General features: G+C 35.9%; 9 protein-coding genes and 2 long non-coding RNA genes across 18 annotated transcripts; 2 read left to right on the forward strand and 9 right to left on the reverse strand.

Moving 5' to 3' along the window:
- The first annotated feature begins 3181 nt into the window (after window positions 1-3181).
- LOC109168276 lies at window positions 3182-21338 on the forward strand. The gene is made up of 2 exons (XR_002052064.1): window positions 3182-3211; window positions 21241-21338. It is a non-coding gene; the product is annotated as an uncharacterized LOC109168276 (long non-coding RNA).
- Window positions 17535-17940, reverse strand: LOC109168259. The gene is made up of 3 exons (XR_002052046.1): window positions 17901-17940; window positions 17698-17763; window positions 17535-17547 (listed from the first exon to the last, which is right to left on the reverse strand). It is a non-coding gene; the product is annotated as an uncharacterized LOC109168259 (long non-coding RNA).
- Window positions 21339-22510: 1172 nt separating the features above from the next.
- On the reverse strand, window positions 22511-73220 carry LOC109165556. Its single transcript, XM_019314374.1, has 7 exons — window positions 73137-73220; window positions 71733-72224; window positions 62654-62806; window positions 62448-62513; window positions 46592-47025; window positions 45992-46246; window positions 22511-22633 (listed from the first exon to the last, which is right to left on the reverse strand). The coding sequence occupies exons 1-7, from the start codon at window positions 73174-73176 to the stop codon at window positions 22511-22513; spliced, it is 1563 nt and encodes a 520-aa protein (XP_019169919.1). The 5' UTR covers window positions 73177-73220.
- Window positions 26608-27858, reverse strand: LOC109168218 (ankyrin repeat-containing protein ITN1-like). The gene is made up of 2 exons (XM_019317260.1): window positions 27484-27858; window positions 26608-27367 (listed from the first exon to the last, which is right to left on the reverse strand). The coding sequence occupies exons 1-2, from the start codon at window positions 27700-27702 to the stop codon at window positions 26750-26752; spliced, it is 837 nt and encodes a 278-aa protein (XP_019172805.1). The 5' UTR covers window positions 27703-27858; the 3' UTR covers window positions 26608-26749.
- LOC109168198 (60S ribosomal protein L11-like) lies at window positions 40712-95520 on the reverse strand. Of its 2 annotated transcripts, XM_019317247.1 has the most exons (8): window positions 95174-95227; window positions 95048-95090; window positions 42512-43139; window positions 41936-42262; window positions 41641-41790; window positions 41404-41531; window positions 41156-41248; window positions 40712-41048 (listed from the first exon to the last, which is right to left on the reverse strand). In XM_019317247.1, the coding sequence occupies exons 3-8, from the start codon at window positions 42776-42778 to the stop codon at window positions 40868-40870; spliced, it is 1146 nt and encodes a 381-aa protein (XP_019172792.1). In that variant the 5' UTR covers window positions 42779-43139; window positions 95048-95090; window positions 95174-95227; the 3' UTR covers window positions 40712-40867. The 2 variants fall into 2 exon arrangements, with proteins under 2 accessions (XP_019172792.1, XP_019172796.1); XM_019317251.1 differs by lacking the exons at window positions 40712-41048; window positions 41156-41248; window positions 41404-41531; ... (1 more) ...; window positions 41936-42262; window positions 42512-43139 and adding exons at window positions 92720-93128; window positions 93253-93448; window positions 95394-95520 and having other exon boundaries at window positions 95174-95281.
- On the reverse strand, window positions 62820-64177 carry LOC109168236 (ankyrin repeat-containing protein At5g02620-like). The gene is made up of 3 exons (XM_019317277.1): window positions 64115-64177; window positions 63526-64026; window positions 62820-62911 (listed from the first exon to the last, which is right to left on the reverse strand). The coding sequence occupies exons 1-3, from the start codon at window positions 64149-64151 to the stop codon at window positions 62868-62870; spliced, it is 582 nt and encodes a 193-aa protein (XP_019172822.1). The 5' UTR covers window positions 64152-64177; the 3' UTR covers window positions 62820-62867.
- LOC109165299 (WD-40 repeat-containing protein MSI1-like) lies at window positions 74901-76991 on the reverse strand. The gene is made up of 6 exons (XM_019313992.1): window positions 76725-76991; window positions 76050-76376; window positions 75812-75961; window positions 75587-75707; window positions 75343-75439; window positions 74901-75241 (listed from the first exon to the last, which is right to left on the reverse strand). Exons 1-6 carry the CDS (start codon window positions 76989-76991, stop codon window positions 75061-75063), a joined length of 1143 nt encoding a protein of 380 aa, XP_019169537.1. The 3' UTR covers window positions 74901-75060.
- On the reverse strand, window positions 79984-88275 carry LOC109168146 (ankyrin repeat-containing protein NPR4-like). 4 transcript variants are annotated; one of them, XR_002052003.1, is made up of 7 exons: window positions 88137-88275; window positions 87529-88038; window positions 86044-86196; window positions 85426-85470; window positions 84513-84949; window positions 81480-82152; window positions 79984-80083 (listed from the first exon to the last, which is right to left on the reverse strand). XR_002052003.1 is itself a non-coding variant. In XM_019317198.1 (6 exons), exons 1-6 carry the CDS (start codon window positions 88192-88194, stop codon window positions 81535-81537), a joined length of 1821 nt encoding a protein of 606 aa, XP_019172743.1. In that variant the 5' UTR covers window positions 88195-88275; the 3' UTR covers window positions 81264-81534. The 4 variants fall into 4 exon arrangements, 3 of the variants coding, with proteins under 3 accessions (XP_019172743.1, XP_019172751.1, XP_019172749.1); XM_019317198.1 differs by lacking the exon at window positions 79984-80083 and having other exon boundaries at window positions 81264-82152; XM_019317206.1 differs by lacking the exons at window positions 79984-80083; window positions 86044-86196 and having other exon boundaries at window positions 81264-82152.
- On the reverse strand, window positions 91192-103742 carry LOC109168184 (shaggy-related protein kinase eta-like). Of its 3 annotated transcripts, XR_002052012.1 has the most exons (14): window positions 103533-103742; window positions 102490-102582; window positions 102351-102410; window positions 102003-102275; window positions 101840-101914; window positions 101703-101759; window positions 100318-100458; window positions 100145-100195; window positions 99976-100071; window positions 99788-99871; window positions 99222-99323; window positions 98942-99117; window positions 94634-94640; window positions 91192-91202 (listed from the first exon to the last, which is right to left on the reverse strand). XR_002052012.1 is itself a non-coding variant. In XM_019317239.1 (13 exons), the coding sequence occupies exons 2-13, from the start codon at window positions 103372-103374 to the stop codon at window positions 99028-99030; spliced, it is 1179 nt and encodes a 392-aa protein (XP_019172784.1). In that variant the 5' UTR covers window positions 103375-103412; window positions 103533-103605; the 3' UTR covers window positions 98618-99027. The 3 variants fall into 3 exon arrangements, 2 of the variants coding, with proteins under 2 accessions (XP_019172784.1, XP_019172769.1); XM_019317239.1 differs by lacking the exons at window positions 91192-91202; window positions 94634-94640 and adding an exon at window positions 103318-103412 and having other exon boundaries at window positions 98618-99117; window positions 103533-103605; XM_019317224.1 differs by lacking the exons at window positions 91192-91202; window positions 94634-94640 and having other exon boundaries at window positions 98618-99117.
- On the forward strand, window positions 96345-98351 carry LOC109168176 (putative pentatricopeptide repeat-containing protein At4g17915). Its single transcript, XM_019317219.1, has 2 exons — window positions 96345-96496; window positions 96856-98351. Exon 2 carries the CDS (start codon window positions 96880-96882, stop codon window positions 98263-98265), a length of 1386 nt encoding a protein of 461 aa, XP_019172764.1. The 5' UTR covers window positions 96345-96496; window positions 96856-96879; the 3' UTR covers window positions 98266-98351.
- A 1319-nt stretch (window positions 103743-105061) lies between the features above and the next one.
- On the reverse strand, window positions 105062-108338 carry LOC109168225 (protein Mpv17). Of its 2 annotated transcripts, XM_019317270.1 has the most exons (6): window positions 107818-108338; window positions 106749-106904; window positions 106532-106664; window positions 106382-106447; window positions 106301-106326; window positions 105574-105849 (listed from the first exon to the last, which is right to left on the reverse strand). In XM_019317270.1, the coding sequence occupies exons 1-4, from the start codon at window positions 108103-108105 to the stop codon at window positions 106392-106394; spliced, it is 633 nt and encodes a 210-aa protein (XP_019172815.1). In that variant the 5' UTR covers window positions 108106-108338; the 3' UTR covers window positions 105574-105849; window positions 106301-106326; window positions 106382-106391. The 2 variants fall into 2 exon arrangements, with proteins under 2 accessions (XP_019172812.1, XP_019172815.1); XM_019317267.1 differs by lacking the exons at window positions 105574-105849; window positions 106301-106326 and adding an exon at window positions 105062-105567 and having other exon boundaries at window positions 106408-106447; window positions 107818-108337.
- Window positions 108339-118890: the final 10552 nt, after the last annotated feature.

Genomic DNA, 118890 nt, shown 5'->3' on the forward strand with positions numbered 1-118890 from the left:
CATATGAAGAAGGCAGTGGCAAACGATTCGAAGGTTGCAATAATCCCACTTGGTTGAAAACAAAGGACAACCATACAAGACAAAACCACATGAGCACTCAAAATGAAAGAATCAAAAGAGCAAACAAAGAACTGTGGAAGAAGCATGATGAAGAAAGAAAGAGAAGAGAAGATGAAGCAATGGAAAGAAAAAGGATCAGGAATCTCATTGAAGACCTTTCGAGTGTAACCAAAGACTCCCCACAAAATGTCATGCATAATGCAGCTTTCAAAGTGCACAAGGAATCAGGAAAGAGCTACCAAGAAGGCATGAATTCGTTTGAACTGATCTCGTGGTGGAAGTATGGTATTGTTGAAGGAAGCAACATTCGGGAAGCCTACAATAATTACACTGGTCTGAACATCAAAGGAGAACATGAAGAGCTTGTCAGGACTAATCCTATCAAAGTCTTCAGGGCAAAAATCAATGAGAAAATTGACTTCAACAGGATGCTAAAGCGACAAAAAGAAAAGGATGACCAAGAGCTCAAGGAAGCTGAACAACAGAAATCAAAGCTTTTAGAAATGTAAGTTAACTTTTGCTATATTCCTTTTATGAAGTTTTTGTAATGATCACATCTTTATATATGAAACTCTCATTGTTACACATCTCGTGTCACCTGTTTGAGTTACTTGTTCTTATATCGCTTATTAAACGCTTTTATCTAGAAAAATACTTGTAAACTCTCGAGTATGGCTATTTTTATATAAGAAAAATCCTTATGGAATTTTTATTAGCCTTATAAGAAGAGTATAGGTTTTGGCATCATCAAAAAGGGGGAAATTGTTAGGAACATTGTATTAGGATTTTGATGATACCAATGTAATGTAGAAAAGTAGACCCCTAACCTTTAGCTGCTTTTGTTTCGCTACTTTCGTCCTAGACGAGAGTTGCCATAACTCCTTTGTAATTCGTGTTAAGCTAGACAAACACACGAAAATGAGTTATGACTAGATGTTAGGATCTCCAAGGCGAAAGAAGACACGAGACATGAAGAACAACAACAAGAGTCAAGCAGGAGTTGTCAACAAACACGAAAGGACAGTGTTTGTAAAAGACGATCTTCATTAAACATTACTTCTCTTCAACAACGAGAAGAATGTTTCACCTGTCTGATTTGACAACATCCTAGGACAATAAGGACTTCATTTTATGGGACTCACTTTTCAAGAAGCATTAAATGAAGATGTACTATCTCTTGGAGCTAAAGGACAAAACCCTAATGCTTTCCATACCTTCAACGGCTACATGGTACAACCTCATTAATGGAGCATTTAATGCATGAAGCTCCCCGGTCCTTGTCCAATGGTTAAAAGGTTCGAAAAGTTCATCTCCCTCCAACGGATGAATTTTCATCACCTATATAAACTCACCTTCATCATCTAAGAAGGGGCTGGTTCATTATCACTCGACTTACTCACTTACAAAAGCTCTTGAAACGTCTACGATTTACAAAAAGCTTTTGTGAACCAGTTTTTTTTTTTTTTTTGAGGTGTTAAGTTACTTGGAGAATCACTTGTCTTACACCTCAAGGAAGTCTTGACATCAGTTTGAAGCTATCATATCTCAGAGTCAAGATCTGTTTGTTGGAGAATTCAAGAAAGCATTTTCTACCAACCTCAACTCAGGAGAAGAAGTTGATAGAGGCGGAGTAAACTCGAGGAGTTGAAAAACCTACGAAGGCTGTCCGGCTTAGTGATCAAGGAAGTCTTTGTGTAATTGTACTAAGAGTGATAGTGCAATCCTTCCAACAGTTGTGGAAGAAGAGTGGAGTAGGCAACTTTGGCCGAACCACTATAAAATCTCATGTCCTCCTTATCTTCTTACTTGCGCTTTTTATTTTGCTCTCATATCTTTTCTTTATTATCTTTACCGAAAGTTTGTCTAATTACGTAAACTCGTGCAAAGTATTTTAAAACGAATCTATCTTATCCGCTGCGCCAAGACACCGAAAGGTGACGTTTAGGGCGTCTAACGAAGAGAGTCTATTCACCCCCCCCCCCCCCCCCCCCCCTCTAGACTCTCATCTCATTCTATCGGGACCAACAGAGTTCACAATGCAATATGAACACGAATCCATAGTATGACAATTGACAACCATCTTTGCTAGCTACCCACTTTCTTATTACAGGGCAACCAAATTAGTCAAACTTTGTAAAATAATAACAATAATAATAACAACAACAACAACAACAACAATAATAATAATAATAATAATAATAATAATAATAATAATAATAATAATAATAATAATAATAATAATAATAATAATAATAAAGATTTTAATTTGAGTTACTAAGAGTGTGTTTGGTTGACAGGTTTAGCTCTAAGGAATAAGTATTAAAGTGATTCGTATTATTTGGTTGATAGATTTTTAGAATAGTACTATGGGTTTCAAATACCCCCTTAATTGAAAAACTCATACCTAATAAAATAAGGGTATCATCCCCTTTCATTCCCTTATTCCTTCTCATCCCCTTTGATTAGTGCTTTTAGATTCTTGTTTTTATTTTTTTGTTCATATTGATGTTTGGGATGTCTTTATATTAGAATCAATTATCTTGATTTTGTGTTCTTATATTTTTAAAATCTTTATTCTCATTATAAGATCATACATAACCAAACAACATTATTAATAATCATTCACAATCCACCTTACTACCAGTACCAAACATGCAAAATACTTTCACTAAAATTCATTACCATTTACCAAGTATTTGATACTCATTTCAATTTCGATTCTCATTTGCGAACCAAACACACCTAAGTTTGACTCCATGGTATAAGGATTGTTTCAACAGCTGGTCAGCTGGCAGCTAGCTACAACTTTCCTACTATTATATGGTATGAACTATGAAGGGTGATGAAGACGACAAAATTTTATTAATAAAACGAACACCCAAATTTCAAACATGAGGGCCCATTCTTCTTAATTAATGATATAAATGGTTGTTAAAACTATATTATTATATTACAAATAATAATTCCATTGAATCAAATACTTTCGAATTCATTACATCATAATACCATGTATTTATTTATTTTCTCAAATATTAGCTGTTCAACAACCATCTTTGCTACCTAACCACTTAATTATTACAGGGATAGCCATGCTAATTACAGGAATTTTATTTGCACAACCCTAATTGATATTTACACAACCATTTGATAGGTTTGCTAGCTTTATAGGTAGTATAAATGGAACAATTTACTATTTGTACCATCTTCATTAAAATTAATCAAACATTACGTTTTTTTTTAAATATTTATTATTTATTATTTATTTTTATTTCAAATTGTGACAGTATAATAATTTTGTCTATAATATTTTTAAATTATTTTGTATAGTATCTAACGTTTAATAAATTTTAATAATAAAATTAATTTTATTTTTTGCCATTCTAATATTCTTTATAACTTAAATTTTTTGTATGCATTATTTTACCTTATTATAAAAATATAACAAATTAATTTTCAATCGCTAAAAAATGTAAAAACACATTAACATCACAATAAAATATAAAATTTAAATTTCATTCCATTTCAATCCAATATAACATTCTCATGAGTATAATTAGAGCGTACGTGCTCATTGTAACTATTGATCCGATTCACATATAGGGTAATCCATGCATCTGCACAACCATAATAGGCATTGGGTACCCTCCTGTCAATGTTATCTTAACATAATGAATTAATGATTATTATTAATGTATTATTAATGTAACTAAGGTCAATTGCTACATGCTCATACCAAGGTGGTCTGCTAGATCGGAGCAATAAATATGTCGTCTTTTTTTTAAATGTTTTAATTTTTAAATTTAATTATTTAATCTAAATTTATTAAAATAATATTTATAATTTCAATATTTTTTTTTTGAAAACTCTAATTCCAGTACCTAATTTATTTTGTGCAATTAAATTACATTTCACCAGGTTGGTATAAATAGTCATATTTACACCTTAATTGCTATTTACACCACCTATGAAATTGTTGAACATTTTCACCTTTTTAGAATTCTAAAGTTATTTACACAAGGGTCGTACAAATAGCAACACCCTAGCCAAATCAGTCAAGCTTGGGTAAAAACAAAATTTTGAAGTTGAGTTACCAAGTTTGACCCTATGGAACTATTTTATTGTTTATTGACTTTTTTCTTTGTCCCTCACCGGTTTGCACTAGTATATATACAATTTCTAGAGTTTGCCTTTCATTACAAAGTCTAGAGTTTGCCTATCTTCAACAAATTAATTATGAGTGGCATGCAAGTCAATATGGGAGCTGGGGAAAGCCGCGTTGATCGAAAATGCGCCGTCCGTATGTAGATGACACTAAAGCTACAAGCAGAGGGAATTGAAGAAGCACAAATGAAGTGACTGGCAAACATGCAAATGCAACTACTATAATAAGAACTCCCCTTCTGTTATGCCCAAATACCAGATACACTGTGGCGGAGAAGGCAATCATCATAAATATTATGGACAAAAACAAGGTGAAGAGGCCTATGATTAATATGGTGGGAAGAGCATATAGGAAGTCTTCTTCTGCATAGCGCGAAGTTAGGATGGACAAGAAGACGAGCAAGGAAGTGGCGGATGTGAAGAAAGATGCAGCATTTGAGATGCCAAATACTGTGAAAGCATTGCGGTCGGAGAAGATTGGGAGGCCATTTTCACCACTGTTGCCACCAGGAACTGTAATGGCTACTGCAAAGATGACAGTAACAATGAGGGCTGCTGCAATTGTGCATGAAGTTGCTGTCTCTTTCATCCATTTCTCCCTTGCCTCTTTTAACTCCTTATGCTCCTCCGTAAAGACCATACTCGGAGTTTTGCCATATTTATTTCAAAATGAAAAGAAACGTGATGGTGTGATTTTTTTCACTTCCTGCAGATCAGATGAAATGAATCATATATATGTTTGTGTTGGTCAGAAAACCCCAGTCCCAACTCCAGCCAAATTGGTCTGTAATTGTTGAATTGATAACTACTGATATCCCCTATATGTGTAACTTTCACTGATTCACCATTAGGCAGTCTAACAGAAACTTCATGAGTACTATGATATGTCTCAAAATACTCTAAGGAGCATGTAATATGGTCTGTTGCTCCTGAGTCCATTATCCAAACATCAGAAGAGTTCAATACAGTATTTAAATGGAGGTTGGAAATAAACCTGCCTTCACTGTGATTTTCAGTAGACTGCTTGAAGTCTGGTCTAAGTCCAGTCACTGCTGCACTTGTTGAGAAATGACCAGCTTGATTTTGAGATTGCAGGAGAGTTAGCAACTTCTGGAATTGCTCAGAAGAAATTCCAACATCATTAGCTTGGCTCACAGAAGCACTCAGAGCTTGTTGTGTATCCTGACCTTGCTTTGCTTTGGATTTGTATCCTGGAACCCAACCTGATGGATATCCATGTTTTTTATAACATTTTTCAATGGTATGACCTACTATACCACAATAGGTACACTTCTCCCTGAATTATTGTTAAACTTCTTCTTATTACTGTTAGAAGAAGTAGTAGCTACAACAGCTTGTTCCTCACAACTATCCTGGACATTCTGGACAGCATTAGAATGCATTAGGTCATTACTCTTCTGGTCAATAGATTTTTTGATCTTTCTCTCCATTTTTAGTGTCATATTAAGAACCTTCTCCATCACAGGGATAGGGTCCATGACAAGGACTCCTGTTTTAATAGACTCATAGTCTTCATTCAGACCTTCCAAAAATCTGATTATCTGATCTTCTTTTTTTTCCTTCTGAATTTTACTTAGAAGAGTGCATGAGCACTTCAGTACACATTCGCATAAGGGAACAGGTCTCATTGTATTTAGTTGCATCCACAAGGCATTAGACTTAGTAAAGTATTCGTTAACAGTAAGGTTACCTTGTGAACACTTAAAGATCTGATTCTTTAGCTCTGCGATCCTATGAGGATCGACTTGTGAATACCTTCGTTTGAGAGTGCTCCAAATGTCTGCTGAGTTTTCTATATACAGAACACTTTCCGCAATCGTGGCTTTGAGAGACTTGAAGATCCACGAGCAAACGATGTTGTTACACCTCCTCCAAACTGCATAATTCGGATCCAATTCTCCAGGATTCAGAATCGTTCCATCAACGAAGCCATACTTATTTTTGACTTCCAAAGCTATCTTCATCGACCTACTCCAGGACGCATAGTTCAATTCGGATAGCGGTGGTGATACAAGGATCAGATTTGGATTTTCTGTAAAGTGTAAGTACATTGGATCGTTGAACTCATCAGAACGCTGGATGGGGCTATTGTTCATCGAATTTTGATTCTGATTCGAAGAACCTCCCATTTGTCCAGTCTGATTCTCATCGACGATTTGATCTTCCATCGTCACCACTGCGGCATAAGATCGGTGACGCTCTGATACCATGTTGAGTTTGGTTTAGTTCATGCTGTATGGAAGAGGAAAGAACAGTAGGATGTATTGAGCTCTCAATGTTTACAATGGTGATGAGAAGAGAAGAATGAAAAATCAAAATCCATCTGAGCTGAACATAGCTCAGCATTTATACAAGGAAAAAAGGAGGCAAATGCAGTTATAACTAACTACAAGGAAAAGACCTAAAAGCCCTTAGGTCCCAAGCAGTAACAACAGCAATGGTGATCAGTCTCCTTCTTCTGCTTCTTTCACACATTAGATTAAGCATGATATTGCTTACTTTGTCAGATAACATATTTTATAAGATATTATCCCAAGAAAACCATCATCCATCAATCATGAATAACCAACCAGGTCAATTCAATAACTAATTATTCCATCATCCAATATGCTTGCCGCCAAGCAATGTATCTAACGAGTAAAGTTTCAAATACTAGAATTTGTTCACCAAACTAACAAACCAAAAATAGAGTTTTACCGCATGAGCTTTGGTTGCTCTCCCTCAAGAAATTAACTCCCCCTTTTTTACCATAATTGACAAAAGGGAATCAATGTGATCATCTAGAAACTGGAGCAGAAGTCTAGAGTTTGCCTATCATCAACCAATTAATTAATTATGAGTAGACATGCAAATCAATATGGGAGTTGGGGAAAACCACGCTGATCGAAAATGCCCCGTCCGTACGTAGATGACACCAAAGCTACAAGCAGAGGAAATTGAAGAAGCACAAATGAAGTGACTGGCAAACATGCAAATGCAGCCACTATAATAAGAACTCCCCTTCTGTTATGCCCAAATACGAGATACACTGTGGCGGAGAAGGCAATCATCATAAATATTATGGACAAAAACAAGGTGACGAGGCCTATGATTAATCTCTTGGGAAGAGCGTATAGGAAGTCTTGTTCTGCAAAGCGCGAAGTTAGGATGGACAAGAAGACGAGCAAGGAAGTGGTGGATGTGAAGAGAGATGCAGCATTTGAAATGCCAAATATTGTGAAAGCGGTGTAGTTTGAGAAGATTGGGAGGCCATTTTCACCATTATTGCCACCAGGAACTGTAATGGATGCTGCAAAGACTATAGTAACAATGAGGGCTGCTGCAATTGTGCATGAAGTTGCTGTGTCTTTCATCCATTTCTCCCCTGCCTCTTTTAACTCCTTATGCTCCTCCGTAAAGACCATACTAGGAGTTTTTTTATCTTCATTCCGATATGACAAGAAATATGATGGTGTAATTTTTTTCACTTCCTGTAGTTCAGATGAAATAATCATATATGTGTGTGTGTTTCATCCTTAGATTGGGGGAGAATATATAAGAGATTGTGACATACCATACCTTAAACCATTGAAGCTCTCGTTGCATTTGAAGAGCTGCACCAGAAACAAGATTTAGTTTCTGGGGAGGTGCCAATTTCCCAGCCAAATGCAAAACGCTATTATTATCTGTGTCTCTATAATCCGGAAAATTAGTCCTAAGCACACTGGTTCCACAAACAAGGTTAAAAACATTTTCGCTACGGTTCATTACTGCAACATGAAGTATATTCTGCCGCATGGAGTTTCCGAAATAAACCGTCAAAGGATATGCTTCCGCAATATTTAAGATAACTTGCCAAATGTCTAAACTCGTTGCTTCAAGGAGTGCATTATCTGTCAGTGAGGTCACTTGTGTATCATTTAGGGTTTTGAGTTGATCGCACAAGCATTTAAGAAGCTTCATAGCTTGGTGGTGTAGCACCATTTTGTTTACTATGCTCTTCTCTACCAGCCCTAATAGATAGATAGATATATAGAATTAAAACAATAATAAACAAAATCTATTAGTTTTGCTATTATATATCTTCCAATTATATATTCTGATCTGATGTGGTAATGTTAGGTAGTTATGTATACACACACATCCATAGTTGCATACATACATTGTAGTAGTGAGGTGATGAGGTGGAAAATTGGTGTAGATGTTGTTGACTCGGCCTTAGACACACCTGCATGCAATGCAATAATAATTTTCACTAATAACTTGAAAATCCAAATGAGCGATAATTAATTGGCTGGCAGGCACGAGATTGAAGAATAAGTATATATATAAATAAAGATAGACAATAGAAACGGAAAAGTTACTCACAATAGTATATGAAACTTTGCCAAAAGTTTAGACTGTGTTTGTTAACAATGGAACAGTCATAAATAACTATGGCATCCAAAGCTGAAACATCGTTACCTAACCTCTTATGATGGCCCAAATCAGGGTACCTTTCAACCAATTGCAGAGCCAAATCTGTATATATATACCATTAAATTATAATAAGCTAGCTAAGCAAAGAGGGTAATTAAGATATAGTTGGACGACTATATATACGTACCATAGAATTTATATATGATTAATTCAACAAGCATAGTGACACCAGTTGGGCCTTCATATGGATTAGGCTGCCCGTATTCATCATCCCTAGTGAGACGAAGGAAATACAGAAAGGCGTCCTTGCTTTTGCGATCATTCCCAGCTGCATAATGGATGGGGAAAAAACCTTGTTTGTTTTGAAGATAGAGGAGATTAGAATTCCTGCGAATAAGGATATGAGCCACCTCAATGTTTCCATGCCGGGCAGCGATGTGAAGTGGGGTAGACCCATAGTCGTCTCTGGGGCTAAGTTCATGGTCCAACAATAATGCTACAAGCTTTTCCATAAAGGAGGCATTACCTACTCTAGCACCAACATGCAATGCACTCTCTAAGTCCGTCTTAAGTGGAGATTGAATTGCTGCGGGGTTTTGGTTGAAGAATATTTGAGCTTCATCCCAATTTGCTGCCAATATTGCTCTGTATAGTGGCCGGTATTTGCTGTAATCAACTGCAACATCATCCTCATCGTCGTCATCATCATATAATATCATATTTGGGCCGGGGAAGCTAGCTACCTAGCTACAATTAATTACTCCCTTCGTCTCATTTTATGTGTCTAACCAGACTAAAACTATTTTAAATTTGACAATTCAATCAGCAAAAACCTGAACTTAACTTGTTAAAAATGTTAATTGTTTTTTTTTTTTTTTTCGGATTCAATGACTTATTAAGGGTTATTTGAGTTTGATGACTTAATTGCCTTTCCCAAATATTTCAGTTACTTATTTGTACTTTATCTCTTTAATTTTTCATAATATTAAGCCGTGTTGAAAAAGACCGTAGGCGCCTAGGTTTCCAATTTTTTATTTTTTATTATTTAAAAAAAAATAACCAAAAATTCTAATACCTAATAATGACCTTTTTTTTTTGAACAATAATACCTAATAACCTAAAAGCCCACAAATCCAATTTAATAAAAGATTCAAAAAGAAAAAGAAAATTAAAGCAAAATGGTCAAAACCTAAACTGAAAAAAAATATAATAAGTAAATAGGAAAATAGGAAAATAACTATCATAAAACATTTTCATTTTCAATGTTTAGTTTAATTTGGTTTAATAGCTGTTTTAAGGTTTGATTCATTTTTTAAAAAATGAGTCAGCATTGTATAATTAAACATTTTAATTGTTTTGTTTAGAATATAATAATAATAATAATAATAATAATAATAATAATAATAAAACGTGATCGTGGGGGTGGTATGGTGATAAACAGGTAAAATAGGACAAGGAGTAACATCATACCATCATCATATCATGTATGGGGAAGCTAGCTAGTATTAATGAATCAAATTTAAACCACTCTACCTGGATTTTGAGGAAGTGTTTGGGAAGAATCTGCCATTTAATTTCTGTAAATTTATTCTATCTGATCATCTTAACTCAAATGGAAATCGATGGCCTGGCACGCTATGATTAATATATAGTTGTTCAGAATAATGGTCGGTATATATAGCTGGTCGGCTGTCAGGTAGCTACCACTTTCCTACTATTATATGGTATGAATGTGATGAAGACGACAAAATTTTATTAATAAAACGAACACCCAAATTCCAAACATGAGTGCCCATTCTTCTTAATTAATGATATAAATGGTTGTTAAAACCATATTACAAATAATAATTCCTTTTAAACAATTATTACTTTAGAATTCATTACATCATACCATGCATTTATCTATTTTCTCAAATCTGATTTGTTCAACAACCCTCGAAAACTTGTACCATGAACAATGGTCTACTTTGCATTGTGAACTCTGATCCGATTCAAAAATAACCTTGAGATTTTATATCTGTAAACTATTTTGTGGACCTGGGCCCACCTTGTAGGGTGGACCCGAGTCTAAATGTTCATAATTTACATAATGTTCACAATTTACCTTTTTAAAAATTTACAATTTGTATACTACGAACACGCAATATTAACATATATGTAATTGATTACCCTATTTTGTATTCACAAGTTCCTTTCAAATACTGTAGTGACACAATATTAACATATTAGGATTTGATGACCCTATATTGTATTCACAAATTCCATTCTATAGTTATTATGTGTTTTTACTTAGAAACACAATTTATATTTTAGAAGTTCACAATTTCAATACTAAAAATACATAATTTATACGACGTTTAGGACCATGGTCCACCTGAAAGGTTCACCTTGTAGGTGGGCCCACCTGTGGGTGGACCCTGGTCCATGGTATACAACTCTTTTGTACTTGAGTTTGACACATTCTATGCAGTTACCTGTTTTTGTACTTGTATAAACAAATTGAAGATGCATCACATGAAAATTACAAACAATAACATGATAACTACACACATAAATTGTTAACTGGATATACAAAATATGTTATTGCAGACACATAACATGTTAACCAACAGCTTATGTGTCTACAATTAACATATTTTATACATGCAGTTAATAATTTCAGTCTGCAGTTATCATGTTATGTGTTTGTAATTACTATATTATGTGCTTTCAATTTGTTTATAGATACAGAAATTATTAACTGCAGGTACAGAATATGTTAACTATATATACTTAATTTTTAAATTAGAGTTCACAATGCAATATTAACTCGGATCCATAGTATAACAATTGACAACCATCTTTTCTAGCTACCCACTTTCTTATTACAGGACAACGAAATTAGTCAAACTTTGTAAAAAATAAAAAATAAAAAATAAAATAATAATAATAATAATAATAATAATAATAATAATAATAATAATAATAATAATAATAATAATAATAATAATAATAATAATAATAATAATAAGATTTTAAGTTGAGTTACTAAGGGTGTGTTTGGTTGACAGGTTTAGCTCTAAGGAATAAGTATCAAAGTGATTGGTATTTTTTAGTTGATAGGTTTTTAGAACACTACTATGGGTCTCAAATATCCCATTAATTGAAAAACTCATACCCAAATAAAATAAGGGTATCATCTCCTTTCATTCCCTTATTCCTTCTCATCCCCTTTGATTAGTGCTTTTAAATTTTTGTTTTTATTTTTTTGTTCATATTGTTGTTTTGGATGTCTTTATATTAGAATCAATTGTCTTGATTGTGTGTTCTTGTATTTTTAAAATCTTTATTCTCATTATATGATTATACATAACCAAACATGTTGGAAGATAAAAATAGCATAGGGCTATTTTTGTCTAATCCTCTTATGCTTTAACCGCTTCATATATAGCCTTTTGTCTTCTCTGTAATACACACACTTTATCAGAATAACAATCAATCTTCTTTTTCTTCATTCTGCTCCATCTCTGCTTCTCCGATGTAGTCCATATTCCAACATGGTATCAGAGCGGCGGGAGCTCATCCACGCTGCTGCATTTTCCGGTGCCGGAGAAGTCGATGAAGCGAAGCGACGCCGACACCTGAATAGTCTCTGTGCAATCCTAGTTAATCCGCAGAGGATGATTCTGATCCATCCGCAGAGGATGATTCCAATCCATCCGCAGAGGATGCGTAGCAACGATGCCGGTGCTCGATCACCAGTTAGATCAGCATCGTCAATGATTTCGCAGGGGAATCTGAGTTCGGAGCAGCAGATGCCCGTAGCCGATCCGTAGCGGAAGGCGATTTTTAGCGTTGAGAGGTTTTCGTTGTCCGGTAAAGCTAGGAAGCCGAACAATGAAATCGACGTGAATTTCTCGGAAAATTCAATGTCTCCGGCTGTCTCTGCGACGTCTGATCGTGCTCCGTCAACGTCGAAGAGCTCAGGCGCCGCACATCGCAAGTCAAGAGAGGTTGCGAATGAGATCTGGAGATCTTTGGATCTGCAGGAAGAGGATTTCGTAACCGACAATTCAAATTATTATTTCCATTGCAGTTTCAGCAGAGAGACGACTCCAACTAGCGATCAGCATCGCGGAGACACAGAGGCGGAAATAGAATCTGCCGCTGAATCGAAGTTAGCTGAAAATAGAGCGTTTGGTGAGGAGGTGTCTAAGCCAGAATCTGGTAATCCTTCTAATCTAGCATCTACGTCTTTTTGTAAGGCTATTGAGGGGGTTAGACATGCTGATTGTGTTGAGATTAGTGAACAATTGCTAGATACACCAACTGTTTGTAAAAATGCATTAGTGAGCCTGAATCCCAGGAACGCTGGGTTGGACACTAAAAAAGGTGCGGTGAACGTGGTCGTGGGAGGCTATTGGAGGCGAGGTGGTTCGCTCGTCGTGATAGCGATCGTCTTCATTGGATGTCTATCTGCAGTTTCTATCGCAAAGGAGGAGGCAACAAAATTAGGAACTGTTATTGGAATTGATCTTGGAACAACTTACTCCTGTGTTGGTGTTTACAAGAATGGTCATGTTGAAATCATAGCAAATGATCAAGGAAATCGTATTACACCATCATGGGTGGCATTCACTGACACAGAAAGATTGATTGGTGAGGCTGCAAAGAACCAGGCAGCTGTCAACCATGAAAGGACTGTCTTTGATGTTAAGAGGCTTATTGGAAGAAAGTTTGAGGATAAGGAAGTCCAGAGGGATATGAAGCTTGTTCCTTACAAGATTATTAACAAGGATGGCAAGCCTTATATACAAGTCAAAATCAGAGATGGGGAAGTTAAAGTCTTCAGCCCTGAGGAAATCAGTGCCATGATTCTAACAAAGATGAAGGAGACAGCTAAAGCATTCCTTGGGAAGAAAATTAAGGATGCTGTTGTTACTGTGCCTGCATACTTCAATGATGCTCAAAGGCAAGCTACCAAGGATGCTGGTATTATTGCTGGACTTAATGTTGCAAGAATTATTAATGAACCAGCTGCCGCTGCCATTACCTATGGACTGGACAAGAAAGGTGGTGAGAAAAACATCCTCGTATTTGATCTTGGTGCGGTGATCGTGGAGACTTTGAAGTCTAAATTGGAAGAGTTGAATCTTGAATCAAGACTGAAAGGAGATGAGTTGAGAAATTTGAGCAACATTTCACAGAATTTAGAGAAAGAGAAGTGTGAACTTATATCTAGCAACAAAGATGTTGCTGACAGATTAGAAATGGCACTTCAGGAAGTAAAGAACCTTCGTGATTTTGTCAATTTTCTGGCTATGAAACTCACTAAATTGGATAATCAAAGTCGAACCTTTTCAGAGAAGGTCATTCATCTTAATGGTTTTTTTGACAATTGGTTTAAGATGATCCATGAAGAGAAAGAATTTGCTGCTCAACATGCTGGAAACAAATTTGACCTGCTCCACAATCAGTATACATGTATTGTTTCAGAGAGAAATTCTATACAATTGGCTAGCATCAAATTTCAAGAAGGATGAAGAGTTGCCATGAAGTAGGTGGAAGAGTTGCTATATTTTTTTTTTTACTGCTTGTCTCTCAATCTGGAGATGTTTCTACACTAAAAGCTCTGTTTTGCTTCGCTATATGTTTACAGTAGCAGTCCTCACTACCTTTTGTATTTAAGCTGGGCATGTAGGATCTACACGCTCCAGCTTACCGGGGGGTGTTGGAAGATAAAAATAGCATAGGGCTATTTTTGTCTAATCCTCTTATGCTTTAACCGCTTCATATATAGTCTTTTGTCTTCTCTGTAATACACACACTTTATCAGAATAACAATTAATCTTCTTTTTCTTCAATCTGCTCCATCTCTGCTTCTCCGATGTAGTCCATATTCCAACAAAACAGCATCATTGATAATAATTCACATTCCACACTACTACCAATACCAAACATGCAAAATACTTTCACTAAAACTCATTACTATTTACCAAGTATTTAATACTCATTCTAATTTCGATTCTCATGTGCGAACCAAACACACCTAAGTTTGACTCCATGGTATAAGGATTGTTTCAACAGCTGGTCAGCTGGCAGCTAGCTACAACTTTCCTACTATTATATGGTATGAACTTTGAAGGGTGATGAAGACGACAAAATTTTATTAATAAAACGAACACCCAAATTTCAAACATGAGGGCCCATTCTTCTTAATTAATGATATAAATGGTTGTTAAAACTATATTATATTACAAATAATAATTCCATTTAAACAAATACTTTCGAATTCATTACATCATAATACCATGCATTTATTTATTTTCTCAAATCTTAGCTGTTCAACAACCATCTTTGCTAGCTAACCACTTAACTATTACAGGAATAGCCATGCTAATTATAGGAATTCTATTTTCACAACCCTGATTGATATTTACACCACTATTTGATAGGTTTGCTAGTTTTTGATAGGTTTGCTAGTTTTATAGGTAGTATAAATGGAACAGTATGCTATTTGTACCAACTTCATTAAAATTAGTCAAACATAATGTTTTTATTTAAAAATATTTATTATTTATTATTTATTTTTATTTCAAATTGTGAAAGTATAATAATTTTGTTTATAATATTTTTTAATTATTTTATGTAGTATCTAACGTTTAATAAAATTAATTTTATTTTTTGTCATTCTAATATTCTTTATAACTCAAATTTTTTGTATGCATTATTTTACCTTATTATAAAAATATAATAAATTAATTTTCAATCGTTAAAAAATGTAAAAACACATTAACATCACAATAAAATATAAAAATAAAATTTCATTCCATTTCAATCCAGTATAACATTCTCATGAGTATAAATAGAGCGTACATGCTCATTGTAAATATTGATATGATTCACATATGGAGTAATCCATGCATCTGCACAATCATAATACGCATTGGGTACCCTCCTGGCAATGTTATCTTAACATAATGATTATTATTAATGTAACTAAGGTCAATTGCTACATGCTCGTACCAAGGTGGTGGGCTAGATCGGAGCAGTAAATATGTCGTACTACCGGCAATACTCAAAACATGTATCACATTATATCTAGAAGCAATTAGTACACCTATTAAATTTAAATTAAATAATTATTTAAAAATTTAAAAATCAAAACATTAAAAAAATGGTGTTGGTTTTTTTTTTTAATGTTTTAATTTTTAAATTTAATTATTTAATTTAAATTTATTAAAATAATATTTATAATTTCAATACATTTTTTTAAACACTAATTCCAATACCTAATTTATTTTGTGCAATTAAATTACATTTGACCCTGGTATAAATAGTCATATTTACACCCTAATGGCTATTTACACCACCAATGAAATTGTTGAAAATTTTCACTTTTTAGAATTCTAAAGTTATTTACACTAGGGTGGTACAAATAGCAACACCCTAGCCAAATCAGTCAAGCTTGGGTAAAAACAAAATTTTAAGTTGAGTTACCAAGTTTGACCCTATGGAACTATTTTATTGTTTATTGACTTTTTTCTTTGTCCCTCACCGATTTGCACTAGTATATAATTATATATACAATTTCTAGAGTTTGCCTTTCATTACAAAGTCTAGAGTTTGCCTATCTTCAACCAATTAATTATGAGTGGCATGCAAGTCAATATGGGAGCTGGGGAAAGCCGCGCTGATCGAAAATGCCCCGTCCGTATGTAGATGACACCAAAGCTACAAGCAGAGGGAATTGAAGAAGCACAAATGAAGTGACCGGCAAACATGCAAATGCAGCTACTATAATAAGAACTCCCCTTCTGTTATGCCCAAATACCAGATAAACTGTGGCGGAAAAGGCAATCATCATAAATATTATGGACAAAAACAAGGTGAAGAGGCCTATGATTAATCTGTTGGGGAGAGCATATAGGAAGTCTTGTTCTGCATAGCGCGAAGTTAGGATGGACAAGAAGACGAGCAAGGAAGTGGCAGATGTGAAGAGAGATGCAGCATTTGAGATGGCAAATACTGTGAAAGCATTGTGGTTGGAGAAGATTGGGAGGCCATTTTCACCACTGTTGCCACCAGGAACTGTAATGGCTGCTGCAAAGACAACAGTAACAATGAGGGCTGCTGCAATTGTGCATGAAGTTACTGTGTCTTTCATCCATTTCTCCCCTGCCTCCTTTAACTCCTTATGCTCCTCCGTAAAGACCATACTCGGAGTTTTGCGATCTTTATTCGGAAATGACAACAAATTTATTGGTGTGATTTTTTCCACTTCCTGCAGATCAAATGAAATTAATTATATATATATATATTGTTCCTTAGATTGTGGTGACAAGATTGGCATGGGGTTTAATTACCCCGTGTGGGCACCTTGGTGCAGTACATGGCTATGAGTTTCTTCGTCATAAAAAAAATAAAAATAAAAATAAAAATGAAATGGTAGGGGAAAACATATATATAAGAGATAGATTGTGACATATTATACCTTAAACCATTGCAGCTCTCGTTGCATTTGAAGAGCTGCACCAGAAACAAGATTTAATTTGTGGGGAGGTGCTAATTTCCCAGCCAAATGCAAAATGGTATTATGATTTATGTCTAGATAACCCGGTAATAAATTCCTAAGCACACTGGTTCCACAAACAAGGTCAAAAACATTTTCACTACGGTTCATTACTGCAACGTGAAGTATATTCTGCAGCATGGAGTTTGAGAAATAAACCGATAGAGGATATGCTTCTGCAATATTTAGGATGACTTGCCAAATGTCGAAACTCGTTGCTTCAAAGAGTGCATGTCTTGCCAGTGAGTCCACTTGTGCATCATTTAGGGTTTTGAGTTGATCACACAAGCATTTAAGAAGCTTCACAGCTTGGTGGTGCAGCACCATTTTGTTTACTATGATTTTCCCTACCAGCCCTGGTAGACAGATATATCGAATTAAAACAATAATAAACAAAATCTATTCTTTTTATTATTATATATCTTAGCTTCTAATTATATATTCTGATCTGATGTGGTCATGTTAGGTAGTTATGTATACACACACATCCTTAGATATATACATACATTGTAGTAGTGAGGTGATGAGGTGGAAAATTGGTGTAGATGTTGTTGACTCGGCCTTAGAAACACCTGCATGCAATAACAATTTTTACTAGTAAGTTAAAGATCTAAATGAGCTCTAATTAATTGCCTGGCCGGCAGGCACGAAATTGAAGAATAAGTATATATATATATAGACGATAGAAATGGAAAGTTACGTTACTCACAATAATATATGAAACTTTGCCAAAAGTTTAGACTGTGTTTATTAATAATGTAAGATTCACTACGAACTATGGCCTCCAAAGCTGATGTATCGGCAAGTAACGTCTTATGACGGCCCAAATCAGGGTACCTTACAACCAACTGCAGAGCCAAATCTGTATATATATGTCATATAAATTCAATTAAATTATAATAAGCTAGCTAAGCAAAGAGGCTAATTAAGATGGATTAGATATAGTTGCCCGGGGGGCATGTACTGCTATAGGCAATTTATATCATGGACCAAGGTTTGTATAACATTATGGGCCCTGAATTGAAACAACCAGGTACATAATTCATACTCATAAGGTACAGAATTTCATAACATAAAATACAAAAAATCACAACACAAGACACATAGCATATATAGCATTATGGACACAACTAGATTGAAAAGACGAGCGAGGTACATAATTTATACTCATAAGGTATATAATTTCATAATGTAAGACACGAAAAGTCATATAACACAAAACACATACACATGAAACATGGTCGTCAATATATAGTGGAGTGAGACCCTAGTCACCCTATTGCATTGTAAACCAGATACAAAATTTTGTACCTTCAGTTAAAACATTATGTATGTACAGTAGTTAACAGTTTATGTACATGTAAACAAATAACTTGATAATTGCTGACACATAATATGATAGCTACATGTACAGAAACTACCAACTCCATGCATGTACGAAATGCACCAAATATAGATACAGAATCTAAATTGGTCCAAGATCTACAATGTAAGGTAGTTCCTGGTCCATGGTATAATTAAGGATTGAGTACTATACGTACCATAGAATTTATATAGGATTAAGTTAAGAAGAATAGAGAGACCAGTTGGGCCTGCATATGGATTAGGCTGCCCGTATTCATCATCCCTAGTCAGACCAAGGAAATACAGAAAGACATCCTTGCTTTTGGGAAGATTATTCGTAACTGCATAATGGATGGGGAAAGAACCGTAGTTGTTGCGAAGATAGAGGAGATTAGAATTCCTGCTAACAAGGATTTCAGCCACCTCAATGTTTCCATGCAGGGCAGCGATGTGAAGTGGGGTATTCCCATCGGCGTCTCTGGGGTCAAGTTCATCATCCAACAATAATGCTACAAGCTTTTCCATAAAGGAGGCATTACCTACTTTAGCACCAACATGCAATGCAGTCTCTAACTGGTTGGTGAGTGGAGATTGGATTGCTGCTGGGTTTTGGTTGAAGAATATTTGAGCTTCATCCCAATTTGCTGCCAATATAGCTCTGTATAGTGGCCGGTATTTGCTGTAATCATCTGCAACATCATCTTCATCATCATATCATATCATGTATGGGGAAGCTAGCTAGAATTAATGAATCAAATTTAAACAACTGAACCTGGATTTTGAGGAAGTGTTGGGGAAGAAGCTGCCATTTAATTTCTGCAAATTTATTCTATCTGATGATCTTAACTCAAATGGAAATTGATGGCCTGGCAAGCTATGCTTTATATATATATATATATATATATATATATATATATATATATATAGTTGTACTGTTCAGAATAATGGCCGGATTCATATATAGCTGGTGGGCTGTCAGCTAGCTACAACTTTCTTACTATTATATGGTATGAAGGGTGATGAAGACCACAAAATTTTATTAATAAAACAAACACCCAAATTCCAAACATGAGTGCCCATTCTTCATAATTAATGATATAAATGGTTGTTAAAACTATATTACAAATAATAATTCCTTTTAAACAATTATTACTTTAGAATTCATTACATCATACCATGCATTTATCTATTTTCTCAAATCTCATCTGTTCAACAAGCCAACAACCCTCGAAAAATTATACCATCAACAATGGTCGATCACCTGTGAACACTGATCCGATTCAAAAATAACCTTGAGATTTTATATCCATAAACGATTTTGAGTGGACTCGAGTCTAAATGTTCATAATTATTTACATAATAAATGTTCACAATTTACTCTTTTAAAAATTCACAATTTGTATACTATGAACACACAATGTTAACATATATGTAATTGATTACTCAGTTTTGTATTCACAAGTTCCTTTCAAATACTGTAGTTACACAATATTAACATATTGGGATTTGATGACCTAGTATTGTATTCACGAATTCCATTTTATAGTTATTATGTGTTTTGACTTAGAAACACAATTTATATTCTAGGAATTCACAATTCCAATACTAAAAATACACAATTTATATTCTAGAAATTCACAATTCAAATACTAAAAATACACAATTTATACGTCTTTTAGGACCCGGGTCCACTTGCAAGGTCCACCTTGCAGGTGGACCCTGGTCAATGATATAACAACTCTTTTGTACTTGCAGTTGACACATTTTGTACATGATGTTAACTGTTTTTATACATGTAAACAAATTGAAGACGCATATCATCACATGAAAATTACAAACGCATAACATGATAACTACACACATAAATCGTTAACTGCATGTATAAAATATGTTATTGCAGACACATAACATGTTAACCAACATCGTGTCTGCAATTAACATATTCTGTACATGCTTTTAATAATTTGTAATTACAGTTATCATGCTATGTGTTTGTAATTATTATGTTATGTGCTTTCAATTTGTTTACAGATATAGAAATTATTAACTGTAGGTATGAAATGTGTTAATTGTATATACTTAATTTTTGAATCAGGGATCACAATGCAATATAAACTCGGGTCCATGGCATCGTTGCTAGCTACCCACTTTCTTATTACAGGATAACCAAATTAGTCAAACTTGGTTAATATATATATATATATATATATATATATATATATATATATATATATATATTTTAAGTTGACTTACTAAGTTTGACTCCATGCATGGTATAAGGATTCAACTAGCTGCCAGCTGACCAGATATATTTCAAACATGAGGGCCCATTCTTCTTAGTTAATGATATAAATGGTTGTTAAAACTATATTACAAATAATAATTCCTTTCAAACAAATACTTTCGAATTCATTACATCATAATACCATGCATTTATTTATTTTCTCAAATCTTAGCTGTTCAACAACCATCTTTGCTAGCTCACCACTTAATTATTACATGGATAGTAAAATGGGAATTCTATTTTCACCACCCTAATTGTTATTTACATCACTCTTTGATGGTTCTTTCTAAAAGGTTATAGGCTAAATTTTTGCTTACTGCACACAAGGACACTGTCGTTGGTGAGACTCGATTCCTGATCATTCTTCTCAAAGTTCACCCATATGACCAACCGAGTTGCCCATGCGGACACCCTTTGATAGGTTTGCTAGCTTTATAGGTGGTGTAAATAGAACAATTTTCTATTTGCACCACATTCATTAAAGTTAGTCAAACATTATGTTTTTATTTAAAATATTTATTATTTATTATTTATTTTTATTTCAAATTGAGATAGTATAATAATTTTATCTATAATATTTTTAATTATTTTGCATAGTATCTAACGTTTAACAAATTTTAATGATAAAATTAATTTTATTTTTTTATCATTCTAATATTCTTTATAACTTAAATTTTTTGTATGCATTATTTTACCTTATTATAAAAAAAAAAAAGGAAAATTGGAATTTATGTTCTTCCATAATATGTCAATTATCAATGTCACCCCTGAATTATTAGTACTGGTGTAAGTATTACCCCTCAATTTTCAAAACGGTACATATATTGCCCTTCCCGTACCTTACGGGAGGGGCAATATATGTACCGTTTTGAAAATTTAGGGACAACATTTACACTTGGGAAGGGTAATATATGTATCGTTTTGAAAATTGAGGAACAAAATTTACACCACTAATAATTCGAGGGTGACATTGATAATTATATTGACATATTATGGATGGGCATAAATTACAATTTTTCCTTATAAAAATGTAATAAATTAATTTTCAATCGCCAAAAAATGTAAAAACACATTAACATCACAATAAAATATAAAAATAAAATTTCATTCCATTTCAATCCAATATAACATTCTCATGAGTACAATTAGAGCGTACATGCTCATTGTAACTATTGATCCGATTCACATATAGAGTAATCCATGCATCTGCACAATCATAATAGGCGTTGGGTACCCTCCTATCAATATTACATTAACACAATGATTATTATTATTGTAACTAAGGTCAATTGCTACATGCTCGTACCAAGGTGGTGGGCTAGAACGGAGCGATAAATATGTCATACTACCGGCGATATTCAAAACATATCACATTGTATCTAGAAACAATTAGTACACCTATTAAATTTAAATTAAATAATTATTTACAAATTTAAAAATTAAAACATTAAAAAAAAAAAAAAAAAAACCATCGCTGGTAAGGGGTTTTTTTTTTTTTTTAATGTTTTAATTTTTAAATTTAATTATTTAATTTAAATTTATTAAAATAATATTTCTAATTTCAATACTTTTTTTTTCTTTGAAAACTCTAATTCCAATATCTATTTTTTTTTTTATAGTTAAATTACATTTGACAAGGGTGGTTTAAATAATCATATTTACATCTTAATTACTATTTACACCACCTATGATTAATCTGTTGGAATAGCATATAAGAAGTCTTCTTCTGCATAGCACGGAGTTAGGATGGACAAGAAGACGAGCAAGGAAGTGGCGGATGTGAAGAAAGATGCAGCATTTGAGATGGCAAATATCACTGTTGGAAATTACGGAATTTCCGACTACCTGAAAGTGATCTTAAATCAAGTCAAAATTCTTGTTCCGACCACTTTTGGTATCCGAAAAAACCTTTGTTGCTATTTTCGACCACTTTTTTCTTTCGAATTGATTTAAGATCACTTTCAGGTGGTCGAAAATTCCATAATTTCCAGCAGTGTATTGTGAAAACTAAGCATTGTGGTTGGTGAAGATTGGGATGCCATTTTCACCATTGTTACCACCAGGAACTGTAATGGCTGCTCCAAAGACCACAGTAACAATGAGGGCTGCTGCAATTGTGCATGAATTTGCTATGTCTTTCATCCATTTCTCCCCTTCCTCTTTTAACTCCTTATGCTCCCCTTCCTCATATAACACTCTTACCTTGCCACACAAAATCTTTTGCATAGTTGTTACCTCTGTTGATTAGCCGCGATCATATAATCAAGCTATACGATACTAGTGTTGGAAGGAGGTAATGGCTGCCGAAATTAAAGCTCTTCAGGATAATAACAACACCTGGGTCTTGACTGAGCTACCCCTCGGCAAGACACCTATCGGGTGTAAGCGTGTGTATAATGTGAAGCTTAAAGCAGATGGCTCGGTGGAAAGGTATAAGGCAAGACTAGTAGTCAAGGGGTATACACAACAGCTGGGAATTGATTACATCGAGACATTCTCACCCATAGCAAGGCTCACTACCATTCGTACGTTCTTGGCCATGGCATCATCTCAGGCTTGTGGCATATTCACCAGTTGCCAGTTGGACATCAACAATGCATTCTTAGCTTGTATGGAAACTTGGATGAAGAAGTTTACATGGTGCTACTGATTGTAGCAAAAATGATTGATGGTGAGTATACGGGTGTGAAATGTCGTCCTCAGGGATTGGGATTTATGGCACGTAATACGCAATCACAAGCAACTAGGCACTAGCATAAGGAAATCAACAAGAAGCTAAGGAAATAACAACAAGTTTCAAGGATACGATAACTAAACAAAATAACACGAACACATATTAACAAGATGTAAACACAAAATAAAGAAATAGGACTCAAGCTAGGGAGGATTATCATCTAGATGCTTTAACAACCGATGGGATATAATTAGGGAGAAATCACACAACCAAGGAATTAAGGGGATGCACGTAGGAATCCTAGTCTATACGTCACTCACGTGAGCAAATTAACAAGGATTAGAACAAGGAATTGTCCCACTCTCGTGGTGAATCAACTCCAAGTTCTTCAAGAACACAAAATATCAAAACCCCCAACTTCCCACATTTTCAAAGGAAAAATCGGGTTTATGCAAGGAGTGGCTTGAAATCTTTACCCAACTCTAATTGAGATCAAGAATCCTCTCAAACATGTTAATGAATGTTGTACACCAAGCATTAACAAAATACAAACACAAATCCTTCATAAACTCAAGAACCCTAGGTAGGCAAAAATCTCATTTATGCAATAATCACAAACTAAGCATCAAGATAGGTAATACAACCCTAACTAAAGTCCAACATACTAACTACTCATGATTTAATAGCATAAAGAACACAAAAACATAAGTGTAAAGCATAAACATTGCAAAGGAAAAGAGATAAGGGAAAGAACACTTCTCTAAAGAAATTGATGGTAAATCTTGGAATCCAAGTGTTGAATCCTTGAATACAAGCTTGAAATATGATAAAGAACATAAATCTACACCTAATCTAACACTAAAATATGAAATGAAAGAGTATAAAATAGTTAGGGTTCGAATGGGCTTCAAAACCGTGTAGAAATGAGTGAAAACTCAGCTTAAAAGGAGCATAGGCGGGGGGTTTCAACGCGTCGAACATGTACAGTACCCAAACTGATCATTTCTCGCTATTCTCGACGCGTCAAGTGCTTCTCTACAACGTAACTCCGACTTGTAGGATGATTTTGACCACTTTATGCTCAGAATTAGGCTTTGATGTCTTCATGAAAGTTGTATCCCTTCGAGGCTTCTTTCAAATGGTGCAAGAATCACTTCATTTGGACATTCACAGGTCGAGATATGATCAAATTACCAAACAGCGGTCGAAATGAGCAAAAATTGCAACGTCTTGATCTTTTGATCCTCTTTTGTTTTGGTTCGCCCAAATGAACGACCACTGAATACACCACTCTTAGGCTTCCTTGGAAGTGTTTTGTCTATCCGCTTAGCTTCTCCTTGGCTCCCATGGACTCTAAATGTATCTATCCATAAGACCATAATGCTTCACTTGACTCCAATGTCCTTCAAAATGCATGAAAATATTCATCTTGTCTTCCAAATCTTACCATACCAAACTCCTTGCAAAATAACACAATTTAGTTCTAATCTCATGAAATTTGGAATGATCTATAAGCAAAATGGCTTAGTGAAAGAGGGAAAAATATAGACAAATAAGCACTTATCAGCTACTACCCGGTTTTCAAGGGGAAAAGCCAAGTCAAGTCTACAGGCTCTTAAGATCGCTCTACAGCCTTAAACAAGCTAGCCGACAATAGAATGCGAAACTGCGCAATGCACTGATATGCATGAATTTTGAACAATCAAAATCTGATCCTTCGCTATTCACCAAGGGTAGTGGTATGAATTTCATTTCTCTCCTTGTTTACGTAGATGATATTCTTGTCACAAGTCCCAGTTTGATTTTGATTCAAGAACTTAAAGTGTTTCTTGACAACACTTTTAAAATAAAAGACTTGGGCAGTTTGGGTTATTTTTTGGGAATCGAAGCACACATGAGTGAAGTAGGATTGAACCTCTGCCAACGTAAGTATGCCTTGGATATTCTGAATGCATGAGTCACGATTCCTCAGTTGTAGCTAGTGAGCACGCCTATGGTTCCAGGCCATCGTTTAAGCAAGAATAATGGCACCCCACTTAATGATGCTAGTAGTTACGCAGAAGACTAGTAGGCCAACTGTTATATCTAACAACAACGATACGAGACAAAGCGTATACGGTACAACAGCTAAGTCAGTTTGTGGATGTCCCAACAGATGATCATATTACTGCAGCACACCAGGTTCTACGGTATATCAAAAATGCGCCTGGTCAGGGGTTATTCTATCCAAAGAATAACGTCATGCAACTTAATGTGTTTTCTGACACAGACTGGGTTTCTTGTTTGGAGACACGAAAGTCTATCATTGGTTTTTGCATATTTCTCAATTCAGCTCTTGTTTCTTGGAGATCAAAGAAGCAAGTCACAGTATCTCGTTCCTCCTCCAAAGCAGAATATCGTGCTCTCGCTGCCACCATTTGTGAAGTACATTAGCTCACCTCATTGCTCCAAGATTTGTAGATAGTATTAAGAAGGCCTGCAGCCGTGTTTTGTGATAATAGACCGGCCATCGTCATTGCTGAAAACCATGTTTTCCATGAATGGACAAAGCACATAGAAATCGACTATCATATTTTCCGGGAAAAGGTTACTCAAGGGCTCATCAAGCTATTATCAATCTCTTCCTATGCTCAAACAGTCGATGGTTTCACCAAAGTTCTTCATGTCTCCATGTTTCGCTCTTTTACTTTTAAGCTGGGCATTCAAGACCTACATGCTCCAGCTTACGGGTGGGAAATGGAGGACTGCAGCACACATGAACTAGAAGCAGGAGGTGTTCTACAAGCTGCCATTAACAGTTGTAATAGTAAAGGGGTGTTAGAGTAATTACCCCCTCTCATGTTTGTCACAACCGTTTTTCCTTCCACTCTGTATAGCTTCATTCTTCTGTATATCTTTCCAGTTTCTTCTCTTCTCCCTCGCTGTGTATGTAACCAATTCCGTCAAAGAGTACCAAATTAAAATCAAATCTTTGGTTGCTTTAATTACATCAACCAGCTAAACAAAGAAGTATAATATACACTTCAAAAAGCATAGTCTAGTGAGTAGATTATTATATATCCTCAAATTCACAATGTAAAACATTTATATGTATGCACAATAAGCAATAATATGTAAATTAAACTTAAATTACATTTACTGGAAAATGTAATTTGGCTAAAACTTTTGCCTAGAACCACAAATTAAAATGATCAAAGCACTACAAAGTCTAGAGTGTGCCTCTCATCAAACCAATTAATTATTAGTGGCATGCAAGTCAATAAGGGAGCTGGGGAATGCCACGCTGATCGAAAATGCCCCGTCCGTACGTAGATGACACCAAATCTACAAGCAGCGGAAATTGAAGAAGCACAAATGAAGTGACCGGCAAACATGCAAATGCAGCCACTATAATAAGAACTCCCCTTCTGTTATGCCCAAATACCAGATACACAGTGGCGGAGAAGGCAATCATCATAAATATTATGGACAAAAACAAGGTGAAGAGGCCTATGATTAGTCTCTTGGGAAGAGCGTATAGGAAGTCTTCTTCTGCGTAGCGCGAAGTTAGGATGGACAAGAAGACAAGCAAGGAAGTAGCTGATGTGAAGAGAGAGGCAGCATTTGAGATGGCAAATATTGTGAAAGCATTGTGGTTGGAGAAGATTGGGAGGCCATTTTCACCACTGTTGCCACCAGGAACTGTAATGGCTGCTGCAAATACTACAGTAACAATGAGGGCTGCTGCAATTGTGCATGAATTTGCTGTGTCTTTCATCCATTTCTCCCCTGCCTCTTTTAACTCCTTATGCTCCTCCATAAAGACCATACTTGGTGTTTTGTCATCTCTATTCCGATTTGACAAGTACTTTGATTGTGTGATTTTTTCTACTACCTGCAGATCAGATGAAATGAATCATATATGTGTGTGTGTTAGTTTAAATAAAAAAAAAAAAAAAAAAAAAATCAAATGCTGGGGGAAAACATATAAGAGATTGTGACATACCATACCTTAAACCATTGCAGCTCTCGTTGCATTTGAAGAGCTGCACCAGAAACAAGATTTAGTTTGTGCAGAGGTGCCAATTTCGCAGCGAAATGCAAAGTGCTATTATTATATTTGTCTCGATGATCCGGTAAATAAGCCATAAGCACACTGGTTCCACAAACAAGGTTAAAAACATTTTCGCTACGGTTCATTATTGCAACGTGAAGTATATTCTGTTTCATGGAGTTTACGAAATAAACCGACAAAGGATATGCTTCTGCAATATTCAATATGACTTGCCAAATGTCTAAACTCGTTGCTTCAAAGAGTGCATGCGTTGTCGTCAGTGAGATCACTTGTGTTTCATTTAGGGTTTTGAGTTGTTCGCACAAGCATTTAAGAAGCTTTACAACTTGGTGGTGCAGCACTATTTTGTTTACTATGTCTCTGTTCTTCCCTACCAGCCCTGATAGATAGATAAATAGATAGATAGATAGATATATTGAATTAAAATAATAATAAACAAAATCCATTATTTTTATTATTATATATTTTGATCTGATGTGGTCATGTTAGGTATAGTAGTTATGTATACACACACATCCATACATACATACATTGTAGTAGTGAAGTGAAGAGGTGGAAAATTGGGGTAGATGTTTTTGACTCAGCCTTAGAAACACCTGCATGCAATAATAAATTTTACTAGCTAGTAAGTTGGCTGACAGGCACGAGATTGAAGAACAAGTATATATATATATATAAATAAAGATGGACAATATAATAGAAATAATGGATATATAGTTACTCACAATAGTATATGAAATTTTGCTAAAAGTTTAGACTGTGTTTGTTAATAATGGAACAGTTACTAAGAACCAGGGCATCCAAAGCTGACATAGAAGGACCTAACATCTTATGACGTCCCAAATCAGGGTACCTTACAACCAATTGCAGAGCCAAATCTGTGTATAATATACATATAAATTTCAATTAAATTAGAAGCTAGGTAGGTAGGTAAGCAAATTAAAGAGGGTAATTAAGATGGATAAGATATATACTACGTACCATAGAATTTATATATGATTAATTCAACAAGCATAGTGACACCAGTTGGGCCTTCATATGGATTAGGCTGCCCGTATTCATCATCCCTAGTGAGACGAAGGAAATACAGAAAGGCGTCCTTGCTTTTGCGATCATTCCCAGCTGCATAATGGATGGGGAAAAAACCTTGTTTGTTTTGAAGATAGAGGAGATTAGAATTCCTGCGAATAAGGATATGAGCCACCTCAATGTTTCCATGCCGGGCAGCGATGTGAAGTGGGGTAGACCCATAGTCGTCTCTGGGGCTAAGTTCATGGTCCAACAATAATGCTACAAGCTTTTCCATAAAGGAGGCATTACCTACTCTAGCACCAACATGCAATGCACTCTCTAAGTCCGTCTTAAGTGGAGATTGAATTGCTGCGGGGTTTTGGTTGAAGAATATTTGAGCTTCATCCCAATTTGCTGCCAATATAGCTCTGTATAGTGGCAGGTATTTGCTGAAATCTACTACAGCGTAACATCATATCATGTATATATGGGGAATAGAATTGAAGCTTGAATCATTATTGGAAATTATGAAATTTCCGATCACCTGAAAGTGATCTTAAATCAAGTCAAAATCCTTGTTCCGACCACTTTTGGTATCCGGAAAAACCTTTGTTGCTATTTCTGACCACTTTTTGGTATCAACTTGATTTAAGATCACTTTCAGGTGGTCGGAAATTCCATAATTTCCACTAATGAATTGCTAGCTAGCTACATATATAGAATTAATGAATCAAATTTAAAGCACTCTACCTGGTTTTTGACGAATAAGTGCTTAAGAAGAAGATGCCATATATGCAAATTTATTCTATCTGATGAGTGATGATCTTAACTCAAATGGAAATTGATGGCCTGCCACGCTATGTTTTAAATACATATAGTTGTTCACGTACAATAATATAATGGTCGGATTTATATATATATAATGTCAGCTAGCTACAACTTTCCTACTATAATATGGTATGAATTGAAGCTAGGGTGATGAAGACGACAAAATTTTATTAATAAAACAAACACCCAAATTCCAAACATGAGGGCCCATTCTTCTTAATTAATGATATAAGTGGTTGTTAAAACTATATTACAAATAATATTTCCTTTTAAACAATTACTTTCGAATTCATTACATCATACCACGCATTTGTTTATTTTCTCAAATCTCATCTGTTCAACAACCATCTTTGCTAGCTACCAATCCACTTAATTATTACAGGGATAGCCAAATTAGTTGAACTTGGTAAAAAAAAAAAAAAATTAAAATTAAAAAAAAATAAAAAAAAAAAAATTTTAAGTTGAGTTACCAAGTTTTTTTTTTTTGTCCTTCATGGGTTTCTACTTGCACTAATATATATACAACTTTTTTAGAAAACGTTTGAATTGTATAGCATAAAGGTTCCTTTTTGCGCATAAAGGGACAGGATGCAAATTAATTAAATCCCAAGAATGAGCTGGCTAGTCTGGACCATTTTGGACAGATTGATGTTAAAATGATATTAAACAAGTTAAAAGCTAGTGGAATTTAATTTCTTTAGTGGGATAGTGGCATTTGTTAATGGGGGTAATGGTTAGTGGTAGGTGTTAGTGGGGGTAGTGGTTAATTTTTTTTTTTTTCTCATAGCTATAGTTTGTTATTCTTTTATTATAAATAGAATGTGTTACAAAACATTTTAATATCATCATCAAAAGTAATAAAAATGACTACTTTCTTTTTATGTTCTTTTTTTCCTCTCAAATTATATATAAATATATTATATTTTAATATATCCAAGATTTGGTATCGTCAACCTTTAATTCATGTAGTGAGATATGACAACGAATTTCAATATTGTATGGTTGGATCTCAAATTGAATGAGAAATTCAATTACAATTATTGACAAATTATAATGACCACACATTTGAAAGCTCAAAATCTTTGGAGCTTTGTTGCCCCTAGTCTACCAGATGCAGCAGCCGCTATACACCGAGATCAATTGGTTTGGACAGATTCACCAAGGTATTGATTGCAGTCGTTGATAAGGTTGTTTGATCGATGTAAAATGACCTCTACATAAACAGTTAATATGTGTTTCTCTGATCTTGTCTTATTGATATGTTATGTTGAATAAGATGAAAGTTATTTGGAGACACTATTGAAGATGGTGCAATAATGGTTGAAAAAATATTTCCTACCATCTACAATCTCCTTATACATAGGGCAGACATTGGTCCAACGTGTCCGATATGTGGCATGCAAGAGGAGACGGTTCATGCTCTTTGCACTTACAAGTTAGCGTTGGATGTGCGGGAGCTATCTAACATATATATGTATGTATGTGTATATATATATATATATGTGTGTGTGGGGGTGGGGGTTTTGCCCCCACCCCATCCCCAATTTTTTAATATTATATATAATATTAAAAAAAAATTTAAAAATATTATATAGAATATTAAAATTTTGTTGTTCATTCAAAATATTTGGTCCCCCTCCCACTTAAATTAATCTTACAGGTTAAGTTATAAACTTCTTCATCTTCTCAACTTCTCCAGTTCTCTTCCATTTCAAATTATGTCTTCCCTATATTATCCACTCACATTCAAATTAAACCTTATTTAACTTACCTACTAGTTTCTCTCTCTAGAACAATACATATGTGGCATATACGCTATAACAAGATAATTTGTCATTAAAATCTATGCATATTATCAAGTTAATTAATTAATTTATTTTTTTTTTGTTTCTAACTACTTGTTTGGTTAATTTTTATTTCATTTTTTTTTTTTTGAAAGCAAACCAGAATGGCATATATTAGAGATAAGTTGAAATAGAGTTAGGTGGGATAGTATCCCAATACATAGCAGTAGCTTGATCAAAAGCTGTAGATGCTAAAGTATGAGCTATTAAATTACCTGATCTAGGAACGAACTTAATAAAACAGCAATCGAAATAAGTAATAAAAGATTTGCAACTATCTATAGCATAGCCAACGTACGAACGAACTAGTCCAGTGGTGGAAGACAAATAGTGCTGAAGAGTTAGACAATCCGTGTAGAGATGAATAAACCGCTCCCCACGATTTCTGAGTCACGACAAGGCTTCCTTGCACGCGTAAGCCTCGGCCATTAATGGCGAAAAACAATCGGGAAGGGTAGTGTTGAACGCTGCAAGATATCCTTCGTTCTCATCTCGAAGTACCGCCCCAACGGACGCCTTGTTCGTCGCAGGATGGTAAGTTGCATCGAAGTGGCACGTCCACCCAAAAGTGGCGATGCATGGCTGGTAGCGGCAGGTAGTGTTACGGCAGCCTCGGCCGCACTTGGAACCGGAAGAACCGGCTGCTGTGGTGAACATGTCGCCATGCATGGAGCGCAGTAGTGGCCATCGCTACTAGCTTCCTCGAAGTCGGCAGGTAAGCATCCCAAACTGCACCATTTCTCGCCGTCCAAATATAATAAAGAATTGCAGCTGTGAACATAATTTCATTAGTTTCTAGAATATTCATAACTTCACCAAACCAAGAATGAAAATTATTTGTCACAATATTGGGGATTGGAAGGTGGGATTCACGCCATATGGAGCTTGCAAAATCACACAAAACCAATGAATGCATAGTATCCTCATGAGTAATACCACACAGCACAAGTAGGCTCAATTCCCACCCTCCTTATATTCAAATTGGTGGTAGTGGGCAGGATATCACATAATGCTCCCCATAAAAATGTCTTCCAGTTTGGGGGAATTTTAGGTTCCATAAAGTGAGCCATTTATTAAAAGTGCCCTCATTTGCAACATAATTTCCAACAATGAGCATGTATCCACTTTTAACATAGTAACAACCTTTAGGATCCCCATGCCAATACCAAGTGTCCTCGTAGTTCGGGGAAATTGGTATCTTCAAAATCCGAGCCACGTCCGTAGGTTGAAAAATATCAATTAGGATCGAGTGATCCAATAAACCAGTATCCTGATCAATTAATCCCATCACTTTTGCGTCATCCAGCTGTGGAGGCATCTCAGTATGTATCATAGGATCTTGATCATCTTGGAGCCAGGGATGATCCCAAATTAGTATCGCCTCCCCATTCCCAATTCTGCGTCTCACTCCACTACAAACTAAGTCCTTAACTGTCATAATACTCCGCCAACAAAAACTAGGATTATTCCTCAAGCATGCTTCAGAGAATGATCCCTTAGGGTAGTACCTGGCATTGTAAACACGAGATACAAATGAATCAGTTTTAGTAAGTGTTGGTCCCGGTAGGGTCGAAAGAGAGTCTAATGGGGGGATGAATAGACTCTAATCGATTTTTCAAGGTTACTCCTTTCGGAGTAATGCACAGCGGAATATGATTTCGTCTTAGTTATACTTTGCACACTTTCGTTAAAAGCTTTTAGCGTTTGGTCGATATGATTGCAATGCACGAAAGGTAAAGAGCAATATTTAAAGAGATATAGAGAGAGAGATTTTTATAGTGGTTCGGCTGTTAACGAAGCCTACTCTACTCTTCTTTCACAACTCGTGAAAGGGTTTGCACTAACACTCCTAGTACAAACTACTTCAAGTTGGCTTCCTTAATCACTAAGCCGGACAACCACTTGATAGGTTTTTCAACTCCTCGAGTTTACTCCGCTTCTATCAACTTATTTCTACGGGATGAGTGTGGGAAGGATGATGTCGTGTTTCTCCTACAGGTTGAAGTCTTGTCTTGATTCTGGATGAGTCTTCACTTAAAAGGATGCAAGACTTCTTCAACTTTTGTGAAGTGTGGATGATGGATGAGCTTTTTGAAAAGTTCACAAAAACACTGGTTATGAAAAGCTTTAAGAAATGAAACTGTTTTAAGAGCTTTTCGTTGGATAGAAATTGTTGAATAACCTGCCCATTCTTCAATGGTGTAGAGAGGTATTTATAGGTGGGGAAAATTCATCCGTTGGAGGGAGATGAAGATTTCAAACCTATTAACCAATGTGTATTGACCAGTGGACACCGAGCATTTAATGCACATGTACTGTGTAGCCGTTGGAGCTAAAAGCGTTATGGCTTTTGTCCTTATTTTCTGACAAGATGGTACAGGTCTTTTAATGCTCCTTGTCTTTTTTGAAAATCATTCATAGGACACTTTTTGTCCTGAATGATTGCCCATTTAAGTCATCGACAACATTCTTATTGCTTCACTTAATGAAGGTTGTCCTTACAAATTTTACTTAAACTTGTTTTCTCGGAGAAGATCTTCGAAAGATTGTCCTTTATCTTTCGACTTTTTTTACTTAGATGAGAGGTCCTCTTTGTCAAATGATGTTCATCTGACAGTTCGTCCTTTCATCTTTCGTCTGCAATGATCTTTTCCGTCTTGTTGTCTTCATGTCTTCAAGTAGACCTATTTTGATAATCTCAACAGGATTCGTACAATACATAGTGTGAATCATTTGTTGAGTTACAACAACTTTCGTTTGTAACAAAAGTCCTAACTATGAAAGGAAGAATAGGGATCTACAATCCTAGTGAGTTTGGTATCATCAAAATCTAATTACACTTGTTCCTAACAGTAAGCAAACGCCATGCTTGCTTACCTAACATGGCCAAATTAAAAGCTCTCAAATCTTTGAAACCCAGGCCACCATGCTTCTTTGGAATACATGATTTATCCAAGCTTTTCAGTGAATACCACGATCAGTTCCAGAACCCCACCAATAACGATTCATGGTCCTTTTAATAGCTGTGCAAACAGATATAGGCAACAAAAAAACACTCATTGAAAAGGTAGGCATAGATTGAGCCACACTTTTCAATAAAACTTCCTTACCAACCTGTGATAATAATTTCTTGTTCCAGGACTCAATCCTCTGTTTGATTTTATCCTCAATATATGAGAAAACTGTCTTTTTATTTCTTCCAACAAAAGAGGGAAGTCCCAAAGTATTTACCAAAATTAAGAGCTTGAACCATCCCTAAGATCTGCGCCACTTCCTCCCTATCTGCCTCGCATGTATTCCGGCTATAACATATACTGGATTTGTGATAATTAATCACCTGCCCAGATAAATTCTCATACACAGACAAATAATTTTTAATCTCACCACACTCATTGGTATTGTTTGTCTGTTGCAAAAATACATTAATTAATTTAACTTCCAATTTTGAAACTTCCCATTTTTGAATTCAAAGTTAAATGTTTATCATATATACCCATGGGAGGTTGGCAACTTGCATGATCGTCTTCCACATGGTTGCACCAATAGGACGACATAATCTCCCCTAATTTTTAGATAATACAAATGAGTTAATTCCATTTTTTATCCTAGATTTATACGCGATATTCTACTTTTATTCATTTTTTAATTTATCAGAACATTCATTTTTTGTCCTAGTATTATTGTGACATGACCAATTTTGCTTCTCTATCAAAAAAATCATTGAAAATGTGTTACATACAAGAGCATTTCGCTCTTCAATTATGATTTTTTTCAAAAAAAAAATATAAAATATATAACGGGTCAACGCAAATCTTTGGAGCTTTGTTGCCCCTAGTCTACCAGATGCAGCAGCCGCTATACAACGAGATCAATTGGTTTGGACAGATTCACCAAGGTATTGATTGCAGTCGTTGATAAGGTTGTATGATCGATGTGAGATGACCTCTACATAAACAGTTGATATGTGTTTCTCTCGTCTTATTGATATGTTATGTTGAATAAGATGAAATTTATTTGGAGACACTATTGAAGATGGTGTAACGGTTGAAAAGGTTTTTCCTAACATCAACAATCTCCTTATAAAGAGGGTAGACATGGTCCAACGTGTCCGGTATGTGGCATGCAAGAGGAGACGGTGGTTCATGCTCTTTGAACTTACAAGTTAGCGTTGGATGTGCGGGAGCTATCTAACATATATATAGATATATATGTATGTATGTATATATATATATATATATATGTGTGTGTGTGTGTGTGTGTGTGTGTGTGTGTGTGTGTGTGTGTGTGTGTGTGTGTGTGTGTGTGTGTGTGTGTGTGTGTGTGTGTGTGTGGAAATGGGTTCTTTTGCGGTTGAGGGTGTCAGGTGCGGTTGTGCGGTAAAGGAGAACCATTGATTTTGCTTAAATCAACATTTAGGTGAAATGTAAGGTGCATGATTTTTGTGAGTAAGGTGCGTGAGTTTTGTATATAAGGTGCGTGAGTTTGTGCTTAAGGTGCGTGAAATTTGTGCTTAAGGTGCGTGTGTTGTGTACTTAATGGTAGTAGTTGTTAAAACTTAAGGTGCGTGGGTTTTGTGCTTAAGTTGCGTGGGTTTTGTGCTTAAGGTGCCTGAGTTTTGTGCTTAAGGTGCGTGGGTTTATGCTTAATATGAGTAGTTGCTGAAACTTATGTGCGTGAATTTCTTTCTTAATGTGCGTTGTTTTCATCTTAAGGTGCGTGATTTGTATGCTTAAGGTGTGTCAGTTATGTAAAACTTAAAGTGAACCATTTTTAAAACCTTAGGTGCGTGATTTGTGTTCTTAAGGTGCTTTGTTATGTGCTTAAGGTGCGTGGTTGGTGTTCTTAAGATGCGTGATTTGTGTTCTTAAGATGTTTTGTTTGTGTGCTTAATGTGCGTGTATTGTGTACTTAAAATGTGTCAGTTTAATGCTTAATGTGCGTCTAACTGCACAACCGCACAGGAAGCTATTCCCGCACCTAATGCCTTCCCTATGTATGTATGGTTGGAAATGAAGCATTATATTACAATAAAGTCTAGAGTTTGCCTATTAATTATCAACCAATTATGAGTGGCAGGCAGGCAAGTGAAAATGGGAGCTGAGAATGCCACGCTGATCAACCAATTATGATTGGGCATCGATTTTTTGTGAATGGCGGCGGTCAACGATAGTCGATGACAGTCAATGACGGTGTGCTTATTGATAATTTATTAGTTATCGGTAAATTAGACTTATTTAAAAATTTTAATAAGTTGAAGTGTTTAATTACACATTTCAAAAGTTAATGATTTTAATTGCACTTTCGTATAAAATTTAAGATCGAGTTTTTTTACCCTTCTCCAACAAAAAAAAAAATGAAATAATTAAATTTGACTTGTTACTCATCATGAATCTAAAAACATAATAAGTCTCAATCAAAGTTATATCTCTAATTTATGCCCATGTTTTTAATGCTAATTACTTTGTATATTGTATTTTTAGAGTTGTATTATATAATTTTTTGGACGAAAATACACTACCGTTATAACTTCCGTTATTTTTTTCAATATTGTTACCATGCACATGCATCCACCATATACTTTCTTATATTCTTTAATGATAATAATATTTGTAGACATTATATATTGGATTAATATAATAAATAATTTTGATTTCAAATAGATTTTAATTAATAAAAATTTGTTAGTTATTTTTAAAAATATAAATATTGAACATATGTTTTTGCGCATCGCGCATAAAAAATGACTAGTATATATATAGGAAAAAGGGTAAAATAGACCTTTAAACTTTACTCAAAAGTGCAATTAGGCAGTTCAATTTTTCTTTTTTTTTAAAAAAGTGTAATTAAACAGAAGGGCGTGGCTGAACTGAATTTGCGATTTTATTTTTTTTTAGGGGTTATTCGCCAAAACGACGTCGTTTTGACAAATAACACCTAAAAATAAAAATAAAAATTACAATAAAAAAAAACGACATGAGACGTTTCGGCCGGCTAGGCGGTCTAGGCGCAACCTAGACCGCCTAGGCGGCCGGTCGAAGTCCGCGGGCTGGTCCTCACCTGCCCCGCCGCGGGATGGGTTTGGGTTACAAAAAAAGATGGCCCATGAAAGAGCGGGCCTAACGGGCTTAGCCCACGGGCTAAGCCTTATATATATATATATATATATATATATATATATATATATATATATATATATATATATATATATATATATATATATATATATATATATATATATATATATATATATATATATATATATATATATATATATATATAGGGAAGGGTTCAGGTGCGGGTATAGCTTCCCGTGCGGTTGTGCGGTTAGATCTGAGCTGTTGATCAAATTTAGATCAACGACTCAAATCAATAAAAATTTAAAAAAAAAAAAAAAAAAAAAAAACGTCGGGAAGAAGATAGTGCCTACACAGTGTCTACACAAATGATAGCGTCTACACACAGCGTCTACACAAATGATAGCGTCTACACACAGCGTCTACACAAATGATAGCGTCTGCACAACCTCACGCACATTAAGTACAAACCCCACACACATTAAGCACAGCCTTCACGCACATTAAGCACAAACCCCACGCACTTTAAATATTAACTCACAGATTTTAAGTTTCAACAACTATTGACATTAAGCACAACCTCACGCACATTAAGTACAAACCCCACACACATTAAGCACAACCTCACGCACATTAAGCACAAACTCCACGCACTTTAATATATTAACTCACAGATTTTAAGTTTCAACAACTATTGACATTAAGCACAACCTCACGCACATTAAGTACAAACCCCACACACATTAAGCACAACCTCACGCACATTAAGCACAAACCCCACGCACTTTAATATATTAACTCACAGATTTTAAGTTTCAACAACTATTGACATTAAGCACAACCTCACGCACATTAAGTACAACCCCCACACACATTAAGCACAACCTCACGCACATTAAGCACAAACCCCACGCACTTTAATATATTAACTCACAGATTTTAAGTTTCAACAACTATTGACATTAAGCACAACCTCACGCACATTAAGTACAACCCCCACACACATTAAGCACAACCTCACGCACATTAAGCACAAACCCCACGCACATTAATCACAGATCCGCTCACCTTAATTTTGACCTACATGCAAAAATTACAAAATTGCCACCGTATTTTTTTTTTTTAATTTTGACAATTCTGGACGTTGATTTAAGCGAGATGAATGGTCCAAATTAAACCGCACAACCGCACTTGGGCACCCTAACCGCACCAGAACCTAAATCTATATATATATATATATATATATATATATATATATATATATATATATATATATATATATATATATATATATATATATATATATATATATACATATATATATATATACATATGTATATATATATATATATATATATATATATGTCCAGGATCAGGTGCGAAGCAGTCCCAAGGTGAAAAATGCGCAAAAATCTCAACCATTAATTTCGTCCATATCTACTGCTCTTTAAAAAAAATACACTAACTTGAAGGCACAAAAATGTGCACTCGGATATACAATGGCACCAAAAAGCGCACAAACTTACCGATTGTGCTCGGATTTGGTTGGCTTTGTTTTGATTATCATATCTCGATCGGCGGCCCTTGGTCGGAAGAGACTATATACAAATATACAATGAGATCGGTAAGTTTATTTGATAATGAGACCGGGGAGGCCTACTACTAATGAAATCGGGAGGTTTACTAACAAATAGACCGAGAGATCTACATACTAACAATGAGATCGGGAAGTAGGCATGCACTCCCAAGGTCGGGAAATTTGCTCGGGAGAACGAGGAGTACACTCACAAGACGGGAGATGGGAAGTGCACTTACGAGGTCGGGGAATGTACTACTGAGGTCGGGAAGTTCACTCGTGAGGTTGGAAAATACACTAGTGAGCTCCATAGGACAAGTGGGTTGCCCCAGCTATAGCCTTATCAATTATCAATTATTATAAATATAAAATATAAAATATAAAATATAAATTATATTGACTATTAAATGTATTTCATAATTAGAATTATATTAATTTTAAAAATATCTTAGTTAATTATTAGTATTTTATTTTATTTTTAGTTTGATAGTATACAAAAACACGTACTATAAATAGATCAATGATAAAATTATTTTAAAACTCAAAATTTATAAAATAAAATAAAATCCTTGTTGTATCCAAACTAATAAGAAATAAATTCACCCGAATTGAGCATATTCGAATTAAATTTTGTTCAGATATCAGTGTCAAGACGTCCACCCTAGTTTGCCATCTAATTATTTAAAACTCAAAAGTGTCATATTTTGTGCTTTGAATGGCGGTGATTAATTGTATGGTAAAATTAGATTTCCTAAATAATTGTATAACATATTTTGCACATTTCTTTCGTGTTACATTTTGCACTATAAAGCGTAATATTTACATAACATTTTATCCACATTAATATGTTTATTTGGTAAGTGATTTGGTGCATTAGTTGATCTTGGCAAAGCCAAAGGGCCATTCATACGAGATTACGAGTGAATGATAATGATAAACTTAGGGTGTGTTTGGTTCATAGCTTTACAGACCAAGAATGAGAATCAAAATCATAGTTAGTGTTTAGTTGATAACCTTTTAAAACACAACTATAAAATTTGATTACATATTTAATTAAAAACTATATTCCCTAAATAAAAACAAGTATTATTTAATCTTATTGGTAATCTGATTTTTATGTTTAAATTATTGCTTTTATTTAATCTTATTGGTATTATTCGCTACAGTTCATTACTGCAACGTGAAGTATATTCTGCGGCATGGAGGTTTCGAAATAAACCGTCAAAGGATATGCTTCCGCAATATTTAAGATGACTTGCCAAATGTCTAAACTCGTTGCTTCAAGGAGTGCATTATCTGTGAGTGAGGTCACTTGTGTATCATTTAGGGTTTTGAGTTGATCGCACAAGCATTTAAGAAGCTTCATAGCTTGGTGGTGTAGCACCATTTTGTTTACTATGCTCTTCTCTACCACCCCTGATAGATAGATAGATTAGTCCTACACCCTACTCCAACATGTGGAGCTCAACGCTTACTTGGAGAGTCCAACTCTAATGATGTTTGAGGTGGGGTTTGAATCTCCACTCTGCCACCTTCAGCTGTGACTTGAGGTCAAGTGATCAATCACTATGCAAGCCTGAGGACAACTAAATATATATGAACTTTTCGTAAGCTATAAATGTCTTAAATCTCATTATTTTTCTTTCTAGGTCATCTGATCTAATATTAGAGGCACTCAAGGCTTACAAACACAACAACCATCATAAGAAATAGTTGATTGAACATGAATACAAGGTCGAATAACACAGTACAACCTATTTATATGCACATGCATTTGAGCAAAGAATGAAAATAGTTGGTAACAGAATATGCATATAGAAGGAGTCTCAGCTCAGCCCAATAGAGGCTAAAAGAAGTCTGGTAAATCCATAGTAACAATAGTTTGGAAAGAAAAGATAAACCACAGCTCAGAATTAACAATACCAAAGTTGGAAAAAGAAGCTATGGGGCCTTCAATTCTCATCATCATCTTCCTCTTCTTCACAAATTACATGACTTCTCGCATCCGCCATAACTGTAGACTGTTGTCCTTGGCTGCACTAGCGATCGCCAAGCCGTAGGTTGGGCTCCATGAGAAGTCTGTAATGCTATCCGTGTGGGCAGAGTGAAGAAAGGCAAACTCCGGGGGTCCTCCTTTAGCCTCCTCACTGGTTTGTGCGCGCCCAATCCTGGGATGGATAGCAAGAAAAGTAAAAAAACTCATATAACAATGCATTCATTTCTTGAATTCTTCACAGATATAGCTATGCACCATGTAACAGTAGTGAAGAAATACCTGCTAATATCCCAAACAAGAATCTTCCTGCCAGAACTTGAAGCTAAAAACTTCTCATGCTTGTGATTCCACCTAACATGGTCAACCTCCTCCCTGTCACAAAATGTTCAGAAAAGCCTTTAATACTTGTTTTCATTTCATTCACAGAGAGATAGTGAGAGAGAGAGAGAGAACAATTATGCCCTAACGATTGATAAAGAAAGCAAAGTTTCCTCAAGAAGAAAATGGGAAGTAGAATAGCCTCTTACTGCAATGGACATTCCAAGATATGGAGGAAAGGCGAAATCTTGCGCAGATCAAACATTTTGACTTTCTTATCAGAAGATCCAGTTGCTACAACCCATCCACAAATAGGATTAAATGCCAGGGAGTTAACCTGTATTAATAACAAAGAAATGTTAGGAAAGTACGCTTGTAAAGATCTGAATGAAAGATACCATCCTCTACAGATATGTATGACTCCATTTCTGTACTCAAATACTCACCTTAGCATCATGACAAAGTACAGATTGATTAAGCTTGATTGCTGGAATGCGTGTATCCCATATATGTAGATGTTTATCTTCTCCAACTGAACCAAATAAGTTCTCATCCTTCATATGCCAAGCTACATCCTCAACACATCCATGCTGTTTCTGTTAGAACATCACCAAAAGAGCTATTTAATGGAAAATCTCACACAAAATTGTGAAATACATAATGATTATGCAAGTAAAAGTAACTTCATAAAACACATGCTGCATATATAGTAGTTCTTATATAGTTAATTCTGATACATACATCAAATATACGCATAGCCTCAAGTGTATTATCATGTGGAGTGGCATTAACGTCCCAAAAGCAAACTTGACCATCCTCTGAGCCACTTAACAAATGACCCTTCTTAAATGGACTCCAGGACAAGCCAAGCCCTTTGTCTTTGTGACCAGTTAACCTCAAATCAGGGCTGCAAACACCCTCCTCGGGAGGGTTTGACGGATGTTTGGTACAATCAAAAATGAAAAGCTCAGCCCTGCCTGTCTTGGTAGCAATAATACTCGGGTTTTGTGGCATGTAACGAGCCCGGTTAACTACCCCATCATGATTTATTTTCTGCACTCTTCTTGTCTGCAACAGAAATATTTAGGGGAATTACCTCAAATAGCTATAAATTTGTAAAATAGGCAAGAAAAGATACTATAGGAAAATGAAGTTTCAAAACAGAACTACAGTTAGAATTGAAGGAAAGGGGAAAATGAGATTGTAAGAAGTCTCAACATATTTTGCAGTTTTCTTAATACAATTAACATAATTAGGTCAAAGCAAAACAAAAGGAATTGCAATAAAAATCACAGAAGAATTATATTCACTATGTACCTTCCCGATCTCAATAGAGGAACTGGATTCTTTACCATCCCAATCTTCGCGATTCAGCTTAACCTGAACGAGCATAAGGCTGCTTTGTTCATTCTCCGGCGTGCAAGTTCCGACGATCAGTTTCTGGACAGTATAAGGCTTCCCCTCCGGCTCCTCCCCGCCGGGGAGCCATTCGACGGAGGGCGTCGGGCTGTCGAGGTTGTGACTGACGAACCTATCGTCCACCGTGCGTGATTGGCTCGTGGTTGCCCGCGAACTAGAACTCATCGCGTTTGATCTTCTTCAACGATTTGCAGGTTGCAGAATTCTTCAGCGATGATGGAGAAATCAGAAATGGGTATCTTGGGAGTTTCTTGTGTTCTGTTTAAAGCTTTTCAACAGAATTTTGGAGGGAAATTGCAATTGCTTCGGTTGTTATAATAGGGAATCTTTGCCACGTATCAATGTGCGTGCTCCTGAATACCAAAACCAAAGCACCCAGTATCACTGAAATTCCTTCTTAGCAGCTCATATTCCTTCACCTTCAATCCACTCTCAAGGAGTTGCATTGCCTTATCACCCCTGACAGTGACATAGCACGCAATTTTCTCATTACGCCTGATACCAAAGGACCTCACAGTGTACCTAGCTGTTAGAAAAAACCCATAAGTACATCAGAAATTGTGTAACTTCTCCAAGTCCTCCCTTCAAAAATCAGAAATTATGCCTTAAATATTTTAAGCTGGTTCGGCACCCTATTCACGCACGGCATCACGCCGTGACGCCGGCGTGAATAGGGAATAACTCCCTTCCGCCTGAGCTCTTGTCCGGCCACTTAAAATCTGATTTACAATGCCCTCACGCCGTGAGGGGGCGTGAATGGGAAATAATTCTCATTTCCTCCTCTCGTGCTTAGTCACGGTGTGTTCGGCCCTTGTTCGGACTCTTTTTTCGGCTATGTTCTTATCACCACTCTTTACCACTTTTTCCTCCATGAATACCTAAAAACGCGTAAGATATAATTAGAAAGATATACATGTACTGAACTGTGCTTTTGGGATATTTCATTATAAAAACAAAGACTTTTCAACTAATATGAGCACAAAATTCCTATCAAAGGCTCCTAAAAACTAGCATATTTTGAGGCTTTTCACGTAGCCTGGTCGTCCATCGGAATCCCGCAGAGTATCCAGTCGGAGACACACCGACCACTGAGGCTGGTCGCCCAACCGAGTCTCATCCGGGAGCCCGCCCGGGGACGCACCGGCTGTTGAGATTGGTTGCTAAATGATGAACAACTGCCGTCGTAGGACGCCTTATACGATGGCTGGGAGGGGCCCTGGAGATCCCTCACCTGCTAAGTATCGGGCCACGCCTTGATCCGGCCGCCTTGCCCGCCCTTCCCGTCCAAGCGACTATGTTTGGGGTATCTATCACACTATGCCATTAGTGTATTGGAAAATGACTTTCCAAAAAAAAAAAAAAGAAGTCATTTTCCTCCAAACATACATATTTTCCTTTGACGGCATCATTTTCATTGACCTCATTTTTCCTCCTCTTGCCAAACACTGAAAACCCGAAAAATATTTTTCATAAGTTATTTTTTGGGTTTCCAAACGCACCCTTAATGTTCTAATTGCTACATTATTAGTAGAATACAATGTTACTCCGTATATATTAGTAGCTAGGATTGCAGCATATATGCATGCACTTCATGGTCATAGGACAAGCTAACAAGTGGCTTATTTGTTACACTTAGTATCATATTCCATCGATTTTGGGGCATGCAAGATGGGAGCCAATTCAGGGCGTCAATTTTTAGAGCGCTTAATATTTACACCATTTATACTTATTTGAAATAAAAATCATATATTTTACAGTATCAACTGTAATTTTTGCATTCAACTAGTGTTACACCGTTCATACTTATTTGAAATAAAAATCATATATTTTATAGTTTGGTTTTAAAGATTGCGCTTATACTCTCGGTAGGGCCTCATTTATTTATAAGAACGGGGCAAAAAAAAAAAAAAAAGGCACAAGTGTCAAATAGACCCATCTACTACCGCGAAGTGCTCAATTTCCACCACGAACTAAATTAAGTGTCAAATAGGCCCATCTACCATCTAAATTTGTTCAATTGGCATTTTTTACATGTTGCCTATTTAATTATTAAAAATAAATAAATAAATAGAAAAAAAAATAAAAAAATAAAAATAAAAGAAAGAATATCAGCCACCGGCTGTCCGGCGAGGACAACCGGTGGCTGATTTTTTTTTTTTAATTTTTTATTATATTTATTTATTTATTTTTAATAATTAGATAGGCAACCTACTACTAACCTGTAAAAAATGTCAATCGAACAAATTTAGCTGGTAGATAGGTTTATTTGACACTTAATTTAGTTCGTGGTGAGAATTGAGCACTTCGAAGTAGTAGATGGGTCTATTTGATACTTGTGAAAACAAAAAAACAAAAAAAAAAAAAGGCCATGTTGACATATTCAAAGCTTTAATTGGTCGCTTTAACATCATAAATCTTATATATAGCATAGAGGCTCTCCTTTGTGGGCTTCGAGCTTTCTTTGTGGGGTTATGACCATTGTTCAGCTTAGTTCAAATGATAAAATTATTTATGGGTTAGGTGTGATCAATGTAACTCCTAATAGTTACGGTCCACACAACACGATTTAAAAATATTATCGTTTTGCTTAATTTTATTTTTTTGCGCGCTCAATTGCAACATACATTTTTATAATTCATAATATACATGATTCTAAAGTATAATGTACATTATATTACTCCAGATGTTTCATTATTCTAACACGTAATGTACATGATGCTAATACATAATGTACATTATTTTAACACATAATGTACATTATTTTTACTTATAATATTCATGACGATGTTTTGGACTGTAGTCCACATAGTAACTGTGTGGACCATCGGTCCATAGAATAATTTGTTAGTAACTCCATGAAAATTAACTATTGATGAATATCTGTCCCAACAACAACACGTAGTACTCATTGTTTTTAAAACAACAAATGGAATATTATAGAATGAAATGAAGCATTACAAAGTGTAGATGGAGTTTGCCTAAGCTCTTATCAACCAATTATGAGTGGCCCACAAGTCAAAATGGCAGTTGGGGAAAGCCACGCTGATAAAAAATCCCCCGTCCATACGTAGATGACACCAAAGCTACAAGCAGTGGGAATTGAAGAAGCACAAATGAAGTGACCGGCAAACATGCAAATCCAGCCACTATAATAACAACTCCTCTTCTGTTATGCCCAAATACCAGATACACTGTGGCGGAGAAGGCAATCATCATAAATATTATGGACAAAAACAAGGCGAAGAGGCCTATGATTAATCTGTTGGGAAGAGCAAATAGGAAGTCTTGTTCTGCATAGCGCGAAGTTAGGATGGACAAGAAGACGAGCAAGGAAGTGGCGGATGTGAAGAGAGATGCAGCATTTGAAATGGAAAATACTGTGAAAGCATTGTGGTTGGAGAAGATTGGGAGGCCATTTTCACCACTGTTGCCACCAGGAACTGTAATGGCTGCTGCAAAGACAACAGTAACAATGAGGGCTGCTGCAATTGTGCATGAAGTTGCTGTGTCTTTCATCCATTTCTCCCCTGCCTCTTTTAACTCCTTATGCTCCTCCGTAAAGACCATACTCGCAGTTTTGTCATCTTTATTCTGATATAACAAGTAATTTGATGGTGTGATTTTTTTCACTTCCTGCAGATCAGATGAAATGAATCATATATATGTGTGTGTGTTAGTTTCAAAAAAAAAATAAAAATTGAAGTATGTTGGTCAAACAACCCCAACCGACCCAACCGAATTGGTCTGCAAACTGTTGACTTGATAACCAAAAGATCACAAGTTTAACTCTCAATGGAACTGCATGCCTAGGTTGGCTTACCTCGTTACATTATGGTGATAAGACTGGCATGGGGTTTACCCGGTGTACGCACCTTTGTGTAGTACGTGGTTGTGAGTTTCATGGTCATCACAAAAATAAAAATAAAAATAGAAATGAAGTGGTGGGGAAAACATATAAGAGATTGTGACATACCATACCTTAAACCATTGCAACTCTAGTTGCATTTGAAGAGCTGCACCAGAAACAAGATTTAGTTTGTGCGGAGGTGCCAATTTCCCAGCCAAATGCAAAACACTATTACCATTTATGTCCGAAGAAATCAATAATATATTCCGAAGCACATTGGTTCCACAAACAAGGTTAAAAACATTTTCGCTACGGTTCTCTACTGCAATGTGAAGTATATTCTGCACCTTGGAGTTCTTGAAATAAACCGACATAGGGTATGCTTCCGCAATATTTAGGATGACTTGCCAAATGTCTAAACTCGTTGCATCAAAGAGTGCTTGTTCTGTGAGTGAGATCACTTGTGTATCATTTAGGGTTTTGAGTTGATCGCACAAGCATTTAAGAAGCTTCACTTCTTGGTGGTGCAACACCATTTTGTTTACTATGCTCTTCCCTACCAGCCCTGATATATCGAATTAAAACAATAATAAACTAACAAAATCTATTATTTTTTATTATTATATATTATGATCTGAGGGGGTCATGTTAGGTAGTTATGTATACACACACATCCATACATACATACATTGTAATAGTGAGGTGATGAGGTGAAAAGTTGGTGTAGATGTTGACTCGGCCTTAGAAACACCTACATGCAATAATAATTTTTACTAATAAATTAAAGATCGAAATGAGTATATATATATATATATATATATATATATATATATATATATATATATATATATATAAATAGAGATAAACCATAGAAATGGAAAGTTACTCACAATGGTATATGAAACTTTGCCAAAAGTTTAAACTGTGTTTGTTAGTAATGGAACAGTCGCAAAAAATTATGGCATCCAAAGCTGATATATTATCGTTTCTTAACCTCTTATGACGGCTCAAATCAGGATACCTTACAACCAACTGCAGAGCCAAATCTATATATATATATATATAAAAATTCAATTCAATTAGAGGCTAATTAAGATGGATAAGATATAGTTGGCGAGGCGGGTATTGTAGTACTATATATACGTACCATAGAATTTATTTCCCATTAATTCAACAAGCAAAGAGAGACCAGTTGGGCCTGCATATGGATTAGGGTGGCCATATTCATCATCCCTAGTCACACCAAGGAAATACACAATGGCGTCCTTGCTTTTGCGATAATTCATAGCCGCATAATGGATGGGGAAAAAACCTCCGTGGTTGTGAAGATAGAGGAGATTAGAATTCCTGCGAACAAGGATATCAGCCACCTCAATGTTTCCATGCACGGCAGCGATGTGAAGTGGGGTCTGCCCAATGACGTCTCTGGGGCCAAGTTCATGGTCCAACAATATTAATGCTACAAGCTTTTCCATAAAGGAGGCATTACCTACTCTAGCACCAACATGCAATGCAGTGTCTAAGTAGCTATTAAGTGGAGATTGAATTGCTGAGGGGTGTTGGTTGAAGAACATTAGAGCTTCTTCCCAATTTGCTGCCAATATAGCTCTGTATAGTGGCCGGTATTTGCTCAAATCATCTGCAACATACATCATCTTCATCCTCGTCATCGTATCATTTTATATATTATCAAATGAAACTGCAACTATATCAAAATGATACTGTAATTGTGGTGAAATGAAACTACAGTGTATATAAAATGAAACTGTATAACATTTCACATATTTGAGTGTATATTGTGCAATGAAGCTGTAGTTATATCGAAATGATCATGTAGTTGTATTTTAATGAAAATATATTGCATATAAATAAAATTAAATAACATTTTTCACATATTTGAGTGTATAAATATCGAATGAAACTGTAGTTATATCGAAATGAAACTGTAATTGTGTTGAACTGAAACTGCAGTGTATACAAAACGAAACTGAATAACAGAGTTACTTTTTGCGGAACGGCACGAAACGGGTGCCGTTTCTTTTCAATAAACAAAACGATGCCGTTTTGAAGCTCGGTGCATAATCGATTATGCACCGCGGTGCACGATATAATTTGCATATTTTATGTGTTTGATTTAGTTAACCAGACTTGACTAGAGTTATTTTTAATTTAATTTTTCATAATATTAAGCAGTGTTGAAAAAGACGCTAGGCGCATGAAAAAAAAAACAAAAAAAAAAACAGCTTGAGATGTTTCGGCTAGCCGCGGAGTAGGCCGATTCCAACATTGCGTTGGGCGTCGGCCGGGTTGGCCGAGTTCAGCTCATGCTCGATTCGAGACGTAGCGCTGTGGCTTAACATGGAGAGATGTGGTTAAATGGTTAATGTCCACCTACTTATCACCAATTGATTTTGAGTAGGATATGGCAACTAGGTACCATAGAACTTTGTGGTTATGCATGCTTAACTTTCGGCAATCTCAGGATGGGTGACCCCCTTGGAAGTAAGATCCAACACATTGTGCTCGACGCGGGCGAGTTTTGCAATAGAGATATTAAGTTTAAGGTGTGTTTGAAAAATGAGTCACAATTGATTCATTTTTCGTAAAATGGGGCAGAATTGTATAATTAAACATTTTAATTGTTTTGTTTAGATAATAATAATAATAATAATAATAATAATAATAATAATAATAATAATAATAATAATAATAATAATAATAAAAGGTGGTAGGGGGATGGTATGGTGGTAAACAGGTAAAATAGGACAAGGAGTAACAACATCATATCATGTATGGGGAAGCTAGCTAGAATTAATGAATCAAATTTAAACCACTCTACCTGGTTTTTGAAGAAGTGCTTGAGAAGAAGATGCCATATATGTTAATTTCTGCAAATTTGTTCAATCTGATGATCTTAACTCAAATGGAAATTGATGGCCTGGTAAGCTATGCTTTATATATATATATATATATATATATATATATATATATATATATATATATATATATATATAGTTGTACTGTTCAGAATAATGGCCGGATTCATATATAGCTGGTCGGCTGTCAGCTAGCTACAACTTTCTTACTATTATATGGTATGAAGGGTGATGAAGACGACAAAATTTAATTAATAAAACAAACAGTCAAACACCCAAATTCCAAACATGAGGGCGGAGGGCCATTCTTCTTAATTATGTTATTAATATAAATGGTTGTTAAAATTATATTACAAATAATAATTCTTTGTAAACAAATACTTTCGAATTCATTACATCATACCATGCATTTATTTATTTTCTCAAATCTGATATGTTCAACAACCATCTTTGCTAGCTGCCCACTTAATTATTAATACAGGGATAGCCAAAGCTTGCTTGGTAATTAAAAACAAAATTTTAAGTAGTTCAGTTACCAAGTTTTACCCGATGGAACCTTTTTTTTTTTGGTTTGAAACTCAAAGAGTCAAAACCCCACTACCTGGGTTCAATCTTGTGACCTTCCCTCAAAGGGAGCCACAGAGGTACCATCTGAACACGATGTGCTTGGCATGAAATTATTTTTTATTATTTATTGGCTTTTTTCTTTGTCTCATGGTTTGCAAATTAATTAAATTCCAGAATGAGCTGGCTTGTCTGGACCATTTTAAGTAAATTGATGTTAAAATGATATTAAACCAAGTCAAAAGTCTCCAGACCAGTTGTCACACTCAAAAGAAGTGCCTACAATTCAACAAGAGAAGAATTAGTCACTGTGTCTGATGAAAATCCTAGGTATACCAACAAAAAATCAAGTCAAAAGTTAGTGGCGGATTAGTGGTATTTGTTAATTGGGGTAATGGTTAGTGGTAGGTGTTAGTGGGGTAGTTGCTAGTTTTTTCTTCTTTTTCTTTTTAGCTATAGTTTGTTATTTCGTTTATTATAAATAGACAAAAATGAAAACAAAGACTTAAAATTGATTTTTTGGTAAATTAATTGTGAAATGTTTTTCTAGAATGCCGCCCAATATCTATTTTACATCTTCTATGTGAAAATGCGTTATATTCATAAGATCTTCTTGGACTTTTATTTAAAAGGTCCAATAATGTAGAGATATTGGACTTTTTGAGGCAATTATAGATCTTGGGAGGAATTCACATTGGTCAATAAAAATTGATTTCAATGTTAGTTTTTTTTTTTTTTTCCTTAGTTTAGCCACTTTATCAGGAAAGGTAAGGGGATAAAGGAATCGTGTGTTCACCATCCTCTAAATGTAAGTTTTCTTCCTTCATATGTAAAAAGGGAATAAATAAATCAATCAAATTGCGGGAGGCGTGTTACAAAACATTTTAATATCATCATCAAAAGTAATAAAAATGGCTAAGTTGTCTTTTTATGTTCTTTTTCTCCTCTCAAATTATATATAGATATATAATATTTTAATATATTCAACATTTGGTATTAAAGTCTGTCAACTTGTATTTCATGTAGTGAGATATGATAACAATTTCAATATTGTATGGTCCGATCCTAAATTGGATGGGAAACTCAATTACAATTATTGACAAAGTATAATGATCACACATTTGAAAGCCCAAAATCTTTAGAGCTTTGTTGACCCCGTCGACCAGATGGAGCAACGGCTAGACAACAAGATCAATTAGTTTGAAAAGATTAACCAAGGTATTGATTGTGGTCGTTGAGAAGGTTGTATAATTAATGTGAGATGACCTCTACAAAAACATTTGATATGTGTTTCTCTCGTCTTACTGATATCTTATATTGAATGAGATGAAAGTTATTTGGAGACACTATTGAAGATAGTGCAATGATTGAAAAAATTCTTCCTATCATCAACAATCTCCTTATAAAAAGAGGGTAGACGACATTGGTCCAACGTGTCCGGTATGTGGCATGCAAGAGGAGACGGTGGTTCATGTCTTTGCACTTACAAGTTAGCGTTGGATGTGTGGGAGCTATCTAACCTCAATATATATACATACATACATACATATATATATATATATATATATATATATATATATATATATGTATGTATGTATGTATGTATGTATGTATGTATGTATGTATGTATGTATGTATGAATACAAAGCTGGTTAGACAATAAGTTTAATTAGTAATTACAAGGTTCCAACTCAAGTTCTATTTCATGTAGGAGTTGTCTATACGCTCTCTTAGTTTGAGCCGATAAGTTATGGACAACCTAATCTAATTTGGTTAGTTTACCTAGTTTTGATCCTTTCGGATTAGGATTATAAGGTAAATTTTACCCAGATTATTCTCATAAATCAAGTATTTATGAATTGGAGTTTATGACTTTTGAGAATACATACATTTTTAGAAGTCTGTTGAGGAGGGAAATTGGTTTACACGAACTCTTGGAAGCACCGAATTGAACGAGTTAACTCAGTCTAGTTCGCCGCCAATTCGGTCGAGTTAGGCTCCTAGGCGGTTGAGTCGGACGAGTTAGGCGCATAGGCGGTCGCCTGGGGGAAATCGCCATAGTCTAGGGGTGTTTAGGCCGATTTTTGCAACAATGGTCTTAATACTTATTCAAATGTTCAAGTATTTCGAGCCTTAGTTCAAGTATTTCGAGTCTTAGTACTCATTTCAAGTATTCAAGTATTTCAAGTATTTTGAGTCTTATAAGTACTCATTCAAGTGTTCAAGCACTTCAAGTATTTCGAGTCTTAGTACTCATTCAAGTATTCAAATATTTCAAGTATTTCGAGTCCTGGAACTCATTCAAGTTTCAAGTATTTTGAGTCTTAGTACTCATTTAAGTATCAAGTTTCAAGAGCATTGCATATCGAAGTTCCTTCATTTCTTCAACGAAGGCTGGATCCAAAGGAAGCTTGTTGAGCTCTATGCAAATGGGTGCCTTATCTTTTCCAAGAGTGCGATTGGTCACTTTGTAGGAGTACACTCGTCTAATCGTCTCAAGACGCAGTGCTTCATATACATTTTTCGTGCCGATCCACTCTAAGGCAAATTCTTCTTCACCCTTCATTGCTTCAATTGTTTCAAGGAGAGTATCTAATGGAGATGTGTGCCACTTTTGCCATTGCATGACCCGATTGTAATCATTCTCCATAAATTCTCGAAGCAGTTGATCTCTTGATGGAGGGATTGGTGCAGCTTTTGGTACGGTCACAACTGCTTTCGGGTCAACAGCCTTTTCAGTTATCAATCTTTCGTCCTCATCTACCTATGCAGGTTCTTGTGTCAGAATATTCGGTACCTGCTCTGCAAGGATAGGTTCTTGTGGGAGGGAACTTTCGGTGGGAAGTGTAGCAGCAGCAATCGGGTTGGCAATCACTTCTCTCGTCTCTTATGGCAAGCCAGGTTCTTGTGGGAGACTTAAGTGATTGACCTCCGTTTCCATGACAGCAGGTTCTTGTGTCGAACATGGGGGTATTCGCTCTGCTGAAATGGGTTCTTGTGGATGGAGGCTTTTTGGAGAACTTGCATCGGAGGAAGATCTATGCTTTCGTTTCTTGGAAGGTTTTGACTTATCTTCCCCTTAGAAGATGCTTCTTTCGTCTTCGTCTTATCTTCCTTCTGTGAAGGCGCTTCTTTCGGCTTATCTTCCCCCTGAGAAGATACTTCTGTCGTCTTATCTTCCTTATGTGACGATACTTCTTTCGCCTTTGCATCCAACTTTGACGAAGGAGGGGGAACAGATTTTGCTTTTACAGGAGAGCGAAATCGTCCTGTTGATTTTTGCCCAAGATGTGAGAGAATGAGATTATCATCATCATCAGAAGAATCCTCCACAATTACTGGATTCTTGGATGGAACAAGTGGTGTTTGGGTAGGTCTTTCGTCTGGAAGCTTTGTTGCTGACTCTGGTGGTGTAGATGTCGGGTGCTCTTCGGGTACTCCTTTCGTCTTTACATGAGACGAACTCTTTTCTGTCTTCCTTCGTTTGGGCTTTGGTTGGTCTTCTTCTGAATCTTTCGCCTTTTTAGACTTTCGTTTGGATTTGACAAGTTCCAAAGGTATTTCCAATTCCAAAGCTTTCTGCTTGTCATAACCCGTGGGCTTGTACTTCATGGCACGCCTTTAGTCCAGGCCTGACTCCTGCTCTGAGGGGGACATTTTTCGTGGTAAGTAGATGACTTACCAAAAATCCAAACCCCATCTTCTTTGATATATCTCCAGGAGATGTTCTTCCAAATGTGATGACATGGAGAAGATGGTTGAAGATGACTTTTGACCAATCGACTTTGTGTTCATTGAGAAAGGCGTGCAGCATTCTTAACTTATCCTTCGTTACGTCGTCTGTGCCCGACGTCTTGTTCTCGACAATCTTGTTAAAAATATCCACTGTGAACTCGTAGTCCAGGCGGAACCACTTCTTTTTTAAGGGCCACGTGATTACACTAGGAGCCTGCTTGTTTTTGATAAATCTGTAGAAGTCATTCTGATCATAATGGTAGAAGGCGAAGTTTGGCTTGTATGACTCATCTCGCTGAGGAAAATCATAGGCTGCTCGAATGTCTTCCGATGTGATTGTCACATCAAATTGGTTGACCCTTGAAGATATGGTGAGTTCATCCGCAAACACGCTTGCATTCAGATTTTTCATTCACAATCTCTCCTTTGAAAATTATTTGTCAAAACTATACACATACAATCTTTAAGGCACAAAAAATAATCAACATAGTATTCTTATTGACGTGTTGTGTAAACAAGCAAAGCTGCAAAAACAACATAAAGTTAATGAATAACATATTTTATAAGATATTATCCCAAGAAAACCATCATCCATCAATCATGAATAACCAAGCAATTAATTAATTATGAGTGACATGCATGCAAATCAATATGGGAGCTGGGGAAAATCACAGTGATCGAAAATGCCCCGTCCGTACGTAGATGACACCAAATCTACCAGAAGAGGGAATTGAAGAAGCACAAATGAAGTGACCGGCAAACATGCAAATGCAGCCACTATAATAAGAACTCCCCTTCTGTTATGCCCAAATACCAGATACACTGTGGCGGAGAAGGCAATCATCATAAATATTATGGACAAAAACAAGGTGACGAGACCTATGATTAATCTCTTGGGAAGAGCAAATAGGAAGTTTTCTTCTGCATAACGCGAAGTTAGGATGGACAAGAAGACCAGCAAGGAAGTGGCGGATGTGAAGAGAGATGCAGCATTTGAAATGGAAAATGCTGTGAAAGCATTGTGGTTGGAGAAGATTGGGAGGCCATTTTCACCATTGTTGCCACCAGGAACTGTTATGGCAGCTGCAAAGACGACGGTAACAATGAGGGCTGCTGCAATTGTGCATGAAGTTGATGTGTCTTTCATCCATTTCTCCCCTGCCTCTTTTAACTCCTTATGCTCCTCCGTAAAGACCATACTCGGAGTTTTGCCATCTTTATTCAGAAATGACAACAAATTTGTTGGTGTGATTTTTTCCACTTCCTGCAGATAAGATGAAATGAATTATATATATGTGTGTGTGTGTGTGTGTTGTAACGTTTATCCGTTACTATTATTATAACATTAGGATAAGTTATGATAATATTCAGTATTTGATATGTGGTGCAACACTAATAACCTAACAACTAGACTACCATTATGATTAGGAGTCTAGTTAGGGTTTAGGAGACCTAAAGACAATCAACCACAATGATGGCCAGTGGTTATATAAGGTCACTAGTCCTCTCACTGCTCACATTACATACCTCATACACCATCTAGAGAGAGCTGAGTAAAGTGAGAGACAAAATACTCGTTATCTCTGCAGCAGTCCGGATCGCTCAACCGTAACAGAAACTATGGCTGGAGGTTAGTCGATCCTATGATCACATATTCTATGATGCATGTGATATTTTAGTCTAACAGTTGGTATCAGTCGCCATAAATAATCTCTGCCTAGTTTTTTTTTGTTTAATTGCATATAATATTTGCATATGTTGTATACATATTTGTATAATTAAATTACATATGGTGAATATTCTTTGGTTCGCAATTAAATTGTCTGGGCTGCTGGAAATTTGGTTTATTCCGCATTAAGAAATTAAAAAAAAAAAATTGAAATTGGATAATTAATTTTTGGCCTTTTCACTGCTTCGCCGGAAATTGCTTCTTATTTTTCGAATTCCGGTGCTGACTTGCGATTATTCAGATGAAGAAGATGGATGATGAATGTTTGGCTTAAGTTAATTGGGCCAGGTCTGGCCATTTGGGCCATACCTGGGCTCATTTTAAAAAAAAAATTTAATAATAATAATATTATTATTATTTTTTACTAGGCCTGTTTTGGTTCTGGATTAAATCTGAATTGATATTTGGACTACATCAATTCATTCAGATTAACATCATCATCATATCTGGACTTCTTCTAATTAAATTATCCAATTGTTTTTTTTTATTAAGTCTATTATTAAATTATTATTCAACTTTGAATAATTATTCAGTTTTAATTTTTCAGTTGAATTTTAATTTAATAATGTTTTTCAGTTTAAATTGTATTAAGTGTTGCAATTTAATTGTGGAGTATTTTGTGAGTAATGTGCATAATCTGAGCATGCTATTTATCTCTTTATTGCAATAATTATTTGACTGTTATAATTATGTCTGTAGAAAAACATGTTCATTAAGAAAAATTTAGAGCCTTTGAGGTCTGAATTATATGCTATGCATGGTTTAGTGCCTTTTAGGTGAATTAGCGACTTTCAGGTTAGATTATGCATATTATTACTCAATATTCAGTTATTACTCCATTCGTGTTTTATAAAGTTCCTAAAGCACATAAAGTACATAAACAATTCGTAGTTTTACCCTATTTAAAGCCTTATCCATAGGTGAAACTACTCTTTAGATCTCTCAAACGATTTTACTTCAAAAATGAGAACACATGAATTAGGGAAGTTTCTTGGGGAGGAATACTAGTTCTATGGCCTTGGCTTAAAAGCCTTGTTGCTACTAGTCCCCTTGCGACGCTACTCTGTCTAAGGAGTTGGTATTTAACCGAGCTTCGTCTCGACCAACTTTCCTGGGAGTATACCTAAGGATTGTCTATCATATTTTGGTTTAATCTGTTTGTTTATTAGGTTTTCTTGCTAATGTGATTATGTTCTTTGGTTAATTAAAGAGTAGCCACAGCATCTTTAATTTTTCCAAAATTACATATTAAGTTTTACTCACATAAAGTTAATGCAAGAATATTGTAATTCACTCTGCGTGATATGGCAAAATTTAGCCCACAGGCAATTTTGTTATATTTGTAGGGTTAATTAGGATGAAATACCATGCTATGATCATAATTTGCCCACAGGGATTATGTATCGGCATATAGTTTTGGTAGTTTTGTCATTAAGGGTGGAAAAATTGAAATCGCACCCATTCCGTTTCCACCATTCGGTTTTGGTAAATTCATTATGCGTAAAAATTTAGCCCACAGGCAATTTTTATGGCATCCGAATTTATCTTTCGCATAATTTTACATTGGTAATATTATGTACTTCAGTATCTCTCTCTAATTTTTGTGCCTCGAAAATATTCTAACCAAGCATTAATTATTATTCTTTACAGCAACTCATCCTGTCACCCAAACACAAATTAATGTTCCAATCCTTAATGAAGATAATCACAAGGAGTGGAAAGATGCAATTCTCAGACAATTAAGATTATTAGAGTTGGATTACGCTGTTCTCAATGAGGAACCCCCTGAGGTTACTGAAGAAAGCACTAGCGAAGCCAAGCAGCTTCGCGCACAATGGGAGAAATCCAATGGATATGTGTGCTCTTCATTAAGTCAAGAATTTCCAGAAAAATTCGTTTTTGCTTTGAGGACATTAAGAAAGCGAAACCCTTGCTCAAAGCTATCGATGATAACTTCATTGAATCAAAGAAAATTTTGGCAATGACTCTAATCATGAAGTTGAGAAATTTGCGTCTTTCCACTGTCAAGGGAACGCGTGAACACATTATGCAACTCAGGGATATTGCGGCTCAATTAAAGGAGTTGGAAATCATTCTACCAGATGATTATTTGGTGCTTTTTGCACTTGATACCCTTCCTCAGGAGTACAATCCTTTTAAGATTTCCTACATCACACATAAAGAGGACTGGTCTATCAATGAGTTGATAACCATGTGTGCAATGGAGGAACAAAGGCTTGTGGCTAAGCTTGGGTATGTTCCATCTTCTTTTGTTTGTTTCAAATCTAATATGTCAAAGTTAATACTAATTCTTGGTGGATTGACTCTGGTTCAACAATCCACATTGCAAACTCTTTGCAGGATATGACAAAACTGAGACAGCCAACGGGAACTGAGTGTAGCATCTTCTCTGGAAACAAGATTGCATCACCAGTCGAAGCTGTCGAAGTTTGCAATTTAGTTTTGGACAATGGTTTTGTAATGACATTAGAAAAGACATTTTATGTTCCTAGTTTTTCTAGGAACTTAGTTTCAGTATCTAGACTTGTACCCTTCAGTTATTCTTTTGAATTTAATACCAATAATATCAAGTTATTTCGTTATTCTACTTGTGTTGGTACTGGTACATTGTCTAATGGTCTTTTCCGTCTTAAATTAAAGAATGATTCAGTTTACAATTCTTTACATGTTCAAAACGGCACCAAACGGTGTAGTATTAACGACAATTCCTCAATGTTGTGGCATCGGAGATTAGGTCATATCTCCCTTGAGCGTATTAAAAGGTTGGTAAATGATGGAGTACTTTCTACTCTAGACTATACTGACTTTGAGACTTGCGTTGACTGCATTAAGGGTAAGCAGACAAACAAGTCAAAGGAAAGGTGCCAATGGAGTTCAACGTTGTTGGAAATTATTCATACTGACATATGTTGTCCTGATATGACAATACCTGGTCAGAAATATTTCATCACCTTTATTGATGACTTCTCAAGATTTTCCTATGTGTATTTACTTCATCATAAACATGAAGCATTGGATGCCTTTAAAGCTGAAGTTGAAAACCAATGTAACATGAAAATACACATAGTTAGGTCTGATAGGGGTGGTGAATACTATGGTAGATACAATGAGAATGGGCAAGCATCTGGTCTATTTGCTAAGTTTCTTCAAGAGCATGGGATTGTTGCCCAATACACCATGTCTGGTTCTCCGGACCAAAATGGTGTAGCTGAAAGAAGAAATCAGACCCTTCTGGATATGGTGCGGAGTATGCTTAGCAACTCTAAGCTTCCTAAGTCGTTGTGGGATGAAGCGCTTAAGACGGCAACGTATATATTAAACCGTGTTCTAACCAAGGTTGTCCCTAAGACACCGTTTGAGTTATTCAAAGATTGGAAACCGAGTTTGCAACATATGCGTATTTAGGGATGTCCGTCTGAGGTGAGGATATATAACCCACACGAGAAGAAACTTGACCCAAGGACGATTTGTGCTTTCTTTATTGGATATGCACAATCTTCTAAGGGTTATAGGTTCTATTGTCCATCTCATACTACTAGGATAGTGGAATCAAGGAATGCTGAATTTCTTGAAGGTGACTTGATTAGTGGGAGTGATCGGTTTAAGGACTTAGTTCCTTCCTTTGATCATATTGACTCTCACCCTTCTACGTCATCTGGTGGTACTTATCCGTAGTGCTCCTTTAGTTCTGCCTGTAGATATAGCGCCTACCGTTGAGGTTCCACAAACTGTTGAGGATAAACCTTTGGAAGAACCAGTTCAGGACTTACAGCAACCGTCTGAACTAGATTTCGAACAAATGGTTGAACCAACTCAGGATATACAGCAAGATTCTGAGCCGATGCAGACTGAACCGATTCAAGAACTGCCACCAGTTCCTGAAGAGGTAGTTGCCCCGCAGCCTGTACAAGGTGATGAGGGTCCAACTTTAAGACGGTCTACTCGGATAAGGCGATCAACAGTTCCTAGTTATTATGTTTCGTATCTACAAGAATCTGACATAGGGGCAGAAAATGATCCTGAAACATTCTCTCGAGCCACAAATTGTGCACAGTCTGACTTATGGTTAGAAGCCATGAAGGATGAAATAAATTCCATGAAGGACAATGGAGTTTGGGATCTTGTTGAGTTGCCTAATGGGGCCAAGGCCGTTGGTTGTAAATGGGTCTTTAAGGCTAAAAGAAACTCATTAGGAAACATTGAGAGATACAAGGCCCAGCTTGTTGCCAAGGGATTTACTCAAAAAGAAGGAATCGATTACAAGGAGACCTTTTCTCCTGTATCAAAGAAAGATTCACTTCGGATCATTCTGGCATTAGTTGCACATTTTAATCTTGAGTTGCAACAAATGGATGTGAAAACCGCTTTCCTAAATGGTGATCTAGAAGAGGAGGTTTATATGAAACAACCTGAAGGTTTCTCTTCTAGGGGTGGTGAGCATTTAGTATGTAAGCTTAAGAAATCCATATGCGGTTTAAAACAAGCCTCCCGTCAATGGTACATCAAGTTCGATGGGGTAATTTCTTCATTTGGTTTTGTTGAAAATCCCTCAGATAACTGTATATACCAGAAGGTGAGTGGGAGTGAAATTTGCTTCCTTGTTTTATATGTGGATGACATCTTACTTGCCACCAATGATAAGGGGATGCTTCGTGATGTGAAACAATTTCTTTCTAAGAACTTTGATATTAAGGATATGGGTGATGCCTCTTATGTTATTGGCATTAAAATTCGTAGAGATAGGTCCCGGGGTATACTGGGTTTATCTCAAGAAACCTATATAAACAAGTTTTAGAGAGATTTCATATGCAAAATTGTTCACCGAACGCTGCTCCCATAACTAAGGGGGATAAATTCAGTTTGGACCAATGTCCGGAAAATGACTTGGAGAAAGAATCCATGGAGAACATCCCTTATTGGATGTCTTGGATATATTTGAGTCTGTATAAGGCCGGACATTGCTTTTGCGGTTGGAATGCTTGGGTGTTACCAACACAATTTGGGGTAAGACTATTGGAGAGCTGTAAAGAGGGTTCTAAGGTATCTAAGATGAACCAAAGGTTACAAGCTTGGGTTTAGGCAGACGGACAATTTAGATCTTGTCGGTTATTCAGACGCGGACTTTGCTGGCTGTGTTGATTCTCAAAAATCAACATCAGGGTGCGTCTTTATTGTGGCCAGTGGGGCTATCTCATGGAGAAGTGTTAAACAGTCCTTAATAGCTACTTTTACCATGGAAGCCGATTTCGTTTCCAGTTTCGAGGCAACTTCATAGGGTGTTTGGCTAAAGAATTTTAACTAGGGGCTTAGAATTATGGATTCTATATCTAAGCCATTGAAAGTCTACTGTGACAACTCAGCTGCAGTCTTCCTAGCTAAGACCACAAAAGTGGGAGTCGAATTAAGTACATCGACATCAAGTTCTTAGCAATTAGGAAGTGTGTCAAAAATAAAGTTCTATTCTTTGAACACATTAATACTGGGTTGGTGTTAGCAGATCCCTTGACTAAATGCATGCCTTCATTTAAATTCAAGGATCTGGTTTAGAAAATGAGACTTTCATCTACTTTGTGATTTGTATATACATTCAGTTTCAATAAAATTCTTTGGCATTCAGACATTTTCTCAATTAAGTGTGTACACATTCATTTGCTTCATATTGATGAGAAAATGTACTTCAGGGACTTGGAATAAACATAGGGTTTATTTCGTTGGGTTTTGTTTCCTAATTAAGTGCTCAATGGCAGTTTGCATTTGATCATAATGGATACTACTCGTGCTAATGAGAACATATCATTATGGTTGGTGTTTTTTTGTTATTGAGTGGTAGTGCTTGCACCAAGTGGGAGAATGTAACGTTTATCCGTTACTATTATTATAACATTAGGATAAGTTATGATAATATTCAGTATTTGATATGTGGTGCAACACTAATAACCTAACAACTAGACTACCATTATGATTAGGAGTCTAGTTAGGGTTTAGGAGACCTAAAGACAATCAACCACAATGATGGCCAGTGGTTATATAAGGTCACTAGTCCTCTCACTGCTCACATTACATACCTCATACACCATCTAGAGAGAGCTGAGTAAAGTGAGAGACAAAATACTCGTTATCTCTGCAGCAGTCCGGATCGCTCAACCGTAACAGAAACTATGGCTGGAGGTTAGTCGATCCTATGATCACATATTCTATGATGCATGTGATATTTTAGTCTAACATGTGTTTCAAACAAAAATAAAAACAAAAGTATGTTGGTCAGACAACCCCAACCCCAACCAAATTGGTCTGTAAATTGTTGATTTGATAACTACAAAATCATAAGTTTGACTCTCAATGGAACTACCTAGGTTGATTTACCTCCTTAGACTGTGGTGACAAGATTGGCATGGGGTTTAATTACCCCGTGTGCGCACCTTTGTGTAGTACATGACTGTGAGTTTCATCGTTATCAAAAAAAATAAAAATAAAATGGTGGGCCGGGGGAAAACATATAAGAGATTGTGACATATTATACCTTAAACCATTGCAGCTCTCGTTGCATTTGAAGAGCTGCACCAGAAACAAGATTTAATTTGTGCAGAGGTGCTAATTTCCCAGCCAAATGCAAAATGGTATTATAATTTATGTCTAGATAATCCGGTAATAAATTCCTAAGCACACTGGTTCCACAAACAAAGTTAAAAACATTTTCGCTACGGTTCATTACTGCAACGTGAAGTATATTCTGCCGCATAGAGTTTAATAAATAAACCGACAAAGGATATACTTCCGCAATATTTAGGATGACTTGCCAAATGTCTAAACTCGTTGCATGAAAGAGTGCTTGTTCTGTAAGTGAGATCACTTGTGTATCATTTAGGGTTTTGAGTTGATCGCACAAGCATTTAAGAAGCTTCACAGCTTGGTGGTGCAGCACTATTTTGTTTACTTTGCTCTTCCCTACCATCCCTGATAGATACATAGATAGATATATCGATATAACAATAATAAACAATAATAATACATCCTTTCAAAAAAAAAAAATACAATAATACATAAACACATATATATACATACATTGTAGTAGTGAGGTGATGAGGTGGAAAATTGGTGTAGATGTTATTGACTCGGCCTTAGAAACACCTGCATGCAATATTAATTTTTACTAGTAAGTTAAAGATCAAAATGAGCAGTAATTAATAGTTGGCTGGCAGGCACTAAATTGAAGAAGAAGTATATATATAAATAAAGATAGACCATAGAAATAAAAAAAAATTACTCACAATAGTATATGAAACTTTGCCAGAAGTTTAGACTGTGTTTATTAATAATGTAACAGTCACTAACAACTATGACCTCCAAAGCTGATATATCGGCAACTAACGTCTTCTGACGGCCCAAATCAGGGTACCTTATAACCAACTGCAGAGCCAAATCTGTATATATATCATATAAATTCAATTAAATTATAATAAGCTAGCTAAGCAGAGAGGCTAATTAAGATGGATAAGATATAGTTGGCGGGGGGCGGGTATGTACTGCTATAGGCAATTTATATCATGGACCAGGGTCCGTATAATATTATGGACCCTGAATTGAAATAACGAGGTACAAAATTCATACTCATAAGGTACAGAATTTCATAACACAAAATATAAAAAATCACAACACAAGACACATAGAATATATAGCATTATGGACACAACTAGATTGAAAAGACGAGCGAGGTACATAATTCATACTCGTAAGGTATATAATTTCATAATGCAAGACATGAAAATTCATAACACAAAACACATACACATGAAACATGGTCGTTCATAGTGGAGTGAGACACTGGTCACCATATTGCATTGTGAACCCTGATACAAAAGTTTTGTACCTTCAGTTAACACATTCTGTATTTACAGTTAACCGTTTGTGTACATGTAAACAAATAACTTAATAATTGCTGACACATAATATGATAGCTACATGTACAGAAACTATCAAGTGCATGCATGTACAGAATGTACCAACTTTAAATACAGAATCTAAAAATTATTTTTAGTCCAGGTCGGTTTACAATGTAAGGTAGGCCCTGGTATAATTTCCAACCCCCTCCCCCCCACACCACCCCGGTCATGGACTCATGGTATAATTAAGGATTGACTACTATACGTACCATAGAATTTATATAGGATTAAGTTAACAAGAATGGAGACACCAGATGGGCCTGCATATGGATTAGGGTGGCCGTATTCATCATCCCTAGTCACACCAAGGAAATACACAAAGGCTTCCTTGCTTTTGGGAAGATTATTCGTAACTGCATAATGGATGGCAAAAGAACCATTGTTGTCTTGAAGATAGAGGAGATTAGAATTCCGGCCAACAAGGATATGAGCCACCTCAATGTTTCCATGGCGGGCAGCGATGTGAAGTGGGGTAAGCCCATAGACGTCTCTGGGGCCAAGTTCATGGTCCGACAATAATGATACAAGCTTTTCCATAAAGGAGGCATTACCTGCTTTAGCACCAACATGTAATGCAGTCTCTAAGTCGTTGGTAAGTGGAGATTGAATTGATGAAGCGTCATGGTTGAAGAATATTAGAGCTTGCTCCCAATTTGCTGCCAATATAGCTCTGTATAGTGGCCGGTATTTGCAGAAATCATCTGCAACATCATCTTCATCATCATATCATATCATGTATGGGGAAGCTAGCTAGAATTAATGAATCAAATTTAAACCACTCTGATCTACCTGGATTTTGAGGAAGTGCTTGGGAAGGAGCTGCCATTTAATATCTGCAAATTTATTCTATCTGATGATCTTAACTCAAATGGAAATTTATGGCCTGGCAAGCTATGCTTTATTATATATATATGGTAAGAAAGGTGATGAAGACGACAAAATTTTATTAATAAAACAAACACCCAAATTCCAAACATGAGTGCCCATTCTTCTTAATTAATGATATAAATGGTTGTTAAAACTATATTACAAATAATAATTCCTTTTAAACAATTATTACTTTAGAATTCATTACATCATACCATGCATTTATCTATTTTCTTAAATCTGATTTGTTCAACAACCCTCGAAAAATTGTACCATGGACAATGGTTTACCTTGCATTGTGAGCTCTGATCCAAATCAAAATAACTTTGAGATTTTATATCAGTAAACTATTCAGTGGACCTAGGTCCACCTTGCAGGGTGGACTCAAGTCTAAATGTTCATAATTTACATAATAAATTTTTACAATTTACATTTTAAAAATTCACAATTTGTATATTACGAACACACAGTGTTAACATAAATGTAATTGATTACCCTGTTTTGTATTCACAAGTTCCTTTCAAATACTGTTGTCACACAATATTAACATATTAAGGTTTGATAACCATGTATTGTATTCACAAATTCCATTCTATAGTTGTTATGTGTTTTGACTTAGAAACACAATTTATATTCTAGAAGTTCACAATTCTAATACTAAAAATATACAATTTATACGTTGTTTAGGACCAGGGTCCACCTGCAATGTCCACCTTGCAGGTAGACCCGGGTCCATGGTATAACAACTCTTTTGTGCTTGCAGTTAACACATTCTGTACATGCAGTGAACTGTTTTTGTACATGTAAACAAATTGAAGATGCATCACATGAAAATTACAAACAATAACATGATAACTACACACATAAATTGTTACTAGATATACAAAATATGTTATTGCAGACACATAACATGTTAATCAACATCTTATGTGTCTGCAATTAACATATTCTGTACATGCAGTTAATAATTTATGTCTGTAGTTACCATGTTATGTGTTTGTAATTATTATGTTATGTGCTTTTAATTTGTTTACAGCTACAGAAATTATTAATTGCAGTTCCAGAATATGTTAACTATATATACCTACTTTTTGGATTAGAGTTCACAATGCAATATGAACACGAATCCATAGTATGACAATTGACAACCATCTTTGCTAGCTACCCACTTTCTTATTACATGGCAACCAAATTAGTCAAACTTTGTAAAATAATAACAATAATAATAATAATAATAATAATAATAATAATAATAATAAAGATTTTAATTTGAGTTACTAAGAGTGTGTTTGGTTGACAGGTTTAGCTCTAAGGAATAAGTATTAAAGTGATTCGTATTATTTGGTTGATAGATTTTTAGAACAGTACTATGGGTTTCAAATACCCCCTTAATTGAAAAACTCATACCTAATAAAATAAGGGTATCATCCCCTTTCATTCTCTTATTCCTTCTCATCCCCTTTGATTAGTGCTTTTAGATTTTTGTTTTTATTTTTTTGTTCATATTGATGTTTGGGATGTCTTTATATTAGAATCAATTATCTTGATTTTGTGTTCTTATATTTTTAAAATCTTTATTCTCATTATAAGATCATACATAACCAAACAACATTACTAATAATCATTCACAATCCAACTTACTACCAGTACCAAACATGCAAAATACTTTCACTAAAACTCATTACCATTTACCAACTATTTGATACTCATTTCAATTCTGATTCTCATTTGCGAACCAAACACACCTAAGTTTGACTCCATGGTATAAGGATTGTTTCAACAGCTGGTCAGCTGGCAGCTAGCTACAACTTTCCTACTATTATATGGTATGAACTATGAAGGGTGATGAAGACGACAAAATTTTATTAATAAAACGAACACCCAAATTTCAAACATGAGGGCCCATTCTTCTTAATTAATGATATAAATGGTTGTTAAAACTATATTATTATATTACAAATAATAATTCCATTGAAACAAATACTTTCGAATTCATTACATCATAATACCATGCATTTATTTATTTTCTCAAATATTAGCTGTTCAACAACCATCTTTGCTACCTAACCACTTAATTATTACAGGGATAGCCATGCTAATTACAGGAATTTTATTTGCACAACCCTAGTTGATATTTACACAACCATTTGATAGGTTTGCTAGCTTTATAGATAGTATAAATGGAACAATTTACTATTTGTACCATCTTCATTAAAATTAATCAAACATTATGTTTTTATTTAAAAATATTTATTATTTATTATTTATTTTTATTTCAAATTGTGATAGTATAATAATTTTGTCTATAATATTTTTAAATTATTTTGTGTAGTATCTAACGTTTAATAAATTTTAATAATAAAATTAATTTTATTTTTTGCCATTCTAATATTCTTTATAACTTAAATTTTTTGTATGCATTATTTTACCTTATTATAAAAATATAACAAATTAATTTTCAATCGCTAAAAAATGTAAAAACACATTAACATCACAATAAAATATAAAATTTAAATTTCATTCCATTTCAATCCAATATAACATTCTCATGAGTATAATTAGAGCGTACATGCTCATTGTAACTATTGATCCAATTCACATATGGAGTAATCCATGCATCTGCACAACCATAATAGTCATTGGGTACCCTCCTGTCAATGTTATCTTAACATAATGATTATTATTAATGTAACTAAGGTCAATTGCTACATGCTCATACCAAGGTGGTCTGCTAGATCGGAGCAATAAATATGTCGTCTTTTTTTAAAATGTTTTAATTTTTAAATTTAATTATTTAATTTAAATTTATTAAAATAATATTTATAATTTCAATACTTTTTTTTTTTTTGAAAACTCTAATTCCAGTACCTAATTTATTTTGTGCAATTAAATTACATTTGACCAGGTTGGTATAAATAGTCATATTTACACCCTAATTGCTATTTACACCACCTATGAAATTGTTGAAAATTTTCCCCTTTTTAGAATTCTAAAGTTATTTACACAAGGGTCGTACAAATAGCAACACCCTAGCTAAATCAGTCAAGCTTGGGTAAAAACAAAATTTTTAAGTTGAGTTACCAAGTTTGACCCTATGGAACTATTTTATTGTTTATTGACTTTTTTCTTTGTCCCTCACCGGTTTGCACTAGTATATATACAATTTCTAGAGTTTGCCTTTCATTACAAAGTCTAGAGTTTGTCTATCTTCAACAAATTAATTATGAGTGGCATGCAAGTCAATATGGGAGCTGGGGAAAGCCGCGCGGATCGAAAATGCCCCGTCCGTATGTAGATGACACCAAAGCTACAAGCAGAGGGAATTGAAGAAGCACAAATGAAGTGACTGGCAAACATGCAAATGCAGCTACTATAATAAGAACTCCCCTTCTGTTATGCCCAAATACGAGATACACTGTGGCGGAGAAGGCAATCATCATAAATATTATGGACAAAAACAAGGTGAAGAGGCCTATGATTAATCTGGTGGGAAGAGCATATAGGAAGTCTTCTTCTGCATAGCGCGAAGTTAGGATGGACAAGAAGACGAGCAAGGAAGTGGCGGATGTGAAGAGAGATGCAGCATTTGAGATTGCAAATACTGTGAAAGCATTGTGGTTGGAGAAGATTGGGAGGCCATTTTCACCACTGTTGCCACCAGGAACTGTAATGGCTGCTGCAAAGATGACAGTAACAATGAGGGCTGCTGCAATTGTGCATGAAGTTGCTGTCTCTTTCATCCATTTCTCCCCTGCCTGTTTTAACTCCTTATGCTCCTCCGTAAAGACCATACTCGGAGTTTTTCCATATTTATTCCGAAATGAAAAGAAACGTGATGGTGTGATTTTTTTCACTTCCTGCAGATCAGATGAAATGAATCATATATATACCACTACAAGAAAAATGCACATAGACAACAGTTAATAACCGTTGTCGTAGGGGTATAATTTCTGTTAAGTTGGTTAAACCTTAATTGCTATATTTGAGGTCAGAGGTTTGATTCTTGTTGTTAAAATCCTTGTTTATATTTTATACAATTCTTGTTGTTAAAATCCTTGTTTATATTTTATACAACTGTTGTCTTTTATAGAATAATGATGATGCGCAAAGACAACGGTTGTTAAAAAAACGTTGTCTTTGTAGTGTTGTGTATTCAAATACGCTTAAAGACAACATACCAAAGACAACGGTTAAATAAAACCGTTGTCTTAAACAAATAAAGAACGCGCAATGACAACGGTTATATAAAACCGTTGTCGTTGTAGTGTTGTGTATTCAAGTGCTATTAAAGACAACACATAAATGACAACGGTTAAATAAAACCGTTGTCTTTTATAAAATAATAATGCACAAAGACAACGGTTTTAAAAAACCGTTGTCTTTGTAGTGTTGTGTATTCTAGTGCGCTTAAAGACAACACATCAACGACAACGGTTAAATAAAACCGTTGTCTTTTTATAAAAAAGAGCGCACAAAGACAACGGTTTTAAACAACCGTTGTCTTTCTAGTGTTGTGTATTCTAGTGCGCTTAAAGACAACACACCAACGACAACGGTTAAAAAAACCGTTGTCTTTAAAAAAAAAAAAAACGCACATAGACAACGGTTTTAAAAAACCGTTGTCGTTGTGGTGTTGTCTTATCACAAAATGCACAAAGACAACACACTTATAACAACGGTTAAGTAAAAACTGTTGTCTTTGACAAAAGTGTTGCATAAAAGACAACGGTTTTGGACCAAACTGTTGTCTTTGATACAAAAGACAACACTTTTCTTAAAAACTGTTGTCTTTCTAGTGTTGTCTATGTGCATTTTTCTTGTAGTGTACATATATATGTGTGTGTTAGTTTCAAAAAAAATAAAAATAAAAGTATGTTGGTCAGACAATCCCAGTTCCAACACCAACCAAATTGGTCTATAATTGTTGAATTGATAACTACAAGATAACAAGTTTGACTCTCAATAGAACTGTCTAGACTGATTTACTAACAAGACGTACTAGCATGGGGTTTACCCTGTGTACACACCTCGTGTAGCCCATGGATGTGAGTTTCATGAGTCATCACAAAAATAAAAATGAAACGATGAGAGAAAACATATAAGAGATTGTGACATACCATACCTTAAACCATTGAAGCTCTCGTTGCATTTGAAGAGTTGCACCAGACACAAGATTTAGTTTGTGTGGAGGTGCCAATTTCCCAGCCAAATGCAAAACACTATTACGATTTATGTCTGAAAAATTCGGTAAATTGCTCCTAAGCACATTGGTTCCACAAACAAGGTTAAAAACATTTTCGCTACGGTTCATTACTGCAATGTGAAGTATATTCTGCTCCTTGGAGTTCTCGAAATAAACCGACATAGGATATGCTTCCACAATATTTAGGATAACTTGCCAAATGTCTAAACTCGTTGCGTCAAGGAGTGCTCGATTTGTTAGTGAGATCACTTGTGTTTGATTTTGGGTTGTGAGTTGATCGCACAAGCATTTAAGAAGCTCCACAGCTTGGTGGTGCAACACCATTTTGTTTACTATGCTCTTCCCTACGAGCCCGATAGATATATCGAATTAAAACAATAATAATAATAATAATAATAATAATAATAATAATAATAATAATAATAATAATAATAATCTATTATTTTTATTATTATATATCTTCCCAACTATATATTCTAATCTGATGTGGTCATCTTAGGTAGTTATGTATACACACACATCCATACACACATACATGGTAATAGGGAGGTGATGAGGTGGAAAATTGGGGTAGATGTTTCTGACTCCGTCTTAGAAACACCTGCATGCAATAATAATTTTACTAGTAAGTTAAAGATTGAAATCAGCAGTAATTAATTGGTTGGCAAGAGATTGAAAAATAAGTATATATATAAATAAAGATAGACAATAGAAATGGAAAATTATGTTACTTACAATAGTATATGAAACTTTTCCAAAAGTTTAGACTGTGTTTGTTAATAATGGAACAGTCAAAAAGAACTATGGCGTCTAAAGCTGACATATCGCTACGTAACCTCATATGACGGCCCAAATCAGGGTACCTTACAACTAACTGCAGAGCCAAATCTGTGTGTATATATATATACATATAAAATTCAATTAATCAGGACTATGTGGTCTAATGATATCCGGGTTGGACTTCCATTTGGAAGATTATGAGTTCAAGCCTCAGTGGAGGCGTTATTGGTTCTTTGTGTTTCAGTAGGTTGAGAAAGTATGTAACAGAGCCAGTAACTTTCAAAAAAAAATATAAAATTCAATTAGCTTATATTATAATAAGCTAGCTAAGCAAATTAAAGAGGGTAATTACTAGAGCTGGCCAAAGTCCGGACTTGGACCGGGCCCGGCCCAGTCGCAATCCGATTCTGGGCCTCGGTCAGCATAGTTTGGGACCGGCCCATAGTATTCAGGGTCGGTCCTGTGTCGGGCTTTTTGTGGGCCGATCCCGGACTAGGCCCGTAATTTATTATATTGTTTATTTTGTTTTAAATATATAATTTTTTTTATAAATTGATAAATTTTTGTTTGAAATAATACTTGAACCATTAACCTTTTAGTTAAAGTTTTTGTTAACAATTTAAGTTTTTTTCCAATTAAGCTACTACAACCTCTTGATACATTAATAATAATTAATGTATATATACACATTACACACAGTCACACACTTTTTAAAAATTAATATTTTTGTTATTAATCTCAAAATTTAAAATTAACATAATTTTTTACTAAATTAAAATTTATAAATGAAGTTAAATACATTTGAACTTGTACTATTAAAATTTTATATAAGACTTATTGACTTAATATTATTTGATAACTTATAAATATTATCAAATGTAGTATAGTTTATAAAGTTCATTTGATTTTTACTTACTAAATTATGTTAGATGATAAATTAAAAATTTATAAAAGACTTTTAAATTGTGTTTGCTTTTAATTTATGGAGAATTGTTGTGAGTAGAAGTAAGAAAGTGTCGGATTAAGAATTTTTTTGTGATAAAAATAAATTGGATAAGAGTACGTATAGGGTAAAATGGTAACTAAAAAGAAGAAAAACAAAAATATTTATCCGTTGCACTGGCCGAGAGGCGAGAACAGGAGTAGCCTCTACCGAAGGCCAAGCCTAGTCTAGCCTCCGACAGAGGCTACATGCAATGGCCAAATATATTTGGCCGTTTCACGTTGTAGGGATGAGTAGTAGGTAATAAGTTTAGCTGCCACAATTAAGATTATTAATTTTTTTTAGAATTTTAGGCATTTAGCCATGGAACCAAAGCTGGCATGCTTTGCTGCCATGGCTGTGTTTGCCCGGGCCTGGGCCATGGGCCGGTTCCGTGCTGGGCCTCGAATTTTTTAAAAGGACCTGAACCGGCCCTTAACAAGGCGGTTACGGTTCGAGTTAAGCCCGGCTCAGGCCCAGTGAGGCCCAGACCCACCTTTTTTCCGGGCCGATTCAGGATTGGTTCGACTTTGGACCGATCGGTGGCCACCTCTAGTAATTACTACTATACGTACCATAGAATTTATTTGCGATTAATTCAACAAGCAAAGAGACACCAGTTGGGCCTGCATATGGATTAGGCTGCCCGTATTCATCATCCCTAGTCACACCAAGGAAATACAGAAAGACTTCCTTGCTTTTGCGATTATTCATAGCCGCAAAATGGATGGGGAACAATCCATTGTTGTTATGAAGATAGAGGAGATTAGAATTCCTGCGAACAAGGATATCAGCCACCTCAATGTTTCCATGCCGGGCAGCGATGTGAAGTGGGGTATGCCTAGAGGCGTCTCTGGGGCCAAGTTCTTCATCTTCCAACAATAATGCTACAAGCTTTTCCATAAAGGAGGCATTGCCTGCTTTAGCACCAACATGCAATGCAGTCTTTAAGGTATTGTCAAGTGGAGATTGAATTGCTGCAGGGTCTTGGTTGAAGAATATTTGAGCTTCTTCCCAATTTGCTGCCAATATAGCTTTATATAGTGGCAGGTATTTGCTGAAATCATCTGCAACATCATATCATATCATATTTGGGCTGGGGAAGCTAGCTAACTGATGAAAATTTATGCAGACTGTTCCATTTTATAGAGCTACTTGGAAATAATAAATGGTAATATTCCTTCTTCATATTCCTAATAATATAAGGAAAGGGAGAATGAATTCTAGTGTGTTAGAATATAATACAAATTAATAAAGTCCTAATATGACCCCTCAAGCTTAAAGTTTTCTAGAGAAAACATTGAGTTTTTCCCTTACATCATTTAGCCTTGCTATGGTTAGTGACTTGGTGAAGATACTTGCCCGTGTGGTCTTTTTGTAGAGATGTAGTTTCTTTTATGCTACTTTGTCATGAACAAAATAAAAGAATCTTGTCGGATCAAAATTTTATCTCGACCTAAGGATCCGCTACAACGGAAGAGTACTCATTCAGAGCATCGCTACATATATCAGAACATTTATCCATAGCGCAGCTACAACAGAACACTCATCCTGAACACAACTACAATGGGTAAAGAGCATCCTTCCTTCCCATATACAAGATGTGTGAAAGTTTGGATGCACACTACTGGAAATTATGAAATTTCCGACCACCTAAAAGTTATTTTAAATCAAGTCGAAAGCCTTGTTCCGACCACTTTTGATATCTAGAAAAACCTTTGTTGCTATTTCCGACCACTTTTTGATTTCAATTTGATTTAAGATCACTTTCAGGTGGTCGGAAATTCCATAATTTCCAGTAGTGCCAGTGGTTGATGTGTGTGTTGTGAAATGGGAGGTTGAGGGGTTAGATTCTTGTTGGCTGGGCCACCATTCCTCTCTACCACCCCTTGGGTCAAGACTCTCCCAATAAAACTATGGGGAAGCTAGATAGGTAGCTAGAAGCCTAAAATTAATGAATCAAATTTAAACCACTCTACCTGGAGTTTGAGGAAGTGCTTGGGAAGAAGCTGCCGCCATTTAATTTCTGCAAATTTATTCTATCTGATGATCTTAACTCAAATGGAAATTGATGGCCGGCCTGGCACGCTATAGTTGTTCAGAATAATGGTCGGATTTATATATAGCTGGTCGGCTGTCAGCTAGCTACAACTTTCCTACTATTATATGGTATGAAGGTGATGAAGACGACAAAATTTTATTAATAAAACAAACACCCAATAAATTCCAAACATGAGGGCCCATTCTTCTTAATTATTGATATAAATGGTTGTTAAAACTATATTACAAATAATAATTCTTTGGCTAGAGTGTCATCCCGCACCATAAATCATTTCTGGTAATTCATGTTGCACCATGATATTTAATAAGTGATATTTAGAGTTATAAATCATAAATTTTTTTTATCTAGAACTTCTTACAGGTTACCGATGATAATATTGCTGACATTGATTTTTTTTTTTTTTGGTATTTTTCTTTTTTCGCCTTCGTATTATAATTTTTTTTGATATTTTTCTTTTTTCCTAAACGTATAGGCCTGCTCTGCGTTTTTCGCTTCTGGTTTCTCCGATACCAAACTCCGCAGAATAGGCCTGATCGAAGAAACGAGAAGCAAAAAACGCAGAGCAGGCCTATACGTTTAGGAAAAAAGAAAAATACGAAAAAAAATAATACGAAAGTGAAAGAAGAAAAATATCAAAAAAAAAAACTAATAAAGAATTTCATGTCAGCAATATTATTACGGGTAGGAAACCTGTAAAAAGTTCTAGACTAAAAAAAATTATGATTTATAACTCTAAATATCACTTATTAAAGATCATGGTGCGGCATAAATAATCATGAATGATTCATGATGCGGAATCACACTTTAGCCTAATTCTTTTTAAACAGTTACTTTCGATTTCATTACCCAAATCTGATCTGTTCAACAACTATCTTTGCTAGCTACTAAGCTACCCACTTAATTATTACAGGGATCAAATCAGCCAAGTTTGATCCTATGGAACTATTAAAGATCGTACAATGGTTGAAAAAGTTCTTCTTACGAGCGATAATCTTTTTATAAAGAGGGTAGATATTGGTACAATGACTAAAGAGTTTTTACACTCAATAAGTATTCAACATCGTCACTAAAACATATGAAAACTCGATCTACCACCACTAATTCAAAAGCTAATGAAAAAATTATTTACCAAACAAATTAAATATAAACTTTTATTTTAATACATAGGTTTCCCACTTCATGCCAAACTAATCATAGTCTTTAGTTCCCCATCCCAGAATAACTAGAGGATGTAAATCTGAGTTGCATAAGCGACATTTCAATTAGTCCTACAGACCCTATTCCAACATGTGGAGCCCAACGCTTACTTGGAGAGTCCAACTCTAAAGATGTTTGAAGTGGAGTTTGAATCCCCACTCTGACACCTTCAAGTGTGACTTGAGGTCAAGTGATCAATCTCTATGCAAGTCTCGAGAGCAACTAAATATGAACTTTTCATAAGCTATAAATGACTTAAATCTCATTATTTTTCTTTTTAGGTCATCTGATCTAATATTAGAGGCACTCAAGGCTTACAAACACAACAACCATCATAAGAAATTGTTGATTGAACATGAATACTAGGTTGAACAACACAGTACAACCTATTTATATGCACATGCATTTGAGCAAAGAATGAAAATAGTTGGTAACAGAAGTGTTGATGATGCATATATGCATATAGAAGGAGTCTCAGCTCAGCCCAATAGAGGCTAAATGAAGTCTGGTAAATCCATAGTAACACCAGAAACAATACTTTGGAAAGAAAAGATAAACCACAGCTCAGAATTAACAATACCAAAGTTGGAAAAAGAAGCTATGGGGCCTTCAATTCTCATCATCATCTTCCTCTTCTTCACAAATTACTTGACTTCTCGCATCCGCCATAACTGTACACTGTTGTCCTTGGATGCACTAGCGATAGCCAAGCCGTAGGTTGGGCTCCATGAGAAGTCTGTAATGCTATCCGTGTGGGCAGAGTGAAGAAAGGCCAACTCCGGGGGTCCTCCTTTAGCCTCCTCACTGGTTTGTGCCCGCCCAATCCTGGATAGCAAGAAAAGTAAAAAACTCATATAACAATGCATTCATTTCTTGAATTCTTCACAGATATAGCTATGCACCATGTAACAGTAGTGAAGAAATACCTGTTAACATCCCAAACAAGAATCTTCCTTCCAGAACTTGAAGCTAAAAAATTCTCATGCTTGTGATTCCACCTAACATGGCCAACCTCCTCCCTGTCACAAGGTTCAGAAAAGCCTTTAATACTTGTTTTCATTTACACAGAGAGAGATCGAGAGAGAGAACAATTATGCCCTAACGATTGATAAAGAAAGCAAAGTTTCCTCAAGAAGAAAATGGGAAGTAGAATAGCCTCTTACTGCAATGGACATTCCAAGGTATGGAGGAAAGGCGAAGTCTTGCGCAGATCAAACACTTTGACTTTCCTATCAGAAGATCCAGTTGCTAAAACCCATCCACAAATAGGATTAAATGCTAGGGAGTTAACCTGTATTAATAACAAAGAAATGTTAGGAAAGTTACATAAATCAACTAATGTAGTCACAAAGAATAAAACAATAATGTAGTCCATTTCTGTACTCAAATACTCACTTTAGCATCATGACAAAGTACAGATTGATTAAGCTTGATTGGTGGAATGCGTATATCCCATATATGTAGATGTTTATCTTCTCCAACTGAACCAAATAAGTTCTCATCCTTCATATGCCAAGCTACATCCTCAACACATCCTTGCTGTTTCTGTTAGAACATCACCAAAAGAGCTATTTATCAGCATAAAAAACACATGAAGCATAGTAGTTCCTATATAGTTAATTCTGATACATACATCAAATATACGCATAGCCTCAAGTGTATTATCATGTGGAGTGGCATTAACATCCCACAAGCAAACTTGACCATCCTCTGAGCCACTTAACAAATGACCCTTCTTAAATGGACTCCAGGACAAGCCAAGTCCTTTGTCTTTGTGACCGGTTAACCTCAAATCAGGGTTGCAAACACCCTCCTCGGGAGGGTTTGACAGATGTTTGGTACAATCAAAAATGAAAAGCTCAGCACTACCTGTCTTGGTAGCAATAATACTCGGGTTTTGTGGCATGTAACGAGCCCGGTTAACTACCCCATCATGATTTATTTTCTGCACTCTTTTTGTCTGCAACAGAAATATTTAGGGGAATTACCTCAAATAGCTATAAATTTGTAAAATAGGCAAGAAAATTAAAGATACTATAGGAAAATGAAGTTTCAAAACAAAACTACTATATATGTATACATTTGAAGCTGAAGATAAGTACAGAGTATATGTTTTCTCAAGTTTCAAATCAAAACTACAGTTAGAATTGAAGGAAAGGGGAAAATGAGATTTATGCAAATAATATTTGATCTATCTCAAATTCTCAACATATTTGCAGCTTTCTTAATACAACATAATTAGGTCAAAGCAAAACAAAAGGAATTGCAATAAAATTAAAATCACAGAAGAATTATATTCACTATGTACCTTCCCGATCTCAACAGAGGAACTGGATTCTTTACCATCCCAATCTTCGCGACTAATCTTAACCTGAACGAGCATAAGGCTGCTTTGTTCATTCTCTGGCGTGCAAGTTCCGACGATCAGTTTCTGGACAGTATAAGGCTTCCCCTCCGGCTCGTCCCCGCCGGGGAGCCATTCGACGGAGGGCGTCGGGCTGTCGAGGTTGTGACGGACGAACCTATCGTCCAGTGTGCGTGATTGGCTCGTGGTTGGCCGCGAACTAGAACTCATCGCGTTTGAAATGATCTTCAACGATTTGCAGGTTGCAGAATTCTTCAGCGATGATGGAGAAATCAGAAATGGTGGGTATCTTGGGAGTTTCTTGTGTTCTGTTTAAAGCTTTTCAACAGAATTTTGGAGGGAAATTGCAACTGCTTCGATCGTTATAATAGGGAATCTTTTCACGTAAAACATGAGTATTGGAGTTAATTTATTTTTTTTCCCTAACCATATTATTGTGGCATGGTTATCCGACATATATGAAATCAAATTTTTTTTTTAGTATTATTGACTCTATTAAAAAATAATATATGTTCTATACTTCACTATCTATTTCAGTCTAAAGAGTTAATACTCCACCATTGGGAGTTCAATCATGTGACTAGGGTTCAATCAAGAAGAGTCACGGAAGTGTCAACTGAGCAGAAAGTATTTTGTAAGACATCAACTTAATTACTTAAATGAACTTAAAACATAAGAGTATTCAATATATTCAACATACAATGACTACAATCTTCTCAACCACTTTTTGTTTGATGAATTTTAAATTTATAGATGTCATTCCACTTTTAGTCATTCTTTTATAAATCACTCAAAATTCCTAGATCTATTAGTGCTCCTCAATTCATCTATGACTTATTTAACCTTCTGCAATCGCAAACTTTAATATTCACTCTTTATCGAGCAGTAGCAACTTGCATTATTGCTTGTGTGTCATAGCGTGTGCCTTCGTAATCTGCAGGACATTAGCTAGCCAGCAACTCACTAGACATCTACCTTTGCCTCAAACTTTCGGTTAGCAACTCTATTGACCGTTGTCATTTGTGAAGCAACAGCTCCTCATGTTCGCATGATCAAAAAGTCATAGACGATCGAAAAGTTGCAGGAGTTACAAGAGAGAGTTCATTTACTTGGAAGGAATTATTTGATTTTGCAGCTCTACTTCTTGCCGAAGTGTCGGAAGGACGGCAGGGATGGCAGCGATGACTGGTCGTTGGCGGCGGATGGCGAGGTGGGGCAAGGCTAGGAGAGGGGCTATCGGCGACCGGCGACGCTGGTAGAGGGAGGCTGAGTTGTTGAGATTTCATAAATCATAATGGTGGATTGCACCCGTGTGGCGAGGGGCTTGTTGCAATCTACGATTTTATTGCGTTGACTTGAAAAAAAGGTCTACATCAATTAATAACCTCTGACATGTCATCATAGTAACTTGGTAACCTGTTAAAATTTCTAGGTGAAAAAAATTTAATGGTTTGTAGAGCAAAATAGCACTTACGAAAGTTCAGGGTGCGGCATGACAAATCCGATATAGTTCATGGTGCGGGATGACACTTTAGCCAAACTTTTATTTCTATTATAACCTTTATTTCCATTATAGGGTCCTACATAACCAAATATCAATATTGTCATATTGGTAATCATTCCAATTTCACCCTACTACCAAATATCCAAAATACTTTTACCAAACCCCATTACCATAACCAATTATTTAATTCTTATTTCAATTCCAATTCCGTTGTGCAAACCAAACACACCCTTAGAATGAATCTTAATATATGGACCATAAACCACATTACACTTAAATGTTCATTTTTAATAGAGTTAATACCCAAAATCGCCCTCGACTATAGTGGTTTTTCTCAATTTCGTCCTAAACGACTTTGGTGACCTAATATCGTCCCAGACTTTTGTGTTTCGCTCAATTTAGTCCTAGACTTTTGTGTTTTTGCTCAATTTAGTCCTTCATTTGTTATTCTGTCCATTTGGTGTTAAATAAATAGACAATTCAGTAATTTTAATATTGGCATCTCTTTACTCATAGACATGTGAACTGCGAAATCCTTTTTTTTTTACGAATTACTCCCAGAATTACTCCTAAAACTGCGAATATAAAATTTGATTTGCAGGTCCGGGAGTAATTCTGGGTGTAATTCGTACAAGAAAGAGGAATTTCGCACTTCACAAGTTGAAAGTAAAGAGAGATCAATATTGACATTACTGAATTGTCTCTTTATTTAACACCAATTTGATGGAATAACAAATGGAGGACTAAATTGAGCGAAACACAAAAGTCTGGGACGATATTAGGTCACCAAAGTCATTTAGGACGAAATTGAGAAAAACCACTATAGTCGAGGACGATTTTGGGTATTAACTCATTTTTAATATAGGGATGGTTTCTTTGGGCAACACCAGATTCAAACCAAATGTATTGCTCAAAGTAGAAAATTTCAATACAAAAACTAAGTATACAAGCCAACAAGATAGATAATTCATCTTATGAGAAAATGACCAATTAGCTAACATAGAGCCTTGTACTCAACACTTGTAACTCAGTACGTAATAATATAATCTCAAGTCTACAACAAAACGAAAATGCAAACTGATTCAATCACACTCCTCAACCCCCCAAATTATTAAATATTGGATGCCTTGTTGAGGATGACACCTTCATATTTGACCTGGAACCACTTCATTGCATCCTCCTTAGTCACCCTGTGCTGGATTCCAACACGAGACTTGCACCTGCGTCGGTGAGCAACACAGTAACGTCGATACAACAACTACACCAGTTACATCTTATCTGATAAGTATGCAGAAGTGGTTCGTGACAAAGAAATCCGAGCATTCAGGAAAATTATCAATGATGAACTCGACTACCAGTCAATGGCAAGAAAACAAGAAGCTCAAGAGAAGGAGTCTCGAATGCAAGAAGCTTACAGAGAGAGAAGTTAATGAACATGTAATAGTTAGAAATCTAGCTCAACTCTCTTGTAATGCATTAAACATGAATGAAATATCTCTTTCTGCAGGTTGTGTTGAGTTTTTATTATGTTATTTACCTAGAACTCTTTTATAAACTCAACTATTTGGCTGTTTTGTAATGAAAAAATCCTTTCATTGCATGGATAATTTTGATAGCAAGAGTATAGGTTTTGGCATCATCAAAAAGGGGGAAATTGTTAGGAACAAGTGTATTTAGATTTTGATGATACTAAACTTACTAGGAATGTAGACCCCTCTTTTACTCTCGTTACTTTACATCTGTTGTACTAGACGAAAGTTGTTTCGGCTCACCTTGTAATTCGTGCTTAGTAGCATATCTACACGAATCAGAGCTGTATTTAGGAAGCTAGAACTGTTTGAAGAAGAGAGAAGATCAAAAGAAGGCCGAGAGATCAGCTGAGACCTAAGTCATGGAAGGGTCCATCTCTCGTGTATGAAGAACTTAACGAAAGATAAGGTCAATCTTTCGCTGTCTTATGACCCGAGACTACAAGTCAAAGCCTGACTTGATTAGACAAGATTCCTATGCTATCAGAAGCATATTTGTCTAAGTCTCAGGGTAAATCATCCTAGACAAATAGTGTCCTAGAAATGAAATTTCAAATAGCAAGGAGCATTTAATGATTAGCACCTTTTGTCTGCATAAAATGACAAAATGGTTGGTTACTTTTTGAAACCAACGGCTACACAATATAGCCGCATTTAAATCTCCTTACCCAGAGGTCATTACACACTGGTTAATAGGTTTGAAATTTCCATCTGACCATCTCCTTCCAACGGATGGATTTCTCACCCTATAAATACCCCTCTTCATCAATTGAAGAAGGTGCTGGTTTTTATCAATCTTTGCTATCTAAAAAGCTTTCAAATCGATCATCCTAAGCTTTGTAAACTAGTGTGTAGTTGTGAAGACTTATTTTCAAGAAGATCATCCACTCATCTAAGTCTTCATAACACCAAAGAAATCTTGTTGCTTTCTAAACGAAGATCAAGCTACTTCAAGCCAAGATTTCAAGTTGGAAACAACATCAAAATTTTCCTCAACTCTGAAGAAGAAGTTGATAGATGCGGAGTAAACTCAAGGAGTTGAAAAACCTAGCAAGTTGCGGTCCGGCTTAGTGATCAAGGACGCAGCTTGGCTTGTTTGTACTAAGGAGTAATAGTGCAAACCCTTTCACGAGTTGTGAAAGAAGAGTGGAGTAGGCTTTGTTAACAGCCGAACCACTATAAAAATCTCCTCTCTCTCTTATTACTTTCGTTTACATTACTTGCATTGCATATCATCCACAATCATCACATCTTAATCTTTCTATAACGAAAGTGTGCAAAGAAACACACAAAATTTCCGTTGTGCATCATCCTCTCGTGTTTGGTTTTAAAATTCGAAAAGAGTCTATTCCCCCTCCTCTAGACTCTCCTTATACACTACCGGGACCAACAGTGTGACCTACCCTCAATGAGAGCTATAGAGGTGTCATCTGAACAAGCTGTTTGGGGTTTGGCTTCAATAACATGAGTAATTAACTGATTTGAAAACATTTATGAGTAATTGACTGATAAAAATCATCTTAATACAATTCACCTGATCGATCGATCTCAACAAATTAAAATATAAACGTAAAACTTTCCAAAAGGCCATCCATCCCGTTAATAGGTTTTGGTTTATTCCGATTAATTAACATGCAACAAAATATAAACGTACAACATACTTACGAAAAGTCCATGCATCCGGCTTGGTGTTGATAGGTTTTGGTATATTGTTGAGTCGTCAGATTAACATCTGGGGAATTCCACGCTGACTGAAAATACCGGGTCCGTAAGTAGATGATACCAAAGCTACAAGCAGTGGGAACTGAAGAAGCACAAATGAAGTGATGGGCAAAGATGCTAGTGCTGGCACTATAATACGAATCCATGACTTGTTTTGCCCAAATACGAGGTAGATGGTTGAGGAAAAGGCTGTCATCATTAATATAATCGAGAAAAACAAGGTGATGAGACCTATGATTAGTCTGTTGGGAAGAGCATATAGGAAATCTTGTTCTGCGTAGCGAGAGGTTAAGACGGACAAGAACACCAGCAAGGAAGTAGCGGCTGTAAAGAGAGATGCAGCATTTGAGATGGCAAATACTGTGAAAGCATTGTGGCTGGAGAAGATTGGGAGGCCATTTGCATCACTGTTTCCACCAGGGACGGTGATTGCAGCGGCAAAGACGACAGTAACAATGAGAGCTGCTGCAATTGTGCATGAAGTTGCTGTGTCCTTCATCCATTTCTCTCCTTCAATTTTTAAGAGTCTATGGTTCTCTGTAAAATGCATTTCCGGTGTTTTACCATATTCATCCATGCATGACGAAAAATATGGTAGTGCAATTTTTTGCACTTCCTGCAAAATGAATGAATGCATGATTACTTTAACATATATTCTCTATCCATCTTTAATTTAACGTGCTCCATCTAAATTATCTATTCAAAATAGATATGATAAACAATTAATTATATATACATATTCTACCGCTAGTGAGACTCGATCCCTGGTCATTCTTCCAAAGTTTCACTTATATGACCAGTTGAGCTACCCATGCGGCCAAATGTGGCCATGTTGTTAGGTGTGGTCATATGGTCAATTATAGACCATTAGATTAGATAGATCCAATGAATCATATTAATCAAGATTTTTCCAGTATTTTCGCGCACATTCTCCTACCCAGCGATCTGCAAGGGTAAACTCGTCATAAAACACCGGAATAAGGAAAATCACATTGTTGTGTGTTTTATTACACCATTGGTGCATGTTGTCAACACTGTTGGTGTATTCTGGAACCCGGCCGCTATAAATGGCCACTGTAATTACCATAACACGCGAATACATCATTGGTGTGTTTCACTGTGTTGTGTTTTATTACACTATTGGTGTATGTTGTCAACACTGTTGGTGTATTCTGGAACCCGCCCGCTATAAATGGCCACCGTAATTACCATAACACCCCAACTTACCAAAACGTGCGAAAATCCTCATAATTACAACTGCCGTTAGATTAAACTGATTCAACGACACAGATACGACCACACGACAACACCTAATGACATGACCACATAGGAGAGCTCTTATATATATATATATTAGCGCTCAAATGCGGCAGTTACTTTAGGTGCGGCGGTGTGGCCATATCATCATCGTCCATTCTGCTTAATCTAAAGGCAGCGGCTAATTTCTGAAGATTTAAAGATTTAAGCGCGTCCTGGTAAGTGGGGGGTGTTATGGTAATTGTAGTGGTCATTTATATCGGTCGCTTGTCAGAATACACCAACAGTGTTAACAAAAGACACCAATAGTGTTAGGAAAAAGCACCACAATGAAATGCACAAATACACCAAAAAATACACCATATAACTGTGTGATGCTTTTATTCATACCTAATGGTGTATTCTGGTGATGCGTATCTAATTTGTGCATGTTTTTTTGGTGTGCATTTTCTAACATGGATGGTGTATATTTGTATAACTATTAGTGCGCCTGCACTGACCGCATGAGAAGGCGCGAGCGCACCTGAACTTGGCACCAACACGAATCCTCAAATACACAACAGTAAGGTTAATAATGCACCAATAACGAACATAAAACACACAACACTATGATTTGATATATTCTGGTGCCCAATGACGACTTTAACCTTGCAGTTCACGTAGTGTGAGAACGTGCGCGAAAATATCAGAAAAGCCTTGATAAATGTGATTCGTTGAATTTATCTAATCTAATGGCCTACAATTAACCGCACCTAAGTGCACTGCCGCACTTGAACCTTCCTCTATATATATATATATATATATATATATATATATATATATATATATATATATATATGTGTGTGTGTGTGTGTGTGTGTGTGTGTGTGTGTGTGTGTGTGTGTGTGTGTGTGTGTGTGTGTGTGTGTGTGTGTGTGTGTGTGTGTGTGTGTGTGTGTGTGTGTGTGTGTGGTGCAAATATATCTTCTCATGTGGTTGTGCGGTTAACACAAAAAACGCACTTTAAGCACTCAAATGACGCACTTAAGTACACAAATCACGCATCTTAAGCACACAAACAAAGCACTTGAACACAAACCACGCACCTAAAGTTTTTAAAATGGCGCACCTTAAGTTAGTAAACAACTGACGTACCCTAAGTATACATATCACGCACCTTAAGAATGAAAACCGCGCACCTAAAGCTTTAGCCCGACGCACCTTAATATAAGTTTCAACAACTGACGCACCTTAAGCACACAAATCACACACCTTAAGAAAGAAAATCAGCACCTTAAGAACGAAAATCACGCACCTAAAACTTTAGATCGACACACTTAAGTTTTCAACATCTGATGCACCTTAAGCCACACAGTACAAAAACCACTCACATTGAGCACAAAACCCAAGCAACTTAAGAAGGAAAATTACGCACCTTAGGTGAGAACGTGAGAACAAATCGTGTGCATCCATCTAATATTTTTTAATGGTCTAGTTCGATTAGATTAAATGTGTGCGAACACGAATTAAATGTGTGCAAACACACTTAATCGCGTTTGCACACATTTAATTCGGTTTACACACACTTAATCTAATCTAGACCATTAAAAAATATTGTATGGATGCACACAATTTGTTCTCACGTTCTCACCTAAGCAATTGTTCTCATATGATCCTATATATATATATAAACAGATCAAAAATGATATATAGCTAGAGATCAAAAGTATACGTTGTGACCTTAAACCATTGTAACTCCCGCTGCATTTGAAGAGCTGCACCAGAAACAAGATTTAGTTTGTGTTGGGGTGCCAATTTCGCAGCCAAATTCATAATGTCATTTCCATTTCCGTTTATTGTATCCTGCAAATTATGCACAAGCACACTGGTTCCACGAATAAGGTTAAAAATGTTTTCGCAGCGATTCTCTATTGCGATGTGAAGTATATTCAAGTCGTTGTGGTCAGAGCAATAAGCCATCGTAGGATATGCTTCCACAATACTTAGAACCACCTCGGCAATGTCTAAATGTACTGCTCGAAGTAACGCATCTGATGCAAGTGAGAACACTTGGTTGTAATCATTTAAGGTTTTAAGTTCATCGCACAAGCATTTAAGAAGGTCTGTGGCTTGTTGGTGCATCAGGATTTTTTTTGGAATGCTCTTCCACAGCAACACTAAAACAAAATCAAACATTATTACTCACAAACTATATAGATTCACACACGTATTAAAAAAAAAAAAAAAAAAAAAAAAAAAAAAAAAAAAAAAAAAGGTACTAATTAATGGCATCTCCAATGTATATATATGAGATATTTATTTTTTTTAAAAAAAATATGAGATATTTCATTATTTATCATTATCCAATACTCAATATTGGGGTCAAAGACAGACTTATGAATAATTTTGGAATGAATGAGAAAAATGGAAAGGTTTTAAAAATAGACAATTTCAGAAAAAACTCATTTGAGACGGTGCATTTTTTTTTTTTTTCCAAATGAATTTCTTAAAATTTTCAAAAACATTTTTTTTAGTTGGTTAACGTCAAATGCAAGTAGCACTACCTGCATTATTTTTATAGAATGAATGTAGTGAGACACACATTGAAAGAATGTAGTGAGGAATGTAAGTTAATTTTTTTGAGTATACATACATTGTGAGACAAAATTTTGGGTAGATGCTGAATTCTTGGAAATACCTGCATTATTTTCATAGAATAAATAAAATTTTGAAAATTATTTGCAAATTAAGCATGTAAAACATAATTAAAAACATGAATGGACATGTAGGATGGCAATTTACCTTGTCCCTGATGGGGATGGAAATAGAAAAAAATTTCGAAGAATGGAGACCAGGAATGTATGTAATTTCTCGTTAAGGATGAGGACGGGGATAATTAAAATTATTATTATTATTATTATTATTATTATTATATATATATATATATATATATATATATATATATATATATATTTATTTATTTATTTATTTATTTAAATTAAGACTTAGATTTTTAGTTTTTAAAATTAAAAATTATCCTAATTTAAAATTTTGACTAAAAATGATCAGGGACGGGATTCCCCATTCCCGCCTAATTCCCTGTGGGGAAGCGAATGGAGACTATTTTCAATTTTATCAGGGATGAGGACAGGGACAAGGAGTATACTCCTCGTCACTGTCCCGCCATGTTGTCATTCCTAATAGACATGTTTATATGTATTGTAAATTAAATTAATTGAATAAATAACGAAAAATAAATTATATTACTCACAATAGTATATTGACCTTTTCCAAAAACTGAAGTTAGCTGTGTTAATGATAGGACAGTCATATTTAACTATGGCATCCAAAGGAGGTACGCCCATGTTTAATGCAGCATGATGAGTCACATCATGGTGCTGACCAACCAACTCCAAAGCCATGTCTGCAAATTAATAAATTGTAACACAAAATTATTTAATTTATTTTTTGTTAAGAATAATTGTAATAAACAGATTTTGACACTTTTAGCCATTCTCATTACTTTTCTTATTTTTAGTAAGGGCATTTTTATCTCTTTATATTTTTCTTTTGTTATTTTTTCAATTTCAACCGGTTTAATTAGTTTAGAACTTTACTAAAAATTGATTCAGAGGTTACCTAATGTCCTAAACCAATAAAACGGGTTGAAAACAGAAAAAATAACAAAAGAAAAATATGAAAATATAAAGATGTCCTTACTAAATATAAGAAAAGTTATGAGAATGATTAAAAGTGTCAAAAAAATAATAATAATAATAATAGCCTGAAAAGTTAAATGACAAAAACGATAATTTGAAAATAAATTTAGAATTGTCACAAATTAAAAAACAAATCGGTACGGTGGAATTAACTCTAAAATAAAATAAAATAAAAACGAAGGATGGTCGCCAACAACGCACCCAATGGTAGAGGTGACCACGGTTCCGGTTCAAACCGGAACCGTAACCGGAACCGTCACTGTGCTAACCGGAACCGAACCGGAACCGTCCGTACGGTTCCGGTTCCGGTTCTTAACCGGAACCTATAAGGTTCCGGTTAAGGTTCCTATAATATTGGAACCGGAACCGCCGGTTCCGGTTCGGAACCGGACGGTTCCGGTTCCAAACCGTAAAAAAAAAAAAAAAAAAAAAAAAAAAAAAAAAAAAAATTGAAATTTGAAAAGCCAAAGCCGCAAGGCTTTGGCTTTTCAAAAGTCTAAACCAGCAGGCCACTGGCGTAGGCCAGTGGCCTGCTGGCTGCCAATAGCCATGCTATTGGCCAGTAGGCCAATAGCATGGCCTAACTTTAGTTGTTTTGTTTTTGTTTTTTTTTTTTTTTTTTTTTTTTTTTTTCAAAATTCCGGTTAGAACCGGCGGTTCTAACCGGAACCGCCGGTTCGTGAACCGGAACCGGAACCTTAATATAAGGTTCTGGTTCCGGTTTCCCCATTTGCGGAACCGGAACCGGCGGTTCCGAACCGGAACCGAACCGGAATCGGAACCGCGGTCACCCCTACCCAATGGGCACTGCTTGAGCGTGAAAAGCACACCAAAATTGTTTTTATTATTATTATTTTTTTGGTGAGACTTATACACCATACCAAAAAAAAAAAAAAAAAAATGGATGAGTTTGCTCTTATATCAGCAAAAGAGTATTAGTAGTTTAACGGGAGGCGGGTGTTGACTGAACAAAAGATGAGAGATGCGGAAACGTTAACCTTACCTTAGCTTATGCAAAAAAGAAACTAGGTACGTACCATAGAATTTAGATCTGATTAAGTTAACAAGAATAGCGGCACCAGCTGGGCCTTCATACGGATTAGGTTGCCTATCTTCATTAGCCTTGGTGACACCAAAGAAAAAGCGAAAGACGTCCTTGGCGTTGCCAGTATTGCAAGCCGCGTAATGGATTGGGTATAAACCATCGGCATCCATGTCATAGAGCAGAGTGTGTTTCTTCCTGACAAGGATTTCAGCCACCCCAACGTTTCCATACTGGGCAGCAAGGTGAAGTGGGGTAAGGTCATAATCCTTGGCTCTGAGGTGAAGCGCTTCGTCTGGAAACATTTTCGAATTCACGAGCTTTTCCGCAAATGACGCAGTGCCTGATCTAGCAACAACATGCAATACAGTTTCTGAGTTGTGGTTCAGAGGAGCTTTGATTGCTTCCTTATGCGTTCTGAAGAATCTATTAGCTGCCTTCCAATTCCCTTGCACTGAAGCTCTGTACAATTCCATATATATGCCGAAATCTTTAACATTACCTGCTGCATCACAATCACAATCATAATTATATACTCAAACTATATATATACCAAAAAATCAGCAGAGCAGATCAGAGCAGAGGCATGGAATAAATTAGTACCGAGAGATGGGGTAGAGCCGGAACTCAAAGAAGATGCACATCTATTAGATCTCATCATCTCAAACCCTAACTAACTGCAAGCTTCTATTGGGAAACATATATGCAGACTGAGGATGATTGGGTGCAGTAGTGGACTTGGGAGAAGACTTGGGACCGGAGTAGACTCGCTCTTGACCTCACCGCGTCAACTCTAAAAATGTGCTCTTTATTGGCCCACAAGACTAGCTCAAGTGATAGACCTCATGACTAAAAGTCATTGTTCATTTCAAGTTGACATAAGTGTATAAATCATATTGATCTCTTGTGAGTAAAGTCAACGAAAGTAATTGAATTAACTAATTACTTAGACACCTCCTCGAACGAGTCTTTGACAAGGATTGGGGGACTTAGAATTAGGGAGTGTGATCAAATTATGCGAGAGGTTCATAGATAAAGTATTGTCACTATGAGATAGAGTAACACCATAGTCACACCTCTCACATTTCCAACTTCACTTGGAGGAAAGGAGATTGGAAGGAGATGTGAACACCACATATTTGATAAAATGCTCTGATTCCTTGAGTCACCATGAGAGTGGGGCTTGAAGCTAATTGAGAGTCCAATGAGTACAAGTGTGGCATTGGCATTTAGTAATATCTCTCTAGTTCCATTGTCAATGCATACATGAGGTCTAACTAAGGATACACTATATCATCTATACTTAGGGTGTGTTTGAAAATTCGGAAAAGGAAATCATTTTCTGTGTTTCCATGATGCGCTTGGAAAATCTTCCGTTGACTAGGAAAAATCTTTACATTTTCCAGACCAAGGAAGCTACGATGAAGGCTTCCAGACCAATGCTCTCACTTCCCACGGAAGGGTTTCTCACGGAAACCAGAGCAATTATCTGGACTGCCCTAGTTTCCGCCAGAAATCAGTCCGTCAAAAACCACCATTTTAAAAAAGTAATAAATAATATTATTATAAGGCTATTCTTATCTCTATAAATCTCTCCCACTCAAAAAAAAAAAAAAGATCCCACTTCTACATAATTTAATTTGCAAATCATTTACTATTCACATTACGTCCCTGCAAATTCAATCAACTTTCAAAATTGGGCCCAAATATATTAAAATAACATTATTAATTTATATTTTACATTTAAATATTAAAACTAAAAGAACAAAAAAAAAAAGTACAAAACAGCTTTTGTACAGGATTTGCAAATTTACCAAATTTGCAAATCTTATTATCCAATATATATATATATATATATATATATATATATATATATATATATATATATATATATATATATGATGTGGCAAATGTCACATCATCTTGCAAATGGATACATTGGTTGGAATAATGTTAGTCTAAATATTTTTCTATTTTAAATAAAATAATTAAAATATTTAATTATACAATTCTACTCATTTTTTGAAAAATGAACGAAACGCATCAAAACAGTTTTCTAGAATGCAATGAAACACTAGAAAAGAAAATATTTTCTGAAAAATGACACATTTTTTAAAAAATATTTTTCAAAAGTCATTTTCCTACTTTCCAAACATACCCTTAAATGGCCTAGCCCAAGCCCTTAGTTTTACACTTTTACTATTGCTTGTTAATTGCCTTAGTTACTTGCTGGCAAATTATGTTACTTGCTGGCAAATTATGTTGTGCGCACACGGTTGCAAAAACGACGTCGTTTTGACTAAAAACGCGCGTACTACTTAAAAAAAATCAGTTTCGATTCCCGACAACAGCAAATTTTATATTTTACGTACCTTTTTAATTTTAAAAGGTTGAGACGGAAACCTAACGTTAGGGACCAAACGAGTCACTTTACTCATAATTGAACGATGAAAACGGATATGACTAGTTATCATTGATGGGTAAAAAACGAATGTAGTCATAACTGAGGAACTTAGTCAAAACTTGTGTATAACTCAAGAATAAAAGATGCAATTTTTCAAATATATAACCAAAAAATAACTATACTACTCACCATACGGTATTGAAGTTTGCCAAAGGCCCAAAGCCATGAATTAGCTTTGTTGAAGATAGGATAATCATATTTGGTAAATTATACCGTGCATTAGGGCGCACAATGCATTGTGCGTTCTGACCCAAAACGATGTCGTTTTGTACATTTTTCGCGTGTCTGATGTTAATTCCTTAAAAAAAAAAAAAAAAAAAAAAAATGTTTCGAATGTACAGAATTGTATAATAGAAAATACAAAATTTTATATCTGAAAACACAAAATTTTTATAACTGAAAATCTCCATGTTTCGAATGTACGGAATTATATAATAGAAACACATAATTTTATAAATGAAAATTTGCATGTTTCGAAGGTACATAATTGTATAATAGAAAACACAATTATACCTGAAAACACATAATTTTTTTTAAAATGATAAAAATTCTCTGTTTCGAATGTAAAGAATTTTATACCTAAAAATACATAATTTTACAACAAAATACTAAATGACATTGTTTTTAGAGGCGCGGGCATACATAGCAATGTGCGCCCTAGTGCACGGTATAACGATTGATCATATTTGAATATGGCCTTCAAAGGTGATGTATTCTTGTCTATTGTGTGATGACGAGTCAAATCAGGGTACGTATTTATCAGCCAACTCCATTGCCACCCCTGGAAATTAAATAAATGAATTGTACCACCTCATCAATTCTATTGACGTACAATATTCAGACAAGATATAGATGAAATTATTTTAAAAAAGATTGCACTCCAGTTTTCATAAAAGAACTTAATTCTAAAATATTAAGATATTCTAAAATATTAAGATATAGAGAAAATTATTTTAAAAAAGATTGCACTCCAGTTTTCATAAAAGAACTTAATTCTAAAATATTAAGATATATATAAAATTATTTTAAAAAAGGTTGCACCCCAGTTTTCATAAAAGAACTTAATTCTAAAATATGCCTTAATATTTTAAATGTTCATCTTCTTCCAAAAGGTTGAACCCCAACCCTAAGAGCCCGACAGATCATTTAGAAGGATGTAAATCATAGTAACTCAACTGAACATGAACCAGGTAGACCTTTGCTTACTGCGCACAAAAAGTCCCCTGCTCTCACAATATCGCTGGTGAGACTCAATCACTGGTCATTCTTCTAAACTTTTACCTCTATGACCAGTTGAGCGACCCATGCGAGCAATGTTCATCTTTAATATAGGGATGGTTTCTCTGGGCAACGGGAACAGCAGATTCAAACCAAATGTATAGCGACTCTAAGTAGAAAATTTCAATACAAAAACTAAGTATACAAACCAACAAGATAGATAACTCAATTTAACACCATACTGATGAATCGGCTAATACAAACATCAATACTATTTATATTAAAATCAATTGTCTTAATTTTTTATTTTTATCTTTATAAAACCTTTATTTCTATTGTAAGGTCCTACATAATCAAATATCAATATTGTAGTAATCATTCCAATTCCACTTTCACCAAAACCTATTATTATAAGCAGTGATGTAAAACTCGGCCGCCTAGCCGCCTAGGCGCCCGCCTAGGCGCTAGGCGGCCACTTACCTTGGAGTTTTGGCGGCGGCCAAAACTCGGTCGGCCGCCTAGGCGGCCGCTAGGCGGTCAAACTCGGCCGAGTCGGTCAAACTCGGCCGAGTCGGTCAACTCGGCCAACTCGGCCGAGTCGACCGATTTCGTCCGATTTTGACCGTTTTTGACCAATTTTGACCGATTTTGTCTGATTTTGACCGATTTTGACCGATGTCGTCTTTCATTAATTATTGATTTTAATATTATTATGACATTATGACTTATAAATTATCATTATTTCATTTATTTAGATGTGTTATTTGAGTGAACGTTGAAAACAACCTCATTATAATTGTCGAACTACAAGTCTGTCACTATTTTTTTTAATTTTTTTGGTGCCCGCCTAGCCCCGCCTAGAATCCGCCTAGGCGCCGCCTAGACCGCCTAGGCGCTAGGCGCTGCCCGGCCGCCCGACTAGCGCCTAGCGCCTACTGCAACCTTGATTATAAGTACTTGATTTAATTCCCATTTCAATTCAAATTCTCTTATGCAAACCAAACACACCCTTAGAGCATCCACATTGGTTGGGAAGAATGGGGAGATAATGTAAGAGTGATTAGGAAAGAGAGTGTGGGAGAGGAGAGAAAAAAAAAAAAAAACAAAACAAAACAAACAAAAAAATTAAAAAAAAAAAAAAAGAAAGTATTCAGACGCGTCAGGCGCGCCGACTGGCGCGCCTCCGGGCGCGTGCAGTGCACGCGCCCGGCTTTTGCCCAAGGCTGTGCGCGAACGCGCACAGCCTTGCTTCTTCTTCTTTCTCTTTTTTTTTTTTTTTTTTTTTTTTCTGACAATCTCCCTACATTTGCAGGGAGATTATTTTTCAATTATCTCATGTCCACACTAGCTATTATCTCATGAAGGGAAGATTTAATTCTGAATTCTCCCCACAATATCCACAAGTGTGGATGCTCTTATAGAATGAATCTTGATGGACAATAAACCACATTACACTTAAATGTTCATTTTTAACATAGGGATTGTTTCTTTGGGCAACAGCAAATTCAAACCAAATGTATGGCTCAAAGTAGAAAATTTCAATACAAAAACTAAGTATACAAGCCAACAAAATAGATAATTCATCTTATGAGAAAATGACCAATTAGCTAACATAGAGCCTTGTACTCAAAACTTGTAACTCAGTAATAATATAATCTCAAGTCTACAACAAAACCAAAATGCAAACTGATTCAATCACATTCCTCAACCCCCCAAATTATTAAATATTGGATGCCTTGTTGAGGATGACACCTTCATATTTAACCTGGAACCACTTCATTGCATCATCCTTAGTCACCCTGTGCTGGATTCCAACACGAGCCTTGCACCTGCGTCGGCGAGCAACGCGGTACCCAGGGCGTTCCAAAACAACGTAGAAATCCATACCGTAAATACCAGTTGATGGGTCATACCTGTAAGACGGATAGGCAAATAGAACAGTTAAGCCTAATAGGGGGTGAAAGGAAGAAAATTATAAAATGGTGCCATATAGAATATATCACCAAGATGAGAAAGATAAAATATTGTTACGCTTACTTAATCCCGAGATCAATGTGCTCCTGAATACCAAAACCAAAGCACCCAGTATCACTGAAATTCCTTCTTAGCAGCTCATATTCCTTCACCTTCAATCCACTCTCAAGGAGTTGCATCGCCTTATCACCCCTGACAGTGACATAGCACGCAATTTTCTCATTACGCCTGATACCAAATGACCTCACAGTGTACCTAGCTGTTAGAAAAACACATAATTACATCAGAGAGGAGATAACAGAAATGGAAAGGGAATAAGAAGAAGGAATAATATATCAAAGTATGCGTCTTTTCTGGAAGAGAGTCATTAATTAAGCAACCAGAGCAGAGTATATTCAAAAATAACTCCATAAATTACTTAAGCTTAAATTAAATGATACTATAACAAAAGATCAAGAAAAAAATCCAATTATCTATAGCTCTTTTGGATTGGTTTGGCATAAAAGAACTCTTCTTTCTCAAGCAAACAGATAAAACACATTTATCAATAAGCCAGCATTTCTACCACCAGTGAAGTCATACAAAAAAAAAAAATCCACATCTAACAATCTAATAGACTTAGGCTAAGGTTATCCTTATCCCTGCAATACTCTCCTTTCAAAAGTGAATCCTACTCCCACATCATCAAATTTGCAATTCCTTCACATTTTTTCTACATCCCTACAATACTCTCACAATTTCAAAAAGGTCCCACTTTCAATAGTTAAAAAATAGTAACGCTGCCATTTGGTAACCTTTTGTGTCCATTGCAAGCTTTCTTTACATGTAAGCAAGGAGAAAAGTAAAAATAAAAACTATTTTCCACAAATGCATGCCATGTCACCTCGAAAGCACCAAAATTGCTGGGATGAGGTTAGCCTAACACCACCATCCCTGCAATTTGATGCTTTAAAGATGATGTGGAAAATCAAAAAAAGTTACTGTTCTGTTTTTTTCCTTGCCATGTGTCTTGCAAGCTTTTTTTGATTGGAAGCTTGCAAAGGACAAAAAAAGCTGTCAAACGGCAGCCAACTTTTCTATCTTTTAACTTTTATTGTATATATACATACATACATACATATATATATATATATATATATATATATATATATATATATTTATTTATTTATTTATTTAAAGTCAAAGTGAGTATTGCATGGATGTAGAAAAAATAGTGAAAGAATTGTAAATTTGATGATGTAAAAAAAAAAGATCCACTTTTGAAAGTGGGAGAGTATTGCAGGGATAAAGATAGCCTTAGCTACACCTACACTTAAGAAATAGAGCATAAAGCATCAATAAGGCTATATCACAGCACACACATATATTATATACTCCGTATATATTCTTATTATTCTATACATCCTGCTATCCCAAACCCTAGAAGCTAGCAAGCTAGCTTTACCATTAATCAAAGAAGAGAAACTATAGCCTTGATAATGCCATAGTGCCATACCAGAGCACACATACTATCACACTACATCCAGATATTTACAGTCATTTGGATTAGTTTGCATAAAAGAATTCTTTTCATTTAGCAAAAGAAAGAACATAGATTTATCTATAAACCATCCCCAGCTAACTGAATTGATATAAACAATACAAATCTTACAATCTAACAAATTAGCTATGCCATTAATCAAACCCTAGAAACCAATGCCTTTATAATCACTAATCACAACAAACATATAAATTCGATAAAAGCAGACAGATTTCAAATAAAGCACGAGTCTTTCAAGTCCCCTAACTGATTAAAACGCCACAAACATGTTATAATAGCAAAGGTGAAAGAAACCATAAGGTTAGAAACAGAACACACCCTTTGAGAAAACAGGGGTTTGGCCACTGAGCTGCTCCAACACCTATAAACACCGGAAAAAGTCGCTAAATTAGCTCAAACAGTTGAACGAAATGCAACGAGGAAGAAAGGGGCGATGTAGGGCACCTTCGCAGCTCTGGTGAGACGATCGCCGCTCTCACCGACGGAGATGTTGAGGACAAGCTTCTGGACCTTGATCTCCCTCATTGGGTTGTTCAATTTTTTCTCTGATGCCTGTTTTCGATACACAAGAGAGCAGACAGAAACAGTAAGAACACGGCGAGATATGCATATCCATTATTCATGAATGAAAACTGGAGTAGAGAGAAGAGCTAAGTGGCAATACCATGGCTTTCGGCTGACGAGGAGACGGAGAGACGGCGGGAAGGGAAGGGAAGCGCGAGGTGAACTGATAAAGAATGGATTTTGTAACCCTACCTGCAGATTTAAGTTGTAACATTAGGGCTAGGGTTTTCCTTTGTGAAATGTCGGTTTTACCCATCAGTTTCTACCAATATTTTTCTTTTTCTTTACAAATTTTTGTTTTTCTCCCTTCCTTTTAAAAATTATTTGAATTAATTACTGAAATGGTCATTGACTATAGCGAAATTATCAATTTAGTTTTTAACTATTCTTTTTGTCTAATTTTTTTTGTCTAGTTAAAAGTCACTCAATTTTAAAAACCTTACTCAATTTGTTCTTCCGTTTGAATAGCTATCAAAGTCTGTTTACTTAGGACTAAATTGGTAATTTCGTTACAGTCAATGGACCATTTCGGTAATTAACTGTTCGGTTTAATAAGAGAAGCAATGGTGCATGTGATGACTGAAATGGTCCATGATCTTTGACTATTTTTTTGCCTAGTTAAGTTACCCAACTTTAAAAATCTTAATTGATTTGGTCCTTCGTTTGGTTAGCTGTCAGGCGTCAATTTATTCAAGATCAAATTGGTAATTTCGCTATAGTTAATGGATCATTTCGATAATTCTTCAATTTAATAAGATAGACAATGGTGCATGTGATAACTGAAATGATTTATTGCTTATAATAAAATTATCAATTTAGTCTTGAATAGATGAATGTTTGACAGCCTAAACAATCGCATAATCAAATTGATTAAAATTTTTAACGTTAAGTGACTTAATTAAATAAAAATAATAATCAACAATCAAACTTATAATTTCAATATAATTAAGGACCATTTTGATAATTAACTCAAATTTTTTTAACCATCAGCTTCTACCAAAACTCGCCACTGCAATGTAAAAGGGCTAAATTTTGTTTTTCTTCCCCCAAAATTTTGGTATATCATAAATAATTTTTTTAAAAAAATTAATCCTATTTTTGGCGATCCCTTCCCGGAGAAAGTTTTAACATTTTAATTCTTTTCTCGCCGGCGGCACCGGTCGCCGTTGATTCCTGGACTGATTCGGTGGAGAAGTTGCAAAGGTGAAACCTTTATCCCTTTCAGTAGCCCAACTCTGTAGTTCGAATTCTAAATTTCCATTTTCATTCTGCAGCTTATGTTATAGTAATGAAATTTCAGTGTTCTTTAGCTTTCTTTGTCGAAAATCACTTCCAAGCTGTAAATTTGCCATATCAAGAATGGGCATCTGCTACTCCGCTAGTTAAAGTATAAACAAGAGAGGATTTTGTGCTTGAGCAGTTCAAAAAGTGAAAGCTAAATGAGAGAAAATCTTGGGGATTTATTGCATGAGATTCCTAGGATTTATTTGGGTTTTTCTTAGTATTATTGTGTGTTTTATACATGTAGATTGAAAATGAAGAGTACATTTGATGTGTTATAGGTTGGGTTCTTCTTGTTGGAATTGATGTGGAGAACTAAAGGTGGATTATCAACAAAGTTATTGAATATAAGTGTAGTGTGTTTCTGTAAAGCCAAGCAACTGGAGAAAGCAGAAGCGGTGATAATCGATGGTGTAAAGGTAGGAGTAAAAGCGGATGTGGTGACTTATAATACTCTGATTACAGCATATTGTCAATTTGTCGGGATTCATGAAGGTTATTCCGTTCTTCATAGAATGAAAGAAGCCGGGGTTATACCCGATGTTGTCACGTATAATTCTTTGATAGCTGGTGCGACCAAGCATGGGTTGTTATCTCGGTGCATTGATCTGTTTGAAGAGATGCTCGATTCGGGCATTTTTCCCGATGTTTGGAGTTACAACACTCTGATGCATTGCTTCTTCAAGTCTGGAAAACCCGACGAGGGCTATAGAGTTTTCCGGGACATTCTTTTACAAGGTATCCCCCCTTGTCCGACCACTTTTAATATCCTAATCAACGGTCTATGCAAAAATGGGTATACAAAGAATGCTGTAATGCTATTTAGGTACTTAAAGCGTCACGCTTTTGTTCCTCAGTTGGTGACATACAATATTCTTATCCACGGGCTTTGCAAGTCGGGGTGGCCCGCACCTGCTAGAAGGCTTCTGAAAGAGCTCGTGGAAACGGGTCATGTCCCGGATGCTGTAACATATACTACGGTGATGAAATGCTGCTTTCGTATAAGACGTTTCGAAGAAGGGCTTCGAGTCCTGGAAGATATGAGGAGCAAAGGGTATGTATTTGATTCTCACGCGTATTGTACAGTCATTAGTTGTTTACTTAAGGCGGGTAGGACAAGGGAAGCTCATCGATGTCTGGAGAATATGATCATCAATGGCGTTCGCCTCGACATAGTGGCGTACAATACCCTTATTAATCTATACTGCAAGAACGGGAAGGTGGAAGACGCCTACATTTTGGTGGAAGATGCGGAGAAAAGAGGGTTGGTTCATGATATATACACGCATACTATCTTAATCGATGGCCTATGTAAGAACGGAGATATAGAAGGGGCGGAACGCCACTTGGACTTCATGAACAAGATGGGTTTCGTACCGAATTTGGTTGCTTTCAATTGCTTTATCAATGGGTTGTGTAAAGCTGGCCAAATCGACCATGCATTGCACGTGTTTAGATCGATGGCTGAGAAGGATTGTTTTACCTATTCGTCAATGGTGCATGGTCTTTGTAGGACTGGGAGATTTCGCGAAGCATCTAAGCTATTGCTTTCGTGTATTAGAGGTGGTATGAAAATTCTGAAGTCGGATAAAGAAGCGGTCATCGATGGTCTTCGTCGTTCTGGCTTCTTGCTTGAAGCCCGAAAACTGCAGTCAAGAATCCGTGTAGCAAAGCTATTGCATTACCACTAGTGTCTACTTGACATTTCATGTAAAGCATATGCAAAAATATGATTTTTTGGCATCATAATTTCAATTAATTCAACCAGCTTAGTTGACGTGAGTAGCCATACACTCTGTTCTGATATGATACGGGCTGTTCTGATATGGTACGAATTTAAAGGTACCTCATACAGTTAGGGCCTACTCAGGACACCTTATAGTCTAACCATAAATAAAACAAGCACATCTTATTATTATGGTGAGTAGGACATGCGGGCCATGTTGAGACACATTCTGTAATTTATTTCGAAGGCAGAAGGCTTTCGGGATTAGGGCTCAATCTTTCGGTTACGAGTTTTGGAGAGGAGTGGTGTAGGGTCCAGAAGAAAGCATTACACTTCTAAAGCCAACTCTAGACATGAGAATCCCACAGGTTTACATTACTAGGAACATCATCATGTGAAAGCACAAACCAAACTACAATCAATCTCTCACAGACACTTCTTCTCCAGCCTGTCTGTCTAACTAGACATTATAATATATATATTGTATCCTAAATCCACTAAAAACCCTTGATCAAAATGATGTACAGGAGCAAAGAAGTTTGCTACTCTAGCTGATGTGATGATGCACAGAAAACAGCATCAGCCAGTTTCTCGGGGAGCCGGATGGCGAGTACAAGCAAGCGTGCAAGTTTTTTAACGGGTGATAAAGGGCTTGCGCGATAACTTCACATCCATACCTCCTAAGTACTTCGATTCCAAGTAGTTACTTCAACCCTCTATCAATAAATTATGTAGGGTGGGCGAAATGGTAACCAGTTTGCCGTCGAACGTGCTCTGGAATCAACCGGTTGATCAACTCAGGTGAAGCTCCAGCTATCTGCAATACAACATTTGTATGGATCAGCAATTCTACGAGAGAAGGATTACTTTCATATCTTATAAGATAGAGGAATAGGAAAGTAAAGAAGCCAGAAATCATACTTCCTGTTTGAAGTTGAAAAGCGGGGGGAGAGGACGACCATTAGGAAGGCGGGCATTAGGCTCCCGGAGCTCAGCAAAGAAGGGATGTGCACACGCTTCAAGCTGCAGAAGATAACATCAAGTTTACTAAACACAAAATATGATGTCGTGGATTTTTTTTTGGTCAGACCACGAGGTGTCCTGAGCAGGCCCTAACTGTAGGAGACACCTTTAAGATCGTACCATACTCAGACTAATCCCCGTTCACACCGGGTCGGCCCAATTAAGGGGCAATGTGCTGGCCAGAATGGGCCCTAACTGTAGGAGGCACCTTTAAGCTCGTACCATACTCAGACTAATCCCCGTTCGCACCAAGCCAGCCCAATTAAGGGGCAATGTGCTGGCCAGAATACCAGATTGGTTTTTCCATACGAGAGGGGGTTCGAACTCCCGACCTCTCTTAAGGGACGAGAGTGCACGGCCACTCACGCCAACCAAGCTGGTTAATATGTTGTTACTTTATTGTACAAGTGATGTAACATTTATAATTGCTCTTCACAACGAGATAAGCGGGGTTATAAACTCACAGCAGAACAACGAAAACTTGGTGAATACTGGAGAAGCCGCGAAGCAAGATCAATTGCTTCGGGGGGCATTCGTTTGTGGAAAACCTGAAACCAAGGAAGTGTTTAGCATATCGGAAATGTAGTTAGTTGGCTCTTGTGACAAATGCGAGATCCACGCATGGAAGAAAAACGAGGATAACGCAAAATACCTTGTGCCAGGGATGAGCTTTAATTTGAGGGAACCTAAAATCAGTATAATTCGGGTTCATACATCGAATTTCTTCTCTAGTTGGAGTACCAAGCACCTGTCACAAAATGTTCATTAGTACAGGTAAAGCTTCTATAGCCCACGAAACATCAAATAGATATCAAAGATACCTTGATAATTTCTACAAGTTGATCTACTGCATTTTCTCCGGGGAATAGTGGCTGCAATAGTGTTTACAAATTATTGTCTATGTTAGCAAATACGAAAAGAATCAAGTTAGAACTTAGAAGCATTCAAAACGTAATTCTACGATTGACTTTTAAAAAATACGATCACCGCAAACCTGTCCCAGAAGAAGCTCAGCAAGAACGCAACCGGCTGACCAAATATCAATTGCTGTTGTGTATTCCGTTGCACCAAATATAAGTTCTGGAGCCCGGTAGTAACGAGAGCATATGTATGAAATATTAGCTTCACCCTTGATCTGTGTAAAATAGTTTACCAAAATTATAGCCATGGACAAAGCATTGAAGAAGTGTTTTTTAAAAGAAACCCCAAGAAGACAAATGCTCAACAATTCTGCTCAGAGAAACTTTGAGAAGGCTTTATAAATAATCCAGAAATGGTTGGGAATATGAGTTCTCTAGACAGCTAGACCCACCAATATTCTCAAAATACAAAAATAATGCAAATTTTCTCTAATACACATCTGAATAAAAATTCAGCACAACTGCACAAGGGGCATATAAACTCGTCGGAGAAAAAAAATTTAAATTGGATTCCAAAATGGGAATGATTTCAAAATCAGATAAACGAAGGAATAGCGGCTCTCATGAAGCCGTGTTATTCATATTTTGAAAATGCATAACACGGCTTCGTAAGAGCCGTGTTATATATTCATCATTCTCATTAATGCATTGTATATTAAATCGCCTAGACTCGTGTTGCAAAAATCGCGCCTAGGCGTCGATTAATCGGAGGCCTAGGCGCTAGGTGTTGCCCAGCCGCGTCGAGGAATGCCAGAATCGGCCTCCTAGACCGCCTGGCCGGTTTTTTTTTTTAAGGGTTATTTGCCAAAACGACGTCGTTTTGGCGAATAACCCCTAAAAAAAAAATTCGCGAATTCTCCAGTACTCTCCGCCTCGCCGATCTGCAACTTCATTCCACTTTCTTCCAAATTCCAATCCTCAATAACAAACCAACCTCAATTCATAGCATTACTATTTTTCCAGTTCTTAATCACGTTAATTCGTAGCTTTTCCCCGTGTCATCGCCGGCGGAGGAATCGGAATCCTGAGGGCTCCAGCGCTAGACGAGGTGAGACAGCACACGGCAGTCCAGACAGCACACGGCTGTTACGATTCTGATATACTCGCTGCGATGGATCAAGCGGTTGAAGATGGTGTGCACGTGATTTCACTTTCCGTTGGAATAACACGGCTCCCAGGTTGCCGCCTTTCCCTCTCTCCTCCACTTTCAAAAAGATTCCCACTTTGGAATCCAATTCAAAATATTTTCTTCCTCGGAGAATGCACCCGTGTGCAAGTATCTCAAACAATAGCATCACTTAAAACACTATTAATTTAGCGAGCATTTATTTATTTTTAACAAGTAAAAACTAAAGACTTCTAACAACTTAAGCACTTAAAACACACCAACCACATTTTTCACGAGCTATTAAAGTTTGGGGAATAACAGAAGAAAATAGCCAGTAGAAGAACAACATACCAAAACTTTTGCACTTCCAAAGTCACAGACCTTGAGTTGATGGGTAAGAGGATCAACCTTCACGTTACACATAACGAATAGTTAGGTACGCATAATCATGTGACCGTTGAAAGAAAGGGAGATTCGAGGTGTCTTACCAAAAGATTTTGGGGTTTCACATCTCTATGGCAGACCCCTGGAACGCTGTGCATATAAGCCAACCCTCTCAAAATCTGAAAACCATTCACTTATCATCTTTAGCAGGTTATTCAATATATAAATGAGAGAGCCAACAAAAAAGGTAATAAAATGGATTCATACCTGATATGTATAAAGTTTGACATATATGAGGGGCATTCTCTGATTCGAATTAGTGTAATGCCTTAAAACATTATACAAACTCTCGGGGACATAATCCATTACAAGATTAAGGAAAAGTTCATCCCGGGCAGTTGTCGAAAAGAAGCAATGCTTTAAAGAAACAACATTCGGATGATCCATCAAACGCATTAATTGTAGTTCGCGATTCTTGAAACGTCTGTCCTGCAGAACTTTCTTTATTGCTACAGTCTCCCCGGTTTCCAAGCACTTTGCCTGGAAAGAGACACCCGGTGATTAACTTCATACTGAGACCATATGGACGTTATCAATACATTAAACAGTTTATACCTGAAAAACTATCCCAAATGATCCAGTGCCCACAACCCGTTCTGCCATGTAACTAATTGTCTGTATTATAAAGAAAAAGGGTAAATGTAAACCTACTAGAAAACCAAGATTAAATTACAGAAATAGTCGAATAACCAACCCTTTTGGGCTCTCCGTCCTTGCCTCCAATTGTGGTGGATATAATGTGACCAGTGACAGCTCCATTTCCTTCAACTACACTAGTTGGCATTTCCTAAAATGCAGACCAAGCAAGAAATCAATGCAAAACAATTTTCACCACTTCGACTAACAGTCTAATTGGGCAATTGCCATAATCTACTTCAACAACTACTGTCTCTTAGAGAACTCAAAAAATTCACAAATCCACAAAGTATAGAGATGCAGAGAGAGAGAAAGAGATGATATAGAAACCAAGAAAGTAACGTATGGCATTAAACCATGGCCTTTAAGAAAGCATCATGTCACAAAGCTTGCAATATAAACAACAGTCTATATGGGGAGAATCCAGGGTAACCAATTGAATGAAGCAAACACCATAACAGATTGAAGCACAATTTACCTAAACTTGAAGAAAAGCAGAGAAAAGATTACAACTTTTGATTGACCAAGTCAGTTTAGATATCCCCATTCCATAAATACCAAAAGATCCAAACAAGAATATAAACTTTATGATCCTCACAGGGCCTACATAACATATCAGCTTCTGACAAGCAATATATACCCAAGACAACATTCCCTTCTTGAAAGTAACCAAATTCAATAAAACCAGAACAAATAAAGATGGCAAGAAATCCAGCAATTCATTCCAACTAAACTCGAATTAATTACTCTTAAACTCATACTAATTACTAAGCGTCCTAAGGCAAACATAAATTTGTTTATACTTAAAGCCGGACAAAACACACACACTATCCTGTCACGCCAATCGCCAAGAACATCTCGACAATGAATTGGCTGTAGGACCCACCACCGAAATACCCTCCACCTCAGCTTCCGGCGAGCACTTCCGATATCCGGGCACCATCGAAACTCGGAGATCGAACGAAAATCGAAGCCCCCGAGCTAGATCGAAGCACAATTAGTAAGCCCTTAGCTCAATGCGGTGACAGAGGAGAGAAAAAACGAACCATCGTCAGTCTTTACGACGCCTTTGTAAAATACGGAGTGGAAGTTAAATTATACCTTGCCGGGCTCCGTCTCCGGCCGCCTAGCGGCGGCGGCTGTCACCTGCCTGACAGCAGCTGCTCCACCTTGGTCGTGGTGGTGCTGGAGAAGGTGATTGTCCGTTGGATTCGGCGGCTGAGGTCCTAGTGGCAACGCGGCCATGTGATTCTGCTCTCTCTTTCTCTCTCTCTCTCTCTTCCTCCCACGACTCTCTCTCTCTCTCTCTCTCTAGCTCATGTACTAATATATATATTTCTAGTTTTTATTTTTATTTCTAAATATACCAATACCATAATACCTATCAATTATCATTTATCAAGAATTTTTTCCTATTTTAAATATCAATATCAAATCTTTCTTTAAAAAAAAAAATAATAATATCAATTTGTTACTTTTTGTAATAAAATAGTCTATAAATAAATTTAGTTAAAAGATTTTAAAAGTTTATATTTTTTTTTCTCTTAATTATACATAACTAGTCGTTTTTCTCAATAACGACGGGAACAGCCGAACAGTACATGATCGGTCATTGTTCTTAGTAGCTACTCAATCCCGTTGAGGCGTTCTGCGAGGAGATGGACTATTCCCTTATCTTGGTCATAGGAACTCACCGTTAAATCGACGACTCCATACCAATCAACATCTCATGATACAGCGTCTCCGTTGGAACTTGGAACAAGCCCTCTGTAGGTCATCATAGTTTTTCAATCAACTTCAGTTTACTTCACTATAGAACACTCGTGCTAATAATGACTTAAGATGTTCTTTCGCGTGGTTGATCTTCGATGAGCGTCTTGTTACATAATACAAGATAAACAGAGAAAAAGAATACTAAAATGTAAAATTGAACAGAAAGATCCATGAGCATTCTCATTCCTCGATAATATTACACATCATCATACAACATATAGGATCCTAGAAACTAGAAAGGATAGCTGATTAGTCATTTAGAAACTAGGAAGACTAGCTGATTAGTCATTTTTGTCAATGACGATATATGATTAGTTGATTTTGTCAATGACGATATATGATTAGTTGTTTTTCTCAATCGCTATATATGATTAGTCGTTTTTCTCAACGACATGATTCATGATTAGTCGTTTTGATTCCTTATTGTAAGTATAGCTGTATATGGAGGCAATGGAGATACTGAAATGGCTTTGTTTGGTAAAATAGTTAGCCTATAGGCCAAGTTTAACTTATTTGATCATTATTAGTTGCTTGACTTAGTTTAAAAGTCAATATAAGTGTTTAATTAATTAGCTTTTTGTACTCCAAAATGCTAAAATTCAAAAAGCTACTCAAATCAACTTTTTCAATTAACTTTTTGAAAAAATAAATTATATCAAACATCTATCAGCTAATTTACCAAACACCTTTCTACAATCAGCTAATGTTATCAACTAGTTATACCTCTAATTAACCCAATCAGCTATCAGCTAACAGGGCCTATCTAGCAGCAATGGCAGTGTCAAGGAGAAGAGAGCTTGAAACCTTATTTATGGTAGAAAAAAGTAGAATGAAGAGTGTCAAGGCTGGAAAATTATAGGGTCACAAAGCATATAAAATGGTTAATAGAAACGAGAATCATGCAATGGAAACAACAGAACAGTTGAAAAGATTCAGCTGAAAACTGTATATATTCAATTCCATTACTGTAATCAACAAGAAGCTATGATCCACATCGCTTTCTATGAGATCAAGCTCACCGGCCTTCTATGCTGCATCTTTGGAAAGAAAGCTTGTTATAAAATTTATGGTGTTCTCGAGTTTTCACTTGTATTGCTGGGAAACCTCGTACACAAGCTTATCCACGAACTGGCATTTTTTGTGGAATCCCCAACTTGGATTGCTCGCCATAATGTATAAATGTCAGAATACATATGTTCTTGCTGTAAATGGATTGACAATGTTCTTAGCGATGGTCAAGGTGTAAGCTGCTTCTACACAATGTTCTTAGCGAAACTACTTGCTCATAGTTGCAGACAGCCAAAAGTTCCAAAAGATAGAGGCCATTGACATGAAAGCAACTCGAGCTTGAAGAGGAACCACCCTGAAAAATGTCAATAAGTTTACATTCATAGCTTTAGCTTAAAGCAAATGGAGAGCAAAAGAACCAGTAACAGATTCCTAAACCAAATAGGCAGTTTATATTGATAGCTTTAGCTTATATTAATTAGGTTCAGATGAGAAGTAAAATTGTTAAATAAAGATCCTTTTCCATTGAGGGAGAAACACCAGGTTAGTTCGAGATCTATGTGAACAAAACTTAATAATCCTTATTTAAATGATTGTAAGTTGTAACAGAAGTACAATTTCTCTATTGTAGAGGCTCAAGCAGTGCTGTAAGCCTATAAAAATCGGTCTAGGCGGCCGACTAGGCGGTAGGCGCCCCTAGGCCGAGGCGAATTCAGCCCTAGGCAGCTTTTAGTCAGATGGCCGACTAACTGGCCGACTTGGCCGAGTTGAGCGCCTAACTCGGCCGATTCGGGTGCCTAACTCAACCGAGTCGGTGCCCAACTCGGCCAAGTTGGTATTCAACTCAACCGAGTGATTTTTTTTGTTTGCTCGGCTACTCCTCTTATATATTTCTCAAGTCATGTACTCAACTAACCATCTAACATATGCAGCTGACTAGTTTGGGGATTATAACAGTCTAATAACTCCTAGCCCTAAATGGGAAAAGTGGAGACGATATACTCAGAGTCTCAGATGACTCGGCCACCTAGGCGGCCTAGGCACTCTAGGCGCCCGACTAGCGCCTAGCGCCTTCTGCAACATTGGGCTCAAGGGACATATTTCTAATGAGCTTTTAGGTTCATTCTTTTTGTTGTTTTCATAGGTTATTGCCTAAGGGGATTGGGCATTGGTAAAAGGTTAGTTCAAGATATACCAGAAATTCAAGACACTGACAGGGATCCAGAACCTAAATCCTGCAAAGTGTTAAAAAAGAACCAAGCGTTATCCTTGTGGGAGAGTAAAGTGTCTGGCAGAAAAAGCAGCAAGAATGTGAATACCAAAAAATAGTGTGGGAAGGGCATCTCTCCGATACTTATTTGGAAGCTCCGAGAGTTTCCCTAGCCATAGATTGTTCCAAGCAAAAACAACAGCAATTACACAAGGACCGAGTATTACTTGGTTGAGTAAAACCTGCAATCAAGAATTGTGTAGGCACTCCTATAATTTATTCAGAACATTTTCGTATTTCCAGAGAAGTCGAAAAGCAGAAAGCACCTTCGTGAATACATTCTGAACTGTTGGCTTCGGCATGCAATGGTCAAGATACTTGTACCAGGCAAAAGTACCCGGTCCATAGAGAAGAAGCCCATATGAAGCCATCCGTAAGGATCGGAGCCAGTCATGCTCGGAAAGTAGAATTCCCATGACATCCTATCGTGTCAATGTTCAATTGTCAGGCTCTTATAGTTCCATAAGAAACAGAAAACTATAAAATGCACTGGAAACAGGTTACTAGATAAGCGCACTGAACAGGTAGTCATTACTCCATACATTAGAACAAGAATCTACTCCATATCACCCGCAATCAGGGTCGTTCCATTAAAAATAGGGGCCCTATCTAATAGTTCAATTTGGACCTTCATCATTTTTGTTCTAAGATGCAATTTAAATATAATAGAGTAAAACGAGAGAAAAACAAAGACAATAATAGAGAGACAAGAACGTAGAGGGAAAGAGATGTTTTTAACATTTGGAGGCCGCAATGGTAGCTCAGTTGGTTTCTGGGAGACAGATTGTGGGCAAGGAGCAAAGTTTGATCCCCGGGACTTTCACCCCTCCACAATCCTGTCGAGCTGGGGTGTGGGGACCCTTGGGGCAAGGGGTTTTGCCTTTTGTAGGCAAGAAACTACACCATATCTGTACAACATATGTGTTCTTGAACTTTTCCATAAGCAGCATCAATGTTTAAACGGAAAAACTTTATCCACACTACTAAAAGAAAACTTTTTGAGTTTTTGTTATGCTCTTTCATCTGTGCATCAGTGCATATTGCTATAATACCAGCAAAGCCATCTTTCTTATTAGCTCATCCTTAATCAATTCCCACTAATATTAACACATTAACATTATCTCTATCTCAATATACTATGCAACTAAAAAATAATACAAATTTCAGCATTGGCAATATGCTTATCATTCTCCCATATCCTGAATTACACAAAGTCTCAATCTTCTTCAGTTTCACACACACACAAAACCCAGAACCAGTTCATTGAAATTCAAACAAAAAAATTAAATAAAACTAAAGAAAGTTCAAAGCTTTCCCATATACGGAGTAAGATACCTGCAACTGGGGAGATTGAGGGAGGGCGTCTTTGTTCTTCACCCATCGATCCCGGAGCTGGGCGATGGTATCGCCGGTGACGGCGAGAGACCCAGCAGTGATAGCTTGCTTGGCAGGGAAGCGGTAGCCGGCGCCACGAGTGACGTCGACGGAATCGGAGCCTGCGGCGTTGGATTCTCCATTTCCGCCGCTTCGTTCCCTTCTTCGTCTTTGTCTGCTATTCCCGTCGCGAGAATAGAAGGAACCCATTCCCCATATACTCCCATTTCCGCCGCTCAATATGCCCATTCCCAGTCCCTCCACAGTCCACCACTCACTAGGAATTAGGAAACTCGCCAATCAGGAGTCGCAGAAAAGTAAGAGGTTGAAGACGAAAGTGAAGCTGATAGCGTGGGAACATTACCTCATTCTTTCTTTGGCTAATTATCAATTTTGACCCAAATATTTTTAAAATTTCAATAAATGACTCCTGAGGTCTATTTATTTCAGAAAATTGTACAATATTTTCTGTTTTCTAGTTTTTTAATTTTCATTTTCTATTTTATTTTAAAAAAAATTGTTTACTAACACTCATTTTTTTAAATTTATTTTTTAGATCAATGTTTTAAAATTAACACAAGTTTAATTCAAATAATTTGTTGACCTTATATTTAAAATATTTTTGTATATGTTCGGTTTAAATGGAATAAATATAATTTTTAATTTTAAGTCTACTTTTTATATTTTTTAACCGAAATTAAATTTATATTTGTATATAACATAATTAAAAATATATTTTAATCAATAATAGCCTATTAAGTTTACCTAAAATTTAGTTTATATAATATTAATAATTTTTTGAATTAATATTTAAAATAGTTTTTGGATATATTCATTTAAGTGAAAAATATATATATATATATATATATATATATATATATATATATATATATATATATATAATTTTTACTTGAAATCTAATATATATGATATTTCAATATCCAATATCTGGACCAAACTTATATTACGATATAATGTAACTAAAAATATTTGAACCAATAATCAATTGAATTCAATCAAATTTAAAATTTGGTGTAGACTTCAGGTTTTAATTGTGATAATGTGAGTTATGTATAACTTTAAGCGTAATCAAATAAGTTATGTTTATATAAGTAAACTTGAATAGAAAATATATAAGACTGTGACAAGTACAATAAAATGATAATGGATATAATCTATACTATATATAAAAACAAAATCCTGAAATTTTAACTTCCCGCCCAATTCCTAAAAAATCTCTCTTCCTAATAAAATATATTGATTTCTACAATATTTCTGGGTTAAAATTTTATTGTAATATTATAAAATTGTGTAATACTATTCCTATTCTAATCTATATCTATTTTATATATCAGTGTTGCAAAAATCGTGTCGCTGGCCGTGGCGAGGAAGGCCGGAATCGGCCTCCACAGCGGCCGCCTCGCCGGCTGAACTGGCCTTTAATTTTTTTTTTTTTTTTTAAGTTGTAATGTGTCAAAAGTTCGGCAAGGCATAACTTTTGTCTCCGTTGTCCGTTTTGGACAAATGTTTTTTTGAAATCGCGTATTTTTTTCGAGATTTATCCACCGCAAACTGCCGTAGGCGGTTTGGCCCACCAATTTCTAAAAAGAAATACTTTATTAAAGAGTTTCTAAGAAAAAACTATGAGAGCCTTATGTTTTATTAATGAATTTTTAAAATTTTTAATTAAACAATTGTCCCATGCATTATTTAATAATCTTTCTTTATAATTGGTCAAATTATTTAATTATGGTAAATTTGGGAATAATTAATGATGGTAATAGAAATCATAGACGAATATAGAATTGAACAATATTTAATTATTGTTATATTATTATTGTGACTCACGGAATACAAGAGTTAATGCCATTTTTTGTCCTAGACTTATTGGGGCATTGACACTTTTCATCCTCCATAATAAAAATTGCCACTTAGTAGCCACTGTTATTGATCGTTGGACAGTTTTGATCCTCCGTCATTGATGCCGTTTGTTGACCGTGAATTAGAAGGGTTTTTCTGTCTTTTTATGTTCTAATCCTTGTATTTCTCCATCCATTGGTCACTGCTACATCCATTTCTTCAAAATGAGGTTATCCGCTTCAGTCCTTTCTAACATTAAGAAACCATTTTCACCCAACTAACAATCACGAATTTTACATTTGACATCAATCTCAAGATAATGGAAACAAGTGCAATTGGAATAGAAAGGGCGTTAGTCCATGCCTGTGGAAATTTTTTCGAGCATACAACATAACTAGCAAAGTCAGGAATATCACCCAACCCCTCCCTTAACCTTTCTGCATCAACTATAATAGGTATGCCCCTACTCTTTGCCTCCTGCACTACAATCAACGCAGTCTCATGCATCCTTCCATCTAAGTAGACAATATTTACTCCAAGCGCTGAAGACAATTTTGATTTGGGTATGTAGACCCTCAAATATCATGGGTGGATATCCTGGAGTGAAATGCACGTCCGAGTTGTTATTTTTTGGTTGTCAACAATGACATATGTGAATGGTGAGTTTCCTCCTTTGGACACCACCATAAAAGATGTATCAACATCATCCCTTTCAAGCTCATCAAGTATTCTTTCGCCATGCGAGTCATCAGCAACCTTAGATATGATCCTTGGATTAAGACCAAGACGAATTTTATCATTCGGGTTTTATCAAAGCATTGCCAGTGTTACCACCTCCTTGAACCTCAAAGCTGGTGCTCCGAATTTTATCATCCGGGTTGGGGAATGAAGCTACAGCAGCCAGGAAGTCAACACCGGTCATTCCAACACCTCAGACAATGCGATTTTTGGGGAGCGGTGGATTCCACATTTTCAGCTTGAAACTTCAATGAATTTCAGGTAGAATAACAGAGTTTTTGATGTTGTGCACCAAGTAGTTGTGGTCAGAGAGAGAGAGAGAGAGATATGAAGGATATTTATGGTCAATATGGAAGGGAGGACTTACAGGTGCAAATCTACATCACGCCATCTACAACTACAACTGCTATTTACCATAGGAGGGTTCGCTGACCTGCTGCCCTCTCTGCTTTGCCGGAACCAAAAACCACCGGTGAAGGCCCCAACCTCGCCGGATCTGTTGCTGCACCGCCAGATCTGCCTTACTGGTCCAACAACTCGTCGGAGAAGAACCTCGCTGCTACTCACTACCGAAGGTTACTACTTAGTCGCCAAGTCTCGCCATCTCAGCTCGCCTCACAGGAGTCACAGCAGCGCTGGTCTACACAAGATTAGAAGAATAAGACATAAAAAGACAGAAAAGCCCTTCTAATTCACGGTCAACAAACGGCTTCCTTGACGGAGGATCAAAACTGTCCAACGACCAATAACAGTGTCTACTAAGTAGCAATTTTTATTATGGAGGATGAAAAGTGTCAATGCCTCAATAAGTCTAGGATCAAAAATGGCATTAACTCCGGAATACAATACAATAATATTTAATTATGGTTATATTATTATTATGCCTCACGACCATTATATACTAACAGTACTTGAAAAGAAACTAATAATAATAATAATAATAATAATAATAATAATAATAATAATAATAATAATAATAATAATAATAATAATAATAATAATAATAATAATAATAATAATAATAATAAAAGTGATAATAATAATCTCTAAAAGTAATTAAGTGTTAATAATAATAGTAAGAATATTAACGTAAGAGTTGTAACATAGAATAAATTGTAATAATTAATAACTATAGTCTAGGATTAAATTTGGAATTGTCAGGAAAGATAAACGACCTCTGGTGAAATTAACTCTTAAATAATTATATATCGATTTAAATATTCTTAATATATTACAACAATTCCATTCCGTGCATCGCACGGGTGAAAATACTAGTTATAGTAATGAATAAATATGTAAGTAAATAATTGTGAGAACGTAGTTTTGAAATAATGTATTTAAGTTATTTTTTGAACAATTTTTAGTAGTTTAAATTTAAATAAATAAATGATGGAATTTAATTATTCGCATTATGTTAGAGTAATTTGATTTTATTTGAAAATTTTTAACACGACAAACACGAATACGATTTGTTAACAGGTCGGGTTAAATAGCTAGGTTGACATGATAGACACATTTTGATAACAGGGTTTGGGTCATGTCAACATGATATGACACGAAACTCGTTTAAATCTACAAAACCTATTAATATATTAAAAAACTAAAATTTTAAGTTAAGTTATATTAAAAAGAAATAAAACATACCATTCAATTCATCAAATAAACTAACAAAAATATTCAATTTATAACATTCATAAAATGATAAGATACGTCCACAAAACACAATTAAAGAAGTCCAACTAGTTTTTAGAATAAAATTGAACACAATAAAAATTCAATTTTCAAATTGTTGAACATCAATAATTGGTGTAGGATATTGACCTAATGTAGTAAATTCATTATTAGTCATGTTCATGATATCTTTTGTAATCTCATTCATGAGAATGGTTCTTACCTAAATGATGACAATGGTTCTTAGCGGGTTATAAACATTCTCTGTAAACGGATTAACATGATAATATTAATGGGTTAAACGAGTTTCTAATAGGTTTAACGGGCTAACCCGTTAAGACACGAAACATAACGGGTCCCTAACAGGTTAACCCGTTAACGACCCATGCCAGAACACGTTATGACTAAACACTAACTCGTTATTTTTGTGTCGTCTTAACGGGTCGTGTCCATAATTGTCAGGTCTAGTTTAAATGGAGCACCTTAACTGTTAAAAGGACGCACCTTAAGCTTTGAAAGGACGCACCTTAAATTTGAACAAATAACGCACTTTAGGTTCTCAAGTGTATAACTGGCGCATCTTAAGTGTTAAAATGATGCACCTTAAGTATTAACACGATGCACCTTAAGCATAGAAAATACGCACCTTAAGTTTGAACAATTCGCAAAATGACTAAATTGTCATCGCATTTTTTTTAAAATCCATGTTCATCATGAACGTTGATTTCAGCAAGATCAATGACTACATCGAGCGGAGGGGCTGCTGCCCGCCTGCCCCCACTCACCCCACTCCCACCCTATATATATAACCCTTGTATGTATATATGTATGTATATATTGTACAACTTTTAGTATAAGTAAAAAAAAAAGGCTAATGTTAACAAAATGCAAGTTAGTCTAGATGGCAAAGCACGCATGTGTTAGCTTAAAGAAGGTAAATATTTTTATTTTAATTTTTCGTTTATATCTAACAATATTTATGGCTAATGGCTAACTTCTTAACTGTTTCATCTTTTTTAAGCTATTCCTTTTGTTTTAATATTTTGCCCCGACTAAACAAAATTTCTGGATCCACCACTTACTAATTTAATCGTATATTTCACCTGTACACATCCACCCCAAGTCTGACTGTCTGAGGCGAATTGAAATGGCGAAAAATGCTAAGGAGGCGGGTAGGGTATTAATTTTATTTTCTAATAAAATAATAATAAACTCTCCGCGTCACCCTCTCTAGGCGAGTGCCACGGAAAGTTTATTAAATATTTTAATATTTAATTTTTCCGACACCCTCAGTAAGAGGGTGCCGCGAAAAGATTTTTATTTTTTATTTTTTATTTCGAAATTACTTTCCACTACACCTTTATTTTAAAGGTGTAGTAGATTCTTATTTGTTTTAACTTTTCACTACACCTTCATTAAGGGGTGTAGTGTAAAGTTGTACTTATATACTCATTTTTGTACTAGTGACACATGACCCATAAACCCATTTCAACAACTACTAATGTATCCAAAACTAACATAATAATAATTTGGGAGAAGAAATACACACACACATGACCCATAAACCCATACCAACAACTAATAATTTGCGGAAAAGCTTGTAGCAATGATGGCAGATGATAATGAAGCGCTTAGCCACAAAGACGTCTCCGGCCAAACACCACTTCACGTCGCTGCATGGCATGGAAACGTTGAGGTTGCCGATATCCTTGTTCGGAGGGACTGTAATCTCCTCTATGTTCAAACCAGCGATGGCTTATTCCCCATCCATTTTGCAGCTCGGAATCATCGCAAAAGCAAGAACGCCTTTCTGTATTTCTTCCGTCTCACTAAGGATGATGAATGGCAATTTATATCCTACACCACGGCGCGCGTTGCACTATGCGCCCAAATGCAAAATGACGTCGTTTTAATTATTTTTTTTTTTTGAAATTTCCCGCCCCAGTGAATGGCAGTAGTCTTTCTTTAAAAAAAAACCCGCTGTTCAAGAATGTACATAATGTTATACTAGAATACACATAATGTTATACATGAATGTACATAATTATATAACAAAATATACATACTCTTTTTAAAAGATAATACACATAATCTAACATAATACATAATAAACATAAACTTTTAACATAATACACATCAACTCTTAACATAATACACACAAATTTTCTGATTCGGATGTACATAATTGTATAAAAAGAATGTACATAATTATATAAAAAATACACATAACTGTATGAATCAATACACATAGCGTTGTGAACAAATACACATAACATTGTGAACAAATACACATAATCTCAGCAACTTCCTACCGCGCCTCCCAACACTACCCCAAAACGACGTCGTTTTGGGAGGCGCGCGGCGCACAGTGCTATGTGCGCCGTGGTGTAGGATATAACGATTACATCATACAACCAACCTAATCCATATGCATGCGGCCCAATTGGTGTGTCTATTCTTGTTAACTTAATTGGATCAAAATTCTATGGTACGTACCACCCGGCCCACTAGCTTATCTTACATTCTTACCATCGTTATTATGGTCCACACAGCTGTATAAATTGTAAATATAAAGTACATTATTTGAGTACTGAAAGTGCATTATTTTGTATACTATCAACTAATGTACAATCAGTATACAAATAATATATTGTTAGTATATTAAAAATGTACTTAATTATAGTCTACATTACATAGCATTATGTTAATCATGATCCACATAAAAATTTGCCCTCATCTTATTATATACCACGGATAATGATTAATCTTGCATTGTGGATCCTGATTCAAAAATTATGTGTCAGTTGACATATTCTGTACCTGAATTACCATTTATGTAATTATGTGCATGTAAATAAATTGAAGGTACATAATATATTAACTACATACATAAAATATGCTAACTCAGACATGTAATATGTTGTTAAAATATTATGTGTTTTCAATTTATTTATAGACACGAGTTAATATCATTTGAGGTCCTCCGAGTATAACGGTTTTGTCACGTTTAGTCCTAAACTTTCAAATTGACTATCTGTGGTCCTTCGACTTTCAAATTTAGTCATTCGTGGTCTAAGTTAACCGTCGATGGTCCTTTAAGTTTCAAAATCTAACAAGTCGCGCGTGGTCCTCTTGTGATCATTCGACTTTCAAATTTAACAATTCGTGGTCCAAGTTAACCGCTCATGGTCCTTCAAGTTTCAAAATTTAACTAGTGGTCCTCATAAAAAGACCATGCGTCCACTGAAACTTGATTTCATGACCTTCCATATGGGAGAGTCACTACATACCATCTAAGCACAAGGTGTTTGGCATTAACTATACATGACATATAAAATATGTCAACTGCAGACACATAATCTGAAGGTTATTTTGGACTATGGTTCACCGTGCAGGTCCTGACCTGGTCAATGACATAATTAGCCAATTAGCTTATTATAATTTAATTGAAATTATATTTATGACGATGAGAACTGAATGATTGTATTGAATGAACTGTAATAATAATTGTACGGACATGGAAAATATATACAAGAAGAATTATAGGAAGACATGGATTGAGAGTCCTAAAGTGACTCAAATACAAAGAGTCCTAATATTAGTCTTAATGACAAAAGCATTATATTCATTCTTCCAAAAGGCTGAACCCCGACAGAGTATTTGAGAAGATGTAAATCATGGTAACTCAACTGAACATGAACCACAGAGGCTAGACCGGTGCTCACTGCGCACAAGGAAATCCCCTCACTTTGAAAGGTTGCTTCCACACTGCCGCTGATAAGACTCGATCCCTGGTCATCATTCTTCTAAAGTTTCACCTCTATGACCAGTTTGAGCTGCCAATGCGGGTTAAAAAAAAAAGCATTATATTCATGCATGAATTGAAATATGTACTACAGATTTGGCGCTGGAGATGGTTAAAAAGTACCTGATTTGGGCCGACATAACGGGTTGTGTAGCAATATGTCTGCTTTGGATAAACAAACACAATCTAAGCTTTTGGCAAAGTTTTCTATACTATTGTGAGTAACTCATTTCCATCTTTAATTATATATTTACTTATTCAATTCTGATAAATCCGGCCATCTAGTTTCAATGGCTTAGTAGACAAGGCAAATGTCATTGTGTGCATAAGGGATCTGTTTACTTTGGACATAATTTCCATCCTACCACTGCCGAAATTTATACCTTAATCTGTTCTCCTAAATCATTGAGTTAAGCCCATGCGAGCAATTCAGCCATCTAGCTACTACTATACATGCCTGCCTTTTCTTTACTTATACTGCATGGATAATGCAGGTGTTTCTAAGGGGTCAACATCTGGGGTGTTAGGGAAGAGCATTGTAAACAAAATGGTGATGCACCAAGAAGCTATGAAGCTTCTTAAATGCTTGTGCGACCAACTCAAATTCAAAACCCTAAATGAAACACAAGTGCGCTCACTCACATTGGGTGCAATGTTTCGAGCAACAAGTTCAGACATCTGCCATGTCATTCTAAATATTGTGGAAGCATATCCTTTGATGGCGTATTATTCCACAAACTCCATGGGGCAGAATATACTTCACGCTGCAGTAGAGAACCGCAGCGAAAATGATTTTAACCTTGTTTGTAGAACCAGGGTGCTTAGTCGCCTTTTATCGGATAGTCAAGACAGAAATAAGAATAGCGTTTTGCATTTGGCTGGGAATTGAAATTGGCGCCTCCACACAAACTAAATCTTGTTTCTGGTGCAGCTCTGATCTTCAGATGCAACGAGAGTTGCAATGGTTTAAAGAAGTGCAAAAAATGGGAGACACACTTATTTGTAGGCTATTGTGCCCATTAATATTGTAACTGTTACTAGTAATATATATAAAAGTTGACCCCATGTAACAATAAGGAGAGACACACTGAAAATATTGTACTCTAAACATAGCAATACGAAACATCACTTTCCAAATATACTCTGGTAATGTCGTTATTATTCCAATAGTACACTTTATTTTTCCTTCTCCCAACATATATGGTGGACTAATCATATATAGCATCTTATTTATTTATTTAGTTTTTATGACAAAGAAATCACAAGATAAATCATATATACTCTTGTGTAATAGTCCGCAAGTGTAGAAATGAGAATTTAACTTGACCTCGATTGGGAAACTCAATTCCCGCCTCGACAAGGGTGGGGATAGGAGTTTTACCACCAGCACCGAACCCCGACTCCAAGTCCCAGAAATTAGTACATATATATTATATTATATATATTAAACATTAGATATTTAAATATATAAATATTTAAATTAATTGTATAATATAAATAAAATATCATTTTATAGTGTACTAAAAATTGGGAAGTAGCCAATTAGCAATTATTGGGATGATATCACAATTACCATTTTAAATGGGTGGTCATAGGTTCGAAAATGGTGGTGCAAGTGGCTTAGATTATTTGGGTTAAAAATATTTGAGAAAATATAAAACATATACCACCTTGTAATGAATCATGAGTATTTCAAAAAAAATGAAAAGTGTATGCATGAAAACAATTTTAAAAAACCGAGGCCGGGAATAACCCCCGAAAATTCTCATGGGAATGGGGAAAGTGAATAAAACTGAACCCATACCTTTAAATACGAGAATTATGCACTACCCATTCGATCAATCATTTCGAACCATACGAGAAAGACTCGGACCACATTGTGGTTTACACCAAAAAAAAAAAAAAAACTATATTATATTATAATTGTTGGAATTGAAGCATGTACTCTATCTCAACTAAAAGTTTAAGCTAATAGTTGGATTATGTATTAATGGCTACATGCTCAATTGGTACTGTTTAGCTGGTTGATATTAAAGCAAGGAATTGAAAGCTTTGAATCTGGTACTCAACATATATAACAAACAAGCCACTTGTTTGCCATAAATTAAAGTGCATGTGCTAGCTAGCTTTGATCGAGCTCGCGTGAGACATGCATAATTGCATAATAACATTATTCTGATTCTTTGGCTATTGATTTTGAAGCAAATTAAAGCAAGAAAGTAAGCAAATCTACTTTGAATTTGAATTGGCACGTAAGTACGTACTGGTCTACCACAAAATAATACACTAACCCATGCAAGCAAACTCATCATTTTATTTCTATTAAACTTTCTTGTTCTCAACTTGTTCCCTTTCTCCACGATCAATGTCTCAGTGGATACTGGATACGTTGATGTCACGTTACCATGTTTGGCTTCATTTATTAAGGCTTCGGATCAGTGTTCCGTTGTAGTTGCGCTCCGAATGAATATTCTGTTGTAGTTGTGCTCCAGATGAGTGTTCCGTTGTTGCCATGCTCTGGATAAGTGATTCATTGTAGCTGCGTTACAGATGAGTATTCCGCTGTAGCTGCATGCGCTCCTGATAAGTGTTCCATTGTAGCTGTGCTCTGGATCAGTACTGTTCCGTTGTAACCGATCCTGAGGCCGAAATTTTTTTGGTCCATTTGTATTCTTTTATTTTGTTCGTGACAAAATAGCATAAAAGGAACAACAAAGAAGACTACATCTCTACAAAAAGACCAAAAATCTTCACCAAGTCACTAACCATAGCAAGGCTAAATGATCTAATGGACAAGCTCAATGTTGTCTCTAGAAAACTTTAAGATTGAGAGGCATATTACGATCTGTGTATTCTAACATACTAAAATTCATTTTCCCTCTCCCTATATTATTAAAAATATTGTCATTTATCATTCCTATATCCAAAACTCTTTGTATCCTTCAAAATATGTATCTTCA

This window comes from Ipomoea nil, unplaced genomic scaffold (assembly GCF_001879475.1).
Source record: "Ipomoea nil cultivar Tokyo-kokei standard unplaced genomic scaffold, Asagao_1.1 scaffold0317, whole genome shotgun sequence".
Classification (NCBI taxonomy): Eukaryota; Viridiplantae; Streptophyta; class Magnoliopsida; order Solanales; family Convolvulaceae; genus Ipomoea; species Ipomoea nil.

Excerpts from the sequence above, each read along its gene's own strand:
- LOC109165299 (XM_019313992.1), bottom strand. The coding sequence starts at position 76,991 with ATGAGTTCTAGTTCGCGGCCAACCACGAGCCAATCACGCACACTGGAC. Across the intron at positions 76,377-76,724 it reads CCTCTGTTGAGATCGGGAAG|ACAAAAAGAGTGCAGAAAAT; the intron begins GTACATAGTGAA and ends TTTCTGTTGCAG. Across the intron at positions 75,708-75,811 it reads TACTTTGTCATGATGCTAAA|GTTAACTCCCTAGCATTTAA; the intron begins GTGAGTATTTGA and ends TTATTAATACAG.
- LOC109168198 (XM_019317247.1), bottom strand. The coding sequence starts at position 42,778 with ATGAGTTCTAGTTCGCGGGCAACCACGAGCCAATCACGCACGGTGGAC. Across the intron at positions 41,532-41,640 it reads TACTTTGTCATGATGCTAAG|GTTAACTCCCTGGCATTTAA; the intron begins GTGAGTATTTGA and ends TTATTAATACAG. Across the intron at positions 41,249-41,403 it reads ATCTTGGAATGTCCATTGCA|GGAGGAGGTTGACCATGTTA; the intron begins GTAAGAGGCTAT and ends ATTTTGTGACAG.
- LOC109168176 (XM_019317219.1), top strand. The coding sequence starts at position 96,880 with ATGTGGAGAACTAAAGGTGGATTATCAACAAAGTTATTGAATATAAGT.
- LOC109165556 (XM_019314374.1), bottom strand. The coding sequence starts at position 73,176 with ATGGCGGCAGCTTCTTCCCAAGCACTTCCTCAAACTCCAG. Across the intron at positions 72,225-73,136 it reads AGCACTTCCTCAAACTCCAG|ATGATTTCAGCAAATACCTG; the intron begins GTAGAGTGGTTT and ends ATGATGTTGCAG. Across the intron at positions 62,807-71,732 it reads AATCGCAAATAAATTCTATG|ATTTGGCTCTGCAGTTGGTT; the intron begins GTACGTATAGTA and ends ATATATATACAG.
- LOC109168184 (XM_019317224.1), bottom strand. The coding sequence starts at position 103,676 with ATGGCCGCGTTGCCACTAGGACCTCAGCCGCCGAATCCAACGGACAAT. Across the intron at positions 99,872-99,975 it reads AAGCTCATCCCTGGCACAAG|GTTTTCCACAAACGAATGCC; the intron begins GTATTTTGCGTT and ends CCTTGGTTTCAG. Across the intron at positions 99,324-99,787 it reads CAAGTTTTCGTTGTTCTGCT|CTTGAAGCGTGTGCACATCC; the intron begins GTGAGTTTATAA and ends TATCTTCTGCAG.
- LOC109168225 (XM_019317267.1), bottom strand. The coding sequence starts at position 108,105 with ATGGGCATATTGAGCGGCGGAAATGGGAGTATATGGGGAATGGGTTCC. Across the intron at positions 106,905-107,817 it reads CTCAATCTCCCCAGTTGCAG|GATGTCATGGGAATTCTACT; the intron begins GTATCTTACTCC and ends TTGACACGATAG. Across the intron at positions 106,665-106,748 it reads TTCAGAATGTATTCACGAAG|GTTTTACTCAACCAAGTAAT; the intron begins GTGCTTTCTGCT and ends TCTTGATTGCAG.
- LOC109168236 (XM_019317277.1), bottom strand. The coding sequence starts at position 64,151 with ATGGCAGCTCCTTCCCAAGCACTTCCTCAAAATCCAG. Across the intron at positions 64,027-64,114 it reads AGCACTTCCTCAAAATCCAG|ATGATTTCTGCAAATACCGG; the intron begins GTAGATCAGAGT and ends ATGATGTTGCAG. Across the intron at positions 62,912-63,525 it reads TAAATTCTATGGTACGTATA|CAGTACATACCCGCCCCCCG; the intron begins GTAGTCAATCCT and ends AATTGCCTATAG.
- LOC109168218 (XM_019317260.1), bottom strand. The coding sequence starts at position 27,702 with ATGAAACAGAATATACTTCACGTTGCAATAATGAACCGTAGCGAAAAT. Across the intron at positions 27,368-27,483 it reads GAGAGCTGCAATGGTTTAAG|GTAGTAGAAAAAATCACACA; the intron begins GTATGGTATGTC and ends TCTGATCTGCAG.
- LOC109168146 (XM_019317198.1), bottom strand. The coding sequence starts at position 88,194 with ATGATGAGATCTAATAGATGTGCATCTTCTTTGAGTTCCGGCTCTACC. Across the intron at positions 88,039-88,136 it reads CGGCTCTACCCCATCTCTCG|CAGGTAATGTTAAAGATTTC; the intron begins GTACTAATTTAT and ends ATTGTGATGCAG. Across the intron at positions 86,197-87,528 it reads AATCAGATCTAAATTCTATG|ACATGGCTTTGGAGTTGGTT; the intron begins GTACGTACCTAG and ends ATTAATTTGCAG.